This window comes from Prionailurus viverrinus, chromosome F2, assembly GCF_022837055.1.
Source record: "Prionailurus viverrinus isolate Anna chromosome F2, UM_Priviv_1.0, whole genome shotgun sequence".
NCBI lineage: Eukaryota > Metazoa > Chordata > Mammalia > Carnivora > Felidae > Prionailurus > Prionailurus viverrinus.
In genome coordinates this window covers 30,228,087-30,372,265 of record NC_062578.1, presented here as the reverse complement: position 1 = coordinate 30,372,265, position 144,179 = coordinate 30,228,087, and the positions used below count along the sequence as shown (strand labels likewise).

Genomic DNA, 144,179 nt, shown 5'->3' with positions numbered 1-144,179 from the left:
TGGAAGGCGGATATTTGTCATCTTCTTATTTAATTCTTCCTGCTCCAGTTCTTCAAGTTCTGCCATCAACTCATCCTGAACATAGGAGAAAGAAAGAATTATGAAGTTAACGTTTCAAGAAGTGGGTTTCCTCAAACACAATAATAAGAACATCTGCTACCCAATTGATATGTGAGAACCCAGTGAAACGGAATATTTATTTTAAGACTAAGTCTTTTTTTGCAACACTGAGCAATGATTAAAAAATGAATATTTTGGTTTGTGCAAATTTGTTGTAGTTAATCTTATAATACTTCAGTAAACAGTTATTCAAGTAATTTGTGTTAAGTGAATTTATAACTTCCACAGTTTCTAGGAAATTTGCACCTTGCCTGTCATTTTTTCCACTGTATCTTTCCTATTGTAAAAAAGTAAGAATCTGTAAAACTTTAATTGGATCAAATAAGTACTTCCATCTGGGCTAATGCTTTTGAAAACATAACAACAGGTATAGCAGAGCCATGATGTACAGAAAGTAAAAAGAATCAAAGATACTATGGTGTCTTTGTTAAATTACCAAAGCCAATATAAATCATGCTGTGTGTTTGGGTAAAGAAAACTGCACCTCAAGGTAGGTACACTGTACTTCTTTCTTTTAGCTATAGTCTCAGAGAATCTGGCTTAATCCTAAACTATTCTCTGTCCTAAGAACCTTAGAGAGGCAAGACTAGTTTGAGACTTTAACAGCATAAGTCACCTTATAGCAGATATGACTATGGTAGTTCAGATGTAACTGGCTCCATGAATACTCAGGTAGAGTCCAATCCCAACTCAGAGAGCTTGAGAGTCAAAACTAAATTTGTCATCATTTGAATTCTGAGGTTGTCACCATCAGAAATGACCTAAGACACTCTTATGTTTATTTGACCAAAGAGAGTCTTCATTTATTCATTCATTCATCATTGAACAAATTTATTGAGAGCTTACTCATGGTCAGGTATTGAACTCAATGCTGGGGATGCAAAGTTGAATCAACAGTCCCTACATTTAAGAAGTTCATTATTGAATGTGGGAGAAAGATACATAAATAAATCGCCATCTCGTATTAAAATGAGACTAACAATACTACGGGCCAAGACAGGAGGTACTTAAGCCAACCACAACATTTGACCAAGTCAATGTATATCAGATATGCAGCAAGCCTAATGATTAACCACTGGTAAATCTACCTCATGAAAAGGAAATAAATCATGAAAGTGTATGTCCACAGGCCATGTGAAATAGTATGGTCAGTGTACTTGTGAGCTTTCTGGTTTCCCACAAGCTATATAAATAAAGGGCTTACAGAATGAATACTCTGAGGCCTATTTTTGCTCACAAAACAATTAGGAACAAATATAGTAAATATAGTAATGGCAGAACACACTATTCCACATTGAAGGTGTGCCCAGAATTGTCAATAGCGCTTGAGAGCTATCAACAGTACAAAGAAGATATTGATATTTTCTTTAATAAGTATGATGACAGAATAATCATCTCCTCCATCGTTTACAGCCTTTGAATACCAAACACTCATCCACTGATAAAATAATTTTAGAATTAAGAAACTTCAGAGATAATCTAGCAATCCAGTAATTTTCATTTTATAGATGAGAAAACTAAGGGTCAGAAAAGTGAAGGGGCTTACACAAAGTTTAGTAACAAATGGCAGAACCCAAATGTCCTTATGACCCCAGAGTCCTTTCCACCATATCATAATGCACTCAATAAGTGCTTATTGGGCTAACCAGGGGTAGGCAACCTTTCTTTAACGGGCCAGATAGCAGTATTTTAGGTTTGCTGGCCACATACAGTCTCTGTTGCATAGTCTTCTTTGTTTCTATTGTTACTACTGTTATTTTCTGCAGTCCTTCAAACATGTGATAGCCTTAGCTCACGTGCCATACAAAAAGCCTATGGGAAGGATTTGGCCTGAAAGCCGAAGTTTCTAACCACTCATCTACACCATTTTGGTGGGGGGAGGCATATTTTTTATTTTAACTCCAGTATAATTAACCCACAGTATTATATTAATATCAGGTGTACAATATAGTGATTCAACAATTCTATACATTACCCAGTGCTCACCATGATAAGAGTACTCTTCAATCCCCATCACTATTTCACCCATCCTCTCATCTACCTCCCCTATGGCAACCACCAGTTTGTTTTCTATATTTAAGAGCCTGACTTTTTTGGTCTCTTTTTTTATTTTGTTTGTTTTGTTTCGTAAATTCCACATATGGTGGTCTACACTATTTTTAAAAGTTGATAACACTCAGTTCTCATTTCCTAGGCCTCCATGGAACCACATCTTACTTAGTAGAAAGTCAGGAAGTCAGATTCTTTCTCATACTAATCAGACAACTGGAAACATTTCAAAACATATACTAGTCCTACTTACGTGTGCTTTGAGTAGAACAATTGAAATTCACAGTGCAGACACCACCATTATAATTATAGTCTCTATTATTGGACTGATTAATCTAAATGGAATGTGTGTGTTAATAATGCCACTCCACACTTATTTTGTTTCATGGCCTGAGTAATAAACAGAGGCAGACTAACCTCTAATTTAACAACTACAGAGCATGATACGTCTGTTCCTTGCAGAGCGACACAGTCTGCTTTGCTTTGCCCAGATGTGCGAGCACTTGATTCCTTGTAATGGTGCTATTTAGGCTTCAACCATTAAAAGTCACTAACTTTACATAATCACATACTGCCTTTCCTTAATAGCTGAAAACTTAATTAGGGGGTGGTTTGCTAGACTATATTAATCTTTCTTTTAAATCAGAGCTACCAACACTTTCATCCCCACCTTGTGAGAAGCACATCACTAACAAATATCACTTATTCTTTAGTGATGTTTAAGAAAATATTTATGAAAACCCACCTGCTATATATGAGAGGAAGCTATCCTTTTTAGTACCCACAATACTCCATTCTTTACACTGTGTTACCTACCTCATCAAAGTCATCACCAAATCCAGCCCGTTGAGAAAAGGCTTCTGAGATTTCTTGGGCAATATCCTGCTGCTCTGTGATTTCTTGCATCAAATCATCTATTTTGTTCAGATCCCTGGGAAATAATATGTTGTTGAAATATTTTCTTTTCTTTTCTTTTAAATGTTTGTTTATTTATTTTGAGAGAGAGAAGATGCGAGCCAGGGAAGGGCAGAGAGAGAGAGAATCCCAAGCAGGCTCTCTGCTGTCAGGGCAGAGGCCGATGTGGGCCTCAAACTCACGAGCCATAAGATCATGATCTGAGCTGAAATCAAGAGTCAGATGTTTAACCAACTGAGCCACCCAGGCACCTCTAAATATTTTAGAATTTTAGTTTAAAATTATGAATTCGGGGGCACCTGGGTGGCTCAGTCAGTTGAGCATCCGACTCTTGATTTTGGCTCAGGTCGTGATCCCAGGTTTGTGAGATCAAGCCCTGCATTGGGTCCACACTGAGTGTGGAGGCTGCTTAAGATTCTCTCTCTCTCTCTCTCTCTCTCTCTCTCTCTCTCTCTCTGCCCCTCTCCCCCGCTTATACACACACACTCTCTCTCTGTCTCTCTAAAATAAAAATAATAATAAAATGAATTCAGCTATAATCCCATATGAAAAATGAGTCAATTTAATGTGAACTCTTAGTTATTTCAGTAAGATAATAAAAATTTCTGGTGATATCATTTATCAACTTTAAAAACAACTTGCATTTTGTGAAAATTAATAAACCTGCATACACGCATATATTTTAAATATTTGATAAATGGCCATTACATTTGGGACTCACTAGAGACTATAACAACATTTGTTGATGCATTTTGAAATTTTGTCTGGTAGAACATATGTAGAATTTAATATATGCTGCCATGTATCAGTTCAGCAGGAAATGGTGCCATGGACCACCAAGGACCACCATGACCAAGATAAGCTGTGGCAACTCTCACCAGTAACTATCCGACAGCAGCCTTTTAGAGAAGCTAAGCTCTGGAACTAGAGATCTTCTAGAATGCTTAGTGGCTCTGAGATCCTGACTCCCTGAGAGCTTTCCCATGGCTGCTGATGCCCAGGGAGAATACTAATGAGAGCAGGATGAGGCCTCTGAAGCTCTCAGAAGAATCAACCTCAGCACAGGAATCCAGGTAGCCACAGGCCCACAACAGACAGCTGCTTTGAAGACAGCTTTCAGCACCTGAACCCCAACGGCCTCTAACCACCAGCCTAAGCAGGCAGTGTCTGAAGGCCAGGATCTGAACTGCTTCACTACCATTCTGTCTCTGAATCATTCCTCCAACTCTGAAACTAGGGCAAACTGACTGAATACCAGAGAAGTGACAATTTACTTCATTATTAAGCAAACACTGAAATTTTGACTCCCAGTGGAATAAATATTGTGCAAGTTTTCCAGACTCTACATATGGGAAGACAAGTATTTTTACATTAAAAAGTTTTCTTTTAGCATCCTCCTATCACCCCTCATTTCCAATTATTATCATTATAACAAATATACAGTGAGCCTACTTATAAAAAGGAGTATGAGAAAGGCACAACTGAAGTTTGGGCCTGAGGTTGAACTTTACTCCAAAGGAATACAGTGGCATACTGCCGCTCAGCTACCTGGAGAGAGAGGCCGTGATTCTGTACTACAGTTTAGCACCCAGCTTTACAGCAATGATAGATTTTTGACTCTGACAGTGACTCTAGTGATCTTTCTGAAGCTATCAAAATGACAGCTGATTATCAATGAATTATCAAGGCAAGAAAATGTTAGCAAAGATGTCTTCACTGACCCCAGCCTCCCCCTCTCCCATTTTTCCCATCCACAGACACTTCTCTACATCCTTCAGGCATTTTTGCTAATCTCAGGAAAGAATCAGGTCTCAGTCACTGATTTCCCAGCGTGAATGTAAAGCAAATTATCACCAGCCCCCCTACCACTATGAATATTGGTACTAAGTGCTTACTTTGTGCCAGAAACTATGCTAAGTGCATTGTATCTAGTATCTCATTGAATCTCACAATAACTACATGAGGTAAGTACTATTATGATCTCCAATTTACAGCTAAAAAAATTGAATCAGGGAGAAGCAAAGTAATTTACTCAAGGACAGTTGGCAATGAAACTGGGATTAAATATAACTCAGCAAATCTAACCTCAAATTCATGCTCAAAGCTATTATTCTAGGTCAATATTTCTCAAACACTGGTTAGTATCAGAATCACCTGGAGAATGTGGTTAAAAACAAAAGGGCTCAATCCCTACCCTTCTTCAAGGATCCTGGCCATCTGTGTTCTCTTTTGTAGTTTTCTGAGTTTGACAACCACTGTTCAGTAATTCTAACACTCTCACAGGTGTTGACATTTAGGCCTTTTTAAAACAACAGCATGGGGGTGCCTGGGTGGCTCAGTTGGTTAAGCGTCTGACTCTTGGTTTTGGCTCAAGTCATGATCTTAAGGTTTGGTGGGTCCGAGCCCCCCATCGGGCTCTGTGCATGGAGCCTGCTTAGAATTCTGTCTCCCTCTCTTTCTGCCTCTCCCTCCCTCACACACTTTCTGTCTCTTTCAAAGTAAATAAATAAACAACAACAACAAAAAAAACAACTGCTGTGTGAAAGCATTTACATGTGGAGTGTCAGACAATATTGAGGCAACTGGGAAACATTAAGAGCAAAGTGAACGTCTTCATTTTTTCATGGTCTTTTTTTTTTTTTTTTCCCTACTCTAACTTCTAATCTTTCTCCAAGGGGGCGTTCCATTCCAACATGTCAAAAAGCCTGAAATGAGTAACTCCATTCCTGCCAAAATCATCACATAATTCCAAAGGCTCTTCCCAACATTGAGGGAATTTATGACTTGGAGGGAGACCAAATTCACTCACATGTTTTCATGAACTGCTTTCATCGCTTTTGCCGCAAAGCCCATGTTTCTTAACACCTCGGTGTTGGTGTGTGAGTTTTCCAGGGCTTCTCTCTGGAACTCAATGGTGGAAAGTGTGCCATCAATCTGAGTGAGCTGCTTCTCAAACCTCTTCTTTCTCTTTAGTGCCTGTAATGCAGCTAAATAAGGGAGAAGCCACATTTATCAGCAGAAAGCCCAAGCCACAAACTCAAGAGACATCTGCCCAACACCAACCATAGACTCAGCATTGTCAATCCCTGCAGACAATGAGGGTGCCAAATAAAGCTGAGAAACACTAACATCTGCCCTTTCAATCACCTGCAACAACTACTACTCATCAAACATCTTGTTATTCTTTTCTTCCAAAGATCTGGCAAGTGTAAGAGGATGAAAAGTCAGTTTTCATATTTCATAAAATATATCACAGCAGTGTTTCTATCAGTATAGAGTTTTAGGGAAAAGATGGATAAAAATATCTTTTATAGATTTTGAAAGTATGATCCTTTATATGTTTTGGGGAGCTATGATAAGTTTCATGGCAAACAGTTGGAATTGTTAGCTTTTTATTGTCATCAAAGTACATAAAAATCCTATTAATTCCCTTATTCTTCTACTTCCCTTAACTCTGGTATACACCAAAAAGAAATTTTTATTTTCCTTCTTTTATCATTATAAAATAATAAAAGTATTTTGCTAATATGGAAAAAAATGAATAAAAATCATGCAGTAGAAAAACAAAACTTTAGAGGAAGAAAAGAATCTTAATAACTGTCTATTCTAGCCTGATTTCCTTATTTTAAAGACAAACTAATTGAGATCCAGAGAAGTTATGTGACTTTCTTGAAGGTAGATGGTGAGTGGCAGCTGGAACCCAAACCTAGGTTGATGAGCTTCATGTCTTGGTCTAAAATAATTATGAGCTGTCAGCAAGGTTACATCTAACCATGAGCACCCATGAAATCAACACCGCTAGAGTCAAATTCAAGAATTAGTAGCAAGCTGGTGAGAGAAAGAAATGTTGCCTTCAGAAAAATATCCAAACACCCTCCCATCAGCTCTTAAACAAAATACCCACTTCATTTGAAAATCACAAAATCACAAAACTTAACGAAGTTTTGACTATGGCACCCTCCCCAAAAGAAGACCCTAAAATATGAGCTTTGATAAGCCATTTAGGGAATGTGCAGGAAAAGAGAAGCAGAAGGATGTTAATATAAAGATAATTAAATGGAACTGACAAAAGAACTCAAGTAGCTTTATGGTTTCAGAGTGAAGCATGTAAGTTATTGCCACAGAGATTTTTAAGAGAAGGCTCTCTTCTAACTCTGTTTTCGTCAATTCATTCTTGTAATCCCAACAGATTTAGTTTGCTTACTCTATGCTTTTTGTTTGGTACACAAAGACTCATAGTCATTATAGTTTGCTAGGTTATAGTATAGCCATTTTACTGGCTATCAGTGTAAAATATTACTGTCTGTCCCATTTAAACCTCTTTGCTCTAAATTCCATTTTGCTTTATATTAATGTTTCAGCTTTCCTTTTGTTACAATTTGCCTGTAATAATTTTATGGGGACCTATATTTCATAATTGTTTTCTATTTGCTCTTTTTTGGTATACCTATTACAAATAGCATATACTTGGATACGTAGTTTGTGTGACTGTTTTCAACCATTCGTATAGTCTCTTTTATATAAGATTTTAACTCATGTTTATTTATTGTGATAACTGGTATCTAATATGGTCTTTCTATTATCATCTTTTTTGTGTTTTCTGTTTGTGTTCTGTTTTTTGTGTTTTGTGTTTTGCTGTCTTTTCTTTATATTGATCAATTTTTTTTGTTCATTTCCCTCTTTTAATTTGTTAGACCATTATATATACTAAATGTATTCCCCTAAGTATGCTTTTATATTTAAAATATACACATACAGGGCACCTCGGTGGCTCAGTCAATTGAGTGTTTGACTTCAACTCAGGTCATGATCTCGAGGTTCATGGGTTCAAGCCCCACATCTGTCTCTGTGCTGACAGCTTGGAGCCTGCTTCAGATCCTCTGTCTCCCTCTCTCTCTACCCTTCCCCCACTCATATTCTCTCTCTCTCTCTCTCTCTCTCTCTCTCTCTCTCAAAAATAAATAAAATTTTAAAAATTTTAAAAAATTAAACTATACACATACAATTAAGTTTTCTATGTTGAAAATTAATCAAAATTTATAACTTATTGTTCCCAAATAAGATTCATTGCTCACCCCAGACCTTCCAATGTTTGATTGGAATAATCTTCAGTTTTATTAGTTACAGATGATTACTGGTTGTTTTACCATCCTTTCAATTTTGAAGGACACTTAATTCTTAACAATTGCATTAAGTTTGACAGACACAATTTCAACAGTTTACAATAAACTATAGAATTTGCTAGCTTAATTCCTTACTATTGCCTCTTGTATCCTACATCATCCTTTCATGGAGTATTTGTACTTTACTAGAATAAATCTTAAAGGTTTTTTTTTCCAGAAAAGTGCATAGATATGAATTCTCTAAATACCTATAGGCTTGAAAACATCTTCATTTTGTTTCAAACTTGAATAATAGTTTGGATTTTTTATAGAACTCTCAGTTCAAAATATTTCAAAAATTCTGACTATTCCATTGTCATTAGGTAATCAATATTTGAAAAGTTAGATGACAATATTATTTGTATCCCTTTGTAGAAAATTTGTTAGCTTATTTCCTCTTTGGAAATGTTTAAGATTTACTTTCTTACCTTAGAGTTATGAAATTTCACCAGCCTAGGTATAAGCATGTGCCTTTTATTTTTTGCTTCTCCCAACTAAGCGTTCAGTGGGGTTTTTTTTATTCTGAAGAATTAAGTCTTCCTTCAGTTGGGGAAACTATATGCTTTAAATTTTTTTTGTAATACTTCTTTCACCAAACCATTCTCTGTTTTCTCTCTTTTGAAATCTCTATATGATGGATGTGGGATTCCTTGGCTCTAACCTTCAATCTGTTAGTTTATCTCTTTTTGTTCTATGTTCTAGGAGAATTACTTAACTTTATATTCTGGATTACCAATTAGTCTTCAGCTAGATTTATTCTACATTTTACCCTTTTGTTTATTTATTTTTAATTATGCTTTTTAACTTGTAAGAATTTTTTTCTTCTAGCTACTCATTTTTATGGCAGCCCATTCTTGTCTTATAATTCAATAGCCTCTTGAATCTCCCTGAAGATACCAAAACAAGTTTTGTGGTAACATATCTTATCTCCTACATCATCTCTTTTCTCTTGAGTTTGGTTGTTTGCTTATCTTAACCCTTCTCTTTCTTGCAATTATCTTTCACTGAATTTCTTCTGAGTCTGTGTTAAAAGCTCATATTTATAAATGAAAGACTAGAACAGTTAGTATAAATAGCTGGGCCTCTTGTAGTTACATAAGTGTGTTTTCCTGTGAGGCCTCTCTCTTGAAAGGCAAGGCTGCCCAAAGCTCTGCAAAAGAAGTGGGTGTGGTATGCCATCAGGCAGGTTTCCTTCCATGGGAGGGAGCAAGTAGACAGGCTTGACAAAGAAAGGCTTTATTTTAGGTGTGGAACATTGTTCTATATTTCCCTGGTAAGTGGTAATTTTCTTCCACCACGCCTCCCTGCCCACCGTGGAGGTCCAGGGTTATCAGGCTCTGCTCTGCTTCCCTCTCCAGGTGCAACGTCACAATTCAAGTCCCTGCTGAACAGTGCTTACACGTCATTCATGAAAGAGTTTTTATTTGTTTAACCTGTCCTTTAGGAAAGAACTAAAACAATGTTTAAAAAATTACCTGGCATACAGACCTTTCTATGATATTACACAATATCACCCTGTACAGAGGCTCATCACATTAATGACCAGAGCTGTGTGAAAGTTTTCCCCCCAACATGGGGAGAATTACCAGTTGGTGCTCTGTACTAACACTGCGTGTGGATCCATTTCTACTTCTACATTTATCACACTGCATTATAATTATTTGTAAAACCTTTTCTACCCCACTTCCATTACACCAGTCATAAGCCCTTTGAAGAAAGATGTAGCATCCTATTCTCCTGTTTCCCCAGTACCTGGCCCAGTTCCTGGCCCATGGCCAATAAAATACATAACAAAAACTAACTTTGAGTATTTGTTACATGCCAAACTGCTGCTAAGTGCTTTGTGTGAATTATGCCATTAACTCACAAAAACTCCAAGAGTAGGTACTATTATTGACCTACTTTACAGTAGATAAGATGAATGAATATTAAATAAATAAACTTGACAATTTTGTGCACATGGTATAATGACAGCATGGCATAATAGAAAAAGTATGGCCTTCAAGGCCAGAGTGTGACTTTTTCTTCCATAGATACATACGTCTGGGTAACACACTTGCTTTCTTTGAGCTTCAGTTTGCTGTTCTGCAAATGGGGATATAATCCCCATGATGCTAGGTGATTGTCTTAAGAATTAGGGATAATTTATGGAAAACACCTCATATAGTGCCTATGTAAGGTAGACACTTAGAAATTACATATTATCATTACTAATAGCAATATATAACATTCATTAATTTATGCAATTGTGTATCTTATTTCTGAGACCAATGAGCAAGAAGTTCCCTGGCTTTTTTGCCATAACTCACCATAACCAGAACATAATACTAGAATACATTTAAAAATCTTAGAAATATCAGAAAATCTTAGGAAGCTAAACTTCAAATACACATCTCCACCCAACATACCCAGAAATGGAATGTTCCAACTATGTCTCCTCCCTATCTTGTTGGGCTGGTTCAGTGTCTATACTTATTTGGAATATAACTGGTATCCATCGGCCCAAAAGCATTTTCCTTTTTTTTTTTTTTAAGAAAAAATATAAAGTTCTCTATAAAAAATGCACTGTGTTTCCTAGTTAGAATTAATTTTAGAATACTTTCTGAAAATAAAAAAAAATGCAATTTGATATAAAGGATGAGACTTTGGAGTCACTAGTTACATTTTAATACTACTCTACCAATTAATAACTGTGCATAATAACCTTGGTGTGTGACTTAACTCTTAAGTGATGTTCCCTACTTGGGTAATAATAATAATAACAACAATAATATGTAAATGACAATAGAACATTGTGCACTGGAGTCAAGTTGCCTACTTTCAAACCTAGGCTCCATCTATCCATACCTATGTAACCTATGTGCAACATAAGTTGCTTATTGGAAAATGAAGATATAACTCATTCAGTGGTGAAGGATTAAATGAAATAACATATACAGAGTATTTAGTGCAGTGCCTGACACATCATGAGTGACTACTAAATACAAGGGAGCTTCATAATCGTCATCTCCTTCACAGGATTGTCAGAACCATATGGTGGGAGCCACATGGTATAATGCCCAACTTTGCAAATGGTTGTTGTTAATAATAATGAGTTCTGGCTTGGACACAATTTTAAATGCCTATGTTAACATATGGCTTCTGACCTTCAAAATACTGGGGAAAAAATTTGAAAATTCACTAAGAGTTCAGCTCAACCTATACTTTAATTCCCATATCACACACTACAGATTGGCCTACACCAGTGTTCTAATCTCAGACGGACCCAAGCAGGTAATGAAAGTTAAGTGAAGCAGAGAGAGGTTAGGGAGAAAGGCCTTTTTTGTTTTCTCACCTGTGAGAGAGAAAAAGATAGAGGAATATTAGTCTATATGATAAGAAATAGTACAAGAGCGATAATAAATGGCAGTGGACCCTGGCCCCTGCATCAGGGAGTCAACAGCAAGAAGCAGGACTCTGGTGACCAGCAGAGCATAAACCTTACTAGAAGCCACACTGCTGAGCTCCATTCCACCGTGACCATGCCCAGCCTTCCACAAACTCAAAAGAAGCAAGAAATCTGGATTTGCATGCAAAATCCTCCAAATTTAAAAGCTGATTCACATTTTTCCAAACACCTTGTGTGAGCAAACCCAGTGATTTCTGCATGGCTGGATCTGGCCCCAGGACGCCTGACACTTGCTATGACTTCTGCCTGGCACAGTACGCTTCTCCCAAACACTAAGACAAGAGGCTTATGTTCCAAAAGCCAAGAAGTGTATGTGAGGAGTCTCCCCGTGAGCTTGCACAGGAAATGATGATGCCTCAGACCCACCATGAGTTAGACAGGCTTTGATTTTGTTTTCTAACACATGATTTGGGGAAAAAAAACAGCTGCATATTTTTAAAGACATGGAACAAATACTGCAAATTAAACTTTGTTCCTGATTTGGCAAAGAAGGACGTTTTTCGAGCCATGTAATTTAACCGGTATAGAAGGTGCAATTCAATCTTCCAACTCCTGTATGTGCTCTTAAGTAGCTGGTGAAACCTGTATAACATTCTTTCTAAAACAAAGGGATCTACTATATTCCTTTGCAGTGGAGAGACAGCCAGGAGTTTTGTCTCTTCACTTAACAGTGACGTTCCTTCAGCAATGGAGATACAGAACCGTGACCTGTATATTCTGCTGCTGGGAGACACAGCAAGAGTTACCACAGCCCATTCAGGACTGCGGCTGAAATTTAAGAATTACTCACTTGAACCAAAATTCCACTAGCCTTAAGCAACTTTACTCAACTACTACTTTGCCAGAGGAGGAAGGCTTCCAGTCATCTATGAAAAACAACTAAAAACAGAAAAAAGTTACAGTTTCATTGTTCGTATAATGTACAGGGCATCGTGGTTGTAAAGGTCAGTCTGTTCTTCACTCATTCGGAGTGCACAAATGTGTGCATCGCTAATCCACTAGTTTGCAAAAAAGGAAGACCATTATAGAAACAATCATATCCAGTGACTATAGACAAAACTGTTTGTGAAATATGAAGCTGCATTATGACAGCTCTTCTCTCTACCAGGAATGGATGGTCTTTAGAGAAGGCCTAAAAGACGGGGCTTGGAAGAGAAATCCCAGAGAGTGCTGAAGATACACATGTCATATCAGATGAAAGGCTAATATCCAAAATCTATTAAGACCTTATCAAACTCAACACCCAAAAAATAAATAATCCAGTTAAGAAATGGGCAGAAGACATGATCAGACACTTCTCCAAAGAAAACATACAAAATGGCTAACAGACACATGAAAAACTGCTCAGCATCACTCATCATCAGGGAAATACAAATCAAAACCACAAAGAAATACCGCCTCACACCTGTCAGAATGGCTACTTAAAATTAATAACTTAGGAAACAACAGGTGTTGGCGAGGATGTAGAGAAAGGGGAACCTTCTTACACTGCTGGTAGGAACGCAAACTGGTGCGGCCACTCTGGAGAACAGTGTGGAGGTTCCTCCAAAAGTTAAAGATAGAACCAGCAACTGTGCTAATAGTGCGTGTGTCAGAGGGCACACACCCCAATGTTTACCGCAGTGCTATCGACACTAGCCAAACTATGGGAAAAGCCCAAATATCCATCAACTGATGAATGGATAAAGAGGATGCGGAATATATATATACAATGGAATATTGCTCGGCAATCAAAAAGAATGAAATCTTGCCATTTGCAACAATGCGGAGTGTTGCAATGCACTCAGAGAAAGACAAATCAGAGAAAGGCTCCATCATAGAAAGACGAATACCATATGATTTCACTCATATATGGAATTTAAGAAACAAAGTATATGAACAAAGGGGAAGGGAAGGAAAAATAACAGAGATGGAAGCAAACCATAAAAGACTCTTAAATATAGAGAACAAACTGAGGATTGCTGGGGGCTGGGGTGGGTGGGGGAATGGGCTGAATGGGTGATGGGCATTAAGGAGGGCACTTGTTGTGATGAGCACTGGGTGTTGTATGTAAGTGATGAATCACTAAACTCTACTCCTGCAAACAATACCACACTATATGTTAACTAACTTGAATGTAAATAAAATCTTGGAAAGAAAGAGATACATGTCATGTCACACATAATTGGTCATGTATGTCCTCTTTTGCTTTTAACTAGGAAGTATCATAATCATGTTGTTTTATTTGAGAAACTTTCAAGTAAGCCCTGTTCTTACTCACATACAAATCATTTCATTAATTAAATAATACTTTCTATTTATGTCACCTTGTTTTAGTTCTTGAAAAACACAGTCTGAATAAGCATCCTGATAAGTACAAACGGAATAAAAGCAAAATGTTTCTGTTCAAAGTCACAAGTTAGATAGAAAGTAGCTAGGAGAATACTAGAAAATTCTAAGGTTCGTTTGGCCAGGACCGCCCCATTATGAATTTCCTTGGCCTTCTTCAGTTTAAAAAAAATATTCTTTTGTCCACTCATTTCAGCCGCTCCACAAGTATATACTGTAGATCTACCACACTGCAGGGAAAAGAAATGAGGCTATAATCTCAGAGGATGCAGATATGAAGTGGGCATTCAAACATCTATTCATCAGTGAACAAGCATTTATTTTTTTATTTTTTTCAACGTTTATTTTTTTTGGGACAGAGAGAGACAGAGCATGAACGGGGGAGGGGCAGAGAGAGAGGGAGACACAGAATCGAAAACAGGCTCCAGGCTCTGAGCCATCAGCCCAGAGCCTGACGCGGGGCTCGAACTCACGGACCGTGAGATCGTGACCTGGCTGAAGTCGGACGCTTAACCGACTGCGCCACCCAGGCGCCCCAACAAGCATTTATTAAACACCCACTATCTTACAGAAATTGTGACCACAGATACTAACATGTGTAAGTTACATTTCAAGTAGCAGAGGAGACATAGAGGGAGAATGACAAGAGACATGTACAAGGTACAGTGGATGCGCAGAGAAATGTACACACTCTCCCTGGAGGGTGAGGTCAGACATCAGAAAGGAGGCGATGTAGATGAAGCCAGGGTAACAGTCTACACTTAAAATCACCCACACTAGTCAGAAAGGCACATGAATGATAAAGTGTCACACAAAGGATTCCTCCTAGCCCCCAACCTTCTTCCTGATGCAAATCTCCTACTAAACCATGTGAAGTTTCTGGCAGAGATATATTAGAAGCCAGAATCTATAAACCCCAAAATACAGCAAATCACACCGGCTTGCCACATTAGCTGGGTCTTATAAGCAACCTCCATATTTTCAGAGGTCTCACCAATAGTAAATGTCATCAGGACATAAGCTGACGAAAGGACATTTGCAAGTGGGATACTGCTGTAAGCAAGCCAGTAATGTTGGAATGAATTTTATATAAAAAACAAGAGAAATGGTGATTAATATTATAAAGTATAAAAGACTAGAAAGTGGATAATTAGTGCCCTCTTCCATCTCCAGAAAGATAGGAAATGGGCAAAGGATATTAAAGTTATTTTCCAACAGAAATGATGCTACTCTCCTCTTTCTAAAAAGCTCACAGCTTCTTTTGGAGATGAAGCAGTTCTTACCGCCAGGACGTTACACAAGAGATTCTTAAATCTGAGAGTGAAAGGTCATGTCCAAAAAGTGCTATCAGCCTTGAGTTGCCAAAAAAAGGAAGAAATGCTTGCAGAAGACTCACTTTGAATATCCACTGAAATTCTTATTTCTTATAATTAATTGCTTCAGAGGTCAACTGCCAAGCAAGTCGAATTAACCTGCTATTGGAACAACATACCAATGTAGTAATTAAAATGTACTTGATACTCCTTGTAAAAACCCAGTTACTGTTTGACCAGGCAGAATATATAACTAATTGAGTGGATGAGTTTTCTACCTGCCACTAGTATTATTAGTAACCTCACGCACTGGTAACCTCTATGAGCTTGCTATTGCCTAGAATGTAGGGAAAACAGTATGAATATGAAACCAGCAAATATTAAACAGAAAAACTCAGAAATAGCTGATTATGATTAATTCTACAGGATAAGCACATGTACCTATAGATGAAATTCTATACTGCATGTGTATATATGTATACATGTATACAGATGTGCATATATCTGTATATACATGTGTACATGTGTGCACAGGTGTTTATATTTACATGTATGTATTTGTGTATGAATATGTGTATGTATATGTGTAACATAGTTTACTTGTAGCATATTCCTTGCTCACATGATGTGCCAGTATTTCCTACTACTGTGTCCGTGATTTGCAGGTGCTCCTGAGGACCAACAAACTATATCTGTATAGTGCCTTTCAGCTCTCACTGTCTAGGATTCTATGATTATTCCCTTGGGATCCTAAGATCAACACATCTTGAAAAACATATAGCTCCTATCCTTAAGATCACTATTTCTATTTGAAATTCTTTATGAATAGGTTTACCTTGCAATTGGTGATGAGCTGCACTATTCTTTAACTTTTCAAGTGTAAGTGGGAGAACCATGCTCAACAAAGGAAGATAGTTTACATAAATACAATTTTTCAAATTGCTTACAAAAAGATAAACCAAAGGCTCTTACATATGTGATCTTTAATATGTATAAATTGGTTTAACATAATAATAGCATTTTTTCTTGCTGTGGTGAACAAAGTATAAATTTTAATTAGGATAATATCTTTGTTCAAACTCCAAGGCTATATTCACTTTCACTTACATGTACTAAATATATGGCAACAAATGGTCATGGGGGGCACGCCTGGGTGGCTCAGTCAGTTAAGCAGCTGCCTTCGACTCAGGTCACGATCTCGTGGTTTGTTAGTTCAAGCCCCGCGTTGAGCTCTGTGCTGACAGCTCAGAGCCTGGAGCCTGCTTCGGATTCTATGTCTGCCTCTCTCTGCCCCTCCCCTGCTCACACTCTGTCTCTTTCTCTCTCTCAAAAACGAATAAACACTTAAAAAATTTTAAAAACAAAAGACCTTCAAATTAAAAAAAATTGGTCATGGAATTAGCACTGCTCACTGAGAAAGGCCTTTTGAACAATGTAACTGCTAAAGCAAATAAGACACACCTGTAACAGATATGTAGCATATCGCACTGCCTGAAAGAATCAAAGGGATTCAACAGAAATTCATGTTTAAATAGAGAATGAAGTATCAAAAGTGTTCAGTATTTGGTTGCATAATTATATTCCTCTAAATTTATATGAAAGACAAACATAAAAGTATAAACTTTATTTCATTTAAGCCAGATGGCTAACATTCAATTTTATTTTTTTAAGTTTTTATTTATTTTATTATTTTTAATATTATTTATTTAGTTATTTATTTTGAGAGAGAGAGAATGCATACCTGACAGTGGGGGAAGGGCAGAGAGAGAGAGAGAGAGAGAGAGAGAGAGAGAGAATCCAAACAGGCTCTGTGCCTGGAGAATAATAATAAAAATGACTATTCCATAATATATAATGCTGCTCCAAGTTCACAAAGGGGGAAAAAATAGATGTAGTTACATAATACAAGGAATGGTACCAATTACCCTACGAGAAGTAGCTACAAACTGGTGATGTTGACATCACCAAACTGTCAACATCTGTGCCATGGATCCTTGAAAGAATCATTCTAGAAGAGAAACACCCTACACTCCAGTTTCTGAGAGATTAGAAAAGAAGACAATGATAACTAGAAGCCAATATGAGCTCCCAAAGATGAAAAATACCAAAGTAATTTCATTGGCTTGTTTTCTTTGGGTGACTAGATGCTGACTCAAGGAAAAACCATAGACCACCCACTAGCCTTCTAACATTATGCACATCAAAATCAACCAGAAAGCCTTGAATATCACAATCCTAAACTTATCCCAGATTTCTTGAAACAGAATCTCCTGATGCGGCATTTTAAAAAGCTCTCCAGGTAAATCTGATGAAGCTATCAGTTCATAAATGGGCATTTGTGAAGCAGAGTATATGCATATAGTTTGGTTTCAGGAATAGAACCCACAAGGTATACTGAAGCATCCTTAGGGGAAAGAGAAAAAAATGGAGAAAAAAGATGATATGGACTAAAAATGTAGATCAGGTCTATTTATAGCTAGATAAATAACTGAATTCATTGAGCGTTGATCTGTCAAATTGGTAATCATGCCTTAGCCCAATATTAGATGAAACATTGTTACTGTAATCCAGAGGTATCCTGGAATGAAATCTTTAGAGGCATGCCATGAGGCTCTGTCCTTGGGTTCTGTCTTATTCAATATATTTTAACAAAGTCTTTGTCAGGGAGGAAAAAAAAAAAAAAGCCTACTGATCAAATTTGCAACCAGTTCAACTAAAAGAAATAGCTCACATATAAGACAATAAAATTAGAATTTTAAGACTTAATTAAAAATAAGATGACATGTAACAAATAAATGTAAAATACTGAATGCAAGCTTAACACATTGATTTAAATGGGGAGAGGATAAATCTGGCTGGGACTTTTAATTCCGAATCCACTGGGGAGAAGCAACTGATCTACCTGTGAAAAAGCATATGCAAACTGAGGCAGTATTAACAGAACAAAGGAGATAAAAAGCCCAGGGCATTCTGCCACTCGGTACCTAAGTGTGTGAATAAGGGTGTAGGTCCACTAGGATCCCTGCCAGGGCTCAGAGGGGGGAAGGCAGGTAGTACGAAAGTGAGAAGTTTTAATACCACCACTTCAGTGAATAGGCTCCCAGGGCTGGTTCAGATGTTTTAGTTTCCTCCACCATGGAATGAAAGCCCAGGAGAAGCTCCTGAGGTGGGAGAGAAACTGGGGGTGAAAACAGAGGAAGGGTCACATTTCCATTGATCTATGTTTGCCAGAAGAGAGAAGACCAGTTGACTGGAGAAGAAGACCTGACCCCCATGTGGGTGCTGAATGCCCCAGGAATAAAACTCTTTCTTTTCTCTGGTGCCAGAATACACAGGGTATGGTACAAAGTATCAAATAATCGGAGGAATGCAGAACACTTTATGATGGTGCTCGGTTGTAATTTGAATATTAGAGAACTCTGAGACCCTTCAAAAGGATTATGGAGTAGTATGCACTTCCCTAAAGAAAACGAATTCAGATGGCGAGGATCTGTCAAAGCTTTGGAAATGTTTCTTCAGCAATCAACAGGAGGGAGGTGGGGGGAAATTTCTCATCTGGGTCTCAGAGTGAGGGAGGAGGAAGGAAGAAACAGGAGGAATGGTGAGGGAAGAAAACAGAGTAGAGAATAGAGGCTTCCAGCTTAGCAGCTCATCGAACAATAAACACATCCTATGTTCCCAAGCTGTAGTCGGCATCAGAATCATTGAGTTATCTGTTCAAAGTTCAGCTTTCTGGACACTACACTCGACGTACTAAATGTGAATTTTGAGGGGGTCCTTGTGAGTCTACATTTTAACAAACATCCTCAAAGAATTCTCACATAGTTGATCTGAGGGCCACATTTTGAGAAACTCTCTTAAGAAAGGAGGTCACAAGGTAAGTAATATCTCCCAAGGGAGCTCCCATCCATCAGGGCCCTGCATTCTGTATCAGTCTCGTATTACGTGAGCCATGCATGCTCTTGCCCTCACTACTTTGGCAAAAAAAGCTGACACACAGCTGACACAGATGTGATTCTTTTTATACAGAAGTCCTTCTGGTCCCTCGTGTCTGAGATTGCAGAATTCAGCTCCATGACAACTATATAATAAAAAGCAAACTCAAGAGCCCCAGGAGGTTCATACACTGGGCCAAACCAGTGGGATCGTGCATGCACCCCAACTCCAAGGAAGACCAAGTCTCAGTCATGACTCTGGAAGCAAATTCATCCTTGGCAATAAACAGTACAGGCTTCAAAGTGCGCTGGCTCACTCAAATAAATGACTCTCTGCCCTAGGGTCTCATTCACCAAACAGATACCCGATGAAGAGGTAGAATGGCCTCAGAGCCAAGTTTCCCTGGAATCATGTGTAATGATACTGAGGAGGGATTGTGGCCAAATTTGCTCCTTCCTAGTCTCCACCGTTCATCTCTATCTGCCCACTTCCCACAGCCTGAGGCCTGGGGATAATCCCAGACTGGATCCGTATCTCTCCACATAATTATATATTGGAAGTTCCTGCTCAGCTTGGGACAAGGTGAGCAACAGAGCCAGGCGGGGGGGGGGGGGGGGGGGGGGGGGAGGAATGAGAGGCACTTAGGGTACAAATTTAAGGGGGCACTCACTCTCAAGGTCACCCTAGACCCGGCCCTGGTTAGCAAACCTCAGCACAGTAAGGGGTGACTGAGGAAGTGACTGAGGAAGGTGAAGTTGGGGAACAGGAGACACAGAGAAATGGCTAATGTCCTCAAATACATGAAAGGTCTTCACATGGCAGATGGAGTAGATTTATTCGAAGTTATTCCAGAAGACAAAATTTGAGGCAGTAAGTAGAACTTAGCAGGAAGCCAATTTCAGCTTAAAAAAAAAAAAAAATGCTACTGTTATCACAATGACTGATACTTATAGAGCATTGAATTAAGGACTTTACACAATAATGTCACTTATCCTCACAACCGTGAACATCAATCTTATCCCTGCCATCGATAGACAGGCCTCGTAAATGGTGTAAAGTCACACAGTGTCTAAGTGGCAAGGCAGAGCTAGGAATCAAACCCAGGTTTGTCTGCTTTGAAGCCAAACTCCTAACTAAGACACTAAGTTACTCTCTATCAAATGTGTAAAAACTGGATCATGACCTTACATTTAAGCACATTATAACTATGGCCATCTCTTAGTTATATTATTTTCTAAGAGAGCTCATAAGGGAGGTTAGAGTAGTGACCCTGCATGGAATGGAGCCCTGCATCAGGCTCTACGCTGACAGCACAGAGCCTGCTTGGGATTCTCTCTCTCTGTACCCCCCCAAATAAACAAATAAATAAACGTTAAAAAAAAAAAAAGAATATCGACCCCTAAAGTGTTCCACCAGACCAGTGTGGCAGGAAGGCGGTTGCAGTATGCTGAGATACGGATTCCTTCAGCTACAGAGGCCATAGCCTGGGGCGTCAAGAGTCCCCAAGCTGTTAGCCCCTGGTTATCCCAGTGAGGCACACAAATACTATCAGTGTCATAGATGCCCATATAGATGCCATCATGTGAAAACAGGAAGCATTCAGACGAAAGGACCTTGTATTTCTAACTCATTAACATTACTATAGATTTAAGTTACTCATCCTTAAGCCAGGCACTTTTAAAAATATTGATGACTGAGCCCCACTCTATTCAATTATATCAGAATCTATGGGTGTGGGACCTGGGCATCAGGGTGACTTAACATTAAAAACTGCTCCAACTGGAGAGTGTGATGCTAAGTGAAATAAGCCATACAGAGAAAGACAGATACCATATGGTTTCACTCTTATGTGGATCCTGAGAAACTTAACAGGAACCCATGGGGGAGGGGAAGGAAGAAAAAAAAAAATGAGGTTAGAGTGGGAGAGAGCCAAAGCATAAGAGACTCTTAAAAACTGAGAACAAACTGAGGGTTGATGGGGGGTGGGAGGGAGGGGAGGGTGGGTGATGGGTACTGAGGAGGGCACCTTTTGGGATGAGCACTGGGTGTTGTATGGAAACCAATTTGACAATAAATTTCATAAATAAATAAATAAATAAATAAATAAATAAATAAATAAATAAAAAAAAACTGCTCCAGATGATAGGGCTCAAAACAGAAAAATTGAGGCACCTACCCAGGTGGGTGAGCATACAACTCTTGATCTTTTGGTTGGTGGGATCCAGCCCTAAGTGGGGCTCTGTGCTGATAGCATGGAGACTGCTTGGGATGCTCTCTCTCCCTCTCTCTCTGCCCCTCCCCTGCTCAAGCTCTCACACTCTCTCTCTCTCTCTCAAAATACATAAATAAACTTTAAAGAAAGAAAATAAAAAAGAATAAAAGTTAGTGGTATGTAAAAAGTTTGCTTTTCCATAAAGGAGATTACCAGCTATGAAGCAGGGGTAATCTACATAAGCTACATCAAGTAATCTCAGACCTCCTAAAATTTATTTTTATTTTTTTAAGTTTATTTATTTATTTTGAGAGAGGGGTGGGGGGAGAGAGAGAATGAATGGGATAGGGGCAGAGAGAGAGGTAGAAAGGATTCCAAGCAGGCTCTGTACTGACATAGCACAGAGCCCGATGTGGGGCTCAAACTCACAAACTGTGAGAGCATGACCTGAGTCGAAATAAAGGGTTGGATGCTTAACCATCTGAGCCACCCAAGCACCCCTCAGACCTAAAATTTCAACCAAATTATAAATCTTGCTCCAGGCGTTAATCTTAAAGATCAACAGGGCCTTGAATATCAAGGGTGTTGCGAAAACAATTTGGTGGTGCACATTCGGGTTCTTTTTGGTAGATTATGGTAACTACCAAAGAAGTTTGAGGTGAGAAGAATTAGCTATGCCTGCACAACCTTGGCATAAGATACAGTGAGAGCAAGTTTCAGACTAAATGCTGCATAAACAAACATACACCTCAAGCAGGCAAAAACTCAGGATTCCATGAGTTCAATGAAGTCCCAAGTGTATGTCTCTTCAGGGCCTCCAATATACCTTGTACAAAAGGCTCCCTGAAGGCAGTAACATCCCCTAGTAAGGTGCTGTGCCCTGTGGGAGGTGCGCTCAGGCAGAAATACATGTGATCCAAGGACTTTTTTTTTTTTTATGTTATTTATTTATTTATTTATTTATTTATTTGTTTGTTTATTTATTTATTTTTATTTTTGAGACAGAGAGAGGCAGAACATGAGCAGGGGAGGGGCAGAGAGAGAGGGAGGCACAGAATCCGAAGCAGGCTCCAGGCTCCACACTGTCAGCACAGAGCCCGACGCGGGGCTGGAACCCACAGACTGCAAGATCATGACCTGAGCGGAAGCTGGACGCTTAACCGACTGAGCCACCCAGGCGCCCCAACACGTGATCCAAGGACTTGACATGGCACTGATCTGAGATCAAGCCTCAGGTAGCATTCTAAGTTAGTTATACCTCTAGTAGATTCTTATCACCTGTTCTTACAATGGGAAGCAAGGAAGTGTCTCAAACTATTTTATTCAATCCACATATTTAGGATATTTATAATTTCCCCAATGAGATCTCATTTCTAACATTCATTGCGCTAATTTAAAAGTTACTCATTTCACCCATAAAACCCACTTTTGACATTCAGAATGCTGGCAAATCTTCTGTTGTAGAGAAATAGATTACTGAAGAATTTGTAGTCGCTAGGAGTGTGGTTCTTTCTGATACAATGCTAGCTGACCAGCCATGTCTAGAAGTAAAACTTTACTGCACATACATTATATCACTCAGATTATAATGTAAACTACAGCTCTTATACCACAATATACAGCCCTGTATTATATACAGCCTTATATAGCGCAAGGTCCATTTTGTACTAATTATATTGGGCCTGATTACACTATGTGTGTGAAAATATTTCTTGGTAGCTAATGGAAAACAGAAACTATTGTGTATATGAAGCTATCTGGTTTATTTGGAAGATGCTGATATTGACAGGGTTTCTGATACAGAGGCCCGTGAATTCTTTCCATAGTTTAGAGTACAGAAGAACTCATGCTAACTCCCCTGTTTCTACTCTCAGAATCACTGTAAAATCAGGTGTGGGCTAACACCAGTGAAGTTTCCAAGGATAAATGACAAAGAATAAGTGAATTTTCAAACCCCAATTGGTTATTTGCACATGATACTTGCATCTGTAACTTCTCTGATTTAAGAAAGTTAGATTGATGCTCTTAATTAATGTTGTCTTTAATTTTGGGGGTGGGGTCTTTATATAGTCAACCTGTAACACATTTAGTGCATTACCAATTGGAGACCATTTCTGAAAAAAAAAATCAATAAAACCTATATTATCTTACATTTTTTATCTTCTGAAAGCAAAACCTACATTTTCACCACTTCTTAAGAGCAGATGTTCAATTTTTAAGATTTTTTTAAACCAGTATTTACTGAGCAACCACTGTAGATAAAGCGATATACAGACCCAAAAGGATGACAGACAGAAAGACATCCCTTGACAGATGTTATGCAAATTTCAGAGTGCACATCAAACTGAAGAGGAAGAGCAGAGAAACAAAACTACCAATGACTTTTTAGCAAGCCATAATGGCATGGTATTCTCTTTAGAAATTGCCATTTAATAGCTTCCCAAAGTATTTTCAGACATAAAGTAAAAATAGAAACCAGCACTTAACTCTAAAACAGGCTATAATGTAGACGAAAGTTATATGCAGTAGCAGAGAAAAATGAAACTTGGCCGTTTTATCGTTGGTAATAAGTGGACACAAATGTATCAGGCACATTTTTATGGGAAGCAGCAGAGTTTTTCAAGGTCAACTCCAGAAGACATTATTCCTTTCCTGCATTAAACAATGGCAGCATCATTCAGGGCTAAGTAAATCTTCCCAAGGCTTTGTTATGACTAAAGAAGCCTGACTTGCGGATACAAGTTCAGGGTTAGGTGGTGGACACAGTTCTGTATTACCGCTTCTGTTTCTGAGGTGGCCATTACAAGACCACTTCCATTTCTAGTGTTACCACACCAAATCACTTCAGCTTCTCCCTGGGCTTTTATATATGTGCTGTTTAGGTCTATTCTCTATAAAGAGAGCAGTACACTGAAGAAACCAATTAACTCTGGACAATAACAAGGGTTCAAGGTGTGACAGGAGCACCAAGAATCATTACTGGTTCAAAGTCCCTTGTGTGGTAAAAACCAGTAATAAGAAATATAATATTTAATTCCCTGCTTTAAAAAAAAAAAAAAGTAATGTCTCAACTGCACAGCAGCCAACTAAACTTTTCAATGGCTGAGGAGCCAGGTAAACCAGAACATACCAGAAAATACTCCACTAGAGGTTTCCATGCAACTTAAAATGTATGATTTGATATTTATAAACACACAGCAGAAAACCTGATATTTGAAGTCTGCAGGGCTGGACTAGGGTAAGTCAGAACAGGAGTAAAATTTAAAGGGTACCAAAAGTTAGTAATCAAGATAAATAATATTTTAATGCAATGTTTTTAAAAATCAAAATCAATACAAAAAATTAATGATGGACAAAACATTACATTTCTAAAAAAAGAATGTTAAATAAAAAAGTGCTTTATAGGACGACATAAGAGCCAGAGGCAAAAAGAAAAAGAAATCAACAATACCAATTGTCTTTATTTAAAATTTTTGATATTTTGTTCATCATGAGGTTTTTGCATTAATTCTGAACTTTTAAAATATTGCATTAAAATACTGTTCATCTTGATTGGAACTATCTAACATTTTGCTATCTAGGATTATGCCTGGCTCAGCTCACTCCAGTTTTGGCCCTGGGGGGGTCAATACCAGTTCCTAGAAAGGCTGTGGGAGCAAATCTGGCCTCCTGGGATACAGGTGCTGTGGGCAGATTTTCCCCCAAGGAAAGGGCTGGGGACAGAAGGGGGACAGCTCACGTCTGCGGCCAGATCCCAAGCCTACCTCGCTTATTCTGCGTGCCGTGCTTCTTGGCCAGGGCGAGTTCTCTCTGGATTCGATTTTCCAGGTACTCTTGTTTCTTGCTCAGCATCTCCTCTGTCTCCCGAAGTCGGGCCAGGGCCTCCTGGGGGCTGGGAGCAGCTCGGCTCTTAGAAGAGCTTCCCCCTTTAAAGAATTTGCCCAACTTGCTCATGGCTGTGGATCTGAGGGGCGAGGGGTCCCGGGAGAGTCTCAGGAGCGCCCGGGGCCGCGCCCGGGGAACAGGTGAGCGAGATCGTCCTCTGGTTTCGGGGGCCCAGAAACTGAAAGGCAGCGCTCCCAGGGAGTCAACAAGCCGTCGGGGGCAGGTGACACACACTCCTGGGCATTTCCTGGCAGCCGGCTGGGCCCCGCCCCTCCGCGCGGTTAGGGCGGGGAGGCCACTGGAGTAGGACGTGGCTGTCCGGTCCGGCGCCGCCCGGCCGTCTGGGAGTTAAGGAAGAGCACAGCAAAGAGTTGAAAAGATTGCCGAGACTGCAACAAAGTTGCCGTTTGATCCACGCTGAGGACACACCTCGGGGGGAAGGACTGCCCCGTTTATGAATGGCTCCGAGAAAAGCCCTTTTCCAGGGGACTGCCGCGGGGCCTCGAAGTGTGTGATAAGAGCGCTTTACCGACCCAGATTTTTGAAAAGTACTTTATTCCACGCATGTGTTTTTGTTTGTGACTGCTGTGAGCACAGTGTTTCTGTATTCAGATCTCTGACTGTTGAGATGTGTTCGTCTAAGTGTATACCGTGTGGGTGTGAGTGTGCAGAGGCACGGGCTTCCAGGACGTTTTTCTGCCACTCGGAGGCAGGTGTGTGGCCAAGCGGCTTCTTCTAGAAGCCACGAGGCTGACTGGGCTTTCCCCTGCAGATGTAGACTCTGGACAGGTTGATACGTGCCTGGATGCCGGTTGGCATGGGTCGGTTCTGGATCATCCTCACATGGCTTGAAGTGGCTGAAAGGTGGTATTCATCTCTTTTCCTACCTAAGGTCAGGACACAGTGTGTTTGTTTCATTCAATTCTGTAATCAGGCATCTGAAGCTTTCAGTGTGGATGCTGGCATATCAAAACCTTTAATGGAGTGCCATTGTGTTTGGATCTAAGTCAAACATCTTTATGAAGACACCCAAGTAACAAAAAGGAGAGAGGGTCCTAGAGAAAAGAAACGCTCTTCTGTTCATGCTCACCGATCTCAGTCCCATTTATTAGAGCTATAAGCAGAGAGTGGTGAGATGAAAGGACAGCAGTAGGTATTGATTATGGATGATGTCATACAATTGAACACCTGTGCTGAGCATGCTGCAGAGAAGTGGAATATGGAATGGAGTCTCTGATCTAGTTTTTAAGAGCTAGTATATACTCCCACGTAATACACCCCTATTTGAGACACATTACCCAACATTATCAGAACCTATTTGTGATGTTAGCTAACCACTGATTGTTAAAGCAGGGGGAAAAAGCATCCATTACTATAACAAAGACACCTTGATACCCAGGATCAATAACCCAATTTTGCCTGCCATTATAGTAACACAGAAGCGGCAGGTTAATCCATTTTATCCAACATTGGTGTAGCCAGCATCAAATTTTGACAAAGAAATACAACATTTTCACAGGAGGCTCACTCGTATAGATCTCACACACACCAACATGTGAACATATCATTTTCCAATAACTCCAGCCAGCCACCCCTTATCTTTTCCTGCCTGGCCATGCAAACCACTTATGGTTGTAACACATATGTTACTATAATTTCATATGAATTATAAACTATAGGAAGTATTATATTTCATTATTATCTAAATATTTCATGAATCTGTCTTGGAACTTACTTTCTTGCTTAGACTCTAAGCCCGATGAGAGTTGAGAAGGAGCATATATTCTGCCACAGTTCCCATTGTTGGTCAGTTTAACCAATCTTCTTTAAGAGTATTCGGTATGTAAGATACTAGAAATGCAAGTGTAATCTGCCCTCTAGGAGCTTACCTTCTAGTGATAGTAGTAACAACTGCTATCTTTTGAGCACTTACTATGTGACATGCATACTACATGCATCATTAATAACCACTACATAAACCACACAAAATAGGTATTGCTATTTCTGTTTGACAGATAGAGAACCAAAAGCTTAACTGGTAACTTTGCCAAGCTCACACAGGCAGTTAGAGGGTAAGAGAGCTTTATATTTTAAAGCTTATGGTCTTCGCATTATTTACATGACCTTCTTTCCCTCTATATGGCTTGGTCTAGAGGAGAAACACATTAAATATTTATTTAGTTACACAAAGTGGGGGGTGAAGAGGCTGGTATGATGCATTAACTTTAAGGGATCCTACAAGCATTAATTAATTCATTGAGGGGTATATTTAAATAAGATCTGTTCCGGTATAGCAAAACATTCCTTTGTGGTTCACTAACAACTAGTTTTTGTTGGGAGAGCATTGAACAAGTGGAACAGAGGACTGAAAGTTACAATGAGGTATTGCTTAATCATTCTTCCAACCATGTTTCATTTAACAGATATTTATAGAGCATCCCTTTGTCCCAGGCATTATGCTAGATGTTGGAGAGACTATTAAGAACAAGATAGAAGCACACCTGGTGGCTCAGTTGGTTAAGTGTCCAACTTTGGATCAGGTCAACATCTCATGGTTCGTGGGTTCTCCCTATGTCTGGCTCTGTGCCGACAGCTCAGAGCCGGGAGCGTGCTTTGGATTCTGTGTCTCCCTCTCTCTGTGTGCCCCTCACCCATTCACATGCACGTGCTGTCTCTCTCCCTCTCTCTCAAAAATAAATAAACATTTAAAATTTTTTTAAAAACAAGAAAAGGAGATATTTTACAGTTTAGGGGAGAAGACAGGAGTTAAGCAAATTATCTCACAAAAAGTAGAGTTTATAAGCTAAAATCCTAGGAAGTTCTATAGAGAACTTAGAAATATAGAGAATTGTAAGAACAAATAATAGAGAAAGCTGATCTTGTCTTAGGAGGGTCAAAAAAAGTAGCCTGAAAAGGTGATATTTAAGCTGGAATTAGGATGATGAATACAAGTTACCTAGGTTTCGAGAAGGGAACTTGGTATACCAGGATAAGGAATCATTCATTCATTCATCATCTTTTTCTGAGTGCATACTATATACTCAACACAATTCTAGATGCTAGAGATTCAGCAGTGAAGAAGGAAAGATGAAAATCCATGTATTTTTTGCAGCCTACTTTCTAGTTAGGGGAAGATAGGCAATTGAGTAAGTAAGTAATGTACTATTTGTGTTACGCAGGAAAAATAAAGCAGGCAGTGTTAAAGAACTAAAATTTTAGACACTATGTGCAAAAACCTTGAATGTAAAATAGTAGGATTTGAAAGAAGGCCAGGGTAGCTGGGGATTACCTTTAAAGGTAGGCAGAATGCAGATCACTTAAGGGTCCATATGATGTGCTAAGCATCTTGTATTTTATGCAAAGAGCAAACGAAAATCAATCAGAAATTAAAACAAAGGACTTAGTCATTAATTTATCATTCAATTAAAAAAATCAATTTTATGCAATTTAATGTGTAGAAATGTATGTGGTATGCAAAGCAAGATACACTGAAATTAAAAAGCATTCCCTTCCATTAATACAGAACCTCAATGGGGAAAAGATAATTCTTGCAAGCAAGTAAACCGTCTAAATATATATTAGTGTTTAATCCAGCAGTGGGATATAGAGAATAAATTTCTCTGATGTGGGAGCTGAAAATAACCCATTTATCTTCATTCAATCCTCACCCTACAAATGTGGTTTCATAAAGAGTTCTCAGCATCTAGTGTATTTTTCATTTTCTAATCTCAATTGATCTCAGTTAATAAGGAGGCTGTTGTTCAAAAGAATGATCTTGTTCAGGATGATTTACCATGGTTAAGATGGCAAAGGAAATTGGAAATTTATAGATCTGTTAAAAAGACCTACATGTCAGGCTAATTGATACATTTTGGCCACTGCTTGAAATTACATCCATTTTTAGAATGCCAAATGAATTCTCTAAAGCAACAGAAGAAGAATTACCCTTTAAACATACTGCAGAATCATCATCAAATAGTTATTTATTAGGCAGCCCAACAAGCATGTACACATTCTTTTCATCAGCAGTTCTTTTTGTTTCTTAGAACCGAATATTCATTGGACATAATAATCACAATAATGAGTACAAAACTAGCCCTTATGAAAAAATAATAATTTTGCAAAAATAACTTTTATTCCCCTAATTCATAATGAAGATATATGGTGCCTGTGGTTGAGTTTTGCCTGCATAGCTCTTTACCCATGTTTTCCCATATCTCTGTCTATCCCTGATCAGAAAGAAGTTAAAGAATCTAAGGGTTATCAGATTTGGCTATAGAATGTTTTCGATACCAACCACTTAATGAATATAAAATGAGATGTAGCCCTCTGCCTCAAGATCACCCTTATTACATAATCTACCCAAAGGTGATTCTTACACCTCCCTTTATCTCCAGAATTTGGTTATACCTGAGTGCAATCACAAGAGATTTTGTGCTTCGTCGAGGAACACACAAATGGTTTCCTTCTCTTCTTAATTAACAATACCTATAGCCTTCCGTTTGTTCAGATCAAAAACCCTGGTCATCCTTCACACCTCCCTTTCTCTCACCTCCATGCAATCCATCTGCAAGCCCCATGTGCTCTAACTCCTACAAAAACCCGATCACTCGCCACCACCAACACTGCTCCGAGCCACTCTCACTTCTCAGCTATCTATCACAGACTTCTAACTCACCTCCCTGTGATCATCTTGACCTTGCTGCTATTTCCCTACATTGCAGCCAGAGTGAGCCTGGGTCAGACTTCCCCACCCCAAACTGACTTCCCACCTCCCTTCAGTAAAAAGCCAAGCCCTTCGCAAATGTCTTTAAGTCCCTACAGGGAGTGCTACCTACCCCCACCGTCACATCACCAGTACCTCCCTGTCCACATATCCTCCTCCACTGGCCTCCAGCCACACTGGCCTCCTCCCTCTGGCTGGACTTTAACCAGATGCACTCTCCCTTCAGAGCCTGGGCACTGCTCTTCTGCCCAGAAACCTGCCCAGACATTGGTGTTCACTCCTTCACGTTCTGTAGCTCTCCATTTAAGTCTCCCCTACTCAATCCACCGGATTTAAAATTGCAGGCCTCTCCTACTCCTACAGGACTCCTATCCTCACCCTCCTGCTCCTACAGGACTCCTATCCACTTTCCCAGCTTTACTTTTCTCCATAGCACTTACCACTGTCTATCATATGCTGTTTTGATTTTGTTATTCTGTTTATTTTCCATGCCTCTCCCCACTAGAATGCTCATGAGGGCAGGGATCTTTTTTTTTTTTTTTTTAATTTTTTTTTTAACGTTTATTTATTTTTGAGACAGAGAGAGACAGAGCATGAATGGGGGAGGGACAGAGAGAGAGGGAGACACAGAATCGGAAGCAGGCTCCAGGCTCTGAGCCATCAGCCCAGAGCCCGATGCGGGGCTCGAACTCACAGACCGAGAGATCGTGACCTGAGCTGAAGTCAGACGCTCCACCCAGGCGCCCCGAGGGCAGGGATCTTTATTTGTTTTGTTTACCAGTGTATTCCCAGTTCCTAGAACAGATCCTGGCACATCAAAGGCTCTATATCATTATTTGCTGAATAAATGAACGAAGAAATATAAGTGATAAAATATTCAAACAGTGGTATAAAATATGAAACTATTGGGAAGCACATTCTCTACATCCACTAATCTGTGTCATCATCGTTCTGATACAGAAGAGAAAGTATACTTTGAAGCTTCAAATCTCTGAGAACAGTATGCAAAAAAATTTCTGGCCATATTAATTGGGGCAATGGAAACACTTTGGACAGGTGTTGCATCTAGCGTCTGAGAAGGAGGTAACCACTTTATCATATTTTAAAAATATACTCTAGAAACTAATTCATATTTTAAAATATTTGTTTCCTTTTTTGTTGGTGGGAATTTCAAGGAGTAAAGTTAATAGTAGCTGCTATTACACTTAAAAAAAAATCTTATTGTTAGCACCCTGCAAGCCAACATAGAGGGGCCCTTCCCTTCCAGCTCTGCCTGAGAGGTACGGGTGTCTATTAAGAAATGATTCCCAGGGCGCCTGGGTGGCTCAGTCTGTTAAGTGTCCATCTTCAGCTCAGGTCATGATCTCACAGTTCATGAGTTCAAGCCCTGTGTCAGGCTCTGTGCTGACTGCTCAGAGCCTGGAGCCTGCTTCAGAGTCTGTGTCTCCTTCTCTCTCTGCCCCTTGTGCTCTCATGCTCTCCCTCTATCTTTCTCCCTCTGTCTCTATCCATCTCTTTCTCTCTCTTTCAAAAATAAACATTAAAAGAAAGAAAGAAAGAAAGAAAGAAAGAAAGAAAGAAAGAAAGAAAGAAAGAAAGAGAAATGCTTCCCCATCTGGGTCTGAAGGGACCTGAAGGGACCTGCTGGTGGGCCAGGCTTGGAAGTTTGGACTTGTTTTGGAGGAAAATAAAGCTTCATGAATGTACAAACAAACAAACAAACATACACACAGTGAATTAATAACGTGTGAGTATCCAATTTGTGCCAAACAAAATTTAAGTCATTTCAAAATAATTTTATGTATGCTTATGAGGACAGCTAAATTACCTCCTGAAGAGTAGTTATTTATGAAAATGTTACAAAGTCTCCTTCTGGAACAAACTGTTGCTAAAAAGGCTTGCTTTCCAAAATGCACACATGCATTGCACCCACCCACGTGCACACTGGCTGCCATAATAGTGGTGTGATGGTAGGTCTTGAAGGGGGGGGGGGGGGTCTTCACTTCACACCTTTCTTCAATTCTTCTGATTAAGCCCCAAACGTTATAAGTGCTCTTTTACATAATACTGTTTCTCATTCTCCACCATCCTGTTGCCTTCCTTTAAACCTGCCCCAATCTACCTCTTCCACACTTGAAGTATAGAACCGAGCAAAATATTCCAGGTGTTTTTTGACCTGTCAAGCAGAGTGAAACAAGCTATTATGTTGATGTTCCTTGTTGTGAAGATTCCATTTTTATTAATGCTGATTAAGATTAAGAATGCTCTTGGAGGGGCTGTCTGTCAATGTTTATTTGTTCATTCCCTGATTCAGTAGATAGCTATTTTTTGAGGCCTTACCATGTGTCAGTTCTGGGAAGTATGAGAACATATATTGGAGTAGTTAATATAATGATCCCCCAAAGTTGTCCACATTCTAATCCCTGAAACCTGGAAGTGTTTCTTTATATGGCAAAAGGGATTTTACAGGTGTGATTGAGTTAAGGCTCTTGAGATAGGGAGAGTATCCTGAAATATCAGGTGGGCTCAATGTACCCACAAGCCTTCTTAAAAGAGGAAGGCAGATGGGTCAGAGCAAGAGAAGGTGATTGGTGGAAGGACAGGAAAAGAGATATTTGAGGATGCCATTTTGCTGTCCTTGAAGACGGAGGAAGGGGTTGTCATGAGCCAAGGAACACAGGTAGTCTTTAGAAGGTGAAAAACACAAGGAGTTGGATTCTCCCTTTGAACCTTCAGAAGGAACACGGCCATGCCAACACATGGGCTTTATGACTTCTGACCTCCAGTACAGTAAGGTAAAAAATTTTGTGTTGTTTAAAGCTACTAAATGAGTGGTAATTTGTCACAGTAACAATAGGAAACCAGGGAAAATGTCCTAAAAGCCTTTTTTTGAGAGCTGAAAGATGAGGAGGAGATGGCTAGGTAAATTTGGGGAAAGGAGAAGGAATTCCAGATGAAGAGATTACTTCATGAGGTTCACCAGGAAGACAGGTGGTAAGTACAATTAAGTCAGGCGATGAAGAGGGAGAGCAGTTTCTGATACTGGGGACAAGGAGGTAGGAGTTGAATTATTCTTATAGGCCATTCGATGAAAGGAGAACAATGGTATTGATCTTAAAGCGTTTTTTTTAAATGTTTATTTATTTTGAGAGAGAAAGAGTGTGTGTGTGCATGGAAGAAGGGCAGAGAGAGGGAATCCCAAGAAGCTCTGTCCTGTCAGCTGGGAGCTCAACATGGGGCTAAGAATGGTGAGAGATCATGACCTGAGTTGAAATCCAGAGTCAGGCACTTAAGCTTAACTAACTGAGCCACTCAGGCACCCCATCTTAAAAGTGTTTTTGTGAAGATAAAATGATCCATTTAAGTGCCTGGTATGTAATAAAGTAATCAGAGAGTTTAGCTGTTATAACTGTTAATGTTTGAAATTCTAGTGTTCAAAGACTTGATACAGAATATGTAAGATAAATTTCTTTGGAGATATAACAGATCTATAGATGAGTGCATAGACATGAACACAGATTAACCAGAATTCTACAGTGAATGTCTATATAACCACAACATCAGGCCCCTGTCCTCAAGGAGCTTACAGCTTGGAGGGGGAGACCAACATTAATCAAATAATCATACAAATACAAAATCAAGTCTGGGACAAATGCTTTGAAGAAGATACAAAGTGAATGTAATAACAGCAGGACTTGTCCTAGTCGGGAGAACAAAGAAGAGTTTCCTAAGGAAAAGATATTTGAGGTGACTGCTAAAGAAAAAGCAGAAACCAGGTGGAGGGTAAGGAGCATTCCTAGTAAAAGGAACAACACCTGGAAAGGGTCTGAGGCTACAGCAAGCACAGCCTGTAGAAAGGTCTTTGAGCGATAACAAGAAAGGGAGGTTGGGATATTCCTTCCTAGACTTTGTGAGCTCCTTGAGGTCAGAGATTGTGTCGTACTCAATGTTGTATCAAATCTAGAATGGGTTTGTTAAATTGACTTGGGTGCAGATTTTATTTTGTAGCTACTGGAAGCCACTGAAAGTGTTTTTTGGATCAGGTAAATTATAATACTGCCTGGTTAGTGCTAGTAAGGAGAGTATGTAGTGGCTGCTACCACAGCATGTGCCTGATACCCTGGAGGACTGAATTTTGCCTATGTACTCAGCTTTCTCAGTCGAAAGGATAACCGAATAATATTCTGAAGGTGGAGTAAAAGAGAAACCTGTGTTTTAAACTGATCCAACAAGAATGAATGTGAGAGGACTTGTTAAAGATCTAGCTTCCCAGGACCCATTCCAGACCTTCCAAATTAGACCCAGGGAGGGATGTGGACAACGGTGTTTACTAACAAGCACCCCACCTGATTCTTATTTTCAAAGTTTGGAAAACCCTGGCATAGAGAAAATTCAAGGGAAAAGGAAAGGCATGTGTGAAAGTATGAGCCTATGAAAGAGACAGAAGATGTATTTAGGAAATTATTGGAGAGTGGGGTGCTTGAGGGGAAGTAGTTATTGCTGAGGCTGGAGATTCCTCATTAATTTAATAAATCTTGTGAATAATGGAGAATCATTGGAGTATCTTAGGTAAGGAAGGGAGTCATTTGAGAGGAAGCAACCTGAGAAATTGAAGAGTACAGGCTTGCAACACTTCTGAGGCATAATTGATAGAGCTTAATGGCGACTTCCATGAGAGAAATAAGAAAGGAGGGGTAAAGAGCCAACTCAAGGTTTCTAATGTGATAGACTGCCTTTGTTAGAGGGAATGATATGGTAAGAAAGCATCCCATTTTGGCTCAAGTTTTATATGACAGATGACACCAAGTGAATATGCCAACAGATCGAAATAGAGACTTTCAGCTTGGGGAAAAAGTTCTCAGGATAGAGAATATGGTTATGGGAGTCATTTCGAACCAGGAGAATCTCACTTGTATGAGGATGTAAACTGATAAATGGACTACACACAAAATTAAGGGAAACTGACATATTGAAGTAGCACCTAGAGGAGAAATCCACAAAGGAGAACAGAGATGAAAAAGCTAGCAACTGCAATCTTGATTAGTCTAATCATCTAATGCTCCCTACAATTCCAGAGGAAGTGAGCTGAAAAAGTAAGAATATTTTAATTTTTTGGTTGGACTGATAAAATATTTGCCACCTATCTAGAACATTCTAAACAGTAAAATTCTAGAAAACCTGCTATTGATTGACCCAAGCAGCTAAAAGAAACATACAAAATCAAGTTAAGTTGCTGATTCTTAGATTCAAGAATACCAGAAGTCAATGATACTTGAATTTTAGTCCTGGCTTTTCCACTAATTTGGGCAAATCGTTCATTTATTTTTATTTTTATTTTTATTTTTTTTAAATTTTTTTTCCAATCTTTATTTATTTTTGGGACAGAGAGAGACAGAGCATGAACGGGGGAGGGTCAGAGAAAGAGGGAGACACAGAATCAGAAACAGGCTCCAGGCTCTGAGCCATCAGCCCAGAGCCCGACGCGGGGCTCGAACTCACGGACCGCGAGATCGTGACCTGGCTGAAGTCGGACTCTTAACCGACTGCGCCACCCAGGCGCCCCCATTTATTTTTAAATGGCTGTTTATATTGAGAGACAGGCCACATGAGTGGGGGAATGGGGGGAGAGAGAGAGGAAGAGAGGGGGAGCGGTGGAGAAAGAGCATCCCATGCAGATGCCGTGCTGTCAGCCCAGACCCTGACTCGGGCCTCCATCCCACAAACCTTGAGATCATGCCCTGAGCAAAAATCCAGAGTTGGATGCTTAATCAACTGAGCCACCTAGGTGCCCCTGGGCATATCACTTAAATGCTATAAATCCATTTCCCCATCTTAAACAAACAAAGACACTGGGATAACTGATGTCTTAGGTTGCTTCCAGCTGTAAAATCTGAAGTTTTTCCAGAGACACAAGCAAATCTGAGATGGAGATCTTAAACAGATTTATTCAAGAGCAAATCTTGAAGTAATGATAATTGTTTCCCAATCTCACCCTTCCCCCATCCTTAATGAATATTGATTTGGATATACCTAGTTATATACGAAGCATTGAATACTTTTCTAGTTCCTGTCATGAGTACATTTTTGATTGTCACTCATTCTACTCTGAGTCGTGTCTGATGTCACCTCAGTGGAATGGTATCCATTTGTACCCCACCTAGAAGAACCTCTACTTCCTTGGTACCTTTTAAAGTGGCTCATCAAGTCTGAAACTCCCCTTTTCCCCAATGGAATCACAAGCTTACTTCAGGGAGTTGGGAGATGGGACTCTAAACTGAGGGACTCAGTGCAGTTTAGTATACACTTGGGACCTCAAGAGCTACAGACTTAAAAAAAAAAAGATTGGGGGAAAAAAACTTTAAAAAGCCTCATGACTCCCTTGCAAGAGGCATTTACTTTATATCCACTGGTGTAGAACGCATACGGGATTGGATAACCAGTGTCCTCCTTCTCTTGATTACTGCAAATACTTGTGCCTGCCACAGTGCTGGTTTCCAGAGTTACATTAATTTTAAAAAGACAGTCCTTGTGAGGTCGGCCCCGATTTGAGTTGCTGCACAGAGGGAATTTCAGCATGCAATATTTTAGAAAAGCAACTGGGCATATCCATAAGGACTGGGCTCGAAGACGTCTGCCCAGGAAAAAGACAAACAGACCAACTCCTCTTTCTTTGCGCCGCCTCCCTAGGCGCCTGGAGTGCATACACACTGGTCACTCCAGGCGCTCACAACAGGGTGACTGCTTCCGGTGAATGCACCAACCCACCTGCAGGCTCCGCCCCGAGGTCCGCCACCCTCCCAGCAGGCGCAGCGCGTGAGTCGTAGCCCCGCCTCTTGCGGCGCTGTGCTATGGCGGAATTGGACATAGGACAGCACTGCCAGGTGGAGCATTGCCGGCAGCGAGGTGATCTAGCTGTCCTTCACTCTAGGCGTGGTAGATGTGTACCCTGCTGAGCCTCCACGGGCAGTGGCGGCGGGTGAGGGGAGGTCGTGGGGCGGGGTCGAGTCTGAGGAGGCAGGGCGGGTACGTCCCTCCTGGGTCGGCAGTGAGATGTGTTGGTATTTTTGTTGCCCCTGAGCCTTTGGCAGTCTGGCGGTCTCTTTGGAAGGGAACTATGCAATTTCTGGAAACATGGCTTGCAGTGTTCATTTTGGGTTTCGAGTGCGCTTTGCCAAGAAGTTGCGTCGCTCCCAGTCCTTTCTGACACTTAGGTCTGGGAGTGTGGAGACCTGTGTTCCCCTCTGGTCCTGCCACTGCGGCCTTGGGCAAGACACCTCTCTTTCCCAAACTATTTATCTGTTCCTCATCTGTCAGATGAAGGAGTTGAGCGAGATCCGTTTTAAACCCGGTCTTCGCAGCTTCTAGTGAGAACGCCCTTAGCTTTGATCAGACTCTCCTCCTCGGGTTTCTACTAGGATGATCACCATGCTCACTCAGTTATGTCATTCTTTGAATATCACTGACTCAACATTTATTGAGCATCAGTTTTGGTGCTGGAACTGCATAGGAGGGTATAAAACACGATCTTTTCCATAGAAAAGCTTTCAGAATAATCGGCAGTTTGGAGCATTAATAAGGTGATGTTCTCTCTATGCTGAACTGAGAGACGATGTGATATGCACACAGTCCAATGTAATAGTCAGTGGTAGTATGGCACAGGCCTTAGGATGGCCTGCATCTGGAGCAGGCAAGTTCCCAAAGCATTAGAGCCATATAGAATGCTCAGTCTTTGGTACCCAAGTTTCACTCCCAAATGTGTGCTATGACTGTTGGCCACTGTTTGCCTGGGTGGCAAACAGGTTTCATCTCTCATTGCAGCCTCGGTTATTGGTAGTAGGTACCTGGTGAATGGAGTACTCTTGACATTTAGCTCAGATTTCATGGGAATGTTACAACTGATTCGTGATACCTGTTGTGGTCAGTGGGCAAAAGGGCACAATCCCTGGTAGGTTCTTGTTACCTACAGCACTCTATGTGTATCTTTTACCACTAGCTGTCATGGCCAGCCGTTCAGGAAACCTATTTCCTTGCACATCTTTCACAGAGAACCTTAGCCAATTGGGTTTTGACTGTAAGTTATGTTTATGTCTTGTATACCTGATTACCAAATCCATGGTATCTACCAACTTCTGATAGCTCTTAAAGTATAAATATATATGAAATGAGACCAGGGTGTAGCTCTTTTGGACTAGTGGAGAGGGGGTTTTTAGAGGGTATTATGTGAGTATCCTAAATTTCGTTTAGCTTTTGGTTGGATAGAGGGATCGTGTCGGGAAATTACCTTCATCTTAACTCTTCCTTCTGGGTCCTCTTGGTTTGCATTTAATTTTTAGTTCATCACCAAAAGTGCAAGCATGTACAGTTTCTCCAATTTAAAAGAGGCATAAAAGTTGAACAGTATTTTATGGTTCAGTTTCTTGTTGACAAATGAATACGTACTTCCTTGGCCTGAAACATGCTCACAGTGTCGTACTTCAGAACAATGGTGTCAATTCACTTAGGCTACTTCTGAGGTATAAGAAGAAGAGCTTTGCTCAGTCTCTTGTTCCACAAACTGAATTATCCAGGGATCCCTGTGGATTATAATAGGATCTCTTCTTTCTGTTTTGGATAAGGTATCCTGTAGGATGAGATCTTTTGCAGGGCAATTGTAGTCTTTCTGTAAAGTGTGGTGCCTTTTGTCTTCACTTTGTAAAAGTGGTGTGATTGGACATTTGCAGCTTCACTTGGCTGTATACTGTAATACGAGGTCAAAATAGTTTAAACAGTCAATAATTTGGAGAGTGATTGTATCTAGTGAGAGTGGATACTTTTGTGTGCTTTTCAAAAATTCATTTCCTAACTTAGTTGTTCCTCAACAGAAAGGAAAAACAATTCAGGACTAAATATGGCAGTATCAATTTATCTATTGGATTTCTGAAGTATCTTTGAACACATTTCCCCATAGTCACCACAGGATTTTTCTGAGTTCAGTGTATTCAAAACAAGTTAATTGTTGCAGTTATTACTAATTAGTTACTTCCTATTCTTCTACATCTATCTCATTTGGTTTTTGCAATTAACCTGTGAAGTACGTGTGACATACAGTATAGAAATATGTACACACATATAAACATGTACATACAGACATGATATGCCTGTACCTATATCTATTTATGTCTATACTACCTGATAATAGAGCTTTGGTTTTGTGTGCATACACACACACACAGAGTACTATATTCTATATCAAATATATGTCCAAAGCCCTATTTTTTAAAAAATATTTTACTGAGTAATACAGATGGTTCATTTTATTTCCCTATAACTTTTTAATTGGCATAGTTAACATACAATGTTATTAGTTTCAGGTGTGTAATATATAGATTCAGCAATTCCATATGTATTACTCAGTGCTTACCATGATAAATGTAGTCACCATTGTCACCATACAATGTTGTTATAATATTATTGATTATATTCACTATGCTGTACCTTTCATTTCTGTGACTTAATTACTTTATACCTGGAAGTTTGTACCTCTTAATCCCCTTTATCTATTTCACCCATCTCCTCACCCACCTGTCCTCTGGCAACCAGCAGTTTGTTTTATGTAGTTGTCAGGTTTTTGGTTTCTCTGTTTTGTTTTTTAGGTTCCACGTACAAGTGAAATCATATGGTATTTCATTTATGATACTCTTCTGGTTCATTTATGTTGTCACAAATGGCAAGATCTCATTCTTTACGGCTGAGTAATATTCCATAGTATGTATACATACCACTTCTTTATCCATTCCTCTGTTGATGGACACTTGGGCTGCTTCCGTATCTTGGCTATTGTAAATACTGCTGCAGTAAACACAGGGATGCATAGAACTTTTTGAATTACTGTTTTTATTTTCTTTGGGTCAATAGTAAGTAGTGAGATTATTGGATCATATGGTATTTCTATTTTTAACTTTTTCAGGAACCTCCATACTGTTTTTCACAGTGACTGAACCAATTTACATTCTTACCAACAGTGTATGAGGGTCTCTTTTCTCCACATCTTTGCAGACACTTATTTCTTGTGTTTTTGATTCTAGCCGTTCTGAGAGGTGTAAGGTGATATTTCATTGTGGTTTTGATTTGCATTTTCTTGAGGATTAGTGATTTAAACATCTTTTCATAGTTCTATTGGCCATTTCTATATCTTCTTTGGAAAAAGGTATATTCAGGTCCTCTGCTCATTTTTTTTTTAATGGAGTTATTTGTGGGGTTTTTTTTGGTTTTTGAGTTGTATAAGTTATTTATTTATTATTTTTTTATATTTGGGATATTCACCCCTTGTCAGGTCATTTGCAAATATCTTCTCCCATTCAGTAGATTGCCTTTTTGTTAATGTTTTCCTTCAGTGCACAAAAGCTTTTTATTAGCTGTAGTCCCAAGTTTGTTTTTGTTACCCTTACCTAAGTTTTCTAGGAGTTTTATGTTTTCAGGTCTCACATGTAAGTCTTTAATCCATTTTGAGTTTATTTTTGTGTATGGTGTAAGAAATTTGTTCAGTTTCATTCTTTTACATGTTCAGTTTTCCAAACACCATTTATTGAAGAGACTCTTTTTCCATTGCATATTCTTGCCTCCTATTTTGTAGGTTATTTGACCATGTAAGATTTTAGACCATTGTGTTTTCATTTTCATTTATCTTCATGTATTTTTGATTTCCTCTGTTGATTCATTATTTGATAGCATGTTGTTGAGCCTCCAAGTATTTACGGTCTTTCCAGACTTTTTCTTGTAATGGATTTCTCGTTTCATACCATCCTAGTTGGACAGTCTTCCTAAATTTATTGAGACTAGTTTTGTGGCCCAATATGTGATCTGTCTTAGAGAATGTATTCTGTTTTTGGATGGAATGTCCTGTATATGTCTGTTAGGTCCATTTGGTCTAATGTTTCATTCAAAATCACTGTTTCCATATTGATTTTCTGTTTGGATGATTTATCCATTGATGCAAGTGGATTGTTAAAGTGCCCCACTATTTTTATATTGCTGTCAGTTTCTCCCTTTATGTCTGTTAGTAATTGCTTTATGTATTTGAGTTCTTCTATGTTGGGTACATAGATATTTACAATTGTTATATCTTCATGTTGGATTGTTACTTTTTGTCTTCATGTAGTAGGCTTTGTCTCTTGTTACAGTGTTTGTTGCCTTGGCCTTTTTTTGGCTTCCATTTGCATGTTAGGTTTTTTCAGCCCTTTGTTTTCAGTCTGTTTGTGTGTCTTTAGGTCTGAAGTAAGTCCCTTATAGGTAGCATATAGATGGGTCTCGTTTTTTAATCCATTCAGTTGCCCTATGTCTTTTGATTGGAGCATTTAGTCCATTTACATTTAAAGTAATTATTGACAAGTATGTACTTATTGCCATTTTGTTACTTGTTTCATGGTTGTTTTTGTAGTGCTCATGTTCCTTTTTCTCTTCTCTTGTGGTTTGATGGCTTTCTTTAGTGTTATGCTTGGATTTCTTTCTCTTTATTATTTGTGTATGTCTTACAGGTTTTTGATTTATGGTTACTGTGAGGTTCATATATAACATCTTATGCATACAGCAGTTTATATTAATGTGATGGTTACTTAAACTTGAACATTTTAAAAAGCACTAAATTTTTACTCTCCACCTCCCACCCATGTTTTATGTATATTTCATGTTTTACCTAATTTTAGGACTCATTTTTGTAGATATCCTTAATTACTGCCTTTTAATTTCCATGCTGGTTTATAAGTGATTTATCTACTACCTTTATTATATGTTTGCTTTTACCTGCGGAATATTTTCCTTTCGTAAGTTTCTTCTACTTAAGGTGTTTTCTTTCCACTCAGAATTCCCTTCAACGTCTTGTGTAGGGCTGGTTTAGTGGTCATGAACTCCTTTAACTTTCGCTTATCTGGGAAACTTTCTCTCTCCTTCTATACCGAGTAATAACCTTGATGGGTAGAGTATTTTTGTTTGCAGGTTTTTTCCTTTTAGTACTTTGAATATATCATGCCACTACCTTCTGGCCTAAAAAGTTTTTGCTGGTAGCCTTATGGAGTTTTCCTTATATATATGCCTGGGTTTTTTGTTGTTTTTTTTTTTCTTGCTGCTTTTAAAATTGTCTTTTTGCCATGTTAATTATAATTGGTATGAACCTTCTTGAGTACATCTTGTTATAGGTTGTCTTCACTTCTTAGATATGGATGGCTGTTTCCTTCCTCAGATTTGGTATGTTTGTTATTATTCAAGTAATTTTTCTGTCCCCGTCTCTCTCTTCTTCTGGGCTCCCTATCACGTGCTTATTAGTACGCTTGATGATGTTGCTGAGTTCCCTTATCCTATTCTCATTTATTGTTTTTTCTTTTTGTTCTCCAGCTTGGTTGCTTTTCATTATCCTGTCTTGTAGATTGCTGATCTGTTCCTCTGCCTTTCCTAATCTCTTGTTCTCTCTAGTGTGTTTATTTCAGTTACTGAATTCTTCATCTCTGACTGGTTCTGTTTTACATTTTCTGTCTATGTGTTGAAGTTCTCACTGATTTCATCCATTCTTTTCTCAAGTCCATTGAGTATCTTTGTGACTAATACTTGCTTTTTCGGGCATAGTGCTTATCTCAGTTTCTTCTAGCTCTTTTCTGTGACTTTGCCCTGTTCTTTCATTTGGGACCTATTCCTGCCTCTGCATACTGTGTAACTCTCCATGTTTGTATTTGGGAGATCTGCTATGTGTCTTGGTGGTGAAAGTTAGTGTACTTCTGTAGAAGAGGTCCTGTGGTGCCTTGTAGCACAGTACCCTCTGGTTGCTAGAACCATCTGTGTGTGCACAGTACCCTCTGGTTGCTAGAACCATCTGTTCCAGGGATGTCTTCTGGATGGGCTGTGTGCACACTGCTGTGCCTGAGCCTCCTTTGCCTTCATCCCTGTTGGCTGCAAGACCTACTTTGCCTGCTACTGGGCGGAGTTTGGTTCCTATATTGTTGAGAGACCTTGGTGGGCCTGTAGGTGAGTGGGCCAGCAATCAGACTAGGTGTCTGCCGTCAGCCTCTGTGGTCCCACTGAATGGCAGGGCTTTCCCTGCTGTGTGGCCTGCTAAAAGTTGCTGGAACTTTGGGCAGACTGGTGTGTGGGATTATCTCCATCTCTCCCCAGGGCAGGAGTCGCTTTGGAGTGACACTGGTCCCTGCTGGGACTGCTTGTAGTGTGACAGGAGAGGAGCCACTCTGGAGGGAGTCTGCTGAAGTGAGCGGGTTGGATGTGGTGGAAACGCAGGTGAATACATGGGCAGACACAGGGTGCTGGCAAGGTGGTCGGTAGTTAGTGCTCGTTTCTCCAAGCGTACAGCTATCTGGCCTGGGAGAGGAGAAGAGAAATGGTGCCTCCTAGCACTTTTGTTCTTGGAGAGGTCTGCTGGAGATCCCTGTCTCTCTAGTGCACACTCTGAGATTAGTAAATGAATTGCTTTCATGAATACCCCAGGTGTTTTTCAAACTGCTGCTTCTGTGCTAGTCTCTAGCAGTTATTTATCATGTTGGCTCTTTAAGGGTCAGGACTCAATTTACTATTGCCTCCAGCTCTTGGAGATTTTTGAAGTACCTAGAGTTAAGCCCTGCTGATTTTAGAAATTTGCCAAGTTTAGCCTCCCTGGTTTTCAAAGCCAGATGTTCTGGGACTTCCTGTTCCCAGTGACTGGGGTGCACGGTATGGGCTCTGATCCTCTAGCTTTTCTGTGTTTTGTGGTGTCTCTTCCACTGATGGGAAGTCTTACACAGGTTTGGTTCCTAACTGTCTGCACCCCTCCTTCACTTCTAGTGTGGCCTCTCTCGGTAGGATTAAGTGTGGAAAGTCTGTTCTAGCTGTCTTCAGGTGGTTTTCAGATGTAGCTGTTATCTTGGTTTGCTGATGGGAGGAGGTGAGCTCAGAATCCTCCTACTCTGCCTTCTTCTTTCCACCGCCTCCCACAAAGCTCTACTGTTAAACAGTTTGAGGTGTTGCTAGATTAATAAACTGTGGAATCATAATTGAAACCCAGGATTTTCACTTCAAATGCAGGACTTCTGCAGTATAAGGTACTCAGAAATAACACATAGTAAATCTGGTCAACCATAACAACCCAGAACTTTTTTTCTGATTTAGCACACTACAAGTAACATTTATCTTCTGATAATCCAGTTACTCTCTGTGCTTGAGGTTTTGATAGCTTTTGTTTAGCTACTTGTTACACTAGGATATTGGTCAAAAAGGAAAGTTCTCCAATAGATGTAGTTCAGTACTTCTAAAAATCTTTTTAAGGAAACTAAATTGGATACTGACCAGTGCATATAACATTATAACATTTTCCCTCAATTTTAGATTTTCTCCCATTTGTTTGTGATGGTTGTTCAGGAGTATTTTGGTAAGTTAAATCTTTATGCAGCATTTGGGAATAATTTTAGTGTTTGTAATAAGACATTTATTTCTGAAAAGCAGAATGATTTAAAATAGTTCTTACTTCAGCCATTGATATTTTATATTCATAATTAGAAAAAAGATTAGGCATAGGCTCTGATTACTTGTGGATATATGTGGCTAAACTTCAAACTTTCAGAAATGGATTTATGTGTGTGATTTTTTGTGTGTGTGTGTAAAAGTTGTATTTGTGTCTTAATCGTAAGGGGAGAACATATCCACAATTCAAAAAATATGGTAGAAAAAAAAATCCAGGTATTGTTACTACTCTTCATCTTAGTTAATCAAATGAAGAGCCCAACCTATACATCTCTTAAGTTGGCTATCACATGTTCTTCGTACACATATCACATGCAAAGTAAAACCTGGGACCTAACCAAAGATTTTTGGAAAATGTGTTTTCTTTGTAATTAAACTTTCATGTTTTAGGCATTTCACTGATTAAATAGAACACTGAAAGAATTATTTTCAGAAGATCACTCAAAGATTTATTAGGATTAAATAAAAGTAATGCATATTTTTAAGTCCTTTAGAACAAGAGCACTTCTTTGACATTTTATTTCTGATGGTCTTTGAGAAATACAAAGAATCTTTTAACTCCTTTTATTTGCACACACCTTGGAGCACTCAAAGGTATCTTAGAGTGGTGAATCGTATTTGTGTACGTTCAACAATTGGGTTTTGAGACTCTAGATGCTCTACCTTTTACCATTTCAGCTTATTATATGCAGTTTTAATGTAGTGTAACTAATCTTAAGGATACTAACCACTAAAATATCTCCAATTAACTGTAGTTATATTTGATTGTTTGTATTTAAATAAACACTTTTTTTTTAAAATTATTTAAGCCTTGAACACAGAAGCAGGGAGTCACACAGCTGTCGTGAGGTATGTTAATAGTTCTAATAAAACATGTTTCTTTTTATGTCCTTTGATTTTGAATTGGATTCAGTTTAAAACCAGTCAGTGTACCACAGATTAAAATTTGGCATACTAAACTGATGATGTAAAGAGGCTCTTACTTCATTTTGTTATTTTTCATGGTTTGTTTTAAAGAAAAATTGGTCTCCTTAGTAATGACAAATCGTTAGGATTCTTGTATATTTCAGTTATGTTTACTTAGCCCACTTACAGCTTTAGGCTCTATATTTATAAATATACAGTGGAATTAACAGCCTCATCATATACTCCTTCCAGTTCACCTTCACTGTTTTGTTCATTTTCCCTGGATCCTGGTGTTAGGATTGTGTGGTTGCAGATTGTTCTGACTCGATTGGCCTTAGATCACCAAGAACAAACTTGTAGTCCGATAAAAATCCCCACACCAATTCTGACCAAGTTGAGACATTAATAAGGGCTGTTAAATAGAAGCCAAAGTATCCTCTTTATTACTCATAAAGGATAAACTGAATGAAGCTTAGTGTAGAGCCTACTAGGGTGCAAAGGAGATTCAGAATTAGGCAGATTTTCCCACCAATCACACAGTGCTTCACCAGGTTAGGCCTCGAAGAGAAAGCTGAGCCCAGCATGCCACATGTAATTTTCTCCAACTCATAATAAGTGGCTCCACCTCCTGTGGTCCGAGAAAGGCAGAAAGTTAAACTGAGCTCACTCCATTTAGAAAGAAGCATTGACCCACACTTTTCAGTTAGTATTTATTCCTGACCAGCAATTACCAAGCACTTTACTGAGGATTTTTATATCTGTTCTCTCAATTATAGAAAATTCGAGTTAAATGAACTTCAGTTCAAATCTGGTCCTTTGAGGTTGAGGTGATTTATGTGATGAAAATAAAAATTAGCATATTGGTATTATGCAGGATTAGTTGGAGAGAAATAGTCATATAGTAAACATATTAATGTTTCTTATGCAGCTTGTAAATCCTCGTACTTTCCTTTTTCTTACAATATTTGACTTCTATGAACGTCTCTTGTGCAATGTCAGTTAGATCTCATTAATTAAATAATGAATTGAAAATCGTTTTACCAGTGGACCATTAGAACAAATTTGGAAAAGTAGTTAAGAAGTTAACCCCAAGGGGCACCTAGGTGGCTCAGTCAGTTAAGTGTCTGACTGGATTTCAGCTCAGGTCATGATCTCATGATCTCCTCCTAACAGCATGGAGGAGCCTGCTTGGGATTTTCTCTCTTCCTCTCCCTCTGCATGTCCCCTGCTGCTGCTGCTGCTGCTGCTCCTCTCCCCCCTCCCCCTCCCCCCCTCCCCCTCCCTATTCCCTCCCTCTCCCCCCCTTCCCTCCCTCTCCCCTCTTGTGCTTGTGTGCTCTCTCTTCCTCTCAAAATGAATATTAAAATTAATTCCAACAAGGTATAACTACCATTTATATAGAGGAATGCCCTTTGGTTGTAGATTTTAAGAAATTATCTTGGGGCACCCGGTGGCTCAGGTGATTGAGCGTCTGACTCTTGATTTTGGCTCACCTCCTGATCAGAGGGTTGATGAGATCCAGCTCTACATGAGGCTCTGGGTTGACATCACGGAGCCTGCAAAAGTTCATTCAACTCTATAAACATGGTTATTTAAAACTCAAACTATCCTGACCTGGATGTATATATTTTTTAATCTTGTAACATCTCTTCTTCTGATGTAATATTTGCTGGTAATACAATAATACATGCAGAATAGAGAATGTATCATTACAGAAACTGTCTTTAATCTTCTGTATCATAAACATAATTTTAAGTGTTCTTTCATATATATACGTATTAAACTAAAGTCAGCGTAGAAAGTAGTTATGACTTGCTCTTTGAGGGTTGATGAGATGGTCACCTAAGCATATTATTATGGGGGCATCTTTGTTTAGGACTGGTACAGAGTAGAACTCTAAAATTATGAAGAGTAACTGAATAGTCATTTTAACTTGACTTAGAAGATAAATACACCATAGTAAGAAAGTTATGAAAATGTAGAACAGTCAGCACAGTAATCATTTATCACACAAACATTTATTATAATCTGTTAGGTGAGAGAATGTAAGTTGCTCTAACAAGTTTAAGCAAAAATGTTACATATGTTGCTTTCCAAAATAGATGTTGATTTGTGTTATATATGAACTCTATAATGCCATTTCCTCCTTTTTCCATTTTCAGGTGACCATAATCAATGAGAGACTGAAGTCGGATAAGCCCACGTCTTACCCATGCTCATTCAGGGACTGTGCTGAAAGAGAGCTTGTGCCAGTTAAATGTCCTTACTGTGAGAAGAATTTTTGCCTGAGGTGATCATTCAGACCATTCAAATTCTATGTATCTGTTTAAGTCTTGCAAATACGTGAACTAGTGTCACTCTTCTGTTGCTCATAGGCACCGTCATCAGTCAGATCATGAATGTGAAAAACTGGAAATTCCTAAGCCTCGTATGGCTGCCACTCAGAAACTTGTTAAAGACATTATTGGCAAGTATCTAGAAAGTTTGGTTGTTTCCTTACTGCTGTATATCTGTTAGTTATGGAGTCCTGCTTCTTAATTCAGCTTGCCTCTTAAGGAAGGTGGTTTTTTTTTTTTTTTTTTAATGTTAATTTTTGAGAGAAAGAGAGTGAGCAGGGGAGAGGCAGAGAGAGAGAGACAGACAGACAGACAGCCAGCCAGAATCTGAAGCAGGCTCCAGGCTCTGAGCTGTCAGCACAGTCCAACATGGGGCTTGAACTCATGAATTGTGAGATCATGACCTGAGCCAAAGTTGGATGCTTAACCAATGGAGCCACCCAGGCACCCCTGGAGTGTGTTTTTAATGGCCCCAGTGGTTCAACCTGGTATAGATTTTGATGGCATTTATGTGCCCATATTTCTTAGAATGCTGACCAATGAAAGATTGGAAATTCTATGGAAGTACTTACCCGATATTCTTTTTTACTGGGCCACTTAGATCAGCTGGTCAAGTATCATGGCTGGAAATGGTATTCATAAGGCCAGCGCAGTGGTTTGCTTTCTCTAAAGACTAATCATTAAGTCTCATCAGCTGTTCTGTGAATGCTGCTGATAATCTGAGGTGCTGGGAAGAATGTATCTGTTGCTTAAACCAGTCTCTCTGCCAACATGTTCAGAATTTTCATTCTGTATTAAGGATAGTACCTTTATTAAAATCTATGACCAAATCTTAAAAGTTTTCTGCAGGGGTACCTGGGTGGCTCAGTCAGTTAAGTGTCCGACTTCAGCTCAGGTCACGATCTCACAGTTCCTGAGTTCAATCCCCACATCGGGCTCTGTGCGGACAGCTCAGAGCCTGGAGTCTGCTTCAGATTCTGTGTCTCCCTCTCTCTCTGCTCCTCCCCAACTCATGCTCTGTCTCTCTCTCAAAAATAAATAAATATTAAAAAAAAAATTTTCTGTAGGAATGTTAGTGATTTGTTTTGGATTAAATAGGCTTAAATTGGAAAGGAAAGCACATAACAGTGAGTTTTTTCTGTAGAGATTGCTTAGATCAACCTTGATGATATTTTTATAATAGTCATGTATGATACCAACAAAAAAATGTGGTTCTGTATAACTATTATGTGTTATTTGTGTATATTTCAAAACTATAACAAATAATAGAACTCTGGAAATTTTTAATGTAAAAATTCTATGTGCTTATATGCTTATACTTATTTCTTAGATTCTAAGACAGGAGGGACAGCAAGTAAACGAAGGAAAGGTGCAAAAAACAGTGAAACGGCTGCAAAGGTAGCGCTGATGAAATTAAAGATGCATGCTGATGGAGATAAGTCATTACCACAGGTTGGTCTCAGATTTTGAAAAACAAAAATGTTTCAAATATAGCCCCCTTTGGACTCCTCCCACCCATCAAGTAACAACTAATCTGAACTTGAAATGTATTGTTTCTGGTATATGGTATATATCTGCGTAGATAATAATTTTGACTTTTTCACTTTGAGAAGTTACAGTGAACCAGATCAACTCTTTTTTTCACTTGGCATCATATTTTTAACATTTGTCCATGCTGATGCATTTAGTTCATTCATTTTAGTAGGTATACATTATTCCATAGTATGAATATGCCACAAATTATCCATTTTCCTAATGAAGATTCAGATGTTTTTCAGATATTTTGCTATTATAAACTGTTACAACAGTGAACATCCTTGTGTATATGTGGGAATGTTTTTCTAGGGTGGTCCCTTTAAAACTCCATAATATCCATTATATTTTATAGAACATTCCAGTAGGTACTTGTGTACGTACATACTACATACCTATATACATAGCTTAACACGTTATCCGTAATACATAGCCTTATATGTTACATACTAGCCTTATGTGTTATATACTCTGATGTTTTTTATTCTGTTTTATTTTAAAGACTGTTGATTTTATAACCCCTAAAGGATTGAGACCATCAGATTGAAAAATGCTACTTTAGGGAATATACCTAGAAATAGACAAGCTGGGTCATGGAGTTTGCTTATCTTCAGCTTTATTAGACTGTTGTCAGTTGTTGTACTGATTTATCTCATTCCTACAGTGGCTGAGAGTTGGTGTTTCTTGTTTCTAAATTTACTGAAGTTTAAAGTTGAATTTCCTTTGTGACTAATAAGGTTCAGCTACTTTGCATTGACTTATTGGCCATTTTACCTGTGTAAATTATTCATATCCTTTGCACAATTTTTCTGTTGGGTTTTGGTTTTTTTTTTTTTTGGTACTGCTAAAAATTATAGGATTGTTCATATATTCTGAATTCTGATGCTTTCTTGAGTAAATGGATGTCACATATCTTCTCAGTCTATGGCTTGTTTTCACTTTGCTTTTAATCTCTTTAGTAGTTCAGACTTCAGAATGTTAATGTACTCAAATTTATCGTTTTCCTTAATTTGTATGTTTGGAAATGAGATTTTCTTATATTTTCTTTCAGAAGTTAAAAAAAAATTAACTCTGTTCCATTTCGAATTTAGTTGTAAATAGAGATTTTTTTTTCCCCCAGTAGGGATTTCCTGTTGTCATAACATAAGATCATGAGTTCCTCCTTATAATGATACCTTTGTCATACACCATATTGTTCTAGACATGTAAGACTAATTTAGGGATCTCAGTTCAGTTCCTTTGGTCTGTTTGTCTTTGCATTAATATCAAACTGTCTTAATTATCATAGCTTTATAATAAGGACAAGTCTGTCCATGTTATTCTTTCAGTCACATCTGTTCTTGGCAATTTATTCACTTGTAAAAAAACAAACAAACAAACAAACAAAAAAACCAAAAACCTACGACCACTTTGTCCCGTTCTTTGAAATTGCAATTTTGATAGGAATTAATGCTAAATTTTAAACTAGAGACAGTTGACATCTTTAGAATTTTGATTCTTCCCATCTATGTGTATGATTGATCTTTCCAACTTTTCTTTAGGTCTTTTTTTAGATCTTTAACATTTTATAATGCATATACATATTACATATATATTTATATATCTTAGTCTGCTAATTGTTTTTGCTGCCGTTGTAAATAACTTAAAAATTTTTTTTTTCTAAATGTTTATTTTTGAGAGAGACAGCATGTGAGTGCAGGAGGGCCAGAGGGAGAGGGAAACACAGAATCTGAAGCAGGCTCCAGGCTCTGAGCTGTCAGCACAGAGCCGATGCCAGGCTCAAACTCACGAACTTTGAGATCATGACCTGAAGTCAGACGCTTAACTGACTGAGCCACCCATTGTAAATAACTTAAATGGCGCCCCCATTGTAAATAACTTAAAAAAAATTTACTTTCATGACTGATTATTGCTCGTTGTTTGTTGTATGTTGTCCTTCTATCCAGCAAATAATCTTCCTAGGAGTATCCATAGTTAGATTTTCTGGGATGTTTTCTGTGTAGCCTTATCTTCTGCAAATGACAGTTTTGTGGTTTGTGTGTGTGTGTGTGTGTGTGTGTGTGTGTGTGTGTTTGCCAAATTTTCTTTTCTCTTTCTCATTATTATTGTCTTAGTGTATTGGCTGAGATCTCCAGAACATCTTGAATAATGTGGGTGATAGTAGGATTCTTCATCATTTCTCTGACTTTAATGCAAATGATTTTAAAGTTTCATCAGTAAATACTACATTTGCTGTAAATTTTCAGTAGAAGCCTTTATCAGGTGAGCAGTACTTCTTTCTGTTCCTAGTTTGCTAGGACTTTATATCATGAATATGTATAAATTCTTACTGTGTGTGTGTGTGTTTATATTTTAGTTGTAAGAAGCATATCTTGGTTTGATTGACCTACTGGTTTTCTGCTTTCAATGTCACTAAATTCTGATTTTTATATTTCCTTTTATGTTGGATTTTCTGATCTTTTTCCATCTTCTCACCTTGACAGTGAATTTATTTTCAACCTACTTGTTTGAGTGTGGGTTTTTTATTTGGTAACTTGATACAGTTTTAAACACAGAAGTTACAAAAGTAGTACAGTGATTTTTTTTCCACATCCTTTATCCAAATGTACCAGTTACTTACATTTTGCTCATTTTGCTTTGTCATTTGCAGTCTTTCTCCTGCCACCCCTCCCGTTTGTATGTATTGATAAGCATGTCTGTGTGTACGTGTGTGCGTACTAATTTTTGGTCTGCTTGATCTATTGGTTTCTGAGACTGAGGGTGTTAAAATCTCCTGCCACAACTGATTTTGTCAGATTTCTTTCTTGTAATTCTAATGTTTTTTCTAAATAAAATTATCAGGTACATGAAATTTTTTCATCGTTGTATCTTTATGAATTTTACCTTAAATCCTATTGTGAATTATAATACTGTTTCACTAGCTTTCTCTTAGTGAATGCTTAACTGTTACGTCCTTTTAAAATCCCTTTTATATTCAACTTTTCTGTGTTTTGTTTTAGGGTGTCTTTTGTAAGCAGCATATAGCTGGACTTTCTTTTTTTAATCCAGGTTGATAATATCTCTTTATAGGTGAGTTGAATCCATTTGTATTTATTGTGATCACTGATACATTTGAACATACTTCTTCCATCTTACGCTTTCTGCTTATCCTTTTCCTTGATTTATTTCTCTTTCCTCAATCCTTCATGTTGATTGCATTTTCTATATTCCCTTTTATTCTGCTGGTTTAGAAACCATTGATTACAGTCTTCTTTTGTTAGTGATTGTTCTTAATATTTTCCTTTTTTTTTTTTTTTTTAAAAAATTCATTTGTTGGTTTTAAAATTGCAAATGTAGTACATGCCTTTACAAGTGTAACTTTTAACAGATCTGTAAGGAGAAAAACCAAACACACGCTCCTGTGTCCATGTCCCTCCCACTAAAGCAGTTGTTTTCAACTGAAGGTGATTTTGATCACAACTGGGCATGGGGATGCTATGAAATCTAGCGGGCATAGGCCAGAGATTAACTATACATAGGACAGTGCCCACAATAAAAGTTTCCTGACATTCCCAAATGTCAATAGTGACAAGGTTGAGAAGGGCTGCCCTAAAGTATCCAATAATATTGCTCAAATTGTTTTGCAATTATTTTATTCCTTAGGCATAATAGTAAAAACTTGTATAGCACTTACTTTGTTCTAGGCCCTCTTCTAACACATTTAATCCTCACAACATGCTTATGAGATAGGAACTGTTATCTCTGCCTAACAGGTAAGAAAACTCAGGCACAAAATGGTTAAGCATAGCTAGTAAGTGGTGAATTACAAATTGAAACCAAGTAGGCTGGCCTCAGAAAACAGATTCGTGATGCACTTAATAGTTCATCATGGAGCATGACACATGTCTGTAGCTATAACTTTTCCCCTTGCATTAATGTGTGTCTTTATACACATATATATTTATACATATACATGGATGCATACATATATATGTGTGTATACCTGTGTATAATTTACATAAGTGGATGTTTACTTGTATATGTATGCAAGCGCATAAAGAATGTTTTTTGGTCATTATTTTATAAAAATGGCATCATCTCATTTAGTCAATACTTTTTTTTTTGAGCCCCTACTATATATCAGGCCCTGGGTATACAAGAGTAAATAGAAGTCCTTGCCAACATGGAATTTATATTCCAATGCGGTGAGTTAACTGTTAAATACATACTGCCATGTCAAATAGTGATTATAGCTGTAAGTGAAAATAAAGCAGGTTTTAGGTAGATTATTACCTGTATATATCCTTATTAATACCCAGCAGAAATTTTCTCAAGGGAGCTGGTATAGCTCTAACTCATTCTTTAAAAACTAGATAAATATTCCATAGTGTGGATGTACAGGTCTGTAGATTCTTACTTTGCCATTTTCCTATTGATGAACATTCACTTTGTTTCCAGTTTTGTCTACTGTGCTAAGTAGTCTTGGTCTGGTTTCTTCTTTTTGTGAGATAAATTCCCAGGAGTGTGTTTGTTGGGTCAAAGGATACGTGTATTTTAAATCTTCATAGATGTTGCTAAGCTGCTTTATAAAGAAGTTGCAACAATTTACATTTCTACTGGCAATAGTTATAATAGCCTTTATTGACTGATTACACTATGCCAGCCATTGATTTTTGGCTTTAAATTTTTTTTACCTCCCTTAATACAACCTCCTGGTATATTATATATCCTCATTTCACACATGAATGATTTGAAGTTATTTAAGATCACTCGGGTGATAAACCTGCCATCTTACCCAGTTTAATATACTGCCTCTTGTGGCCAGATATGAGGTACGCTTCCCCTCCTACCATGGTTTCTAGTAGCTGTTATATGTTTTAATGTGTTCCAGTCTAATGGCTATAAAAAGATACCTTCTAATTGCTTTAATTCGCATGTTCAGTTTGAGCATCTTTTATTATGTTTGTTAGCCATGTGTAGTTGTTCTTTCAATCACCCTTTGATCATTTTTCTTTTTGGTTGCCTGTTAACCCATACTCCTGTCTTTTTATTTTGTTTGGACAACTTCTTATGGAAACTCTTGGAATATAATAGATATTCTTTTTCCAAATCAGATTGATTATAGATATGTTTTCAAAATATATCAAATATATTGATTTCACTTATGTATCTTGTTGACATGTGTTTTAATTTTTTCTAAGGTGTGCCTTTTTCTGCTTCCCCGCACCCCCCACTTTGGTTTCTTTAGGATTTTTATTTTTTGGCATTTTGCATTTGTCTTTAATCCATCTGGAATTTGTTTGTAGCATGTAATAGGAGCTGAGGACCCAATCTTATTTTCTTCCAGTTTTTTAGCTAGCTTTGCCATCACCAATTATTAAATCATTTTTCCTTTTGAAGATGATAGTTGGTATTCCAATTCATGACAAGTTTAAGATTTATTTTTACTGGATCTATTTTTGGATTTCCTATTCTATTCTACTCATATTTTTTTTTTTACTCCCAGGTCAGTACCAAATTGATTTGATGCAATAACTCTATAGAATGTTCTAATATATGATAATGTAAGTTCACCTATATTTTTTTCTTAGCAGTTTTTTTCTTCATATTTATTCATGCTTATTCTATTTAAACTAAAACTTTCTCTGAGATGGGGGGATGAGCAAATCAGGTGAAGGGGAGTGGGACATACAGGCTTTTAGTTACGGAATGAAGAAGTCATGGGAATAAGAGACATAGCATTAGGAATATAGTCAATGACATTGTAATAGCATTGTATAGGGACAGATGGTAGCTATACTTGTGAGCATAGCATAATTGTATAAACTTGTTAAATGACTGCTTTACACCAAAACTAATATAACCTTGTGTATTAATTATACTTTAAAAAAAAAAAAACCTAGGATTTTTATGGTTATCCTAATGGGACAAGGTTTTAAGTGACAGACTCCAGCAAGTAACGTTAAAGATCATAGGCTCTTTAAAGGAGAAATAGAGAAACTGAGAGAAATCATTATAAATAGCATGAGAACACAGTATGGTCTTTAGAAATGTGGCTTTCCGTGTCCTCCAGTTCCCACAAGGATGTAAGCTGTGAATAATGGTGCCGACAGGAGGTAAAGATTTGGCCATTTATGAGAAGCCCCCTTGGCTATTCTCAAGACGATTTTTACCCTCTTGATACCTTCCTCTTTATCGTGGAGATTCTGGCCTCTCCCTGCTCACTAGGTATAAGTAACTGATGGAAAACCTCAATACATTATGTAGGGATTTCTGTAAAGTTAAAGTAAAATTCAGTCTCCCAACAAGTTCTGACTATTAGCAAGTCCTGACTGAGTATCATTCCTGAAGGATTCACTTTGGGTTTGTGCTATAGAACATTGTCTTCCTGTCTAATAACCTTGTATGCCTTTTCATTTATTTAAATCGTGTTTTAGTGACTTCTGTAACGTTTTATGTTTTTCATTTAAGTCTTATTCCTTTTCATCCCTAATTATCTCCTGGGTTTTGTTTTGTTGTGAACATAATGTTTCCCCCAACCTCTATATCTAGGTACTTTTAATATAGAGAAAAAAGATGTTCAGTCACATTACCAAATGCTTTTCTTTGCCTTCAATTTCCAGGTAAACAATCACACCCCATTAACATAAGGGTAGTTTTAATTTTTTTAATAATTATACTAGCTGGTTCCCTTTTTTGTACTGTATTATCTAGACTCTCCATTGTAATGTTTTATAATGTGATAATAGACATGTGCTAACAATTGTAATTTTTAACATATGTAAGTAAATACCAATTTGTCTCTCAGAATTTAACGTTACTTGGTATTGTATCCTCTTGAATGAGACAGGAGTTTGACATGCTTTCTCAAGTTGAATATGTCCTATCCCATCATCCTTGTTCACACATGATTTTTAAGTCAGCACTATAGCTATTTAAATTTGCCAACATATTTTTTTGAATTTCTCCTTTCCTTAGGACTCACTTTTATTGTGGCTAAACTACTGGTAGTTCTGTCATTAAGAGTCTTCATTGGTGAACTCTTTGAGTCTTTTTTTTGTCTGAAAGTGCCCTTATTTTGCCCTCACTTGAGCTGGATTGTCCATTAGACTCTCTCAACTCTTAATATACTATTCATTGTTCCCTGTTGTCTATTATTGGGGAAACATCTGTCAATCTTATTGCTTTATGAGTAATCAGTCTTTCTCTAGTAGCTTTTAAGAGTTTGGTATTTTCCAATTTCAGTGCAATGTTTCTACATCTGGATTTATTTTAATTACCCAGCTTGGCCTGGAGGTACATCTTTAATTCCACTTATTTCTTCACTTTTGGAAAATTACAGTCATTTCCTCTGAATATTGCTTCCTTCTGAAATCTTGTTAGACCTATTTTTGGGATGTATAATTTCTATCTTTGTATCTATTTGTGCGGCATTCTAGAGGACTTCCTCAAATCCATCTTCAGATCAATTAAGCCTTTTTATTGAAGATTATCAAAATTTCTCCTGTTTGAGTTTATTTCAGAAACTGTACTTAAAAATTTTTATATTTCTCATTGGATCTTCATAGCTTGTCTTATTTCATTTGTTTTTGTTTCACACCTTCTTGTTCCATTTGTATGGATATTTCATAATTTAAAAAACTTTTAGGGGTCCCTGGGTGGCTGTTGGTTAAGCGTCCAACTCTTGATTTTTGGCTCAGGTCCTGATCTCATAGTTGTGAGATCAAGCCCCACTTTGGGCTCTGTGCTGATAGCCTGTTTGGGTTTCTTTCTCTCCCTCTTCCTCTGCCCCTCTCCCCACCAAATAAATAAACTTTTTAAAAATAAAAAAAATAAAAATAACTTTTTATAATGTCTTTTTGAATTCAGTTAGTTCTTCTGCCCATAGTAAGGTTAACTTTTGAATTTCCATTGGTAGATTCTGCATGTTCATCTTGAGTAGGAGGTTCTTAACTGTATCTCACTGTTGTCACTCACCTCTTCCTTTGGAGCAATTTTGCATTTTCTTCCACTAGCCTTACTCAGGACTTCCATTCCAATCCAAGTTTCAGATTGGCAGTTTGGGCTTTTGCCCTCCAGAGATTTTCAGATTATTGTGGATCCATTTACTGACTTGGAAGATGCTGGCTTTGTTTGCTGTCAAGAGGTTTTATCTGTGCTTCTCTGCCTTTCCTAAATATTACTTTCTGTAAGCAGTAGTCAGCATTCAGCAGTACCTTCTTCAACTTTCTTTCCTGGAGCACAAGTCCCACACTAGCCTCTCCTTCCAAGCAGTGAGCCGGAGCCAGGTACTTTACCTCCATGCAGCACTGTGGTTTCCCATTAACCCACAAGCTGAACTCTTGGCTACTATTTTGTCTTCTGGAACCTTGAAAGTCTGTGGCTCAGCCTACCTATCACTTGTTTGCATTTGTTATGTTTTTGATCCTCAAGCATATTTTGCTTGCGCCTTCCTGCCCACCTTCCTTTCAGTGAGGCTGTAACTTTTACATTCTTTCCTTTTGTATTTATGCTCTTGTTACCTTGCTTTGGAGCAGAAACTATTAGGTTATAGAATTGGCCCAAGGCTTGAATTTCTGATAATTTTTTTTCTTTTAATACTTGTTACCTGTTATGACACATTTCACTGGTTTTCAACAAATCTAAATTCCTTTGTGTTTAGATGGAAATCGTGTTGAATCTATTATTTCTTACCATAATTGTGATATTTCCCCTATAATTAAGAGATAATCCAATTATAACAATATTTATTGTAGCAGGAATTGGTCTGTAAAGCCACACTTTGTTAAAGCAATTGTTAGGAATCGGGGAAGATCAGGGGCCAAACACCTTGCTTCTCTTTATTTTTCCTTCTGCATTTGTTAACTTAGCAAGAAAATACAATGTAAGGAAGCATATAGGGCATAAAATACTAGAGGAACTGTCTCCAAATCTCTGAATCGTTCTGTTTTGTTATGGTACTTATTTTATTGATTGTTTGGACCTTTTGTTCTCAAGAGCCCTGCTGCAACTAAATATGTAGTAAGGTCTTTCAGGTGAAATGTTACTATGTATCAGGAAACTTTAAATTGCAAGTGACAGAAATTTGATAACAATAACTTAATGAAAACAATTTTTTTTTTTATCCTATAATGGGGAGTGATGCATTGATCTGATCTCAAGGGGATGACTGGATTCCAGGACTCATCCTCTTGAAAGAGTCCATCTGTTTCCTTGACTCTTCTCTCTGTGTTGGAGTCCTTTCCCATTTGAGGAAACTTTTCCACATTAGTTCAGGAACAGCTAAGAGGGTTTGGGGGGGATAGATAGGTAACTTCAGGTTTAATTCAATAAGACTTAAAAACAAAACAAAACAAAACAACGAACAACCAGATTGCTCTTCCCTCCTTCTAGCTTTTGAACATAAAAAAAATCCCAGGAGGGGTGCCTGGGTGGCTCAGTCGGTTAAGCATCTGACTTCAGCTCAGGTCATGATCTCACGGTTTGTGAGTTTGAGCCCCACATCGGGCCCTATGCTGACAGCTCATAGCCTGGAGCCTGCCCCTTCCCTACTCATGCTCTGTCTCTGTCTCTCAAAAATAAACATTAAAAAATTTTTTAAAAATCTCAGGAAAAGGCTTTGCTTGGCCTGTTTTACATTACATGCTTCTGTTTGCACAGACCACCCTAGCTAGGGTCTTCAGTCCTATGCCCATGCATTTAGGTGGATTCATGGGTACTATGATTGGTATTCCCACTAAAAGTTGTATCATTAGAGGGTAGTCCTCTAACCAGGAGAAGACAGGAAGAGAGGTCATGAGACAAAAAGAGATGCCTGTGTCATATATATAATCTATATTTTAACTTTTTATTTTTACAGAAAGAAAGAGTTTACCTTCAGGTTTTCTTACCTAAGGGGAGCAAAGAGAAGAGCAAACCAATGTTCTTTTGCCACCGATGGAGCATCGGAAAAGCCATAGACTTTGCGGCTTCTTTAACCAGTCTTAAAAATGACAATAATAAATTAACAGCTAAGGTAACAACTGGTCATAATTTTTTTGTAAAAGTTTTGGGATACTCTTTTACCAGCATGTTTGTTTGTTACAGTATGATTTATTTCCCTTAACAGAAATTAAGGTTATGTCACGTTACTTCAGGAGAAGTCTTACCCTTGGATCATACTTTGGAAACCTGGATCGCTAAGGAGGATTGCCCTTTGTATAATGGTGGAAATATTATCTTGGAATATCTTAATGATGAAGAACAGGTTTTGAAAAATGTTGATTCCTATTTGGATTAGTCATGTAAGGATTCCAGCCAGAAATGATGAGGAAAATTCTCTGTTAAGTCCATTTCTTTTACTACACATATCACATATGTTTATTCCTAAAAGTTCCCTTTTAATTTATTTCCATTATGTCATTTCCATTATCAATTTTCAGTTAAATTGAATTTGAGTTTTTGTGTTTTAAGCTATGAACTGACATTCAATTATTAGCAAATTTTTGTATTTAACTAGCTTTTATTAGGTTATGGTTAGTAACAACAAAAAAGGTATATTTCATTTATTTTAATGTCAGCTGTTGATTGGTTGTGACTCTGCTGCATATCACCATTACTCTAGGATCTAAGCTGAAGGAAGGAATGACTGCATTTTGGATATTGCTACTTTTACGACAGAGGAAGAAAGAGCTGACTTTTAGAAGATACACGTAACATGGCTAAGCCTAGCATCATGAGGCCAGGAAGTATAGCCTTAACTGTATGTCAATATGTGTAAATTGATGTGTGTACATGAATCATAGAAACTTACAAGAGTGAATGAGATGGTCTCCAAGTTTTTGGATGAGGAATCTCAGGCTTAGGAAGAGGAAATGGTTTTCTTGGTGTCCCCTAACTGCTTTGGGGCATATCTCTCTGATAAAGATCCTCTTGCAATAGGATTCACCTTTATTTATGTAAATGTATTACAAGTGAGAGGAAAGGTGAGGTAGCACAACTTCATTACAGTGTCTTTATATCAATGCAAAATACATGCCAAAAATAACTTTTTAAAATGATGCGCCTGATTGGGGCACCTACGTGGCTCAGTCAGTTAAGTGTCCGACTTTGGCTCAGGTCACCATCTCACCATTCATGAATTCGAGCCCCACGTTGGGCTCTGTGCTGACAGCCCAGAGCCTGGAGCCTGCTTCAGATTCTGTGTCTCCCTCTCTCTCTGCCCCTCCCCTGCTCGTGCTTGCTCGCGCTCACTCTCTCGCTCTCAAAAATAAACTTAAAAAAATAAAGTGATGTGTCTGACTGATATATTCCATCAGTACTCAACAAAGTACTACCATATGGAAGGAATAGAAATAATTTCTATTTGTTTTTGTCCCTTGTTGGGGAAGGCTTTGTCCCTTTTCTATTTTAATTATCATGGACACATATAGTGGTTTTAGGTATAATTAAATAAAGGAATAAACTCAGAATATTCATTTTCTCTCTTCATCTTTCATGCAAGGAATGGAGATAACTTCTGACTTCTGTCAACTACTGACACATTTGTTTGGTAGGCACTCAAATAACTACTTTAACAAACAAGAATTTGATTATAATTGTGGCGGTGAATATGATGAGATATATACATTCTTATAACTATAATACAAAACTCTGTAGCAGGTGCCAAATGAGTAAGCAGACAGTAAATATAGCTATGTTCCAGTGGCCCTTTTATCAGAAACTACAGGACCAGAAGTAGAAATAATCCTTAAATATATTCCCAAATACCAGAAAGTTTTAACACAGACTAAATACCTTAGCATCTGTTATAATTACTTACACATAGTAGGTGATCAACACATGCCTCATAAATTGAACTAAAGCTAAATATACCAGGAAAAATAGCAATGAGTGCTGAGAAAAGGGGAAGTAAGGCTGGCAGAGACTGAGGGGGAAAATGAGGAAGAGGTCCGATCCTTGATTAGAGAAGAGACAAAGGAGCATGGAGGGACTTGGGTCAATAGTGATACTGGTGGTAAGTTAGGTCAGGTCCCAGATAGTGGAGCAGACCAGTCTGGAAGAGACACAGGTACCAGCATCCTCAGACTCTAGGGACCAGGGGTTCCAGCATGAGTAGTCCCCTAAAGAGAACAAGACTGTGGGGAAGAGAGAAAGTCTCTCTAGCTTCTCATTTCTAAACTACCCTGAAATCAGACAGCCTTCTCAAGCTTTCTTTTTAGGGTTTTTAGTTGAGTAAGCCTGGAGGAAAGAGATTAGATTTCGGCTTGATAAATCCAATCTGTTAAAGCTGTGGCTTTTACATTTTCATAACTACAAGTTCAACAGGTTGTGTTACTCACTAGATACTTTTGGGGTTTTTTTGTTTGTTTGTTTTTACCTTTGTTTAAATTTTTTTTAAATGTTTATTCATTTTTGAGAAACAGCATGAGCAGGGGAGGGGCAGAGAGAGGAAGACAATCTGAAGCAGGCTCCAGGTTCTGAGCTGTCAGCAAGGAGCCCAATGTGGGGCTTAAACCCACAAACCGTGAGATCATGACCTGAGCTGAAGTCATACACTTAACCAACTGAGCCACCCAGGCGCCCCTCACTAGATACCTTTGTATTTTGAAAAGCTTGATAGTCATGCTCCTACTGGACTTTGATCCAGCAAAACAATTGTTACCTAAGTTCTATCACTTGAAAAGAATGTTCTGTAGCTTTTTTTAAAAACGGTTTTGCTGCATATGTGATTTATTTAAACTTTCAGAATGATTAGCAAACTTGTTATTTCCCTGCCTTCGTCCTGCTTTTGTGGTTTATGACTCTGGGAGAGGCAAGGAAGTCATTTCTCAGTGTTCTGAATAGAGCAAAGACTGAAAAACTATTTTTCACAAAGAATGAAGAAATGGTCATCAGAAGATCAAGTTAGGAGCTAAGTGGCCAGACTCCAGCCATCTCTTTTTGCAATTAGATGATCTTAAACTGCTTCAAGTGGTGACTGTGACAAAAACCTTATGACAGGTGAAGATGGAGACACAAAATTTGAACATTCAACTATGGGATTCTGAAGGTAGGCAAGAAAGACTCATTCAAGAGGTAATGTTAAAATCGAAGTGCCTAAACAAAGCAAAGATGGTCCTCAAGGCATTAATGTGTATTGATTGAAATACCCTAGTGCTTATTCTACCAACGTGCTTTTGGTTGCAATATTGAATTGCAGATGTTTCAAAACAGTATGAAAGACTCCTTTGCCAGTAATTCTTGGCAAATTGGGGCAATTACACAATTTTTTTCTTAGGCCATTTTATGGATTTCTTTGGACACAGAATTTGGTGTTATAAGAGGCACAACATGGGCTTTGGATTTGTAATGACCTACACATGCCCAGGAGGAGTGGGGTCTATTTCTTTGTTCTGCTTCTAGATGGAGATCTCATTTTTTGCCATTTTGATAACTTCAACATTATTGGCCCTGATAATGATACTTGCCAATTCTTATATATATAGTAGGCTGTTAGGGTTACATCACGTACATTTTATGTTGCTGTTTCTAAAATTGTATCCATACTCCTTTTCATCATTCCAACATCAGTTGGAATAGTCCTCAAGTGTAGCATACCTGAAAAAGCAAACTTCCTGGAGGGAATAATTAGACCTGAGTTTTAATGTTTGTAGGGATTTATTTGACTTTCAGAATGTTTCTAGAAATAACCTAGAGGAGCTTTCATGGGATGTCTTAGTTCCTGCTTTGGGTTTGTTATTTGGGTACAACTTTGTTAAAATTTTTGTGCTGCCTGTTCTTGTTTGTAAAATTGTTGCTATTGAAAGTGGGATACCAGTTTCTTAGCTCTGCCATTATTCAATTCTTTTTCACAGTCCAAGGCCGACTTAGCTTCTGTGGCTCCTTTTATAGTGGCCATGTATTCTGGATGTGAAATGTTACTGATCTTTCTGCTTTACAAGGCTAAGAAAAGATGTATTCTTATCATAGAAGATAAAAGGAAGAAGAAATCCCCTGGCCAAACTGCATTACTGAATTCCCACTCTGAATGAGGTACTGTGGGAGATTCCAAGAATATCAAAAAATGATGCCTGTTTTCAGTTCACTACAGACCATTAATGTACAGAAATTCAGAGGAAGGTGCCCATTTTTCAAACATGTTGGTTTGGAAATGTTTTAGAGAACTGGATTTGAATAGGACACTTTATTGTCTCTTAAACGGGGACGAGCAATAAGAAAATATTCCTTCTGTAGTGATTGTGATCTATCCCAAGTATTTAGGGAAGGGATCTCCATAGAATAGGCGGACAGTAAATGCTCACACAGTAAATGAATATGTAAATTCCTATCTGGGTCTCTCATTGGCTCATCAGAATCAGTACGTCTTAAATGTAGCACCTCTGCTGTCATAACTGTACTTACCTGGTCTTGCACATCTCCCACTCAAGACATTACCATTTGCCCTGAAACACAGGGTCATCTCTTCCTCTTCTCCTTCCTTCATTCTTTCCTTTTTAGTCAAATTATTTCCTACAAAAAGTTTCCTATAGTATCTTTTCACCAATCTCTTCATTCCCAGTAATATCACTTTTGTTCTGCCCTATGTTGTTGCTTTCCTAAACCTTTAACTCGCTTTTGGTCCTTCTGTCCACTTTCCAATCACTATCAGGTTAATTTTAAAATCTAACTTTGATCATGTATCTTCCCTGCTACAAGCTTCTTTGCCTTTTGAATAAAGTTTGTATTTCTTAGTGAGGTGTTTATTATACTCCCTGACTTCATTCTCTCTTTCCAGTTTTATCTCCACTCCCACTTCTTACACACAACCTTGCTCCATTCAAACTGGATGACTTGGTATCTCATGAATATGCCTGTGTTCATGCTATTCCTACAACCTACAAGGAGGCCTACCTCCTCTTTACCTCGATTTTGACTATTCCTACAGACCCGGCTCCAATGTCACCCTCTCCATGAAGCTTCTGCTAATCCCACTTAGCAACCTGTAGGTGAGATTTTCTCTAAATTTTCCTCACAATTGTTTATATTTCATATTTAGCCAACTTGGCTTGTTTTACAGCTGTTTATATTCCTGTCATATTCTGTTTTGCTATAAATTCTTGAACGTGAGAATTACAAACACAATATATAAACAACATGATAGTGTAAGCAGTATTCATTTTGATACTCCCCATGTCTAGCACATTTCCTGCATGCTTATTCAAATAAAGGGCTGAAGTACAGACTAGGCCCCAAATGAATAGTGTGCTTGTTTTATAACACTTCTCAATTTTCAGTGGCAGTTTTTAGTATCTAGTTCATTTGTACTCCTCTCCAAAGATCATGCAGGCATCATATTGAGAAATATTTCTGTAATCCTGCTCCTCACATTTCCTAGCCCTGGAGTAGGCAAGTTAATCTTTCTATAGTCCAGTATCCTCACCTAAAAAAATGGAGGTGGTAATGTGAACTCTGTCAAATTTTGTGAGAATTGTCAACTAAGAAAAAGAGGCAAAACTAAAGAAAAAATAAAGGTCTTTTCTTTGGAGTGTCGCAGTTGCAATTCAGAGAACACAGATTCTGTTAGCAACCAGAAAAGTGTCCCACTCATGTGGGCAAGGCAAGAGTTTATTCTGAGAAAGAATTGGGTTGCTTATGTGATTTTGATAAAGAGAAAAAAAAAACACAAAACTTAATTGGTCCCCACCAGTTGAGTTGCTTTCGATTATTCTGACTTTTATTGGTGCTATCAAATGCAACTAATCTTACTATCTTTTAGTTAACTATTCTGTCTTCATGAAGTTCAAACCAACAGTTTTATGGCCCTAATGCCAGTTCTTTTTAGCAACTACCTATAAAACAGTTGCCACTTTGGAGCCAGTTCACGAATTCACTAGTTAGAAAGGAAAATGGAGCTTCAAAATGGGATCTCTCATGTTCAGAAATTTTATTTCACAGAATTAAATGAGATCGGATGTACTTAGAGTAGTACCAGCACATGGTACATGTTCAGTGTTAGCTGCTGCTTTTTTATCCTGGTTTAAACTTTGACCCTGAGATAGCTGTTGGTTTGAAATGTTAATCTGGTATCTCTGTATGGAGCCTAAAACTTTGAACATTTTCCTCTGTGATAGTCACTGTCATACCCATAGTATTAGGGAAATTTTATTTAGTTTGGCAGCTAATACGACAACTCAAATTCTTTTTTTCTAATTTCACCAAACCCAGTATATGAATACCAAGATTTATAAAAGACCTGGTGTGGCATAGTGATAGATCGTTATTTATTCACCTTATAAAATGGTAATTGCCTACATGGAATATTTTACTATTGACCCCTTTAAACAGAAATCTCTGCTTAGGAAGTTTATAATTAAGCTTATATAAATTTAACTTACATACATTTTCATGCACACACGTTACTGATTGGGAGACAAGAAATTGCCTTTCTAGTTACAGTTTGTCATTAATCTTTATCATTGCATTGTGACCTCAAATAAGACACTTCTCTGCATTTCATTTTTCAAATCTGTAAAATGAACATATTCAAATGAGGTTTAAGATCTTGCTCAATTCCTTAAGTCTGTGGTTCTGGCCTAAAACTCTAGGACCTAACATCATAGGCAAGGTGATGGGGTGATGTGAAGAAGATTCAGGTTGGTGGGAATTAACCACTCATAGATGCTGTTAAGGCAAAAACAAAAATAAGAGCTTCTTGAGAGCAGGGACAAATGCTATTCTTTGAATTCCCTACCATGTTTACCTCAATGCCTTGAATAGAGATCTCATTAAACATTGAATTAATTAATGAGCAATATCTATAAATGTCAAGATCCTATACTGTGGAACCAGACAATGCCTGGGTCTGCAGTTCCAGTTCTGTCACCAGTTCGGTGACATTGGTCAAGTTACTTAATCTCTCTAGGCCTAAATTCATGTGCAAAGTGGGGATAATGACACTACAATGATATTGTTGTGAAGGTTAAGTGAGTTAATACTAGTCAAAGGTCCTCAGAACAATGCTTAGCCCATAGTAGACTCTATTATTATTACTCTGTACACACTTGAATGATCTTTAACCTTAAAAGCAGCTGACTGTACACGGATGGAATTTGGAATATATTTTCTCTTACAGATGTATCCTGGAAGACAGATTTTTTACATGGTAAAATTTATCTAATATGGATGGGGATGAATTTATTCAAGTTACCTTTTTTTTAAAAAATGAGGGGCATAGAGCATGCTGTCTGATTGCTTGGATTCATACCATTTTATATAGCCTTGATTGGTTAGACAAAAAGATCCAGAGATAGAGGGGTAAGATGCTTTTTTTAATAAAGTTTCTTTCCAACCCTCAGGAGGGGGTGATTCTATGATACATTGTTCCAAGGATAAAAATTCTGTCTGCAGTTCCAACCTGTTATGTCAAAACACAAAAGCTTGTTAGAGATCCTGGAGACTGCATCCCTGAGGACCTGTACACTGTATGTAAATCTTCATCATTTTAAAATCAAAGTCCACTAAATAATTAACTAATAAAGTCTTGGTATGTGGAATCTGATTCCCCCCCCCCCCCCCCCCCCCCCCGTAAAAGGAGTCGCTATTTAAAAGAAGTCAGCTCCAGAGACTTAAGAGTTAACAAGATACCCAAGATTGCTGGGAAAAGAATCACCAAGTTGGTCCCTCTTTTTTTCAAATATAGGGTAATTGGGCACTATTACTCCTGCCCATGGGTGACCTTGGCACCTTGTGGCTGGGCAAAGGCCATTCCCCAAACCCCCTCCTTGTATAGTCAGGTGTCTGGGAAAGTATCAGGGGCATTGAGTCTCACCTCTTTTCCATTTTGAGGTTTAGTAGAATTAGAACTCTCATGGATGGAAGTCAGCTGGTAGGAAAGGATATCAGAGACCCTGAAGAGGGAACTCGCATTTAGGGAAGTCTGGAATGGTGACCTGGCAGGCACATCAGAATCAGATTTTGTCCTGACATATTATGTTGCTGATACTGGAACCTGCCTGACCCCCAACCACCATGGAATAGCCAGATGATTTGGGACTTGGAAAAATGGCTGCAGATAGGGCTGTAGGTTTCAAAACCGTTCCTTTGGGGAAGCCGAGAGCAATGTACCAGGTACTGAGGTCTCTGCAGCCATCTGAACTACTCAGAGCACTGGACAAAAATCTTTTGGATTGTGTGGGGGACCAGTTTCCAGCACTGCCAAAACCAGATATGCGCGCTAAAAGATTATCCAATTTTAGGTGTTTGGAAGACAAACAGTCACTGAAGCAACACTGACTTGAACAATTGTGAAGTAGCATCTGAGGCCCCTAGAAAAAGATTGGACTTCCTGCTCATTTGAGGTAGGTAGCCTGAAGTGTTATTTGAATAAGAAGTAAGATTTGATCTTCTGACTTAACGTTGCTTACACTGACTTTTAGCAGCTTTGCCAAATCAGTGAGACCATGCTCATTTAAAGGAGGTATAAACAGGACTCTGGTGACATTTTCTGCAAATGCCTGGAAAATTTCATTTGGTTACAAATCAACACTAGTTGCTATGTAGTTGGCAAGATTATCATAACTGTCAACGAAGAACCAGAAACCTAATTTCTCAAGTTTTCCTGAATTCCTGAAGACAGCACAGGCTGCAGAAAGGAGGTTAGAACAAAAAATAAAAAGAGGCCAAATCTCCAATGCTTAAGCAGTTCTGGATCCAGCGGTCAGGACAGGGCTAGAGCCTCAAACGTCGCAATCAGGGCGGATCTGTCCCAGACGGAGTCACGCCTATGTGGGCGGGGCCGCAGGGGTGGGACTTCCTGTCCGGAACATTTTTCACTCACAGGAAGAACACAGCCACGGATCCTGCCGGTAGTCTAGTGATAGAGCCTGACCTCTTCCAACTTAAGGTACGTCCTGCGTTCCTTCTACCCCATACCGCCTCTCAGGCGGTCTTGGCCGGAGCTTCGAGCCTGGGTGCTGCGGGGCGGCCCTCCGCGGGCGGGAGTGGGTGGGCGCGGTCAGTCGTGCAGGCGTTGGCGCCCAGGGACAGAGGCCGCAGCTGGGGCCGCTATATCTCTGCAGTGTTGTCCTTAACCCCCGCCGCGGAGTGACCCCACAGCGTGTAGCGATTTCGCTCGCGGGCTCTCTCTGCACCTTTGCGGCGGCTTATGTTGAGTAAGTTCTTTTAAATTTTACTGTTTTCCAAGGCAGCTCAGAGACCTCGCATATTCCAGGGTCATGCAGTCCCAGTGTAACCCCCTGATCCTGTCCTGTGCAGTCGTGCTGCTGGGAACTGGTGACGGGAAGGTGGCTGTGTTCCCACTGTCAGGAAGGCTGCGACCAGCACAGAAACAGTTGAAAATGTTTCAGGTGTTTGTCTTTAGGAAAATGAAAGTGCATAAAATACTTCTCTCTTCGGTCGAGAAGTCTGCTCAAAGTGGTTAGGAATATAAGGCACTTAACACAAATAATCAAAACGTATGGAAGATATTCCTGAGTAACCTAAGTGTGATGCACCAAGTTTTATGGGCTCTTCCAGGCCAAGGCATCTTCCCAGCTTCTCCCTGCATGTTCCTTCCTAAGGAATGTCATTGAGATTTAGGACTCGGTTGTTGCCTACTCAGGTGACTTCTATAGTATTTATGTCTGCAGGCCACACCTCTTCTATGAGTTCAGGATCCATACGTTCAACTGCCTAGTGATGTCTCCTTTTGGTTTCATAAAGTCTCCCCCCCTCTACTAATTAAACTTTTGATCTCCCTACCTCCTACCCAAATTCCCAAATTGACTCTTTTCTGTTATTCTGTTTCAAAAGATGTCGCTATTATCCATTCAGTTGTTAAAGTGGAAAATCTGGGCATCATTGAACTCTTCCTCTTCTTCCTAACCTATATCCAAATTATTGCTAAATGTCCCCAACTTTACCTCTCAAAGCAAATATCTCTTGATTATCTCAACTTCTCTATGTATATCTCTCCCTTCATTCTCCTAAGTTCAAGCCAACCGTCAGGTCTTCTCTGGACTACTGCATTCTAATTCTAAATCTGCAATCCAGTCTGCCTAGCATCCACTCTCCACTCTAACCTCCACCCTCCAATCTGTTATCATCAGTAGCCAAGGTGAAATGATTCTTCAGGGCTCTCAAATCAAATGTTATCTCTAAGGCTCTGATTGGGATGGTCCCTACTATCACCCCAGTCTCATTTCTCCTGCCTTTCTTTGAACTCTGGGCTGTCACATTTAAGCCTTTTAGTTACTTTTCACTTACATCCCATAGTCTAGTCCAGTTAGTTAATACCTGTTCATTTGGCCTTTAGATCTTGGTTTAATCAGTCATCAGGGCAACCTTATCTGATACCGAAAGCCAGGTTAAAGCTTTCCTGTTCCATGCTTCTCGTTGCATTTTTCCCCCTTAGCCCTTTTTTTTTTTTTTTTCTGGTGTTTTGTTTGTTTGTTTGGTTTTGGTTTTAATAACACCTAAGGGCACCTGGGTGGCTCAGGTCATGATCACCTGGTTCATGGGTTTGAGCCTCACATCAGGTTCTGTGCTGACATTGCGGAGCCTGCTTGGGATTCTCTCTCTTTCTTTCTCTCTCTGCCTCTCCCCTGCTCGTGTGCTCTTTCTCTCTCTGTCTCTTTAAATAAATAAATGGACTTAAAAAAATATGTCTACCCGCTAGCGAGTAAGTATGAACTGGGCCTGTTTTTCCTCACCATGACACAGTATATAATAGGTATTCAGCAAGTAGCTATCAAATGATTAAATAATGAATTCTGAATAGAGAATCCGTAGAAGGGTAGCTTTTGAAATGGGCATTAAAGGATTGGTGGGAGTTATAGCCATGCTGTTAGAAGGTAGAGATATGAGTGGCTTGAGCAGTTTCTGACAAGGAAGCAGGTGCATTGTGAGAACATCTAGATCTGTTAAGCCTGGAAGAGCGGAATAGGAGTAAGAATGGGGGGGAAAACGTTTGAAAACAGTTCTTGGGACACTCTAAGCAGTTACTTGTGTAACTCAAAAAGTGGCTTCCCTTTTATATTAAAAAAAGTTCTTAGGAAGAAAAAGCGACTACAAGCAGAAACCGCTCACTGTATATGCCCTTTGCCCTTTCTTCTCTTTCCTACACTGTGAATGCCATGGTAGGGAATTGTGAGTAGTCTTTCAGGTGAAACTCTGTGTCAGTTATTCTCAATTATAAAGGTGATACAATTGGAGTTGCTTTATAAATGATGACACATTTTTCTGAGTCTGACCCCTTGAAAAGCTTCACTGTCCCAGGTACTGATTTTAGAGTGTGGTCAAGCCAGTGGTGAGCTATTTTGGTATTCTTTTCAGAAGTCAGTAGAAAACTAGACAGAAGACAAAAATATGTGGCTTTTTCTGGGAAATAAATTTCTTCATTATTTTTTTAGTCCCAGAATTTTCTGTCCCTCAGATTTTGTAATAGATCAGAGGACTTTAAAATCAGAATTGAGTTCAACTTCTGTGTCGTCTGTCCATATAACCTTGGAAAAATTATCATCTCTGAGCTTAAAGTTCTTCATCTTTACAACCTCATTAAAAAACCTCATTAAAAAACCTCATATGTAAAACCTCAAACTGCCTGACGTTTATTAGTACATGTACCTTCTGTGCCTTCCTTTCAAAGCTTCTCTAATTTCAGTATTCCCAGTGTTCTTTTTTCACTTTATTCTCCATTCAAACATGCACCTATCTTTTGAAATACTTAATGTGCTTCTTTCTCCATCCCCCAAACCAATGTTGTTTTTTAATTTACTTTTTAAGTTTTATTTTTAGAGAGAGCTGGAGCAAGGGAGAGGAGTAAAGGGAAGGAGGAGGGGAGGGAGGGAGGGAGAGAGAGAGAGAGACAGAGAGAGAGAGAGAGGGAGAGACAGAGAGGGAGAGAGAGAATCTTAAGCAGGCTCCACTCTCAGTGCAGAGCCTGACATGGGCCTCAATTGCATGATCTTAGCATCAACACCTGAGCTGAAATCAGGACACTCAACTGACTGAGCCCCCCAACCAGCTGAGCCACCCAGGTGCCCCTGATTGTTTGTTTTTTTAAATTTTTAATGGTTTTTTTTTTTTTTTTTTTTTTTGAGAGAGAGACACAGAGAGTGAGTGGGGAAAGGTCAGAGAGAGGGGGAGACATAGAATCCAAAGCAGGCTCCAGGCTCTGAGCCGTCAGCACAGAGCCCGATGTGGGGCTTGAACTCACAAACCATGAGATCAGACCTGAGCCCAAGTTGGACGCCTAACTGACTGAGCCATCCAGGTGCCCCTGTTTTTTTTTTTTTTTTTAATGTGATGTTGTGGGCACTTTAGGAAACACTTCTATGGAGTATTTTTTTGTCATGTAAATGATTCTACAATGGAAGAGATTGAGGTTAAGAATATTTCTTGATGGACCTTGAGTGAATCTTGAGAAATATTGAACACTAAGATACGGAAGAAGGCAAATCCAAAATGAAAGTATTTTGCTAACTGAGTTGTTTTTGTGAACTAACTATTCTGTAATTAAGACTTAGGGATTTTTAACTGCTTTGTCCTGACTCCTGTTAAATCTGCTCAGAAGATGGCTGATCCTTGGCAGGAATGTATGGACTATGCAGTAACCCTAGCAAGACAGGCTGGAGAGGTATGAACAGAAATCTTGTCAGCCATTGTGTGTCGGATGTGGACAGCATGTGGTTGTTGTGTGAAATAAAACATGTATCTTGATCTGCATTTGTTTTCATTTTACTAAACATTTTAAACGGAGTCAATACTCTGATTTTATGTCACTAAACTTTTTGTGATGACGATTGTGAATCTAAAATAGGATTATGATTTTATAACTTTCTACCTAGGTCCTAACCACTAAAGGTTTATTTTGTGTACATTGTGGTGAGACATGTTTAACACTAGATTGAATGTTTTAAACCATTTCTAGATTTCACCTTTTAGTTTAATTTAAAATGACATGCATTTTCCATTTGCTTATCAAAAAAATCTTTTCAGGTGGTTCGTGAAGCTATAAAAAATGAAATGAATGTCATGGTCAAAAGTTCTCCAGCTGATCTGGTTACAGCTACTGACCAAAAAATTGAAAAAATGCTTCTCTCTTCCATAAAGGAAAAGTATCCATCTCACAGGTATTTTTTATTTTAGTCTCACATGATAAATTAAAATGTAGTTAGAGTCCATGTACTAGACAAAAATTTTGAATCTAGACACAGAAATTGACTTTAGTTGACTTAAGCTGCAAAGCAATTTATTTGGAGGGTGGTGGGTGGCTCAGAAACCCTGAGATCAGGGCTTAGGCAGAAACCAGGAAGGAAGACAGAGCTGAGATGCCACAGGAGCCATTGCTTCACATGCCACCAGTAGCCTCATTGTTGACTCTGCTATAGCTTTGGATGTCTTTGCCTCATTATCTTAAGATTACAAATCCTGGGAAGGAACATCTTGCTGAACTCAGGTTGTTTGCCCAAACTCAAGCTGCCAGGAAGCAGCAAATGGGATATTTGGATTCCTACATAGTAGGAGTAGTGTTTGGATGCTGGGAAGCTAAGGTCACAAATGTCTGCCATAGGCACGATTTAGAAGTTGAGTTTTCTCTATATTGCAAACTTTTTTACATTGTAGAGTGGTGGTAACTCTAACGATTTTGAGAGAAAAATACCAAAATCGGGGCTCTCTTACACACAGACATATTGTAGAAACATCACCATCACTTTAAAATTTTTTATTTTTGAGGAAGAGAGTGCGCGAGTGAGCGTGAGCAGGGCAGGGGCAGAGAGCAAGGGAGACACAGAATCCGAAGCAGGCTCCAGGCTCTGAGCTGTCAGCACAGAGCCCGACACAGGGCTCAAACTCGTGAACTGTGAGATCATGGCCCAAGCCAAAGTTGGACGCTTAACCAAATGAGTCACCCAGACGCCCCACCACTTTAAAGTTTTAACATTGTCATTCTCTCCTTCTTGTTCATGCCATTGACTATTCCTGGTATTTTAGCCATTGAGAAGAAAAAATGTTTTAAGCTGTGGCTAAATATACTTCCTCTCAATAAAAAAGGTTTTACAGCTAAGTGAAAAAGGGATAAAAGAAAACCATAATTATAGGACAGTTCAGTATTGAATAAAGGAAATAAAATAATCAATAAAGGGAAAAAAAAGCCAATGAACTCAGACACCATTTACAAAATTCACCTGGGATTTATTACATAGCATGCTTAAGGAAGGCATGCAGACACAGTAATTTTGGTGGGTAATTTGCTTTCTCATTGACTTATTTAATGATCTCTATGTTACCTATTGCTGCATTAATTACCCTAAAAACTTTGGGGCTCTAGACAAGCATTTATTATCTGAGTTTGCTAGAGTCGGTAATATGGGAGTAGCTTGGCTGCATGCTTCTGGTCAGGGTCTCATAAAGTTAGAGTGAAACTGTCGGTCAGGGCTGCAGGCATTTCAAGACTCGCCTAGGGCCAAAGGATAAGTTCCCTTATGTGATTGTTGGTGACTTCAGTTCCTCATGGATTGTCTACTAGCAGCTTTCCTTAGTTCCTTGCCATGTGGGCCTCTCCATAGCGCACCTTATAACATGGTGGCTGCCTCCCCTGCCCTGGAGCAAGAGAGGGAAGGCGAGAGAGGGAGAAAATAAATAAGATAGAAACCACAGTACCATTTGGTGAATGAGTCTTCAGAGTTGCATATTATAACTGCTGCTTTGTTCTGTTGGTTAGAAGGGAGTCACTCAATTCAAATTCACACTCAGGGCGAGGGGTGGTTAGGTTCTCCTCTTAGAAGAGCGTAAGAGAACTTGTGGATTTATTTTTAAAACCACATTTCCTTAATAAGTCCTCATCTGCGAGAAATGTGTGTGCGTACACATGTGTGTACCTTTGTTTTTCCTGGTATTCCATCTGAGAATTTTGAATTTTATTTTTCACATGACTTTGTTCCAGGAGAAATAAAGTTTTCTCATTTTACCGGTCTGAAGGAAGAAGGAACAACAATAGAAAAGTGGTACATGGACTTTTGTTATGTATTCTAGTCGTCTCTGAATCTAAGGAAATGTAAAAGTTTGAAAATTGTTGAAAGCAGTATAAAGATTTTGAATTTTTCATTCTTGGTTTTAGTTTCATTGGTGAGGAATCTGTGGCAGCTGGGGAAAAAAGTGTCTTAACCGACAGCCCTACATGGATCATTGACCCTATTGATGGAACAACTAATTTTGTCCATAGGTATGTTTTTAAAATGTTAATACTGTAATTACTGTTTGTATACTAACTGAATGGACCTTTAGAATATTCTGTTCACAGACCTCGATGCTTTAGAGAATTGTATAATTTGTAGAGTGAAATGTATTATGCAGAATTTTCATCAGATATGGAAGAGGTGACAAAATATTCATGTCATGGACTTGTGCAGTGAAGTGCCCTGTTCACCATTCTTTTTCTCACTATTGGAGCCATATAAAATGTAAGCAAGTAACATTGCTGCTTTGAGATTAAGGAGCTAGTGGGATCAGTATGGGGGGGTGGGGGTCATATAAAATGTTGTCTATATAGAGTGGGTTCAATCCAGGAGAGAAAACTATTGAGCATGGGTTGCATGATCAACAGCCTTGGGTTTGAGTCCAGATGCCTTTTTTTTAAGTTTATTTATTTTGAGAGAGTGTGTGCATGTATACGCATGAGCAGGGGGAGGGGCAGAGAGAGAGGAAGGAGAGAATCTCAAGCTGACAGCATGGAGCCCAATGCAGAGCTCCATCCCACAAACTGAGATCATGACCTGTGCTGAAATCAAGAGTTGGATGCTTAACTGACTAAGCCACCCAGGTGCCCCCATATGCTCTTTTATAGGCTTTGTGACCTTGGGCAAGCTATTTAATCTTCCTAAGTTTCAGTTGTTGTTGGTGTTGTTTAATGTATAAAATGGGCATATTAATGGTACCTGCCTCAAAGAACTGTTTGTTCTTGAGATTCAGTGAGTAGTACTTTGAACTTAGTATAGTGCCTGGCACAAAGTAAGTCTGCATCTCTGTATATTAGCACTGAAAGAGAGCCCGAGAGTATTGCCAGTGACCGTTAAAATGGGTAGTCTAGTTTGGTGGACTTACATAGATGTTATATTTGGAGTTGCCATGTAGGTATACATATGTTTACTAATTCAGAATTGTTAAAGTCTGTAAAGCTAAGATTTCAAATCTGTATGTGGAGTGTTAACATGGAAAGATGTTGTGATATAACCTATAGAAGACTATAATACAGAGGGTATATGCTACGATCCCATTTTTGTTACAATGAAAACTCAAATATTTCTTAAACTTTTTACTTTCAATAGTTGAACACATTTTTTCATATTTTCTTCATCTTGATTCTGGAGTAGAAATTACAACCTATGTGTTCAAAACCCTCATGCAGCCACAGCAATAACTGTGGTTAACAGTTTACTTTTCAGATGTGAAGCTCCAAATTTGGTGTTAAAGACAAGAAACGGTTTATTCTGTACAATTTAATACCTATGTTTATAGGTCCTCTGTGGGAGAAATGACCAAAAAAGACTTTTTTTTAACCATGGTCAATTAAAATTTTTTTGAATTTGTTTTTATTTTTGGAAAAATTATTTTATATAGTTACTATATTCATGACATATGAGATTCCAGAGATCTAAAATGGCAGGCAGTGCAAGGTGTCCTTCCCACTTCTGACCCCAGTTTCTCAGGACCAGTTTCTGGAGGTGGCCGCTGTTGCCACATTCTTGGGAATTCTTTCAGAGTTGTTTCATGCCTATAGAAGCATCCTGTATGTATGTATATGTATGTATGTATGTATACACCTCTCCCCTCACTATTTACACAAAGATTACATACTACTCACACTGTTCTGGGGGAGGAGGGATGAGACTATATGAAAAAGTATGTAGTCAATTATGTTATGAAAGAACATGTTTATTGAAAGTAATACTTATCTTGATAAATACGTATATGTGTGTGTGTTTTTTTTCAAGGTTTCCTTTTGTAGCTGTTTCAATTGGCTTTACTGTAAATAAAAAGGTATGCTGTTTAAATGTATGATTGGTAAAATGCCTTGCTCTCATTTTCTGAGAAAGAGTAAATGTGTCTTTGTAATAAATTTAGGTTTGTCTCTACATTCAATTTACATAGCTGCACTATTTCAAAATACACTACAGAACTCTTAAAGTTGGCATGATACCTTTTCCAGTAAGAATAAAAATTTAATGTCTTCTGAGAAGCAAGAATTGAAAAAAACCTCGCAAGTAACTGAAATACAATTCAGTGTTTAATCACCATGATCTATTGTGATAGAGTCAGATGTGATGGGTGTTGTGATCTAAATGCTTAACAGAAGTGGTAGGATTGGAGCTAGGAATGCCTTACTAGGCGTCAGTGAAGGGAGACTTGGAAAGACCAGAAAGCGGCAGGGGCCAAAGCATGGTTGGAAAATGCCGAGTGTGTTCAGGAACTCAATTACTTGCTATATCTAAGACGCAGTAGAATATAATCTCTAACTATTATGTTTCCTTGTTTGGCTATTTGATCAAACAGTGATATGTACTAACATCTTCTTCAAGGAGCTTGTGATAAATTTGACCAGCATGTATACAAGAGAGTCAAGAAGTCTGTGAAAATAAAAACGCATCTTAGGCACAAGGTGTGTTAATTCGTGAGAACATCCAAAAGAAGCTAAAGGAGCCTTGAGCATATAATTGGCCCTGGGCTGTGTGCTGTCCCTGCCACTGAACTAGCTCACACTTTGTGCAAAAGTTAGATGTGTAAACAGATAAATATGTGCTGGGACTATGAAAAAAGGCTGTGAGAACATGAAGAGGGTATATCCAATTATGCCTAGAGTGGTTTGGGGACGCCTTCGTAAACAGAAGGGGTCTTAGAAGTCAGTCATGTGAGTTTGGTCTTAGCAACTTAGGAGTTTGCCAGATAAGAAAAGGAGGAAAGCATTTGAGTCGGAACAGCTTGGAGAAGAGCATGATGTGTGTGGGGAACAAGATGCTCATTGTGAATGAAACTCTGAAAGTGGCAGGAGCAGAATCGATGAGGTGAGTTAGTTGTGATTTTGTTGTGAGGCACTGTGGCCTGTCTGTGCCAGAACATTTGGGTTTTGTTTTAAGGCAGTAGGAAACCAATAGAGGTTTTAAAGTACAGAGTGACAGATATTCCAGCAATGTAGAGATCATACCAGAGGGGTGCAAAGGGTGATTCTGAACTAAGATGGGGCAGTGAGGATGGCTGAGGAAATGCCAAAATCAAGAAGTACTTTCAAGATAAAATTTGCAGAGGGAGACACACGGGGAAGGAATGAGGTGTGATCAGGTAATGAGTGATTTTTGACCTCGGGCTGAGGCTGCTGCAAGACTAACTCAAACCTGGCTTCCTACCTCTGATAATGGGGTTATAAGTGGCACAGGCCAAAGTTAAAAGTGGTAGTTGAATTTATAGACTGGAAAGAACGAACTTACAAGAATATAGAGAGCTAAAAGGGAAATGGAAGAAATGGAAGAATGAGCAAATCCTGAGCCACATCACTTTTAAGGGTTGGACACAGAACAACGTCCTTAAAAAACTGACCCCAAGATAGATTAGTGAGTGAAGTAGGACTAAGAGTACTGCCAGAAACCTGGAGGTGCTGGATTAAGTAATGAAGAAGTGTGGATAATTGTCAGCAGGCTGCAGTTCTTCAGGGAAGGCATTTGGTCAATAGGAGCTCATGGGTAATTTCTTTGCAAGAAGTTTGAGGAGAGTGCATGTTTAGGGCAGAAGCCAAATTGTAATTTTTCTTACTAGAAGAACAGGAGAAGCAAAGTATAGACTGCCCTTTAGCGGTGAAGAGAAAAGGAGAAGATAACATTTTGAAAGTTGTGCAAGGGAGGTAGAAATTGAGTGTGAAAGTACACCAGCATGGAAATCTGAGAGAAGAAGAATCAGTTGATGAAAGAGTTTTTCAGAGAAGCTTGAGAGAGGGTAGGAATCATAATACAGAAGAAGTACTCACCTTAGAAAGTAGGAAATAACTTGTCTTTATCTGAGGCAGGAGGGCAGGAGGTCAAGGCGGGTGCTCTTAAATTGAGAAATAGATGGGACAAGAGTCAAGGATTCAAGTCTGATGACCTCTTTCCTCTGTTTAAGCTGGAAATTAGCATTAAGTATCCCACAGTAGTTATTTGAACACATTCTTAGCATACCTGATTTTTTTTTTTTTATTGTCACTGCCTTAGAAAAAGTACTCATTTGATGATGAAAAACACTCAGGTTTGGTAAAGGAAACTTCTTTCCTTCTGCAGATGGAATTTGGAGTTGTATACAGTTGCCTGGAGGATAAGATGTATACCGGCAGGAAAGGAAAGGGAGCCTTTTGTAATGGTCAAAAACTACAGGTTTCACAACAAGAAGGTAGGTTTATCGTCTGATTTTTGATGTGATTGATATTCCATACATGTGTTTTGAATTTTTTGAGTTAACATGTAGAGTTCACTCAGTTGTTAACAGATTCATAAATTGTGTATACTTTCCTATTACTTCTTAATTTCCACTGCAGTTTTGAATGTGGTAGTAGGAGCAAGGATCTCAAGTATAGTCCAGAAACACCCCTTCAGCCCCAGCAGCTTGCTAAGTGCTGGGATAGGAAGATAAATAAGAAGGGCTCCCCGCCGCCATGGAGTTCACGGCTCATTGTTTCAGCCACTGCATCTCAAATTCTTTGTCAAATTCCTCTGATCTGATGCCACTGGGGCCAGTTGTCAGACCATAAATGTGGGAGAATAAGTCTGTTACAGTTGGGAATCATTAAAAATGACATGACCTTGATGATCGGCGTTTTGTCTTTCATGTGACGGCTCATTGAGGCGGGAGTGTCCCCTTTTTTCCATAAACCGTGTCCAGCATTTCCCAGCGTGCACCTGTGGTTCTTTAAGGTGCAGCAAGAACTTAGATGCTTCAGAATCCCCCTCCACCTGTGTAATCTTTCTCCTCAGACACTTAATTTGAGAGCAGATTTTTAGCTCATTTAGTTCACTTTTAGTTCAGTTTAGTTGATTGAACTCGAAGACCCCAAAGATTGGAAGATGCGTCCTGATTTTTCAAGATGTTAACGTGAAAAAAGTGCATCTTAGAATCAAAGTAATATAGTTTTTAATTAGCTTATGTGGTATTAGAGGAAACAACAGTAAACACATTCGGAACAAGCTGGTAAGCGTCCGTCTCCACTGGTGGGAGGAGATGACGCGTAGGGTACACGAGGGAGCCTGTTAGCCAAGAGGGTTGCGTGTGTCATGAGCTTCAGTCATGTTGTTTCAAAGAGGGCACAGAAAACATTGGATAAGCTGTCAAGTTAGTAAATGGAGGTCAGCCACCACTTAACTTTTGTTTTATTTCAAATCTATATTTAAATTTCCCCAAGTTTTACTTTTTAAATATTTAAGGTATTCGCTTGTTTCCCACGAAAGATACCATGCATGCAAGCAAATTGGTTATATTCTACACTTTTGGGGGATGATCTAAGAAGCAGATTCTTTTGATGATTATAAAACAACCACTTTGAGGATAATAAATTTATCAGAATTTTAAATACTTCAAGGCTTAGAAATTTGATACAACCAGGAAGAGGGATAAAAATGTCCTATTTTGTTCTAAATTATAAGTATCACATTTTTTATCAGAATTCTTATTAAACTCTAGGGATTATTTAAAACATTCTCTTTCAGATATTACCAAATCACTCTTGGTGACAGAGTTTGGCTCTTCTAGAACACCAGAGACTGTAAGAATTATTCTTTCTAATCTGGAAAGGCTTTTGTGTGTTCCCATTCATGGGTAAGCTCTTTTCATTTATTCCCTGAAGTTCCAGAGAATTTAACATCTTAAAGAATGAATTTTCCTTAAACTTTTTTTTTTTTTTTTAACATTCATTTTGGGGAGAGAGAGAAAGCATGTGTGCATGCGAGCAAGTGAGGGTGGGGCAGAGAGAGGGATACACAGAATCTGAAGCAGGCTCCAGGTTCTGAGCTGTCAGCACAGAGCCCGACTTGGGGCTCAAACTCATGAACTGTGAGATCATGACCTGAGCCAAAGTCAGGCGCTTAACCTACTGAGCCACCCAGGCACTTCGAATTTTCTTTTAGAAGTTAAATTTTTTTATTAATAGGATTGGGGTCAGTACCGTAATTCTAATTTTGTAATGTAACTAAAAAACCTTTTTATTTGAGAACAATTTCATATGTGACAAAATTTGCTGGAATAATTAAAAAAAAAATCCCTTTACTCAGATTCACCTGTTGTTAACATTTTACCCTATTTGCTTTATTTTTTCATTCCCTCTGTGTGTGTGTGTGTGTGTGTGTGTGTGCGCGCGCGCGCGTGCGCATGCATACATGCAGTTTTTTTCCCCCAAACTAAGTTAGGGTCAATTACTTACATCATGACTCTTTACCCCTAAATACTTCAGTTTATTTCTTGAGATTGATGCGAGATATTTTCTTCTATGATCACAGTACAATTATTGACTTTATAAATTTATTTTTTATCTGATGTACCATCTGTATTTAATTTTGTCACTTGATATAATGTCCTTTGTAGCCTTTTTTTTTTTTTTTTTTTTTTAACAAATATAAGATTCAGTCTGGGGTCAGGCATTACATTTAGTTATTATGTCTGGTTAGCCACCTTTAATCTGGAGTGTTTCCGCAACCTAAGAAATAACCCACTTCCTCTCAGTTTTCAAATTATTTGCATGAATGGATACAAGGTAGACTCTTATAATTTTTTTCTGGTTTCTCTGTATCGATGGTTGTCTTCCCTTGTCACTTCTTATTTTTTATATTTGTGCTTTGTTTTTGTAAATCTTGATTAAAGTACTTACGTGGCTTGTCTTTTTTTTTTTTTTAATGTTTATTTTTGAGAGAGAGAGAGAGAGAGAGAGCAATCGCAAGTGCGTAAGCGAGGGAGGGGCAGAGAGAGAGGGAGACACAGAATCCGAAGTAAGCTCCAGGCTCTGAGCTGTCAGCATACAGCCTGATGCGGGGCTCGAACCCACGAACAGCGAGATCATGACCTGAGCCAAAGTCAGACGCTTAACCGATTGAGCCACCCAGGCGCCCCTCTTTTTGTTTTTGTTTTTGTTTTTGTTTTTGTTTTTGTTTTATCAAAGAACCAGGATTATGATTTATTAATCTGATCTATAGTTTTTCTCCTCTCTGCCTTATTATTTTCATCCTTGTGCCTTTCTTGGTTCCTTTTTAAGTAGAGAGTTTGCTTTTATTCTTTCACTTTTATTAATATAAATATCTAGGCTATGAATTTCTGTCTTACCTCTGTGTTAAATGGTTCTGTAGATTCTGATACGTAGGGTTTCATTCTAATTATTTTCATAAAATCAGTAATTTGTTTGTATTTCCTCTTTCACTTAAGAGTTCTATTCTTAAATTTCTACAAAGAAAGTTTCTTTAAATTTCATTTTTTAACTTTAGTAGTTTTGTTACATTGTAACAAATCTGCTATGGAACTTACTAATGTTTTCTTTGTGCATTCTATAATTAATGTTTGTTACAGTTCCATATGCACTGAGTTAAAGTATATGCTCCATTATCAGGGTATAATGTTTGATATATAGCCTAAGGATTGACCTTATTACGTTTATTTTTCTACTTCACCTGTCTCATACTGAGTGATATGTTAAAGTCTTCTGTTATTAGTGTGTTTCTCAGTATTTCTCCTTGGAAATCATAAAGTTTTTTTTTAATGTTTATTGATTTATTTTGAGAGAACATAAGCAGAGGAGGGTGAGAGAGAGAGGGAGGGAGGGAGGGAGGGAGAGAATAGAGGGAGGGAGAGAAGCAGGCTCCACACTCAGGGGGAGTCCGATGCAGGGCTCTGTCTCACGACCATGAGATGACCTGAGCTGAAATCAGGAGTTGGACATGTAACCCACTGAGCCACCCAGGCACTCCTACAACTCTTAGAGCTTTTATCTTATATAAGGTGGAAGCTGTATTATTTGATGCCTATACATAACTGTTACACCTTCTTGTGTCATTTTAACTTTACTTACAGTATCCTTTGTTTTGTTTCATCCTTTTGGACTTAGTCTACTTTGACATCAAAAATGAAAACTCTGCCTCCTAACTATTATTGCCATTTGCTTGGTACATGTTGGTCCACTTTTATTTGTAGCCCTTTTGAATCATTGTTTCAAGTGTGTCTCTTGAATACAGCCTGGAATGGAGTTTTGTTTTATAATGAATTTAATTTTTTTTCTTTTAACAAAATGGGCCTGTTCAAATGTTAATATGACAGTTTAGTCTCAATTCTACCCTTTAGTCTTTGTTCTTTGTTGGACTTAACAAAAGGACTGCTACAGGCATCTTATAAAGTTTTCCCGGTCACCTTAAGATTGTATGAAGCTCATCCTTTATGGGTTCCTTGGGAAGGGCACATGTGCATAAAGTTCCATGAGTTCTGGCACGTTCCAAACTCTTCTTCTGTGGCTTTGAAACTTGAACAGCTTGGCTGGATGTAATATCCTTAAGAAACAAAGTATGGACTAAATTTCTTGAAAATACTATTTTACTGTTGCCTTGCTTTGTATGTTGCTTTTGAGAAATCTGATGCCATTCTAATTTTTTTGGCTTTTTAATTCATGTTTTACTTGGAGGCTCTTTTTGTTTTGTTTTGCTTTTTTGTTTTTTAATCTTTCTAATTGTACAATGATCTTGGAATTGCTCATTCTGGCAGTTTTCTCCTTTAACATGTACACGCATGTCTTTTTTTTATTCAGGAAAATCTTTGAATTATAGTTTTAAAAATTTTTTATATTTGTTTATTATTGAGAGAAAGAGAGACACAGAGTGTGAGCAGGGGAGGGTTAGAGAGAGGGGGGAGACACAGAATCCGAAGTAGGCCCCAGGCCCTGAGCTGTCAGCACAGAGCTTGTCGCGGGGCTCAAACTCACAAACTGTGAGATCATGCCCTGAGCCGAAGTCGGTCGCCCAACCGACTGAGCCACCCAGGCACCCCTGAATTATAGTTTTAAATACTAATTCAGTTCTCATTTTCATTTTCTGTTCTGTTTTCATTTCTTCAGGACACTAGTAGTAATGTTCAACCTGCTTTGTGTCATTTTTTTCAACCACTTCCTCTCTGACCCTTTTTACTTCTTTCCTTTATTGCTTTTCCTCATTGCCCTTCATTAGGTTTTTATTGGCATCTGTTCTCCTAAGGGTACCTTGTTATCTACTTTTCATTCATGATACAATTTTGTCTCCCCCCTCCCCCATCTTCTTTTCTGAGGTTTATGCATCTTTTATCTCTTCCTTTTCCCACCCCATTTCTACAGCAGTTTTTTTGAATTTCTGATTTAACTCCCTCCCCCACCCCCGTATTTACAAACATTTCTTTGAGGGTATTTAATTCAGGTTGGATTGATTTCATTTTCAGTTTTTTTCAGTCTCATTGTGGACTTTTTGGGGGAGACTTTATCAGGCAAAAAAAAAAAACAAAAACAAAAACCACTTTCTTTTTTTTTTTTTAATTTTTTTTTTTCAACGTTTATTTTATTTTTGGGACAGAGAGAGACAGAGCATGAACGGGGGAGGGGCAGAGAGAGAGGGAGACACAGAATCGGAAACAGGCTCCAGGCTCCGAGCCATCAGCCCAGAGCCCGACGCGGGGCTCAAACCCACGGACCGCAAGATCGTGACCTGGCTGAAGTCGGACACTTAACTGACTGCGCCACCCAGGCGCCCCAAAAACCAAACACTTTCATTAGCAAATGTCTGATATTTTATAGTAGTTCTGTATGGATGTGGTCTCCTTTTTTTCTATTTCTGTTCATTTTGTGATCAGGGTTCCTGATTTCAGAACTTTTTATTCCCAGTTCTGCCCTTCTGTGCAGTTTCTTTTATGATAATCTATTAAGTTGTGGTGGGGGTTGGGGGTTGGCCTATGTTTCACTTTTATTTCTGTAGGATCCTTAATTTTTCACTAATTCTTTTCCTTCACTTCCTAGTCTAAAAGGGGTGGCACTTTTCTTAAAATTTTTCTTGAGCTATAATTGACATATAACATTCCTTTCTTTTCTTTTCTTTTCTTTTTTTTTTTTTTGAGAGAGAGAGAGACAGAGCATGAGTGGGGGAGGGGCGGAGAGAGAGGGAGACACAGAATCAGAAGGAGGCCCCAGGCTCTGAGCTGTCAGCACAGAGCCGGACGGAGGGCTGCAACCCATGAACCAGGACATCATGACCTGAGCCGAGGAAGTCAGATGCTAAACTGACTGAACCACTCAGGCACCCCAGACATATAACATTATTTTAATTTCAGGTATACAGTATAATGATTTCATATTTGGATATATTGTGAAATGATCACCACCACAATAAGTCTAGTGAATATCTATCATCACATAATAGAGTTTTTTTCTTCTTGTAGTGAGAACTTTTAAGATCTACTTTCTTAGCAACTTTGAAATATGGGATACAGAATTATTTTTTTTACATTTAATAACTTATTTTATTATTTTATTTTTTTAAATTTACATCCAAATTAGTTAGCATATAGTGCAACAATGATTTCAGGAGTAGATTCCTTAATGCACCTTACCCAGTTAGCGCATCCCCCCTCCCACAACCCCTCCAGCAGCCCTCAGTTTGTTCTCTGCATTTAAGAGTCTCTCATGTTTTGTTCCCCTCCCTGTTTTTTTATTATTTTTGTTTCCCTTCCCTTAGGTTCATCTGTTTTGTCTCTTAAAGTCCTCATACGAGTGAAGTCATATGATTTTTGTCTTTCTCTGACTAATTTTGCTTATTATGATACCCTCCAGCTCCATCCATGTAGTTGCAAATGGCAAGATTTCATTCTTTTTGATTGCCGAGTGATATTCCATTGTATATATATATACACCACTTCTTTATCCATACATCCATCGATGGACATTTGGGCTCTTTCCATACTTTGGCTATTGTTGATAGTGCTGCTATAAACATGGGGGTGCATGTGTCTCTTCAAAACAGCACACCTGTATCCCTTGGATAAATGCCTAGTAGTGAAATTAATTGCTGGGTCATAGGGTAGTTCTACTTCTAATTTTTTAAGGAACCTCCATACTGTTTTCCAGAGTGGCTGCACCAGCTTGCATTCCCACCAGCAATGCAAAAGAGATCCTCTTTCTCTGCATCCTCACCAACATCTGTTGTTGCCTGAGTTGTTAATGTGAGCCATTCTGACAGGTGTGAGGTGGTATCTCATTGTGGTTTTGATTTGTATTTCCTTGTTGATGAGTGATGTTGAGCATTTTTTCATGCGTCGGTTGGCCATCTGGATTTCTTCTTTGGAGAAGTGTCTATTCATGTCCCCTGAACATTTCTTCACTGGATTATTTGTTTTTTGGGTGTTGAGTTTGATAAGTTCTTTATAGATTTTAGATACTAACCCTTTATCTGATATGTCATTTGCAAATATCTTCTCCCATTCTGTTGGTTGCCCTTTAGTTTTGCTGTTTGTTTCCTTCGCTGTGCAGAAGCTTTTTATCTTGATGAGGTCCCAGTACTTCATTTTTGCTTTTGTTTCCCTTGCCTCCGGAGATGTGTTAAGTAAGAAGTTGCTGTAGCCAAGATCAAAGAAGTTTTTGCCTGCTTTCCTTGAGGATTTTGATGGCTTCCTGTCTTACATTGAGGTCTTTCATCCATTTTGAGTTTATTTTTGTGTATGGTGGAAGAAAGTGGTCCAGGTTTAGTCTTCTGCACGTCGCTGTCCAGTTTCCCAGCACCACTTGCTGAAGAGACTGTCTTTATTCCATTGGATATTTTTTCCTGCTTTGTCAAAGATTAGTTGGCCACATGTTTGTGGGTCCATTTCTGGGTTCTCTATTCTGTTCTATTGATCTGAGTGTCTGTTCTTGTGCCAGTACCATACTGTCTTGATGATTACAGCTGTGTAGTATAGCTTGAAGTCTGGGATTGTGATGCCTCCTGCTTTGGTTTTCTTTTTCAAGATTGCTTTGGCTATTCGGGGTCCTTTCTGGTTCCATACAAATTTTAGGATTATTTGTTCTAGTTCTGTGAAGAATGCTGGTGTTATTTTGATAGGGATTGCTTTGAATATGTAGATTGTTTTGGGTAGTGTTGACATGTTAACAATATTTGTTCTTCCTATCCAGAAGCATGGGATCTTTTTCTATTTTTTGTGTCTTCTTCAATTTCTTTCATAAGCTTTCTATAGTTTTCAGTGTATAGATTTTTCACCTCTTTGGTTAGATTTATTCCTAGGTATTTTATGGTTTTTGGTGCAACAGTAAATGGGATCAATTCCTTGATTTCTCTGTCGCTTCATTGTTGGTGTATAGGATTGCAACCATTTTCTGTGCGTTGATTTTATATCCTGCAAATTTGCTGAATTCATGAATCAGTTCTAGCAGTTTTTTGTGTGGAATCTTTTGGGTTTTCCATATAGAGTATCATGTTGTCTGTGAAGAGTGAAAATTTGACCTCCTCCTGGCTGATTTGGATGCTTTTTATTTCTTTGTGTTGTCTGATTGTAGAGGCTAAGACTTGTAATACTATGTTGAATAACAGTGGAGAGAGTGGACATCTCTGTCTTGTTCCTGACCTTAAGGGGAAAGCTCTCAGTTTTTCCCCATTGAGGATGATATTAGCATTGGGTCGTTCATATATGGCTTTTATGATCTTGAGGTATGCTCCTTCTATCCCTACCTTCTTGAGGGTTTTTATCAAGAAAGGATGCTGTATTTTGTCAAATGCTTTCTCTGCATCTATTGAGAGGATCATATGGTTCTTGTCCTTTCTTTTATTGATGTGATGGATCACATTGATTGTTTTGCGGATATTGAACCAGCCCTACATCCTAGGTATAAATCCCGCTGGGTCGTGGTGAATAATGTTTTTAATGTATTGTTGGATCCAGTTGGCTAATAATATCTTGTTGAGGGTTTTTGCATCCATTTCGTCAGGGAAATTGGTCTATAGTTCTCCTTTTTAGTGGGGTTTCTGGTTTTGGAATCAAGGTAATGCTGGCTTCATAGAAAGAGTTTGGAAGTTTTCCTTCCATTTCTATTTTTTTGGAACACCTTCAAGAGAATAGGTGTTAACTCTTCCTTAAATGTTTGGTAGAATTTCCCTGAAAGCTATCTGGCCCTGGACTCTTGTTTTTTGGCAGATTTTTGATTGCTAATTTGATTTCCTTACTGGTTATGGGTCTGTTCAAATTTTCTATTTCTTCCTGTTTCAGTTTTGGTAGTGTATTTGTTTCTAGGAATTTCTCCATTTCTTCCAGATTGCCCATTTTATTGGCATATAATTGCTCATAATATTCTCTTATTATTTTTATTTCTGCTGTGTTGGCTGTGCTCTCTCCTCTTTCATTCTTGATTTTATTTATTTGGGTCCTTTCCTTTTTCTTCTTGATCAAACTGGCTAGTGGCTTATCAATTTTGTTAATTCTTTCAGAGAACCAGCTTTTGGTTTCATTGATCTGGTTTTTGGTGGTTTTTTTTTTTTGGTTTTGATAGCATTAATTTCTGCTCTAATCTTTATTATTTCTTGTCTTCTGCTGTTTTGGGGTTTTATTTGCTGTTCTTTTTCCAGCTCCTTAAGGCATAAGGTTACGTTGTATATCTGTGATCTTTCTTCCTTCTTTAGGGAGGCCTAGATTGCTATATACTTTCCTCTTATGATCCCCTTTGCTGCGTCCCAGAGGTTTTGGGTTGTGGTGTTATCATTTTCATTGGCTTCCATATACTTTTTATTATCCTCTTTAACTTCTTGGTTGGCCCATTCATTCTTTAGTAGGATGTTCTTGAGTCTCCAAGTATTTGTTATCTTTCCAAATTTTTTCTTGTGGTTGATTTTGAGTTTCATAGCATTGTGGTCCGAAAATATGCACGGTATGATCTCAATCTTTTTGTACTTACTTAGGGCTGATTTGTGTCCCTATATGTGGTCTATTTTGGAGAACGTTCCATGTGCACTGGAGAAGACTGTATATTCTGCTGCTTTATGATGAACTGTTCTGAATATATCTGTTAAGTCCATCTGGTCCAGTGTGTCATTCAAAGCCATTGTTTCCTTGTTGATTTTTTGATTAGATGATCTGTCCATTGTTGTGAGTGGGGTGTTGAAGTCTCCTACTATTATGGTATTACTATCGATGAGTCTTTTTATGTTTGTGATTGATTTATATATTTGGGTGCTCCCACATTTGGCACATAAATGTTTACAATTGTTAGGTCTTCTTGGTGGATAGACCCCTTGATTATGATATAATGCCCTTCTGCATCTCTTGATACAGTCTTTAAAGTCTAGATTGTCTAATATAGGTATGGCTACTCTGACTTTCTTGTGTTGAGAATTAGCATGATAGCTGGTTCTCCATCCCCTTATTTTCAATCTGAAGGTGTCTTTAGGTCTAAAGTGAGTCTCTTATAAACAGCATATAGATGGATCTTGTTTTCTTATCCATTCTGTTACCCTATGTCTTTTGATTGGAGCATTGAGTCCATTGACGTTTAGAGTGAGTACTGAAAGATATGAATTTATTGCCATTATGATGCTTGTAGAGTTGGAGTTTCTGGTGGTGGTCTCTGGTCCTTTATAATCTTTGTTGCTTTTGGTATTTATTTATATATATATATTTTTTCATCTTTTCTCCCTTCAGAGAGTCCCCCTTAAAATTTCTTGCAGGGCTAGTTTAGTGGTCACAAACTCCTTTAATTTTTGTTTGGGAAACTTTTTATCTCTCCTTCTATTTTGAATAACAGTCTTGCTGGATAAAGAATTCTTGGCTGCATATTTTTCTGTTTAAGCACATTGAATATGGGATACAGAATTATTAACTATAGTTACCATGTAATATATCCCCATGAATTATTTTATAACTGGAAATTTATACCTTTGGACCCCCTTTATCCATCTTGTTCACTCTCAACCCCTGGCACCCACCAATCTGTTTTCTGTATCTAAGCTTGGTTGTTGTTTTGTTTTGTTTTAATGTTTATTTTAGAAGGAGAGAGAGCACGCGCACGCAAGCACAGGGGAGGGGCAGAGAGAGGGAGACACAGAATCTGAAGCTGGTTCTAGGCTCTGAGCTTTCAGCACAGAGCCTGATGCCGGGTTTGAACTCAAGAACTGCAGGATCATGCCCTGAGCCGAAGCCAGATGCTTAACCAACTGAGCTACCCAAATGCTCCATATTTTGTTTTGTATTGCACATATACATGGAATAACCAGTCTTATTGGACTCTCCCCAAGAAGTACAGCTTCCTTGAAGCTGTGCGGTTAGGTTCTACTTTTTTTCTAGTGCCTTCTCTGTAAAGAGAAGTCTTTACATACATAATCTTGCAGGACTATGAATTACCAAATTCTTACCTGTTTTCAGAATTTTTGTTATGTGTTGTCTCACTTTTTCTTTCTTAGGGTAGTTAGCTTCCCTGGGGCTGCCACGTTAGGGTCTGCATATTTTCCAGCTCCTTCCATAGTAGGGCTATGAATTACCAAATCCTTATATGTGTTCAACATATTTGTATTTGTTGTCTCACTTCCTGTTTAAGGGAGTTTTGTCTGTGTTCCTTCTGGGTCCTCTGTTCCCTTCTTGCGACAGTCTTTTCTGCCTCCTCTCCCCAACTTAGCATCTACAAGCTTTCGATGCTCTGTTAGGATTTTTTTGTCTGTTTGTTTGTTTGTTTTTCCCTTTACTTACAGGTAGTTTGAAAATTTGTATTTTCTGGATCCTAGAACTGCTGAAGGAATTGATCCTGTGGGTTTTATTTGTCCTTGTTGATTTTTATTTTGCTTTTTGTGGAAAGATAATATGGTTTTAAAATCAGAATGCCAGGAGCACCTGAGTGGCTCAGTTGGTTTAGTGTCTGACTTCAGCTCGGGTCATGATCCCACAGTTTGTGGGTTTGAACCTCGCAGCAGGCTTGTTGCTGTCAGTGCGGAGTCCATTTTGGATCCTCTGTTCCCTGCCCCCCCCCCCCCCCCCGTCTCTGCCCCTCCCCTGTTCATGCTCTCTCTGTCAAAAATAAATAATAAACATTAAGAAACAGAAATCAGAATGCCACTATTATTCCCCAAACCGTAGTACTTCTTTAATGGAAGTTTTGTAAATGAAGAAATTCAAAGCAAATATTACAGTTATATACATTTGTCCTTAAAAGAGAAGCTAGAGTTTTGAGATTCCCAAATTTAATGTAGTTAATGTCTATGTTAAGTACCATTTATCTGACCTTTATTGTAGTTGTTATCATGGAAAAAAAGACTTAATAATAACCACAGATTTTTGTATTTTATTTCACTATCAATTGTTTGTACCTTTTTCCTTCTGAAAATATCATTCTGAGAACTGACCAAAGAACATCTGAAAATGCAGACTTACTTGTAGGTGAGTTGACTAAGGTTCAGAGAGATGTGAGATAAGGTAGATGTGGTATAAGGTAGATGGAGATGTGACTAGAACCCTGACTTCCAGACCATTTCTCTTTCTTCAACATTAGACTTTTCTTTTTAGGAGTCAAGACATTCCCTGTATAGCTTGGCCATTGTACAAAGTATAATTCTAGGCTGTAAATCTGTGATCTATATAGTAATACAATAGAAGAGAGGAGTTTGTCAAGGAGGTATAGGACCAGGGCGCCTGGGTGGCTCAGTCGGTTAAGCGTCCAACTTCGGCTCAGGTCATGATCTCACAGTCCATGAGTTCGAGCCCCACGTCGGGCTCTGTGCTGATAGCTCAGAGCCTGGAGCCTGTTTCAGATTCTGTGTCTCCCTTGCTCTCTGACCCTTCCCCATTCATGCTCTGTCTCTTTCTGTCTCAAAAATAAATGTTAAAAAATAAAAAGAAAAAAGAAGGTATAGGACCTAGGGGTGCCTGGCTGGCTCAGTCTGTAGAGCATGTGATTCTTGATCTTGGGGTTGCGAGTTCAAGCCCCATGTTGGGCATGGAGCCTACTTAGAAAAAAAAGCTATAAAACCTCCCAGAATGATGTCCTTGAGGGAAGAGCAGTAGGATTTTAAAACTTGCAGCTACGATGTGCTGTTTTAAAGCAAGGACTTTAACTGTGGGAAAATAAAATGGTTATGTTATTCATAAAGGAGCTGCAAGCACTCTACAACTTTAACCTTTTATGTTTCCATTGAAGTCAAAAGTAAACAGTGTGACCTTTTAGTTTTGGATTTTCTTAAAATTATAAAGAAATATGCCAGGAAAATATTACCAAGGAGAAATGCTAATTTATTGATTTTTTTTTCCTGTGATCTTTTGTATTTTGCTGATTCTTGAGTTTTTCAATGTGAATTCAAAAGGGTTACACACACACACACACACACACACACACACACACACACGAAACTAAAGGGAGTCATAATTTGAATGCATGCCTTAAACAAGTAGGAACAGTCTAATAGGTTCCTAATTAGGAAATGACATTTATGAGGCAAAGTTAAATCATTATGGGTCTGTTTCCTTTAATTTTGGGAGACTTACTTAGGTGAAATGCACTGTTTGTTTACTGCTGTGTTTTCTGGCATCATGGTTTAGGGAATAATTTCATCTTAAATATAGTCTATGAGGTCCTTTTATATGCTCGGCACTCTCCCAGGTGCTTTACATCAGTTTATTATGACTATTAAAACAGTGGTTCAAAATAAGTTGGTATCCCCATTTTGATGACAAGAAGAGTAAAACATGAAAAGGAAACTTTTTCAAGATTATAGTTTTAAGCAGTGGCACAAACTCAAATCTCTAAGAAGAACTATCTTCAGTATCACAATTCTATAGAAGCATCAGACTAAGATAGGATTCAGAACACATTTGTACAATGTAGACCATAGCCTTAATTGTTTGGTAATTGAGTACTCTCTGGTAATATTTGTCTGGCAAAGAATGTTCTTTCTGACTATAAGACTCCTTGCCTGAGAGCCCATTATATTTATTAGAAATGGACAAAAGCATTACCAGTATGTATCGCTATTGTTCCTCCAGCCTACAATTCTATCTGAATAGAATACCAAGGGGTTATTCATGAAGGATCTTGATATTTGCTTTCTAGGACATGAGCTATGGACCATCACATGTACCATGGGACAAGGGAGAAAATATGCCATTCTTCATATAAACTAACAAAAGCCACTAAAGTTAATTTGGTTTTATGTATTTGGAAAGCAAACATCCGTTTAACATTTGTTACTAGTTCTTTCTTAAATTTGATATACAGTAAGACAAAGGCAGTAAAACCTTTGACATCAAATTTTAATCATTTTTAAATTGCTTTGGTACAAAGGATGTACTGAGGTACAATGTTATTTTTTTCATATTTTAGATACAAAATAGTCATAAATTCCTGTTTTTTAAATTTTTGTGTTTTTTTAATTGAAGTATAAATGTATGGTAATAGATTAGCTTCAGGTGTACAACATAATGATTCATCAATTCTGTATCTTAGTGCTCACCATGGTAAGTGTAGTCACCATTTGTCACCAAACAATATACAAAATTATTGATTTTGTTCCCTATGCTGTACTTTTCATTTCCGTGAGTTATTTCATAACTGTAAACCTGTTTTCTTAATCCCTTTTATCTATTTCAGCCATCCCTCCACCCACCTCCCCTCTGGCAACCATTATTTTATTCTCTATATCTAAGAATCTATTTTTGTTCATTTGTTTTGTTTTTTAGATTCCACATATATTGAAATCATATGGTATTTGTCTTTCTCTAGCTTATTTTGCTTTGTGTAATACCTTCTAGGTCCATGCATATTATCACAAATGTCAAGTCTCATTCTTTTTGATGGCTGAATAATATTCCATTATGTCTGTCTATTCTATTTCCCATCTTCTTTATCCATTCATCTGTTGAAAGACCCTTGGGTTGCATCTGTATCTTGGCTATTGTAAATAATGCTGCAGTAAACATAAGGGTACATACATCTTTTTGAATTAGCGTTTTCATTTTCTTTAGGTAGTACATCCAGTAGTGCAATTGCTGGGTTGTATGCTATTTCTATTTTAATTTTTTTGAGGACCTCCCATACTGTTTTCCACAGTAGCTGTGCCAATTTAAATGCACGAGAGTTCCTTTTATGTGAATGCTGCAGCTAGGACTCCTAGTAGCATGTTCAAGAAAAGTGGTCTTGTTCCTGTGCTCAGAAGAAAAGCTTTCTCAGTGGTGCCTGGATGGCTTAGTCAGTTAAGCATCCAAATTTGGCTCAGGTTAGGATCTCACGGCTTGTGGATTCAAGCCCTGTGTCGGGCTCTGTGCTGACAGCTCGGATCCTGGAGCCTGCTTTAGATTCTATGTCTCCCTCTCTCTCTCTGCCCCTCCTCTGCTCATGCTCTGTCTTCCTCTCTCTCTCAAAAATAAACATTAAATTTTTTAAGAAGAAAAGCAGGGCATCAGTATTTCACCACAGTATGATGTTATCTGTGGGCTTTTCATATATGGCCTTTATTATGTTGAGGTATGTTCCCTGTAAACCGATTTCGCTGAAGATTTTTAACATGAACAGATGTTGAAAATTGTCACATGCTTTTTCTGCATCTGTTGGGATGATCATGTGATTTTTATCTTTCATTTTGTGGATGTGCTGTATCACATTGATTGATTTGCAAATATTAAACCATCTTTGCATCCTTGGAATGAATCCCACTTGGTCATGGTGAATGATCATTTTAATGTATTGTTGAATGTGGTTTGCTAATATATTGAGGATTTTTGCATGTTCATCAGCGATAATCGCCTATAGTGTTCTTCTTTTATAATGTCTTTGTCTAGTTTTGGTATCAGAGTAATGCTGGCCTCACAGAATGAATTTGGGAGCTTTCCTCCTTCTGTTCTTTAGAATACTTTGAGAAGAATATGTATTGTGTGTGTGTGTGTGTGTGTGTGTGTGTGTGTGTATTTTCTTTTAGTATTGACTCTTCTTTAAATATTTGGTACAAGTCACCTGTGACTGCATCTGGTTCTAGACTTTTGTTTGTTGGGAGTTTGATTACTGATTCAATTTCGTTGCTAGTTACTGGTGTGTTCAAATTTTCTATTTCTTCCTCATTTAGGTATGGAAGTTTATAGGTTTCTAAGAATTTATTCATCTAGGTTGCCCAGTTTGTTGGCATATGGTTTTTCATAATATTCTTATAATCCGTTGTATTTCTGTGCTATAAGTTGTTTATCCACCTTCATTTCTGATTGAGTCCTTTGTTTTTGTTGATGAATCTGGCTAAAGGTTTATCGGTTTTGCCTTTGTGGAGAACCAGTTTGGTGTCATTGAACTTTTCCATGGTTATTTTTAGTCTCTGTTTTATTTCTGCTCTAGTCTTAATATTTCCTTCTATTAGCTTTGGGCCATATTCTTTGTCTAGATTTCTTAATTTAAGGGTTTGTAAGGTGTTTGAATTTTTGTTTCTTGAGTTAGACCTGTATTGCTATAAATTTCCCTCTTAAAATTCATTTTTGCTGCATCCCAAAGATTTTGTACAGTTGTATTTCTCATTTATCTCCATGTATTTTTACTTCCTCTTTGATTTCTTGGTTGACCATTGATTGTTTAGTAGCATATTGTTTAGTCTCTGTGTATTTGTATTCTTTGCAGGTTTTTTCTTGTAATTGATTTCTAGTTTCATACTGTTGTAGCCAGAAAAGATGCTTGATAGTATTTCAATCTTGAATTTATAGACATTTGTTTTATGGTCTAACATGTCCTGGAGAATGTTCTATGTGCACTTGAAAACAACGTGTATTCTGTTTTCAGATGAAATGTTTCGTATATATGTTAGGTCCACTGGTCCAATGTGCCATTCAGGGTACTATTTCCCGTTAACTTTCTGTCTGGATGGCATATACATTGATGTAAGTGTTGTGTTAAAGGCCCCTACCATTATTGTATTACTGTCAATTTCTCCGTTTAGGTCTGTTAGTAATTGCTTTATATATTTGGATGTTCCAATGATGGGTGCATAGATATTTACAATTATTAACCCTGTTTTTAAATTTTTCCCTTTATCATTATATGATGCCCTTCTTTGTCTTTTGTTACAGTCTTTGTTTTAAAGTCTGTTTTGTGGGATATAAATATTGTTGCTCAGGCTTTTTTTCCACTTCTGTTTGCATGGAACCTTTTTCCATTCTTTAAGTGGTCTAAAGTGAGCCTCTTACAGGCGGCAAATGGATAGGTCTTTTTTTTTTTTTTTTAATCTGTTCATTTACCCTCTATCTTTTGATTGTAACATTTAGTCCTTTTATATTAAAAGTAACTATCCATAGGTATGTAATTATTGCCATTTTTTTGTGCCTTATTTTCTGGTTCTTCTCTATTCCTTTCTTCTCTTGCTCTCTCTTGTGGTTTGATGGCCTTTAGTATTATGCTTGGATTCCTTCCTCTTTTTTTGTGTTTTCTTATTTATTATAGGTTTTTGATTTGTGGTTGCCATTAGGTTCCTATATAAAATCTTACGGGTGTAGCAGTTTATATAAAGTTGATGATTGCTTAAGTTTAAACATATTCTAAAAGCACTAAATATTTACTTCCCCACCCTTGTTTTATGAATGTCATATATATATATGTCATATATATATATGTCATATATATATGAATATTTTTTTTAAAGTTTATTCATTCATTTTGAGAGAGAGAGAGAGAGAGAGAGAGCAAGAGCATGAGCAGGGGAGGGGCAGAGAGAGAGAGAGAATCTTAAGCAGGCCCTACACTCTCAGTGTAGAGCCCAGTGTGGGGCTCGAACTCCCGAACCGTGAGGTCATGGCCTGAGCTGAAATCAAGTCAGACACTTAACTGACTGAGCCACCCATGCACCCCACGAATGTCATATTTTATGTCATTTTATTTATGTGTATCCCTTGACTCATTTTGTATATTTTACTACTTTCATGTTTGTTTTTTTTTTTTACCTCCATACTGGTTTTATAAGTGATTTACCTGCCTTTATTATATGTTTGCATTTATCTGTGAAATTTTTTCTTTCATTTTCTTATTATTATGGCCTTTTCTTTCCAGTCAGGATTCCCTTCAACGTTTTGTGTAAGTCAAGTTTGGTGGTGATAAACTCCTTTAACTTCTGTTTGTCTAGGAAACTCTTTATCTCTCCTGTTCCAAGTTCTGTTGCTGGGTAGAATATTCTGGATACTTTCCTGTAAGCACTTTGACTGTATCATGACACTACCTTCTGGCCTGCAAGTTTCTGCCAAAAAGTCAGCCAGTAGCCTTATGGAGTTCCCCTTGTATGCAACTGTTTTTTGCTCTTGCTTTTAAAATTCTTTTAATAATTAACATGGCAAGGGGCACCTCGTTGACTCAGTTGGTTGAATGTCCAACTTTGGCTCAGGTCATGATCTCCCAGCTTGTGAGTTCGAGCCCCGCATCAGCCTCTGTGCTGACAGCTCAGAGCCTAGAGCCTGTTTCAGATTCTGAGTCTCCCTCTCTGCCCCTCCCTCACTCATTCTCCCTCTCTCCCTCTCTCAAAAATAAATAAACTTTAAAAAAAATTTTTAAAAATAACATGGCAAAAATGATGTAGGGAGGTGTGGACTTCCTTGGGTTCATCTTGTTGGAGGGTCTCTGCCTCCTGTATATGGATGTCTGTTTCTTTCAGGTTATGGAAGTTTTCAGCTGTAATTTATTCAAATAAGTTTTCTGCCCCTTCTTGCTTCTCCTTCAGAGAACTGTTATTATGCCTGATGAAATCGTTGAGGGAAATGAAATGCTTTCCATTTCCCTGTCTTCCATATCACCAGTCTGTTCTTGTGCATCCTCCATTCTGTCATTGATTCCCTCTAGCATGGATTGAGTTCTTCATCTCTGATTGGTCGTTTTTATATTTTTTCTCTGTCAAAGATCTCAGGGATCTTCTACTTTTTTTTTTCTCCCAAGTCCAGTATCTTTATGGCCATTACTTTGTATTCTTTATCAGGCATATTGTTTATCTCCATTTCATTTAGCCTTTTTGCTGTGATTTTTTTTTCCTTGTCCTTTCATTTGGAACATAGATAAAATGAGGAGACAGGACTCTCTGTGTTTATTTCTGTGTATGAGGAAGGTCTGTTTCCTGCTCTTGAGAGAAGTGGCCTTGCGAAGGGAAGTTTGTGGTGCCATGTAGCACAATGCCCCTTGGTCACCAGAACCAGGCACTCCTGGGATATCTTCTGTGGGGGCTGTGCACACCCTACTGTTGTGGCTGAGTCACGTTTGCCTTTAGTCCAGTTGGCTACAATAACCTATTGTGTGTGCTGTGGGCACACCGTGCTGGGTTTGGTCACTGCATGCTTGTATGTGGGAGGTGTCTGCACCTACTCTGCCCTAGCTGTGGGCCCACCAGAGGGCAGAACACTCTCCCTATGGGGCTCCCTGAGAGGCTTTCTTCGGAAGGGGTGAGCAGCCATACCTGATGTCTATACCCAGTCTTGTCTGCTGTAGCTGTAGGCTCACCAGGTGCAGGGCACCCTTCCTGGGTGGTCAGCTAAAAGGTTTGGCTGCTGGAACTGTGGGTGTGCTGGTGTGTGGGGTTATCTACCCCTCTATCCAAGGGAGAGTCACTTGGTCCCTGCCCAGGCTGCTTGCAGGATGTGGTGGGGCAGGAGCTGCATTTGGGGAATGCCTGTCGAGTTGTGGGAGTTGTATGGGGTGGGTCTGCAGGTGAATGTGGGGGTGGGGCAGGTGGTTCTAGCAAAATAGAAGGAGAATGCACAAGTTCCCACATGTATCTGGCTATTTAAGCTGGGGGAGATGAAGGGAAGTGGTGCCTGCCTTCACTTTTGTTCTTGGAGAAGTTTCCTGAAGATGTGTCATTGCACCACATGTTTTGTGATAGTAAATAAATCTATCTTTCCACATATACCACAGGCACTTTTCAAGCTACTGCTTCTATGCTGTGTCTAGGCTGCGATATTTATTATGGGTTACTTATTTTGGGTTGTTGTAGGGTAGAGACTGTTTCCTATTGTCCTCCAGCTCTTCCAGAACTAAGCCTGCTCATTTTAAAAGTACCTGGGGTTAAACCCCACTGATTTTAAAAGCTTGTGAAGTTAAGCCCCACTCATCTTCAGGGCCAAATGTTACAGGGACTTGTCTTCCCGGTGTGTTTCCACAATGCCTAGGGTACATGGCACGGAGCCTGATCATCTCACTTCTCCATGCTTGTGGTGACCTTCCTGTTTGTGGTTAGTCTCACCAGAGGGCTTTGGTTCCCAACTGCATGTCTGCCCCTTTTACCCTTTTGGTCTGGTCTCTCTATGATTAAGCTCTGTTCTGCCAGACTCTGGGTCCTTGTTCAGTTCGTTGCACAAATGTAGCTGTTGGCTTGGTGTGTCTGTAGGGAAGGTTGAGCTCAGGATCCTCCTAGTGTGCCATCTTCCAGCTCTCCCCCAACTTCTGTTATTTCCTTTTCTGTGAACAGATAGCATTGCCTTATATTCAGAAATTTAAACAATTACAAAGGAATTTGAGGAAAAACCATTTGAAAATTACTTGCAGACATGATGAACCCTTTTTCTTAAACATTTCAGTGTGTGTTCCTTTAATAAGGGGGATACTCCCTAACATAACTGCAGTTATAAAAATCAGGAAATTAATGGCGATATATTACCTAATATAGTGGCCTTACCCAAATTTTGAAAAATAGATCCAAGATTCAATCTAGGATCAAACATTGCACTTAATTGTCATTTCTCATCAATTGTCTTTAATCTGGAACTATTGCTTAGTCTTTGTCTTTTATGATCTTGCTATTTTTGAAAAATGTAGGCCAGTTATTTTGTAGTATGTCCCTTGATTTGGGTTTGTCTGGCTTTCTCAAGATGAAAGTTACATAGGGACATCTGGGTGGCTCAGTTGGTCGTCTGACTTTGGCTCAGGTCATGATCTCATAGTTTGTGGGTTCAGGCCCTGCATTGGGCTTTGTGCTGACACACTCTGCTCCTTCCCCACTTGTGCTCGCTCTCTCTCTCTCTCTCTCTCTCCCTCTCTCTCTCTCAAGAATAAACATTAAAAAAAATTTTTTTTTTTGAGAAAAAAGAAGATTAGAGTTACATTTTTGTCAGGAATGCCAGACAAGCAATGTTGTCTCTCAGTTCATCATAGGAAGAGGTACTTGATACCTTTTTGTCCCATTGGTGATAATAAATTATATCACTTGATAGTGGTAGACCATTATAAAGAAGGTTTCCCATTATAAATGCAGGCCTATCTCAGAGATATTGCAGGTTTGGTCCTAGACGACAGCAAAAAGGCCAGTCAGATGAATTTCTTGTTTTTTTCTGGTGCATATAAATTATGTGTTTATTTTACCATGGTATATTAAGTGTACAACAGCATTATGTCTAAAAAGGCAGTGTGCATACCTTAATACTTTATTGCTAAAAAATGCTAATCATCTGAGCTCATCATAATCACTGATCACCGTAACAAATGATGAAACAAATCATGAAATAATTTTTTTTAACGTTTTCCATATTCACTCAAATCCTCTCAATCAACCCTTAAACTAAAGGAGGAACCTGTTTGAAAGTTTTTTTTTCAATCTTATTTTTAAATGTTATTTGGTAGGATCCGAGGTGTTGGAACAGCAGCTATTAATATGTGCCTTGTGGCAACTGGCGTTGCAGATGCATATTATGAAATGGGAATTCACTGCTGGGATATGGCAGGAGCTGGCATCATTGTTACCGAAGCTGGTGGAGTGCTAATGGACGTGACAGGTAAAGTGATGGGACACTGAAGCATTTTTCTCCCTGTTGGACTTTCCTTTAGTTACAGCTTTTTTCTTTTTTTTAAAAAAAATTTTTTTTTTCAACGTTTATTTATTTCTGGGACAGAGAGAGACAGAGCATGAATGGGGGAGGCGCAGAGAGAGAGGGAGACACAGAATCGGAAACAGGCTCCAGGCTCTGAGCCATCAGCCCAGAGCCCGACGCGGGGCTCGAACTCACGGACCGCGAGATCGTGACCTGGCTGAAGTCGGACGCTTAACCGACTGCGCCACCCAGGGGCCCCACAGCTTTTTTCTTTTAATGTTTAACATATACTACACTTCACCTGTTGAAGGCAAAACAAAAACAAGCCATGTGATTTTCTGCAAAATCAGGATATCAAATTTTGACAGGCAAGGAGGATAAAAAGCTAATTGTAATGTGGGACTAATAATGATAGATGGCTAAGCCTTTTTAAAGGTACCAGGAACTCTTGAGAAGCTATTAGAAAAGTAGAGAAGGTCACTGAATCTGAGGATTGTACCAAGAGCTCTTTGAATGGTGATCATGGTGGTAGTTGACAGTGAACTGTCTCCACCATCACTTTGTGCCTTGGGCCTAGAGAGGCTGTTACAGTGAACAGTGAACCAGGCCCAGAAGTATTCACCAGTGATCTGGGAGAAAGGCAACGAAGAAGGGAATGGAAGAAGAGTGGTATGAAATGCTTTGGAGGCAAATTTCATGAACATAGGTTCCCAAACATTAAAGAGGTAGTAAGAGTAATAAAAAGAATTGAAAAAGAACACACAAAAGAAGGAATAGATGAAACTAATATTGCACTGATGTTAACTGGAATTTAAATAAAGACTAAAAACTATAAAGATAACATTTTTCAAACTGGTATGACAGACACCACAACCCCCTCAAAAAAAACCTGGTACTTATTAAAATACTCTTAAAACTCATTTATGCATCGCCAGAGCTTAAACATTATGGTTCTGTGACAGAGTAAAGGAAACTGAAAGTATTAAAATATTATGATTGACCATAGTGCATATTGCTGTACTAGTTTTACAGGAATTCTTGTAGGAGATATAACCATTTTCCATATTTGGTTTGATTTTAGGTGAGCCATTTGACTTGATGTCACGAAGAATAATTGCTGCAAATAGTAAAACATTAGCAGAAAGGATAGCCAAAGAAATTCAAGTAGTACCGTTTCAAAGAGATGATGAAGATTAACTGCAACAGCCTCGCGTATTCAGTCACGGTTCCATCGCCCCTGTATTTGCTGACACACTGATGATGTTATAAAATTTAGGACGTTTATTTCAGATGTATAATATGATTGGCTTAAGTTGTCTTTGATATCCAGATTAAAAAATTGCAGTTTGTTGTATATTTTACTAAGACTAGGTATGCAAGAATACATGAAATGTTGCATTGTTTTAACAAACTTTGCTTGTGAGAGTGCACTTTGGGAAAGATATACAGGTAATTGATAAGACAAAGTATTATCGACTGAAATAGCAGTTTAGAGTTTCTAAGTATATATGAGCCTCTGAAATTCTGACTGTGTACATAAGCATTCTTAACTACAAAGTTAACTTTTTGGAAAAAATTTTCTTTAGTTCCTAAAGCCATATTTAATTAAATTTGTAAGAATTAATGGGTCCTTCCTAGACCAAGGTTTTTTTTCTTTGCAGAGAACCTTGTTTTATTCATCAGTGTACGCGTAGCACCTAGCAGAGTATTTGTTAAACATGGGCAGTCTAAAAATAAGCATTCAAAAGATACTTTGAAGGTAGCAATTCCTAGTTATACATAAAGCAATGAGCTCACCCTTTATTTTTACTTCAGGTGTTAAAGATGATCTCATCCTTTTCATATTTTACGGTATCATTCCTTTTAACTCTTCACATTGCCATATCATTTCAATTCCTGTACCATCAGGTATCCTTTCTACTTGTGGGCATTTCTGCAGTTAATGTTTTCCAAGACACTACAGTATTTGTTTGGAATCTTTTAAAGTCCCAATGTTTAAAAAAAAAAAAAGTTTCAAAACATTATCAGGCATCTAATTTAAATTCTATAATTAGAGTATAAAATTGTACTAAATTCAGGGGCTCCTGGGTGACTCAGTTGGTTGAGTGTCCGACCTCGGCTCAGGTCATGATCTCACGGTTCGTGGGTTCGAGCCCCGCAGCGGGCTCTGTGCTGACAGCTCAGAGCCTAGAGCCTGCTACAGATTCTGTGTCTCCCTCATGCACTCTCTCAAAAACAACCAAACATTTAAAAAAAACTGTACTAAATTCAATATTAATGTTTGAAAGTTGTTCCTACTGATCTTGTTGCGCACAGGAGACCTACAATCAGGCAGGTAAACTGTATTATTAATTGGTGTTTTTTTCCCCAAACTCCTTAATTTTGTTGCCACTGGATTCTATTCAGTCTTTAAATATTCCTTACTAGTCTTTGTCTTAGGAAACTCAAAGAAAATTGTTCTGGTTCATAAACATTTTAAATAAGGTCAATTGACTACTTAGCCTTGTCCTTTGACACTTGAATGGACTATTAATTTTTGTTAGTCTCATGTGAACCTTGTATTTGATAAAAGGAAAAGTACATTTATAAAGTTTAAGGTAGGGGATTGTTGTGCACTTCATTATACTAAGATTTGAGTATTGTAATTATTTACTGTTGGTCATGTGCACTAAAAATATACTGTATTCTGTGGTTAATTTTGCAATTAAATTTATTTAAGATTCATAAAATTTTAAGTATAACTGAACATTGTTAAAGTTTATAGTTTATGTTTGAGATTTGTGTTAAGTTGTAAATGTTGACACTTGCAGTTGTGGCTGAATATATGTTCTTGGTTTTTTTTGTCTACAGTTTTCTCAACTTTTCTAAAAGTCTTTTAGAATAATTTTCCAAAAAGTAGTTTTTCCCCTAAATGCAATTAATTAATTTGTGGCTGAAATTTCTTTAGACATTGAAAAAAAGAGGTTTGACGAGTTATCTGCCAATAGTTTGTAAACCTTCCAGCAGTTTCTTCTAGTATTTACCTTCATCATTTTAAAGGTATATTAAAGGATATTTAAAGGATATATTTAAAGGCTATATTCTGCTATATATTTGACTTTATTCATTATTTAAACTTGCTGTTATGGAAGATGGGGATTTTGTACTTCTAACTCCCCCTTGAGCTACCTTTACATCCTCCTTTCATCCTCTTATAGTAATTACTAATTTACTTAATATAATCTTTGTTATTAAGTTTATATTCAGTGTTCAAGGACTTTCATTCACTGATTAACCAACTAGTATGTTATAATTATATCTTCTTACCTGTGTAATTTTTGTTCTTCCTGAGATTAACACATCGTCCCCAAGATTATAAAACCTCTTTATTAACTGCTTTCTTTTCCTCCTATAGATACATCTTTTGGGGCCCTTTTCCATCTCTTCCAGTCTGAATTGGTTACTAAGTGTGTTCATAGTAGTCCTCCTGGGGCTTCTCTTTGCTTCTCTTATGTTCAGTCATCTGTGTCCTTGATTTTTTTTGTGGCAGTCCCTTATTTTGCTGAGCCCATCTTCCAGGGGTTTTCTCTGAAAATGCACTTGAGAGGGAAAGTTTTGAAATCTCACAAGAAAATGTCTATTCCTTCACTGATAGTTTGTCTAGGTCTAGAATGCTAGGTTGAAAAGTTTTCCCTCAGAATTTGCCTCACTCTCTTTTGTTCAAAATTATTGATGAACAGTCTTTGAATTTGCAATCCATTAACAAGTAGTCCTTTTCTTTTTTTTAAGTATATTTATTTTGAGAGTGTATGAGCAGGGGAGGGGCGGAGAGAGAGAATCCCAATGAGGGGCTCCATCTCACTAATTGTGAGATCATGACCTGATCTGAAACCAAGAAGCAGGTGCTTAACTGAGCCAACCAGGTGCCCCACAAGTCTTTTTTATTGAAGATCTTAGAAAACTCCAGAAATCAAAAGAAAATCCTGAATTTCCTGCTGATAAGATTTGTCTTTTTTTTTTTTTTTTTTTTTCCCCATCCATTGTGCTAATTATTCACATCCTTTCATTCTGGAAAGTTTAAGTCCTTTACTGTTTGGCTGCTTTAATACTTTCCTCTCTTCCTCATTCTCTGTCCTCTTTTTCTGGAATTTCTCATACTTAGGTATTGGACCTCCTATGTTCATCGTCTTGTTTTCTCTAACTTCTTTGCTTTTGTTTCCAAAGGATTTCCTTATCTTCCAGTCCATTAGCTTTTTTTTTTTTTTTTTTAATGTTGCTCTATCCCTTTATTCCCTACATTGTCCCTTTCAAGTTCCTCTGTTTTCAGGGTTTTTTTTTAATGAAAATATTAAAATTTGTGGGTTGCATGTCAAGCCCTGCTGATAGGGAAATCTATAGTCAAATACAAGAAAACAGTATAAGGATTGAGTGGAGAAATAAAATTAATTCACAATGGGATGGAAGATCCTTTTGGATTTTCTAAGTAGACAAAACTTTCTACTTAGTGTTTTTGGTGGTGTTACTAGAGGTAAGGTCAATGTAAAATGTAAGGTAATCCTATGTATAAGCCACACCTAAGGTAGTTTTTAAAATATTATGTATTTCATTAAATATTATCAGCTACCTAGGAATTAGTCTCAGACTAATGAAAGATGTGCAAGAGCTCTACACAGAAAAACAAAATTACTGAGAAATTTCTGAACTCTGAATAGAGTAATAATACATGTTGGTTTGAACACTAGTTTTTAGATATTCTTGTTAAATTGATGTAGATTCAGTGCAATCGTCCAAAATCCTAATATTTTGGTGAGGACATAAGGTGGGAGGGTTAACAACTTACATGGAAATATAGAGAGCCAAAAATAGCAAAGACCATCTTAAAGCACAATAGTGAAGTTAGAAGACTACACCACTAGGTATCAAAACTTGTTACAGAGCTACTGTAATTAGTGATAGTAGCACAAGGATAGACAAATAGAAAATGGAATAGTGTTCAGAAGTAGACTCAAACACAAACTAGATAGCTCTATGATAATTGTCAATGTAGTACAGGAAGGAAAAGACGATCTTTTCGGTAAGTGTATGGAATCAATATGAGCATCCCAAGGGGGAAAAAGCTTGATCACATCATGCACAAAAATCATAAATATGAAAAATAAAGCTTCTTAGAAGATGGAATATTTTCCTATCCTTGGTAAGTAATGATTTGGTAAACAGGACACACACCATTAGCCATACAGGAAGATTGGGCGACATTAGGAACTTTTATCATCTAAACATACTAGTAGGAGATTCAGAGGGCAACCTCCAAAGTTTTCAATAATATGTCTGACAGATTCTTTCCAGATTATATAAATAACTCCTACTTATCAATGAAAAAGTGTAATTGGGACTCTGGTACAAGATAGCTATATAGGAAGACCCTGAACTCCCCTCTTCCACATACCATATCTATACCTATATGTAAACCAATTCCTCCTGAAGAACTGAGGGCTGACTAAACAGCTTCTGCACAACAAAAGATAGACCACCTAGAGAATGGCAAGAGAGAGACACGGTAATGAAGGGAACCTAACTCCCCCCCCCCCCCCCCCGCCTCCACCCCCAGGTACACACTGCGGTGGGGAGGGACAGTACTGAGGGACTATGAGCAGGTTTTCTGCCGGGGTGGGGGGGGGGGGCAGAAAAAAAAAAACCCAATGGTTTAAAAGAGCAACTAGAGTAGAACTAGCCCTAGAATCCTGCCAGATACCAGGGTTGCTACTGGAACTCTCCAGGTCAAAGGGGCTGGTGAGCACCATGATTCATCTCCTTTCACCTTGATAGGATGGAGGAGAAGCAATATCTAGGTGCCAGAGCTGGCCTACTCCCTCATGTGCTCCTAGTCCCTAGCCTGTACCAGCCCCAGGTGTCCCACCAATGTGTGTACCAGCAGGATACACACTGGGACACCCCTAGTAAGTGCTCACTATGGCTCTGGCTGCTAGACCAAGGTGCAACAGGCACAAGCTACCCCAGAACTCTCTAGAGACTTACCACTTTGACTCCAAGTGGCCTCCTAGGGCATCTCTGGCACAGTACTTTGGGACTTCCTTGCTCACCTCTGCTTCAGCCACCCCACCAAGTAGTCCCTTACACACCTGATTGGCACTGGCCTTGGCTCCAGTCACTCTGCCTGGGCATCCTCTTGTGCTGAGCGCACTCTGGCTGGCACCCACTTCAGCTTCAGCTGTATTCCCAGGGTCCCCCCCCCCAGTATGGAGTGCCCCAGGACCCTCCATTCTATGCCCCCCTCAGTTTCAGCTAACCCACTAGGGTACCCCTGTGGTACGTGCCAAGAACTTCCTGTCCTGGGCCTCACCTTGGCTCCAACTGACCTGCCAGGGTGCCCTGTGTGTGGAGAACCCTGGGAAAACCTGGGCTGCACCCACTTCAGCTATCCTGCCAGACTGTCTTCTACACAGAGAACCCAGAGAGTGCCCCATCCCATGCCCACCTTAGCTTTAGCTGTCCTACAAGAGCACTCCCTATGCAGAGAGCCCCAGGATCACCCCAGTCCATGCCCACTTAAGCTCTGGCCATCCCACCAGGGCAGTGCCAGCAGAGTATGCAGGGACCCCTATGCCAGTCACAGCTCTAGCCAGCCAGCCAAAGTTACCAGGCATACAATATTCACAGGGGATGACCATACACAAGACCATTCCTTCAAGTTTAGGAGAAATAGCTATGTTTCATAGAAACAAACACAGTCAAGCAATATGGGGAGACAGGAGAATATGCTCCAAATGAAAGAACAAGATAACCTCCCGCAGAAAATTTAAAAAAAATTAATGTTTTATTCTTGAGAGAGAGAGAGAGAGAGCATGAGCAGGGGAGGAGCAGAGCGAGAGGGGACACAGAATCTGAAGCAGGCTCCAGGCTCTGAGCTGTCAGCACAAGCACAGAGCCTGACACAGGGCTTGAACTCACAAGCCGTGACATCATGACCTGAGCCCAAGTCGAAAGCTTTACTGACTGAGCCATCCAGGCACCCCAAACCCCCCTCCCCCAGAAAACTAAATGAAACAAGGATAAACAATATGCCTGCTCAGAGTTTAAAATAATGATTTTAAAGATACTCACAAGATTGGAAAAGAATGTAAGAACAACGTGAGAACTTCAACAAAGAGATAAAAAGAATATAAGAACCAGGGTTGAAGAATACAATAATTGAAAAATACACTAAAGGGAATCAACAGATTAGTGGATGCAGAAGAGTGGAACATCAATTTGGAAGACAGGGTAATGGAAAGCACCAAAGCTGAACAGCAAAAAGAAAAAAGTCTAAAAACTGAGATTAGGTTAAGGGAGCTTTTGGACAACACCAACTGAACATTTACATTTTGGGGTCCCAGAAGGAAAAGAGAGAGAGAGAAAGGGGGCAGAAAACTTATTTGAAAGAAATAATGGCTGAAAACTTCCCTAACCTAGGGAAGGAAATATATATCCAGTTCAGGAAGCACAAAGAGTTCCAAACAAGATGAGCCCTAGGAGGTCCACACCACAAAACATAATAGTTAAAATAGCAAAGGTTAAAGGTAAAGCAAGAATTTTTAGAGCATCAAGAGAGAGGCAAAAATGTAGAGACAGGGAAATTCCATAAGGCTATCAGCTTATTTTTCAGCAGAAATTTTACAGACCAGAAGGCAGTGGCATGATATATTCAAATTGCTGAAAGGAAAAAAACCTACAACCTTCTACCTGGAAGCTTATTCAGAATTGAAAGAAAGGTAAGTTTCACAAACAAAGGTTAAAGGAATTCATCACCACTGAATAAGTCTTATAAGATGTTAGAGGGAATTGTTCAAGTGGAAAAGAAAAGGCCATAATTAAAAGAAAATTATGAACAAAAAGATACAAAATATGAAAACATATATACATAAAATGTGGAGGAGGGAGGAAAAAGTTCTTTTAGAATAAGTTCAAACTTAAATGACCATCAACTTAATATAGACTGCTGTATACTTAGGATCCCATATATGAACCTCATTGTAACCACAAACCCAAAACCTATAGTAGGTACACAAAAGGTAAAGTGAAAGAAAGCCAAACAAAACACTATAGAAAGTTATCAATTACAAGGGAGGAAAGCAAAGAAGAAAGGAAAAGACTATAGAAAAGAAAGAAAAAACAGAAAATAACAACATGTCAATAAATACATACCTATGAATAATTATTTTAAATGTAAGTGGTCTAAATGCTTCAGTCAAAAGATATAAGTGGCAGAATACATTAAAATACAAGACCCATTTATGCCTACAAGAGACTTACTTCAGACCTAAAGACACATACAAACTGAAAGTAAAAGGATGGAAAAAGATATACCAAGTAAATAGAAGCAGAAATAGGAAAAAAAACAAAACAAACAATAACAAAACCACACCAGGGTAGCTCTACTTACATCACACAAAGTAGACTTCAAAAAAAAGACTGTAGCAAGAGACAAAGGAAGGGCATTACATAATGATAAAGGAATTAATCCAACAATGGAATATAATAGGTGTAAATATGCACCCAATATTGGAGCATAAAGCAATTATTAACAGACCTATAAAGGAAGAAATTGACATTAATATAATAATAGTAGGGGACTTTAACACCCTACTTACATCAATGAATAGATGATACAGGCAGAAAATCAATAAGGAAACAGTGTCTTTGAATGACACATTAGAACTGATGGAATTAACAGATATAAACAGAACACTCCATCAAAAACAACAGAATACACATTCTTCTGAAGTGCACATAGAACATTCCCCATCATAGATCACACATTAGGCCACAAAAAAATATCAATAAATTGAAGAATATTGAAATCATATTTTGAAATCATATTATGAAATCATATTATGCAACTTTTCTGCCCACAGTGGTATGAAAAAATCTAGGGGAAAAAAAAAACACACATGGAGGCTAAACAACATGCTATTAAACAGGAGATGGGTCAAAGAAATCTAAGAGGAAATCAAAAGATACATGGAGACAAATAAAAATAAAAACAGTCCAGGGGTGCCTGGGTGGGTCAGTAGGTTAAGCGTCCAACTTCGGCTCAGGTCATGATCTGTGCATAGTTCATGAGTTCAAACTCCACCTCAGAGCCTGGAGCCTGCTTCCGATTCTGTGTCTCCCTCTCTCTCTGCCCCTCCCTTGTTTGTGCATTCTCTCTCTCAAAGAAATAAATAAATAAGCATTTTAAAAAAGTAATTAATTAATTTAAAAACTTACAAAAAGTCCAAAGTATTTGGGATACAGAGAAACAGTTGTAAAAGGGAAACTTATAGTGATACAGGCCTACCTCATGAAACAAGAAAAATCTCAAATAAACAAACCAAGGAGGGAAATAATAAGGATCAGAGCAGAAATAAATGAAATAAAGAATAAAAAACTAGGTCAATGAAACCAAGAGTTGGTTCTTTGGAAAGACAAACAAAATTGATAAATCTTTAGCCAGACCAAGAAAAAAAGGGATAGGACACAAATAAGTAAAATCAGAAATGAGAGGAGAAGTAACAACCAACACAACAAAATACAAAGGATTATGAGACTGATGTATAATTTTATGTTAACAAGTTGGGCAACCTAGAAAATAGAAACATGCAATCTTCCAAAACTGGGAAAAAACAGAAAATCTGAACAAGCCAATTACTAGTAATGAAATCAAATCAGTAATCAAAAAACTGCAAACAAACAAAAGTCCAAGACCAAATGGGAGGGAAGAGTGGAGTAGGAGGACCCTAAGCTCACCCTGTTCCAGAGAGCAATCCAAAGACTGGAAGAACAAACTTCACAAATAAATGTAGAGAAGAAACCACATTGGAGAGGTGGTGACTGGGAGCTGCCTGCAGGAGGGAGGGAGCTGTGGGCATGGAGAGGGGAAAGCACCAGGGAGCCCATACAGGGAAAACAAATCTCCAAGATGTCTGGCCTTGAAACCAGAGGGGCTGAATTCTGGGAGTTTGTGTAATCAGCAGGACTTAGAGCCTGGAGCTTTAAAAGTCTGCTGACTTGATAGTGGGAGAGCCAAGAGGGCAAGTGATAACTGGGTCACCACTCTTAAAGAGACAATAGCCCACAGAGAGGCAACATAGAATCAACAGTTTGCACAACGCCTGGGACAAATGGGAGGGATATCTGTTTATAAGGATTTTGGAGCATGTTGAGGGACTTCTTCAGGAACAAAGAAGCTGGTAAGTGCCATTTTATTCCCCCACGCCCCCAGCATAAACACAGAACCACCTGCAGGAGGCAACCCTCTGCAGACACTTGCTACTTAATCTGCTAGCAGTGTACCCCACCCATGAGTTCTCCCGAGGACTTGCCCACTCTAAACTGGCTGGCCTTGACCCTAGGCTCAGTGCAAAAAAAATTTTTTTAACACCAAGCACATCTCACATAGCCACTCCCTCCATGCTCCATGCTCCTGGTGGCCATTGCAATCTGGGGCATCTGGCCTAGGACTAGCAGCTCAGCACAAATTTTGCTAACATGGCCAGCCCACCCCTGAGCCCTTCTGCAGTCTCCTGCCTCAGAACCAGCCTGCTTGGGTCTTACTAACATCAGAAAGAGCAAGCATGGCCCACAACAGGCAGAGAGTCAGTGCAGAAGTCTACACTGAATAGAAAAGAGACTCCTACACCAAGATGCAGGCAACACACATAGGAGATTCCCCTGAAATGTCAGATTCTGGTGAACAGAGGACCCTGCATTGTAGGACTCTACAGAACCTCTTCTCCATAAAGCCACTACTCTCAAGAGCAGAAGATATAGCCTGACTTTCCTAACACAAAGAAACAGATACAAAAAGGAATACAAAATGAGAGAGAGAAATATATCCTAAATGAAAGAACATGACAAAAATCAGAGTAGGAGATCTAAGCAAAACAGAAATAAGTAGAATGCTTAATAGAGAATTTAAAGTTATGATCATAAAGATTCTCACTGGACATCAGAGGAGAGTGGACATCAGTGAGGCCCTTGACAAAGAGATAAAAAAAAAGAGAGATAGAGATGAAGAACTCAATAATTGAAACTAAAAATACAATAGATGAAATAAACAGTAGGCTACAGAAAGCAAAGGAACATTATCAGTGACCTGACCTGGAGGATAGAGTAATGGAGAACACTCAAGCTGAACAGATGAGAGACAAATACTGAATAATGAGAAAAGACTTAGAGAACTCAGTGACTCCATCAGGCATAACATTCACGTTATAGGGATCCCAGAAGAAGAGAGAGAGAAAGAGGGGCAGAAAATATATTTGAAGAAATAATAGCTGAAAATGTCCTGAATCTGGGGAGGGAAACAGAGATCAAGATTCAGATGGCACAGAGATCGCTAAACAAATTCAACTAACAGAAGTCCACACCAAGATACATGGTAATTAAAATGGCAATAATAATAATAATGATGATGATGATGTTGATGATGATAAGGAAGAATTTTAAAGGTTGCCAGAGAAAAAAAGACAGTTACATACTAAGGAAATCCCAAAGGCTATCAGCTGATTTTTTCAGCAGAAACTTTGCAGGTCAGAAGGGAATGACAATATATTCATAGTGCTAAAAAGGTAAAATCTGCAGCCAAGAATACTCTATTCAACTACAGCTATCATTCAGAATAGAAGGAGAGATAGAGTTTCTCAGACAAACAAAAACTAAAGGAATTCATGACCACTAAACCAGCCCTACAAGAATTAGAGGAGTCTTTGTGTGGAAAGACCATAGGTGAGATTATAAAAAGTAAAAGACACAAAAGCATATAAAAACATTTCTGTAAAGATCAGTCAAGGGATTCATAAAATAAAAGGATATAAAACAGGATACCAAATATCTGAAACATTGAGGGGAGAGGAGTAAAGAAGAAGTTCAAAAGTAAACAACCATGAGCTTAATATAGACTGCTATTCACAGAAGATGTTAATAAGCCCAATGGTAACCACGAGTCCAGAAACTGTAATAATATAAAAAATAAACAAATAAATAAAAAGAGTAAGGAATCCAAGTGTATGACTAAAGAAAACCAACAAACTATGAAGGAGAAAGAGAGGAAAGGATCAGAAAGAAACTACAAAAGCAACCACAAAAGGGGTTAAACTGGGTAGCTCAGTCAGTTAAGCATCCAATTTTGGCTCAGGTCATGAACTCACCACTAGTGGGTTCAAGCCCTGTGTTGGGTTCTGTGCTGACAGCTCAGAAACTGAGCCTGCTTCAGATTCTGTGTCTCCCTCTCCCTCTGTCTCTCCCCTGCTCACTTACTCTCTCTCAAAAATAAATAAAAATATTTTAAAAAACCCACAAAAGAAGTAAAAAAAAAAAAGGCAAATGCCTATCTATCAATAATTACTTTGAATGTAAATGGACTAAATTCTCCAATCAAAAGACATAGCATGACAGAATTGATAAAAAAAAAAAAAGAGCCATCTATATGCTGCCTTCAAGAGACTCATTTCAGATCTAAAGATAACTTGCAGATTGTAAGTGAGGGAATGAGAAGTATTTATCATGCAAATGGATGTGAAAAGAAAGCAGGAGTAGCAATACTTACACTGGACAAAATAGACTTTAAAACAAAGTCTGTAAAAAAAGACAAAGACACTATATAATAATAGAGGGAACAGACTGACAAGAATATAAAACAATTGTAAATATTTATGCATCCAACATGGAAGCACCCAAACACATAAAACAGTTAATAACAAACATAAAGAAACTAATCACTAGTAATACAATAATAGTAGGGAAATTTAACCGCTTCCCCTCCCTCCCAATTACATCAATGGACAGATCATCCAAACAAAATCAGCAGTAAGGAAAGAGTGGCTTTGAATGGCACACTGGACCAGATAGAGTTAACAGATAAATTCAGAACATTCGATCCTAAAACAGCAGAATACACATTCTTTTCAAGTGTACATAAAACATTCTCCAGAATAAATCACTTATTAGGCCACATAACAAGCCTCAATAAATTAAAAAAGATAGAAGCCATACCATGCATCTTTTCTGGCCACAATGCTATGAAACTACAAATCAACCACAAAAAACAAAAACAAAGACAAAAAAACAAAAACAAATCTGGAAGAAGCACAAATCTATGGAGATTAAGTAATATGCTACTAAACACTAAATGGGTCAACCAAGAAATCAAAGAAGAAATTAAAAGTACATGGGAACAAACAAAAATGAAAACACAATAGTCCAAAACCTTTGGCATGTAGCAAAAGCTATTCTATGAGGGAAGTTTATAGCAATAGAGTCCTACATCAAGAAGCAAGAAAAATCTCAAATAAACAACCTAAGCTTACACCTAAAGGAGCTAGAAAAACAACAAACAAAACCCCAAACAAGCAGAAGGAAAGAAATAATAAATATTAGAACAGAAATAAATGATATAGAAACAAAGAAACAAACAAAAACCCAACCCAATAGATCAATGAAACCAAGAAATGGTTCTTTGAAAGGTCACAAAATTGATGCACGTTTAGCCAGACTCATCAGAGAGAGAGAGAGAGAGAGAGAGAGAAAGGACTCTTTCAAGATCAAATCAAATCACAAATCACAAATGAAAAGGGATAAATAACAACCCACACCACAGAAATACAAGTAATTGTAAAAGAATATTATGAAAAACTATATGCCAAAAAATTGGGCAATATAGAAGAAATGGATAAATTCCTAGAAACATATAACCTACCAAAACTGATGCAGGAAGAAATAGGAAATATGAGCAAACTGATTACCAGCAAGGAGACTGAATCAGTAATCAACAGACTCCCAACAAACAAAAGTCCAGGACCAGACAACTTCATAGGCAGAAGCTACCAAACATTTAAAAAAGAGTTAATACCTATTCTTCTCAAAATATTCCAAAAAACAGAAGAGGAACAAAGACTTCTGAATTCATTCTGTGAGGCCGGTATCACCCTGATACCAAAACCAGATAAAGACACTACAAAAAAAAGATCTACAGGCAAATATTTCTGATAATCATAGATGCAAAAATCCTCAACAAACTACTAAGAAATTGAATTCAGCTATACATTAAAATAAATTATTCTCCATGATCAAGTGGGATTTATTTCCAGGATGCAAGTGTGGTCAATATTCACAAATCAATCAATGTGATACATAACATCAATAAGAGAAAGAATAAAAACCATATCACCACTTTAGTAGACGCAGAATATGCATTTGTCAAAGTATAGCATCAAAATAAAAGCCCTCAACAAAGTAGGTGTAGGGGGAACATACCTCAACACGATAAAAGTCATATTATGTAAAATTCACAGTTCATACTCCATTAAAAAAACAGATCTTTCCCCCTAAGGTCAGGAACAAGACCAAGATGTTCACTCTCGCCACTTTTAACCAACATAGTACTAGAAATCCTAGCCACAGCAATCAGACCACAACAACAACAACAGATCCAAATTGCTAAGAAAGAAGACTTACACTATTTGCAGATAACATGATACCATATATAGAAAGCCCTAATTACTCCACCAAAAAAAAAAATACTATAACTGATAAATGAACTCAGTAAAGTCACAGGATACAAAATCAATATGCAGAAATCTGTTGTATTTCTATACACCAATAATGAAGCAGCAGAAAGAGAAATTGAGAAAACAATCCCATTTACAACTACACCAAAAATACTAAGATACCTAGGAATAAACTTAACCCAAGAGGTGAAAGACCTGTACTCTGAAAACTATAAAATATTGATAAAAGAAATTGAAGCTGACACACACAAATGGAAAGACTTTCCATTCTGATGGATTGGAAGCATATTGTTAAAATGTTTATGCTATGCAAAGCAATCTACACATTTAACACAATTTATAAAAATATCAATAGCTTTTTTTTTTGCAGAACTAGAACAATCCTGAAATTTATATGTAACCACAAAAGACCCCAATAAGCCAAAAACAATTTTTAAAAGGAAGAGCAAAGCTGGAAGTATCACAATTCCAGACTTCAAGTTATATTACAAAGCTGTAGTAATCAAAACAGTATGGTACTAGCATAAAGAAGACCTATAAATCAGTGGAACAGAACAAAAACTCAGAAATAAACCCACAATTATATGGTCAATTAAACTCTGACAAAGCAAGAAAGAATATTCAATGGGAAAAAGACAAAATGGTGCTGGGAAAACTGGTCAGCTACATGCAAAAGAATGAATCTGGACCACTTTCTTACACCATACACAAAAATAAATGCAAAATGGATTAAAGACCTAAATGTGAGACCTGAACCATAAAAATCCTAGAAATGAGCATGGGCAACAATATCTCTGATATTGACAGTAGCGACATTTTTCTAGATACATCTCCTGAGGCAAGGGGTATAAAAGTAAAAATTAACCACTGGGACTACACCAAAATAAAAAGCTTCTGCTCAGCAAAGGAAACAAATCAACAAAAATAAAACACAACTACAATTGGAAGAAGATATTTGTAAATGACATATGCAATAAAGGATTAGTATCCAAAATATATAAAGAACTGATACAACTCCACACTCCAAAACCAGTTAAGAAATGGGCAGAAGACACAAAGAGACATTTCTCCAAAGACAACATACAGATGGCCAGCAGAAACATGAAAAGATACTCAATATCATTAGAGAACTGCAAATAAAAACTAAAATGAAGTATCACCTCACACCTGTCAGAAAGATTAAAGTAAAAAACACAAGAAACAACAAGTATTGGTGAGGATTTGGAGAAAAAAGAACCCTTAACACTGTAGGTGGGAATGCAAACCAATGTAGCCACTGTGGAAAACAGTATGGAAGTTCTTCAAAACGTTAAAAATAGAACTACCCTGTGATCCAGTAATCACACTACTGGGTATCTAATCAAAATATACAAAAACAATAATTCAAAGTGATATATGTACTCCTATGTTTATAGAAGCATTATTACAATAGCCAAATTATGGCAACAGCCCACAGGTCCATCGATAGACAAAAGGATAAAGAAGATTTGGGGTGTGTGTGTGTGTACAGACACATACACACACGAGAATATTATTCAGTCATAAAAAATAAAATCTTACCAATTGCAACAACATGGATGAAGCTAGAGAGTATGATGCTAAGTGAAATAAATCAGAGAGACAAGTACCATATGATTTCACTCATATGTGGAATTTAAGAAAAAAACAAAACAAATGAGCAAAGGAAAAAAGAAAGGAGGGGAGATAGAAATGAAGAAACAGACTCTTAACTATAGAGAACATATTGATGGTTAACAGAGGGGAGGTTGGTGGGAAGACTGGTACAGTAGGTGATGGGAATTAAGGAGGCCACTTGCTTGTGATGAGCACTGAGTGATGTATGGAATTGTTGAATTTCTATATTGTACACTTGAAACTAATATAACACTGTATGTTAACTATACAGGAATTTAAAACAACAATAACAAAATTACAACAAAAAGAGTGTAGGACCAGATGGAGTCATAGGTGAATTGTACCAAACATTTAAAGAAGAGTTAATACCAGTTACCTATTATTCTCAATCTAGTCCAAAAAAATTGAAGGAAAGCTGCCAGATTCATTTTATGAAGCTAGCATTATCCTGATACCAAAATCAGACAAAGATTAGAAAAAAAGAAAACTACAGGTCAGTATCTCTGATGAACATAGATGTAAAAATCCTCAACAAAATATTAGCAAGCTGCATTCAACAGCACATTAAAAGGATCATTCACCATGATCAGTTGGGATTTATTCCAAGGATGCAAGGATGGTGTAATATTTGCAAATCAATCAACATGACATACCACATCAACAAAATGAAGAATAAAAATTAAATGATCATTCCAAGAGACGCAGAAAAAGCATGTGACAAATTTCAACTCAGTGAACCCACTCAGTGAAGTGGGTTTACAGGGAATATACCTCAACATAATAAAGGCCATATATGGAAAACCCACAGCTAACATCATACTCAATGGTAAAATACTAGAGATTTTCCTCTAAGAGCAGGAACAAGACAAGAATGCCCATTCTCACCACTTTGCTTCAACATACTACTAAGAATCCTAGCTGCAGCAATCATACAAGATAAAGGAATAAAAGGCAACAAAATTGGTAAAGAGGAAGTAAAACTGCCACTGCTTTCAGATGCCATGATACTATACATAGAACACTGGAAAGACGCACCAAAAATACTATTAGAATGGGCAAATGAATTCAGTAAACTCACAGGATACAAAATTAATACACAGAAATCTGTTTCATTTTTTTTTATAAGTTTATGTATTTATTTTGAGAGAGAAAGCATGCAAGTAGAGGAGGGGCAGAGAGAGAGAGGGAGAGAAAGAATCCTAAGCAGGCTCAGTGATTTCAGTGCAGAGCCCAACCCAGGACTCAATCCCACAAATTGTGAGATCATGATCTGAGCTGAAATCAGGAGTCAGATGCTTAAACAACTGAGCTACCCAGGTGCCCCAGAAGTCTATTTCATGTTGGTACACTAATAATTAGCCGAAAGAGAAATTAAGAAAAGAATTCCACTTACAGTTGTGCCAAAAAGAATGCAATACCTAGGAATAAACTTAATCAAAGAGGTGAAAAAAGATCTCGGAAAACTATAAAACACTGATGAAAGAGATTCAAGACAACAAAAACAAAATGGGAAGATATTCCATGCTCATGGATTGGAATAATTAATATTATTCAAATGTCCGTACTACCCAAGACAATCTACAGACTCAATCCAATCCCTATCAAAACACCAATAGCCTTTTCCATGGAACTAGAACAAATAATTGTAAAATTTGTATGGAACCACAAAAGAGCCTACATAACCCAAGTATTCTTGAGAAAGAAGAACAAAGCTGGAGATATCACAATCCCAGATTTCAACATATATCACAAAGTTGTAATCAAAACAGTATGGCACTGACACAAAAATAAACACATAGATCAATGGAAAAGAACAGAGAACACATAAAGAAACCCACACTTATATGGGCAATTAATCTACAACAACTCAGGCAAGAATATACAATAGGGAAAAAGACAGTATCTTCAATAAATGGTGTTGGGAAAATTGGATAGCTACATTAAAAACAATGAAACTGGACCACTTTCTTATACCATATGCAAGAAAAAACTCAAAATAGATTAAAGATCTAAATGTGACACATGAAGCCATAAAATTCCTAGAGGAAAACATAGGCGGTAATTTCTTAAACATTGTCCCTAGCAACATTTTTCTAGATATGTATCGTAAGGCAAGGCAAACAAAAGCAAAAATAAACTACTGGCACTATATCAAAATAAAAGTTTTTGTACATCAAAGGAAACCATCAATGAAGTGAAAAGGCAACCTATTGAATGGGAGAAGATATTCACAAATGATATCGCTGATAAGGGGTTAATACCTAAAATATGTAAAGAATATATAAAACTCCACACCAAAAAAAAAAAAAAAAAACCAACAACAAATAATCTGATTAAATATGGACAGAGGACCTGAATAGACATTTTTCCCAAGAAGACATATAGATGTTCAAGCAACACATGAAAAGATACTCGACATCACTAATAATCAGGAAAATACAAATCAAAACCACAATGAGATATCAGCTTATAGAATCAAAAAGACAAGAAATAACAAGTGTTGGTGAGGATGTGAAGAAAAAGGAACCCTCATGCACTGTTGATGGGAATGTAAATTAATGCAACCACCGAGGAAAACAGTATGAAGTTTCCTCAAAAAATTAAAAATAGAATTACCATGTGATCCAGTAATTCCACTACTGGGTAATTACCTAAAGAAAACAAAAACACAAATTTGAAATGATATATACACCCCCATGTTTATTGTGACATTACTTACAATAGCCAAGATATGAAAGCAACCTAAGTATCTATTGATAGATGAATGGATAAAGAAGATATGGTACATATATAAATGGAATATTACACAGACATAAAAAGGATGAGATCCTGCCATTTGTAACAACATGGATGGACCTAGTTGGTATTATGCCAAGTGAAATAAGTCAGACAGAGAAAGACAAATTCTATATGATTTCACTTGTACGTGGAATGTAAAAAACAAAATGAATGAATGAATAAAAGGTTGAAACATACTCATAAATATGGCGAACTGATTGTTGCAGGGGTGAGGAGTGGGGGAATGGGTAAAATAGGCAGACAGAGGTGGGAAATACAGGTTTGCAGTTACAAATGAATAAGTCATGGGAATAAAATGTACAGCATAGGGAATATAGTAAATGGTATTTTAACAGTGTTACATGGTGACATATGGTGGCTACTTTTGTGGTGAGCATAGCAGAACAAAACAAAACCCAGCGACATCCAAAAGAAACCAAATAAACCCTCAGTGATACCGAGAGTTGATAAGGATGTGAAGCAATTGGCCGCCAATATCATTCCAATAGTTTTGCCCTTAAAATTTTTTTTTAATGTTTATTCATTTTTTTGAGAGACATAGAGCACAAACAGGGGAGGGGCAGAAAGAGAGGGAGACACAGAATCCGAAGCAGACTCCAGGATCTGAGTTTTCAGCACGAAGCCCAATGCAGGGCTCGAATTCACGATCCGCGAGATCATGACCTGAGCCGAAGTTGGACGCCCAACCCACTGAGCCTTCCAGGCGCCCCTTTGCCTTTTTTGCAGTTGGCAGTGATGTCCTAATTTACAGAAGCTGAATCTTTCCTGCCTCTAACTTGACTTCCCTGCACTTCTTTCCCCTTGCTTGTTGCGTGTTTTTAAAATCACACTTAAAATTCTCTCCACTGTGCACTTCTCGGCACTTTGCTGACTTCTCTGCCTGTGGCAGTGATGCTGCTCTATAGCATGTCATCCGTGATCCGCTCTCCTGTCAAGTCACTGAGGAAACACATGCATGCTCAGGACTTCAACTCTCACACCTATTCTACTGGTACCCCGATCTTGATCCAAGGCCCACATTTCCCTTCTGAGTACTCACCCTGATTCTCTGGTTCCTTACTGGACATTTCCTTCTGAATGTCTTCTCCTTTTATCAGCTCAACATGCGTCTAACCAAACGAATTAATTTCTGCTCAGAATTTTCTCCTACTCTCCTGTAATGTATGCATTTCCTCCCCACTCCCACCTCCTTTCACTTTCAAGTTAGAACCTGCTACATTTGATGTTTCCTTTACCCTAGCCCCTAATACCCAATTTATCCTAGCCAAAGTTTTTCATAACATGGTCCCACCTAATATTCCCATCCAATACTGAGCCAAATAAACTATTGCTCTTTACTGGAATCCTCTGAGTCTTTTCAGATATTTCTTCTTCCCCAAGTCATCTATAGTAATAATAGATCTTTTTTTTTTCTGATTGTAAAGATAACTCTAAGTCACAGTGATTTCCTATTCTTTACAAACTACTGCCAGTGCCTAGCACTTCACTACTGTCACAACATCTGTAGAGATGTGGTTCTGCTCCTGATTAATTTAGGAAATGATATCTGACCCAAGCAAGACAGATGAAACGTGTTAGGGAAGTGACCATTTTGAACCCAATGACAGAGACTGGGAATGACTGAGAATAATTTACTATGCTATAAAGCACTTTACATTTTCTTTTTGAGAGAGAGAGAACACAGAGTGTGAGCAGGGGAGGGGCAGAGAGAGAGGGAGACAGAGTATCCGAAGCAGGCTCCAGGCTCTGAGCTGTCAGCACAGAGCCCGATGGGGCTCGAACTCATGAACCGCGAGATCATGACCTGAGCTGAAGTTGGACGCTGGACTGACTGAGCCGCCCAGGTGCCCCATATGCCCTACAGCACTTTAGATCAGCACCAAAGAAGTCATGTGCTCCTCGGGGGATGGCTGAGCTGGGCATCAGCATTCAATCCCACAAGTCTTCCAGTTTAAGAGGAATAGAAATGTGCCGTATATAATATGTTCTAATTTCTAATATGCCATATGTTATATGTTCATATCCCTTAAGGTTGTTTATTCCCTTAAATAACTCAAACTATTTTCCTTTATAGTAATACATAATAATAAAATTACTATTAATATTTAACATTTGTTTTGAATACTCTGTACTAGGCAGTGTGCTAAACACTTGACATTTATGATATTTAATCCTCGCAATAACCCAAGGAGGGTTGTTACCCTCATTTTACTGAGGCACATAGATGTTACTTCATTAGCCTAATTTCCCTGCTCAAGTTTACATAATAACTAAGCACTGACACTCATGTAGTGATGGAGCTGGAATCACAGTCTTTTTTTTTTTGAGAGAGAGGGCACAAGTGAGTGAGAGCAGACTGAGAGAGAAGAGAGAGAGAATCCCATGAGGGGCTCAGAGAGAGAGAAGGAAGGAGAGGGGGAGAGAGAGAGAGGGAGAGAGAGAGAGAGAAGTGGGGCTCACCTGTATTCAATCAAAGCAGGGTTCTAGCTCACGGATCATGAGATCATGACCTGAGCCGAAGTCAGATGCTCCAGGTGTCCTGGAGCCCATAGTTTTAACCCATTATCTGGTCGTCCTTACCCTGGCTGCATAATAGAATAATGTGGGAGTTTTTAAATATGCCATTGCTGGGTCCCACTTGAGTGAATCTGATTTTCTAGGTCTGCAGTGTGGCTTACCCACCTGTACTTTTTAAAAGTTTCCCAGGTGATGACATTGGCTAGACAGAATTGAGAACCGTTAGTTACACACTACTGTTTCCCACAAGTAACTGCTATCTTACCAGTTGCCTATTCTTGCATTCACCCAGCCACTCCCTCACCTCCATAAACCTCAGAGGGTCTCATGGTATAATTTGATGTCTTAACATGGTGAGTCTGACTTGAAAATTACTGTACCAGCCTTTTTTATTTCCACAAATCAACACTAGATGGCAGACTATACATAGGGAATCATGTTAAGCATTGTCATTTCAGAAACATTTTATTTTTCCTTTGAATAACCTCATTAGCCAATATTCCAGTTTAACAATATAGTATTAAAGCCACGGTAATTTTTCCATAAATTGACTTACTCTATATTATGGGTCAACTCGTATTACTTTTTTTTTTAAATGTTTATTTCTGAGAGAAATAAACAGGGGAGGGGCAGAGAGAATGGAGGAACAGAGGATCTGAAGCAGGCTCCATGCTGACAGAGGAGAGCCCGATGTGGGCTTGAACCCACGAATCGTGAGATCATGACCTGAGCTGAAGTCAGATGCTCAACCCACTGAGCCACCCAGTTGCCCCTCAACTCATATTACTTTAAGCAGAGCCATGAATACCCTGTATATACTATGGCCTGGACTTGGTCCTCTTCCAGCTCTAGCTGTAAAAGGGGTTTATTAATCATAAACATATAGAAAGTGATATATTTTTCTTTTGTTGTTTTACTTGAGAACACTTTTCCACTAATAGATTTCAATGTCCCTGTCAAATAATTGTTCCATTAATAGAAACATTTACAAATATCCTGCTTACCTTTCTTAGGGATCTTGTTACATCTCCAACCTGCAAGGCAGGGGGCACTTAGTTCTATATGCCCATTTTCCCTTCTCCTTAGAGACTCTGTTTGCTTGGATATTGGAACTACAGATGTGGGGTATGTGAGGCACAATATAAGAGGAGCATATTAACATGATCATTTATTTAGGATCTCACAACCAGCAAAGTATCTTCACCTTCCTGACCTCAAAGGGGTCCAGCCACCTTCAAGTTAGCATACCTGGGGCAGCCAAGATAGGGCACACCTGTGTTGGACTCTTTCAAGGTGCAATGGGATTCTTCATTCTAAAATTTTTTCACTACCTTAGATTTCAAGTGTGAAACAATTAATATCCTTCCTCTGACCCTATGCATGATGAAAGATAGGACTGGAGAGATTTAGTTTAAGCAATCTTTCTAAATGCAAACAAATGATCACCAGCTCAATGGCTCTCCAATTCTCCTGGGATACAGTCTAGATTCCTTAATATGGATTATAAGGTTATTTAAGATCTGCACCTCCCCCCTCCTTATCTCCCAGGTTTTTTACTCCCAATCGTACATACACTATGTGCAGCTTCAGCAACATACTTTCTTCTGTTTCATGAATGTTCACAATGAGCTGGGAGGTTTTTTGATGAACATCCTCTCCCATCTTCCATTTTGAACTCCATCCCAACCCGTGCTTAACCTACCTTTACATGTTTAATTTCTACCTACACATTAGGTCTCAGCTTACATGTAATTTCCTCCACCAAGCCTTCCCTGACCACCGAGGTATAGTTTTGTTTCCTCTCTTGAGTATTCTGCATTTCTTCCTTCAGACTATTTGCCACACTATGTTATAATCACCTCTTTCCACTTCTGCAAAGATAAGACTGCAAACATCATGGAGGCAGTCTTGGCTACTCTTGTATTCTTATCATCTAGCTCAGTGCTTGGCAAGTACCAAGCTCTCTATAGATATTTAATGAACAAATGAGTGAGGTCTCAATATCTAATAGCAGCCTTCTTAAGTCATTTTGTACCCAACGCATGACAGCAGTAATTTTATGCACACCTGCAAGTAATAAATTGCCTAAAACCAGCCCAAACTGTCCCTTTCCTAGAAAACCAAAAGAGCATCTCAACCAATTCTTGATTTGTTTAAAAAAAGAGAACGTCTATGAAATGCCACAAGGTCTTGCAGATTCACTTCAGATTCAAGGCGGCAAGATGGGAGACAGGAAAAACAATACAATTTAAGTCTCTTTTGCTACACAATTGAAATGAAGGAACCTTTACAAGATCATGAAAAGTTCATGTGTATCAAGAACGTCACCACCATGAGAACCTTCAGTGATTTCGGGTCACTAAAAACAAACTTCGGTCTTCCCATAATAAGGATGAGCTCACTTTTTTCCATCCCCACCCCCTCCCTACCCCTGCCTTTTGCCTCCCCCCTCTACTACAATTTAAGCTGAGAACAATACAATTCCCCAAGAATAAATTTAAGAGAAGAGTAGCTAGACTACATCTCTTCAAACTCATATTCTAGGTTGTAGATAAATCTCCGTGTTTGTTTGCATACTTCGCTTGCATACTTTGCTGACAGATTTCCTAAGAACTTGTTCACTTTTAGCTCCGTGTAAAGATAATGGGATTGAGTAGATTTAAAATCCTTTTAGTTCCTATCATGGGTCAAGCCAAACTAACAAAAATCAAGTTCCTGGAGAACATCATTATGCTTCTTGTTCCCTCTTTATCAACTCTCAACATAATTACTTTCACATAACTGTGGATGACAAAACCTATTTTGAAGGTTATTATAAGCATCAACCTGAGGGCCTCTGAAACTCATCTTGACTCTCTGTAAGAATGTTCCTTGGATTTCACAAGGTCTCCTTTGTCACTCCCTAGAAGAAAGTCCTGGAGATCTTAATATCAAGAATAATTGTTCTTGTCCTGAGAAGTTGGTTTCCTTTTATCCGAGAGAGCAAAAGAACACATTAAAATTATAACTCTCAGGATCTCACCCCAGATCTACAGAATTTGAAATTCTATTGGTGGGGCCCAGGTGATTATAGTTTTATAAGCTCATTAGGTGATTCAGATGCACATACACGTTTGGGAATCTCTCTTAGAGATGAGAATTATGTAATTGACTAGGTTTCTCCTCAAATTAGGCCACTGGAATGCTTAGAATGCAAATTTATGGCTGACGGGTAGCAGGTATATATCATTTTTTTATACTTTTTAATTATTTTCCTGTCTCCCTATGCTTGCATCTTTGGTTTAATTTCTTCTTTCACCTCACTTCCAATTTAAATTCTTGTTATAGTACATAACCACATAAGCCATCTTAAATTCCTTTTGGAACATGTCAAGAAATAGGCAGAGAGCCAGACAAATATGTAAATAATTATGACACTCAGCTTCTGTAGAGAAAAAAATATTCTTGGCAATTGGTACAGAATAAGCACCCTTGGCTGACCTGAAGAAAGCCTCGTGTGTGTGTGTGTGTGTGTGTGTGTGTGTGAGCACACACACATGCTCACTCATGTTCCAGGAAAGGGGAGAGGCGGCCATACATGTGAATTAGAGAACCATTGTCTTTCTGCTTATCAGTGAATGACTTTTACATTCCTCTATCAAAAAGCATTTGTACTTCTTTGATGCTCTTCATTAAACTTGTGGTACATGTACCAGCTAGAGAATTCATGTCTGAAACAGTACTGTGGATGGATGTTAAATGAGACTACCCTTCTGTCTGTTGTGCCCTTTTTTTTTTGCTTAGCCCCCAATTTTTTCCATCTTAATCCCTGTCTTATCTTCCTTTACTTCTAACTAATCCCCAACAAAGGCATAAATTTATAGGAGCTTTAGAGAGCGATTCCCAGAATTACTGGAAGGGAAAGGGACCCATAGGTCGTTTTGATGTTTCAGTGAGGGGAAATCACTCTCTGCCCTTCTTTCTAAAACCACCAGCCTTTGAGAATCACTGCATGTGGGGCTAAGCCTGGGAATTCTATCACATGGCTAACAGTCTGCTTTATTTATCTCAATGACTGATCATGTGTCTGTGGCTGGGAGAACCAGATATTCATCTCCTGTTTTAGTCTCCTCAGTCATTCCCAGGAGGAAGCTCTGGGACAACCAGCTAAATGACCTCGGGGAGCCTTTGGGTTAATGTAGACTGACACCAGTTCTCTGGCTTGAGGCTGTTAGACTTCAATGCATTTGCTGGTTTTTTACTTTTTGGATACCTACTTATCATACAGCTCCAACTGGTCTGAAACATTAAGTGATGGTTAGGCTTCACCATACCAAGATGAGCTTTATAATAATTGGGTAAGAATTGGGTCACTTTGGTCCTGCCAAAAACCCCAGAATCTGGTAAATCTGATTGGGAGTTGTTCATCGGTGCTCTGTAAGTCAACACAATGCTTGTCAAACTGCTACTAAATTTTGAGATAAGTATTAAACAAAAGGATCCACCTAAAGGCAAGATCCTTCAATACAACCAGCATTCTGAGAACCTATTTTGTATAATGTATGGGCTAGACATTGCAGGGATCTGCAGACAAGAAGGCTGATAGAATTAATAACAAGAACCAGCATTTAGTGAGCATCTGGCAGTTAATACACTCACGTTAATTTAATTTGAAAAGTTGACCATTACTCACTTATTACCACAAGAGAACTAAGTCCAGAATGGATAAGAAACTTGCCCAAAGCCACTTATATAGGGTGTTAGAGTTAGGATCCAAAGCTGCTGCTTTTCCCTAACTAGGGCACCACCTGCAGCATGGAAGTGTGTGTGTGGGTGTGTGGATGTGGGGTGTTGGTGTGGTGGGGGTGTTGATGTGGTGGGGGTGTGTACGGGTGTGTGGATGTATGGGGTGTGTGGGTTGTGGAGGTGGGCATAGGAATGAGGGTGGGTGTGGGGTGGGTATAGGTGTGAGGGTGGGAGTGTGTGTTGGGGTGTGTGTGGGTGTGGAGGTGGGTGTGGGGGTGTGTAATAAGATATGTAAATCAGTAACCACAATACCAGGAAGAAGAAAATAAGGGAAGTATGATGGGAGAAACACCAACAATGTGCTAAAAAGAGATGGACGGAAAGATCTTCAGGAGGAATTGGAAACTGGCTTTGGAATTGAGTTGAAGGCCTTAAGAAATGGATGGAGTTGGGGAAGAAGGAACTGAGACTGGCATACCATGAGGAAGAAACAGTGTAAGGAAACTCCCGGAGATGAGAGGACCAGTCGCTTTAGGAGAGGGGGAGATCCCCAGTTTAGTGGGCATTCAGGGTAGGTCCAAGGGCCCATGGTGGAGAGCTCTGGTGGTGCAGCTGGGCCGGGGAGTGTCTCTCTAATTCGTTAATGGGCTACTCATGGTTGTTTGGCCGCAGATTGACCGCAGTTGTGCCTAAAATGAATGGGCAGGTTGCCTACAGGAATGGTATTTGAAAAGCATGGAGGCCAACTAAAAGAACGTCAAAGAAGTCCTAGAAAGAGTGAGAGCAACTTGACTGTAGGCAGCAGGAATTCATGGAGGGGGGCAGATCCAAAACCCATACTCAGGGCTTCAGCAATGATTAGAAAGAGCAGGAGCAGATCTGGGATAAGTTCAGTTTGGGATACGTTGAGCTTCAAGCAAGAGCAGGAAATTCAGGTAGAGATGCCCAGAGGGCAGCTGGAATCACCACCTACAGTTAGGAAAGGGAGGTTTAGTAAAATGTGAGAGAATTTTGCATAGAGGTTTATAGGAGGAGTTTTGTACTAAAGGAGAAGACAGGACCGCAGAAAGGCAGAAGGAAGAGATTGGAGATAATAGGTGGTGGTTATTAACTGTAAACACAATGTGACTGGGGAGAAAAAAATATGGGTGCAACAAAGGAAGACCTGTGATGAATTAACTGGCAAACTTGCCTTTACAGAACTAACTCCCCATACACAAAAGACTTAAGGAGGGAAGAACCATCCCTAGGATCTTAATAAAATTTGGATGACAGGCTAGGCCTCCTGGTTTGTGATATTCAGGATTCCCTTGGGTTGTTTTTTGTTGTTTAAGATCGGCCAGCCTGAAATAACTTTTCAGTTTTCTCCTTTTGGTTTGTTTCATTTCCTACGTCTTGGGTAATAGGAACAGACACCAGCAATTCCTCTTTAAAATAGAAACCTAAAAGGTAGGCTGAGAGAGATCTACCCCACAAGCTATTCCCGCATCTACTAATTTTTCCTGCCCGCCCTAGCGCTGGAAGGTGATCCCTGCTTCATTACCAAGGAATTACCTGGGCATTGCTGCAACTGAGCAAACATTTATTCAAGCCAGAAGCACTTCAAATGGCAAGATTACTCTTTCAATATTCACCATCCTGCCCTAGGCAACGCAGGCCAGAAGGCTGCTAATTACTTTCCAACTCAGAAAGAAAGGTTAATAGATTTGAATGATCACTATGGTGCTCTTAAGTCACTTGGCAAGTGGCGAATAATGGTGTAGGGCATACCACGACTGAGGGAATAACTACTATAAAATAAATAACTAATACCATGCAAATTGATCTGTTCATACACGCATTGGTTGTACTCACCGCAGGAGGGGTAGCTCCTGAAAGGGCGGCACCAGCACCTCTCTCCACGCTCTGGTCTTTACCGCAAAGCATCAATGGCTCTTAAATGGGGAATCCACCTGGCCCAGAGTTGATTTGGCTTCTTGCTGTCTCCTCTGGCTGTAAAATTTAGGAGAAGAGGCAAATGAAGATCTGTTTGAAGATTTTAAATCTTCTAAAGAATCAGATCCAGTTCATTTTAGACTCCGTTATCTTCACCTCCTCTTTAAAAAACCTGGCGGTGACATCTAACTCCAAAATAATTCACAAATGAGCCAACCAGTAAGGGGTTGCTGTCTGCATTTTGGATACGCATGGAAGTTAGAGTTTCTCGGTTAGAGAAAGGGCTTTGGAGTCAATTAGTCCTGAGTTCAGTTTTCAACTCATTGATTACCATTAAGCCACTTAACCAAATTACTCTGGAAAAGAGCTGTGGCAGGCTTTAGGCTCTGGGTTACGGTGATGAACAAGCAGAGAGAGACCCTGCTCTTATGGAGCATACCTGTTAGTTGGAGGAGATAGGCAATTAAAAAAAAAATGCTGTAATGAACATCAAAACAGGGCCACGAGGTTCAGAGTTCCTGTGGGGTCTTGTCGGGGAAGGTGTTGGAAGTGTTGCTTACTTCTCCCTCTCTATGTGTGATCTTGGGCAAATTTCTTTGCCTCTCAGCTTCCTCGTAGGGCTGTTGGGATGATTCGGTTAAATAATAATTACAAATCCCTAAGTACTAATCTGGCATGTGGGAAACACACAATGAACACTATCTGATACTATTTTAAGCTCCCAGTGCCAATATTTTGAATCATTTTCTTCACTCACTGCTGCATCCCCAGTGCCTAGAGTTGTGCCTGACACATGGCAGACATTTAATAAATGTCTGTTGGCTGAATAACTTTAATGAGGAAGATAATCATGATGGGGGGAAAAAAAAGACAACAGTGGAGATAAGAGTAAACAACAAAAAGTTTCTTAGACTACTTGATGGAGCCCTGGTAACTTGGGTGCAACAAAGTAGAGCTTTTAAGGGAGAAACAGCCCCAAAACAGAGTGCTCAAAAATTGAAACGGTCATTAACCCTCAAATGAAGGAATCAAATACTGTCTTCTCTCCCTTTATCCACTAGGGGGAGTATACTCCTTACCGCAAGTCAGCCTTTCCCAAGCTTTGTAAAATAAGGAGTTAATGGGACAACAACTAGAACCTGAGGCTGCAGCCTGTAGGTTTAAATTTAAGCAGATAGTTAAAAAGAAAAGAAAAAGAAAGAGAAAAAAAGAAAGAAGAAAGAAAGAAAGAAAAGAAAGAAAAGAAAGAAAAGAAAAGAAAAGAAAAGAAAAAAGAAATAAGGGTCTCAGATAAAATCAAGTGGTAGGCAAAACAATTGATCAACATGTGATTCGGCTACTCTTTCAATCTTTGTAAGAGAAGAATAAAAATTAAAGAAAACCATTATTTCATTAACTGTAAAAAGAACAAGCCCTATTATGAAGGGTGCATATCTGCTCATTTCTTAATCTTTGGGTACTCAAAGTAAGATGTTCTAAAAATTACGGAAATATCATTACTTGATTATTTTAGAAATCTAAGTTTGCCAATATTGATTTTTTGAACATTTCTAAAATATTTTATTTTTGAGTGATCCCTATATCCAAAACGCACAACCCCAAGATCAAGAGTTGCACGTGTTACCGAATGAGCCAGTCAGGCAAGCCTTCACATATTTTCTTGCATGCTTGATCCAGATCATTTGTGAATTACGATATTTTGCTTTTCATTAAAGCTGCTATCTCATATTCATGGATGGAGCTTATAAACCACTATAAAACCTGTGTTGAACATATGTTGAAATGATGAGGCAAGAAGCATAAATAGAGCGGTAATCTCTAACAGAGCCTGGTAATCCTCTAAGCTCGAGCGGCTGTTGGCAAATGTGGCCTCTGCACGCCGCACAGGTAAATCCCAGGTTCCTTCCACGATGACAATGATGTGACTTCCTGGAACTCTCAGGTATGACACACTACTACTTAAATGAAAATCATTTTTATCATAATAAGAACAATTTTAGAAATGCCTTTATTTTATTATGTATGTATAAATAACAATGTTGCGTGTTTTTCATGTCGGTTACAATTTCAGTGACTTAAAGCTATGAACAAAAGTCATTCTATGCTTCAAATTCCAAACTCAAGGAGGCACCTGTGTTAGAGCCAGCTCCCTCCCCAAAGGTTAACTAAAGAGACACCTGTCAGGACTGACTCTCTCACCAAGGCGTACGATGCTCCTGAGAGGGGAGAAGGCAGCCTGTCTTAGGAAGTGCAGTTTGCAGAGAGTCAGATGCTTTGCTCCCCAAAACCCAGAGAAGCACAGATGCCAAGAGCATCCTCATAAGGCTTGGCCTCGCCTGAAAGAAAATGGACACTTTTCTCCTTAATTAGATGTCTGCTTTGTCAGGGACTTGTCGATCTGTCTCATTCTCTTGAAGCAGTGGGAAAGTTAACTGGAGTGAACCTGGCGTCACAGGGATTGCCAGGTAAGGAGGGGAGTCAGGGCTATTTGGGGTTTCTGGGAGGTAAGGACGATGGATCCCACCGGTCCTGCCTGGAGATGGCTGCAGAGGGAAGATGAGATTCAGACCTATAGAGTTGCCTGAAAACAAAGCAAGAGTAGCTAAGAGGTGTAGGCAAAGGAAAGTCACATGAATGTGCCAGCAAGGGGTCAGCAGTGGAGGTGGCCAAACTTAAGGAGCAATGCCCAGGAAAGCTTCAAAGGCTTGAGCCTGGCTGGGCAGGTTGGAACTATCGTCCACCCTTGATGGCAATAATCCTGGTGAGCAACTATGGTCAACCAGGGAGACACCTGTAACCTCACCCAGTTAAGTAAGATGTTTATTCTTGTCACAACACTGAGGAGCTAGCAGCTAGAAGAGAGAAAAGGGAAAGTTTTGTAGAGAGCAAACCATGCTCCCTCCCCCAAAGGAAACCATAGGAACCATATAGTTGGATCTAGTCAAGTCTGGGGCCATCGGAGAAAGCTTTGAACTAAATATGCAGTTTAATTTTTAAAAATGAACAGAAAAGAGTCTTTAAAAGATGAAACAAGACTTCTGTGATAACCAAAATTTATTGGAAGTTATCAACTGTGGTCACTAATCATGAAGGGACTCAATATCCATTAAGAAAGGGAAGTTCCAACCCCGTACTCATGGAGACAGCTACTAGAAGAAATTAAAACCACTTATGTTCAAACCCTCAAATTTTTTTCTTAAAACTATCTACTTTAAACAAATTTTAGGGGAAAAAAAGGGAAGATGGTATTCACTCCAGTTCAGTCAGGAATCGAGTATTGGCGTTCTAAAGGAAAAAACCTGGTTTCTTGTGTACCCGACCTTAGTGCCTCCCATTATTACTCTGTCAATTGCACTTTGTTGGGTTCCTGTGAGTCATGGTGGCTTAGAGGTCTGAGTGAATCTCCCTTCACATTCTAGTCCATCCACTGATAAGATAAATGTGCTCTTCTCAAATCCTTCTTTTCCAATCTAAGTCAGCTGACCTATCTAAAATCCAGATCTTAGCCACTTGCTGTAACACCTGGGTGAATGATGTAACCTCGGTTTTCTCATTGACAAAATCCAGGGGTGACTCTACGAGCCTTCTGACCCTTCTCCTTAGTAAGGAAGAGACTTCTAGGATGCATTATCCCAAGATATAGAGCAAGGTGGAATTGAAAAAAAAGTTTAAAAGGTGTTTAAGTGGACTCATGGCTAACAGATGAGACTACAAAGAGTAATGTAGACAGAAAGAGATGAGAAGCGTAGGCGAGAATCTGGTTTTGGGAGTGAGCATGTTTCAGGACACTTTGAGGAGAGACCGATTGTAATTAAGTTAAAGGGAGGAAGGCAATTAGGTAATGAGGGCTAAGGGCTTTACAGTGTGAGATTTTATAACCATATTTGAAAAAAATTCCCCTGGGCTCTGAGAAAAGAAAGCATATAGGGAGGCTCAGGAGAGAGAGAAATAGTTTATGAGCTTGGGAACTAAGGAACAAAATGAGGATGATAGTTTAGGAGTGACACAGGAAGAGCATTCGCATAGTTTGATAAAATTAGCATCCAAACTGGCGGGTGAAGAGAGGATCTCCCGAAAACAGCCGGAAACACAATAACATCAACAACTGCTATAGCAATTTAAGGGTTACAAACCATTCTAATATGGTCCTCAAACTGACCTCAACAGGGCAACCACAGAGGGAGTCAGAGGCCAGGGTTAGGGGCAGGTCTCTGAAACTTGGTTCACATGTCCAATGAAGAGGATGTTAAAACTGATAGGCTGAGCTTGCAAAAGTCAATTTTCCTTCCGTCTCCTAAAACCCTTCGTAATCTTAACTACAATACATATAGGATAAGGAAAAAGAATTAAAAACATAAAACTCACCCCCAAACTCAAGTGCTGTGTTAGGGCTAAGCACTAAGTGTTTCGAGGTTATTAATAGGAAACAACCAACAGAGATTTCCGGGTGGTGCGGATAATAAGCTAAAAGCAAACACAAATGTCTTTATACATATTGAGAAGGCTATATTGGTAGAATATACATGACACAACTCACTGCCATTCTTTTGCAACATTCATCTTTACATCAAACCATGAGGAGCATGTTTTTTGGGTGCTCTTAGGGAACGTACTCAGTCATCTTTGTCAGTGTTATTCTAGTCCCAGCTGTGATTCACTGGTTTGTTTATATCTGAATCCTGACTATGTGTGTGGGGCTTTGTAGGTGTAGACAGATTTGTATTAGATAATAATATGTATCCCTTTCCTGTGGCTGCTATAGCAAATTCCCACAAACTGGGTGATTTAGAGCAATAGGAATTTGTTTTCTCAGTTCTGGAAGCCAGAGTCTGAAATCAATGTCACTGGACAAACATTACAATGTCAGCACCGTATGTTCCTTCTGACAGGTCTGGGGGAGAACCCCTTCCTTGCCCCTTCCAGCTTCTGCTGGAATTCTGGTGGCTTCTGCTGTGCTCAGCCACTTGTGGCCCCGTGACTCTAATTTTTAGTTTCACAGCACCTTCCTCTGTATGTGTATGTGAACATCTCCTGTTTCCTCTCTCTTACAAGGACCCTTGTGACAGCATGTAGCACTCCCTCTGTTAATCCAGGGTATTCTCCTGTCTCAAGATCCTGAATCACATCTACAAAGTGTGTGTGTGTGCGTGTGTGCATGTGTGTGTGTGCATGTATGTGCATGTGTGTGCACGTGTGTGCACATGTGGGTGGAGATAAATATCTTTTGCTATTCAGTTAGTGTTCAGCTGAGTCTCCTTAATGGTCTAGATGTCCTTCTCAGAAGTGGAGAAGTATGGCCATCAGGTGTTATACTATTATTTGATGACCACTGTCCATCCATGTGCCTTAGTCCAGCACCTCAGGCATGTTTCTCTTGTCTAGGTGCCGTTACCTATGTGGTGACTGTGAAGTCACAGCTCACTACCTACTCTCAAATCAGGAAACTTCTCTAATTTGTAGTTGCTTGAACCCCAAAGTACACAGCAACACAGAGCCCAGACCCAAGGGTCCTTTAATGTTGTGAGTGGCTTTCTCTGAGCGCTGGACCCTTGACTTCTGAAGTTCTCTGGTGCCAGAAAGTCTGTAGTGACAGGATTTCAGGGGCCTCCGCCCTAGGAGTTGATCATGTGCCTCTGGTAAACAAGCATTCTTATCTTAGACACTGGGAATGGCTGCTTATCAGGCAAGACTTTCACTGACCCGATCAGAGGCACAGCTGCTCATCTGCCAGGCCCTAGGAAAATTACTGAACTGTATGAAGACTGCAAAATCAGTGGCCAAGGGCTCTGCAGCTTGTCTTTGGAACTGTTATTGTGACTCCAGACTTAGCCTCCATTGAAGACAATTGTGGACCGAGTTCAGTCATAAACATTCTGGGATTGCCATCAGAAAAGGCAAGCTCACACTAACAGGTTTCTCTTTGGTGAGCTGGGACACGCCCCAAATGAGAGTTGATCCGACTGAAACATACACTTGGAGATTGACTTCCATGGGCTTCCGGATGGAAGGTCTTCATTTTTTTCATTACCTTTCTTGCTTGCTCACATTCTAGGAATGTACCTCTATCATTGTACAGATGATGAAACATAATGGCATAACACACTGTTGTGACAAAGATGAAGAAATGTACATTTTAGAACGAGAAAGCCTACAAAGTGGCTACTGTGGGTGTGAATCATCTTCACATGACACATTTCTTAGGGAGGATTTCTGAGACAGTATGCTGATTTTCTGTGTTGACCTGTTTGCATAGTTCCTAGTTTATTCCATTAGCTCTGCCAAACCTCATTTACTTTGCCACTTGGTGTGGTAGGTCGCTTGAGCCCTAGACTGGGAGTGAGGTCGTATTTTTTTTTTAAGTTTCTTTATTTATTTTGAGAGGGGAGGGGAGGGGCAGAAAGAGGAAGAGAAAATCCCAAGCAGGCTTCTCACTGCTAGCATGGGGCCTGGCACCGGACTCGAATCCACAAACCGTGAGATCATGACCTGAGCCGAAATCAAGAGTCAGGTGCTTAACCCAGTGAGCTACCTGGGAGTTCCAAGGTCATGTGCTCTATTCCAATCTCCTTTAGAGAGTAATCTATGCCTCTAGAAAAGTCACAGGCTCTTTTTTTGTTTACTCCTTCTCTCCATTAAATACACGTTATAGCACATTATTGATAAGGGTCTCCTCAAAATGGAAAAGATCAGGGCATCATGTAGGTCTTAGATTTTTTGAGAGAAAAGAGCAATATAAACGCAAGAAATGACTGCTATTCTACATACACGTTATATTAGTTGTAGACATAAAGGTTGACTACTGAGATTGTGTTATTCTAAATAAAACATAGGAAAGGGGATGGGTGAAATAGGTGATGGGGATTAAGGGCACTGCGTGTTGTATGGAAGGGTTGAATCACTAAATTGGACACCTAAAACTCATATCACCTGTTAACTAACTGGAATCTAAATAAAAACTAAAAAAAAGAAGCATATTGGAAAAAAAATAAAACATGGTAAAAAGAACATTATACTTTCAATGTAGGGATAAGGAAAATGTGTATCTATGGGGGAAAATGTGTGAAAAATACTATGATTTCCAAAGCAATTAAATGACAAATTTCTTTTCTTCAATGGACTCTTAAATATAATAACCTTTTGGCTTATAGAGACAGTATAAATAAGCAAAAAGAATGTATTTGCTTTTGAAAATGAAATTAATACAGAGCTTGCCCATTTTGCCTCTTCTCCTAAGTGCAAGGATCAAGAAGTCTTTATTGGTTCCTCATTTCTCCCCTACAAACAACTTAACATTTTTCTACCCCATTCTACTATCACACATTACTTGCATTTCACAGCTGGCGTTAAACAGCTTGAGCTGTGGGGTCAATATCTCTGGGTTCAAATTCCAGATCTACTCTTAGTTATATGACCTTGGGCAAGTTTCTTAATCTTTTTGGACTTCAGTTCTGTCATCTGTACAGTGGGGATAATAATAGTACATCCCTTAGAATGTTGTAATGCATATTAGTGCTTGGTTCCTAGAAAGCTCTCAATAAATCTTAGTTACTAATATTACTTTCTTTTAATAGATGACCTATTTATTCTTTCTTGTATGAGACTGATTTATGTTTGTTTCCATCTCTCCCACTAAGTGATTGCAAAGAGAGAGATGGGACTGTGTCTTCTTCACCTTGTATCTCTCCCATGTGTTTAGTATAATGCATTGCACATGGCAGATACCTAGTAAAGATTTGTAGAACTGAATTATCTCAAGCATTTGGAAAATGTATGCACATGTAGTCGCACGAAGTTTCAAATTAAGGATCAGAAATCCAGTATATTGCAAAAGCCTATTTTAACGGGAACAATATCACCTTAAAGCCTGCAGTTGAATCCTTCCTCCCTCTTGCTGCCCTCAGACTCAAACTGAAACCAGGTGTCACTCATCTGCCATTTGCACTTTGGTCTCTAGACATTGTCTGTTAGCCCATCCAGTACCACAGATAGCTCCGCAGCTCATTCTCCCCGGGGGGCTCTCACCAAATCATGTCTTCCTCCAGAATGTGTGCTGTTCCACAGCGGTCCTCCACTTTGGTTCTTAGATCCTAACAAGTAGGGCCTCCCAACTCTCTTAGGACCCAGTTTCTATCTAATGTGGCCTGGGATTTGCAAGGTTTAACACTCATGAGTCCCATTCTACATGATCACAGAAATACATATTAAATTGTATGATTCTGTTAAACAAGTTTGAAAGCTCTTCCAGCTACACATTTGAAGCTGTAGTCTTTGCTAAGAGATGTTTTTTTTTTTTTTTTCTTTTAATGTTCTCTGGAGGCATCTGGTTGAAACCCCTAAGCAACTGGAGCGGGTGAGGCACTGCCGTGACAAGGGATTTGCTGCATAATGCTTGGGTCTAAGAAATGTCACATTCCCTTGTTTGTTCAAAATCAAATTAAATCTGGTTGTGAGCTTGATTTCTCCAATCCCAGTCAGGTTTGGAATTCCTTCCCCTTCCTCAGGGTTAAGCAGGAGGATATTTTCACAGTTAAGGACGTTTGGGAATAGGTATTTTTAAAAATTAATTTATTTATGTTGAGAGAAAGAGAGAAAGAAAGACAGTGTGCACGCGTGTGGAGGAGGGGCAGAGAGAGTGGGAGAGAAAATCCCCAGCAGGCTCCTCACTGCCCCCGTGGAGCCTGATGCGGGACTCGAACCCACGAACCCGTGAGATCATGACCTGAGGTGAAACGAAAGGTCGGATGCTTAACCGACTGAGCTACTCAGGCGCCCCAGGGAGTAGGTATTTTTGATCACAGTTAATGCTCTCCCCTTCATTCAGATTCTGCAGGTGGGCAGCTCCAGCCCCCCTAGGCTGAGTAGTGGCATCGGAGCCCTTCTGAGCTGCCTCCTCCCTCATTCCCGGTATCCAACTCAGACTTTATCTGTTCTTGTTGGCTCCCCCATTAGAGTTCAGCATTTCTATTCAGCAAGAGAATCTGGGCCTCTACCACTCTTGAAACCAACCCCTTTTCAAATCTGTCCCCCTCCCATCAATCTTCTCTTGCCCTGGTCCTAGAGGTTTGCTGTAGGGTATCTCCCAGGCCAAGCTGTCAAAAAAAAAAAAAAAAAGTCCTACTATTTCTCCCTTGTGAACAACAGAAGCCTTCAGGATGAAAGCTTGGATAAAAAGCATAAGGAAGAGAGAGAAAAAAAATTGCGCTCTGTCCTGAGTCTTACACAACAGGAAAAATAAGAATATAGTATCTCCATAAATTATTCTGCTGTGTATTTTATTAAAGTCTCTTGCCTTACTACATATTCTCTTTCAAGCCAAAATCAGAAATATGGACACAAAAGCCCATTGCAAGGAGACAATGGGGCAGGGTGAGCATAGGCAGGACTTGTATCCAGCATGCATCTGGGAGCTGTTGACAAAACCTTGTTTTTCTTGGACAATAGAAACCTCCAAAGGACTAGATTGTGAACAGTATCTGGATTCTCAATGGGGAAGTATGAACTTCTTCATTGGGGTGAGTCAAAACAACCAAAGGAGACTAAATTCTGGTCTTTCTTATCTTTCTTGTGATGTCTATATTTTAGCCAACATTAAATGTCTTCTCATATAGGGCACAACAAAGCAGTTCTGAATAGACCACTGCCTTTGGAATCAAAGAAATAGTTTTATTTAATGGGCTCATTTTGCTGATAATATATTCAGAGCAAAGATTTTAAGTTGTATTTTTAATTTATTTTTTAAAATGTTTATGTATTTTGAGAGAGAGAGAGAGAGAGAGAGACAGAGCGCAAGCAGGGGAGGGGCAGAGAGAGAGGGAGACAGAGAATCCCAAGCAGGCTCCAGGCTCTGAGCTGTCAGCACAGAGCCTGATGCGGGACTCAAACTAACAAACCGTGAGATCATGACCTGAGCCGAAGTTGGACACTCAACTGACTGAGCCACCCAGGTGCCCATATTTTATTTTTTAAACCTTACTTATTTTCAGAGGGAGGGAGAGGGACAGAGAGAACGCATGCTAGTGGGAAGGTGGGGGGCAGAGAGAGGGGGAGACAGAGAATCCCAAGCAGGCTGTGCACTGTCAGTTCTCAGCCCAATGCGGGGCTCGATCTTGCAAACCGTGAGATAATGATCTGACCTGGAATCAAGAGTCAGACGCTTAACTGACTGAGCCCCCCAGGCCCCAAAGATTGTAAGTTTATTTTTTATTTTTTTTTAACATTTTATTTATTTTTGAGAGAGACAGAGACAGAGTGTGCGCGGGGGAGGGGCAGAGAGAGAGGGAGTCACAGAATTGGAAGCAGGTTCCAGGCTCCAGACTCTAAGCTGTCAGCACAGAGCCCGATGTGGGGCTTAAACTCACGAACCATGAGATCATGACCTGAGCCAAAGTCGGTCGCTTAACCGACGGAGCCACCCAGGCGCCCCCAAAGATTGTAAGTTTTAAAGTCAATTTTCACTATTTTGGCTAATCCTTAGGAATCGCTATGAATTAAAAAAAGTAAACTGGAAATTACCTAAAAATACATAATTGTGTTAGTTTCAATTGAAGCATTAATATATTGAACTAATAAAGCAGCACCAAATTAAAAAATTAAAATTTTTCTTTTAAAAATTAAACATACTTGTAATCAGATCCTGAGAATTTGCAAATAGATTAATTCTAAGATTTAGGACCTAACTTGAGTATAACTTGGGAATTTAGGTCAATCAAGCTATCCTATGCTTATTCTTTACTTTTTCAGGGTATGGAAAATGTTTTTTATGTTTTTTTTTTTTTTAAATTGAGGTATAATTAACATATAATACTTTGTAAGTTTATTTATTTATTTTTTATTTTTAAAATTTTTTTTTCAACGTTTATTTATTTTTGGGACAGAGAGAGACAGAGCATGAATGGGGGAGGGGGCAGAGAGAGAGGGAGACAATACTTTGTAAGTTTAAGATGTACAATGTGTTGATTTGATACATTTATATATTGCAGTATGCTTACCACCATAGCATTATCCAACACCTCCGTCACATCACATAATTAGCGTTTCTTTTTTGTGGTGAGAAAGTTTAACATCTAGTCTCTTAGCAAATTTGAAGTATATCGTACAGCATTGCTGGCTATTATCACATGCTGTGTGTTAGATCTTCAGAACTTATTTATCTCCCAACTGTAAGTTTGTACCCTGTGACCAACATCTCCTTAATTCCTCTACCCCCTAACCTCTGGCAACCACCATTTTACTGTTTCTGAAAGTTTGTCTTTCTTAGGCTCCACATATAAGTGATAGCATGTGATATTTGTGTGTCTCAGTCTGACTTATTTCACATAGCAAAATGCCCTCAAAGTCCATCCATGTTGTCCCAAATGGCAGGATTTTCTTCTTTCCCCAGACTATACAAGACAACCTCCAAAACAGAGAATTATCCTGTCAATAGCTCCGCTGCTGAGAACCGCTGGTGTTTACCAATACCAGGGGTTGACCCAGACCAGACAAAGTTGTCTCCTTGACTTTAAGACAGCAGTTGCCACAACGGAGCAGTTGTGTGGCTACAGCAAATCCAGCGAGAGTGATGTCAGCACATTCCAGGAGAAGCCCCTCTATGGCCAGAACACTGACTTCAGTGCCATGATTTGAGGACAGGGGGAGGGACTGAGGGTAGAGCAATGGAAATGTAAGATGGTCGTAGCCTTTTTTTTTTTTTTTTTCAACGTTTTTTATTTATTTTTGGGACAGAGAGAGACAGAGCATGAATGGGGGAGGGGCAGAGAGAGAGGGAGACACAGAATCGGAAACAGGCTCCAGGCTCCGAGCCATCAGCCCAGAGCCCGTCGCGGGGCTCGAACTCACGGACCGCGAGATCGTGACCTGGCTGAAGTTGGACGCTTAACCGACTGCGCCACCCAGGCGCCCCAAGGTCGTAGCCTTTTGAGAACACCTGTGGAGAAGGCAGGCGGTGTTGGGGGGAGAGATTTCCGAATGAAATGATAGTCTGGGGCCTGCACTCTTTCTTAAAATAAACTTTTGGGGCGCTTGGGTGGCTCAGTCGGTTGGGCGTCTGACTTCGGCTCAGGTCATGATCTCGCAGTTGAGGAATTTGAGCCCCGCGGGGGACTCTGTGCTGACAGCTCAGAGCCTGAAGCCTGCTTCGGATTCTGTGTCTCCCTCTCTCTCTGAACCTCCCCTGTTCATGCTCTCTCTCTCTGTCTCAAAAATCAATAAAGGTTAAAAAAATTAAAAAAAAATAAACTTTAGCTTTAGTTTCCCTTTTGTTTTTTATTTCTTCTGTCAGAGAGAGAGAGAGAGAGAGAGAGTGCGCGCACAAGTGGGAGAGAAACACAGAAGGACTGAGAAAGAGAGGATCCCAAGCAGGCTCTGTACTGTCAGCATGCAGCCCGACATGGCGCTCAATCTCAAGAACCATGAGATCATTACCTGAGCTGAAATCAAGAGTCAGAGGCTTAACCAACCAACTGAGCCACCCAGGTGCCCCTTAATACATTTTAAATCAGTATGTTTCTATCTCAGCCTTATCTCAGAAGAGCACTCAACTTCTTTTTGTGAAATAGCTTCTAGGAAACAACTGTTACTCCAGGTTTTTTCAGCATATTAAACAAAAAAATAAAAATAAAATAGGCATTTCTTTAAGGATAGAAGCCCAGCTTCAGATTATTGTTGAAGAACATATATTCAAAGCTTTGACTTCATATTATCAAAGAAATTTCTCAAGAAATTCCACTTCCAAGCATTCATTTGTCACAGTCATCTTGTTTTTATCCTAATTCAAGATAATTCAATCAAAATGTATTTACAACATGGTCATTAATAATACTAAAGTGTTTAAAGATGAGTGGTAACATTCCAGTAAGAATATAATATTTCATCTGAAAAATGCTTAACAGGTGCCAGACAAATGATAATCAAGAATTAATTGCATAAAAAAATGACATTTGCTTTCAAGGAGATTTTTTATTTGATGATTTTCTCAGGGAATGTCAATCTAAATATTTTGTGTCTTGGCTGAGAAAATTAGAAAACAAATTAAAAACATGTTTTTAATTTGAAAAATTTTCTTAGAGATTGTTTCTTTTTCCCCATTTTAGAAATAAGTCTTCAGTTAGGGGTGCCAGAGTGGCTCATTCAGTTCAACATCCAACTCTTGATTTTGGCCCAGGTCATGATCCCAGGCTCATGGGACTGAGTCCTGTGTTGAGCCCTGTGCTGAGCACGGAGCCTGCTAAAATTCTCTCCCTTTCTCCCTCTGCCACTTCCCCCACTCGTGCACGTGCTCTCTATCTAAAAAAAGAGAGAGAGAGAGAAAAAGAAAGAAGTCTTCAGTTACTTAAACTCTAGCATATATATCCACAATATATAGAGAACTCTTTAAACAACAGAAAGAAGGCAATCAGTCCAAGCACAGATTAGACCAAAGACATTGCCAAAGAGGATATATGTATGGCAAATATGAAAAGATGCTCTAGATCATTAGGCAGCAGGGAAATGCAAATTAAAGTACTAACTACCTATTGGAATGATTAAAATAAAAAATGCTGATAATACTAAGTGCTGACAGGGATGCAGAGCAAGTGAGTCTCTCACATACCGCTTGTGAGAATATAAAAGGGTACAGCCACTCTGAAAAAGTTTGGCAGTTTCTTAAAAATTTAAACACGGAGTTACCATCTGACTATACAGTCACATCCCTGGGTATTTATCCTACAGGAATGAAAATTTATGTTCACAGAAAACCTGTAGATAAATGTTCATAGCATCTTTATTTGCAATAGCCTGAAACTGGAAACCACCTAAGTGTACTTCAATGGGTGGCTAGAGAAGCAAACTCTGGTAATCCATACAATAGAACACTATTTAGCAATAAAAAAGAACAAAGTATTAATAAACAAATAACTAGATGAGTCTCAGGCATTGTAATGGGTTAAAAAAGCCAATCTTAGAAAGTTACATTCTCTATGATTCCATTTATATAACATCCTGGAAGTGACAAAGTTATAGTGGTAAAGAAGAAAGCAGTGGTTGCTAAGGATTAGGGCTGGAGGTGGGACGGGAAGGTGAGTATAAACGGGTAGCATGAAGGAGTTTCTTAGTGGTGATGGAACAGTTCTGTATCCTGTTTGTTTTGATGGGTACACTAATCTATACATATCATAAAATTTCATGGAACAATGAAGCCTAAAAAAGAATGAAATATTGTTAAAATCTGACTAAATCTGTGTTATCAATAGTATTGTACCAATATCAGTTTCTTGGCATTTATTTATTTATTTATTTATTTAAATGTTTATTTTTATTTATTTTTTTTTTTAATTTTTTTTTTCAACGTTTTATTTATTTTTGGGACAGAGAGAGACAGAGCATGAACGGGGGAGGGGGAGAGAGAGAGGGAGACACAGAATCGGAAACAGGCTCCAGGCTCTGAGCCATCAGCCCAGAGCCCGACGCGGGGCTCGAACTCCCGGACCGCGAGATCGTGACCTGGCTGAAGTCGGACGCCTAACCGACTGCGCCACCCAGGCGCCCCTAAATGTTTATTTTTGAGAGAGAGAGAGAGAGAGAGAGAGAAAATGAGAGTGGGGGAGGGGCAGAGAGAGAGGAGGACAGAGGATCCAAAGTGGGCTCTGTGCTGACAGCAGAGAGCCCAATGTGGGGCTCAAACTCATGAACCATGAGATAATGACCTGAGCTGAAGTCGGACTTAATGCCCAGGCACCTCAGTTTCTTTGCATTTATGATGTGATGTAAGATGTTATCACTGGGGGGATCTGGATGGAGTGTACATGGGAATTACCTGCATTATTTTTGAAATTTCTTATAAATCTAAAAGTGTTTCAAAATGAAATGTTAATTAAACAGGGGTTAATTAAAAATCTGGTTACAAAATGACATTGTCACTTGGCTTCCATACTCTTTCTTTTTTTAAGTTTATTTATTTATTTTGAGTGTGTGTGTGCACATGTGCATGAGTGGGGGAGGGGGAGAGAGAGAGACAGAGAGAGAGAGAGTCCCAAGCAGTCTCCACACCATCTGTGCAGAGCCCGATTCTCTCACAACCGTTAGATCATGACCTGAGCTGAAACCAAGAATTGGACACTTAACTAACTGAGCCACCCAGGCCCCCCGGCTCCCACACTCTTCTTCTATATACCTTTTTCTGACCTTAGAATTCTTCTCTAGGAAAGAATTAAAGAACTGTCTGGGGTGAATCAAGGCTCCTACAGTAAATATTACCAAGCTCTCTCCAATTTGGGAGTGTTCTGCCGATTCAGTCTAACATGGAGCCTTCCCTAGTGGGAAAGCGAAATATATACACAGCAGAGAAGAAAACCTACACCAGTTACCTTGAAAGAGTAAACATAAAATATAAATACGAAAGAAGAACCAAACATCACTATATATATGAAGAAAATCCACAGTTTTAAAGACCAAGAAAAAGAAATGGAAACTAACTGGTAATTTAGAGAACAAAAGAAAATTTAAACTCCATGAACTCTACTCTTGTCCTTAAAGAGAACTGTGAAGATGTGGTGTTCACAAAATAAGAATTGGGCAATCAGAAAACAAAAAAAGAGCTCTTAGAAATAGCTCTATGATTGTTCCCTTCCCCTACATTTTTAGAAGGGCTTGAATTATGGTTACAAAATGTTTTCAAGCAGAGTAAAATGGGGGGAAAAAGGAGGAAAATCTAGAAAGGAAAATTAAAACAGAAGATCAAGTCAAAATATCAACAAGTTAAATAGTAAGAATTCCAGAAAGAGAACAATTGAAACAAAATTAAAAGGGTGTGGAGGGGGAGAAAATCAAGGGAAAAGAAATAATAAAAGAACTGAGATAGTCTCCCAGAGCTAAAGAACCTTCCTTTAGAAGCAATCCACCAAATGAGGAACAGATTGAATAAAAATGACCTCCATCAAGTTATAACTCCATGAGAATTCAGTATCTTTTTCTTTTTAAAGTTTATTTATTTTGAGAGAGAGAAAGAGAGAGTGCACTTGTGTTCAC

The 144,179-nt window shown here is 38.7% G+C and overlaps 4 protein-coding genes across 12 annotated transcripts in view; 3 read left to right on the top strand and 1 right to left on the bottom strand.

Moving 5' to 3' along the window:
* The window catches only part of CHMP4C (charged multivesicular body protein 4C), a 27,058-nt gene extending 1,458 nt beyond the window's left edge, over positions 1-25,600 (bottom strand). The window contains exons 1-4 of the mRNA XM_047842841.1: positions 25,248-25,600; positions 5,894-6,071; positions 2,986-3,100; positions 1-75 (exon numbers count right to left, since the gene is read on the bottom strand). The exon at positions 1-75 is cut by the window's left edge and continues 91 nt beyond it. Coding sequence (XP_047698797.1) covers positions 1-75; positions 2,986-3,100; positions 5,894-6,071; positions 25,248-25,437 — 558 coding nt within the window. The 5' untranslated portion in view covers positions 25,438-25,600. The remainder of the gene's footprint in view (positions 76-2,985; positions 3,101-5,893; positions 6,072-25,247) is intronic.
* An 11,297-nt stretch (positions 25,601-36,897) lies between these two features.
* ZFAND1 (zinc finger AN1-type containing 1) lies at positions 36,898-60,465 on the top strand. Of its 3 annotated transcripts, none has more exons than XM_047842735.1 (9): positions 36,898-36,997; positions 44,432-44,474; positions 45,376-45,415; positions 47,635-47,762; positions 47,848-47,939; positions 49,139-49,260; positions 59,180-59,335; positions 59,429-59,603; positions 59,924-60,465. In XM_047842735.1, the coding sequence occupies exons 1-8, from the start codon at positions 36,943-36,945 to the stop codon at positions 59,597-59,599; spliced, it is 807 nt and encodes a 268-aa protein (XP_047698691.1). In that variant the 5' UTR covers positions 36,898-36,942; the 3' UTR covers positions 59,600-59,603; positions 59,924-60,465. The 3 variants fall into 3 exon arrangements, with proteins under 3 accessions (XP_047698691.1, XP_047698690.1, XP_047698689.1); XM_047842734.1 differs by having other exon boundaries at positions 59,429-59,641; XM_047842733.1 differs by having other exon boundaries at positions 59,429-60,465.
* An 817-nt stretch (positions 60,466-61,282) lies between these two features.
* On the top strand, positions 61,283-66,324 carry SLC10A5 (solute carrier family 10 member 5). The gene is given in 10 exon segments (XM_053447910.1): positions 61,283-61,315; positions 62,057-62,210; positions 62,213-62,471; positions 62,473-62,509; positions 62,511-62,633; positions 62,635-62,802; positions 62,805-62,934; positions 62,937-62,984; positions 62,987-63,112; positions 63,115-66,324. Coding segments are annotated over 10 exon segments (1,296 nt in total). The 3' UTR covers positions 63,333-66,324.
* Positions 66,325-66,462: 138 nt separating this feature from the next.
* Positions 66,463-103,103, top strand: IMPA1 (inositol monophosphatase 1). Of its 7 annotated transcripts, XM_047842239.1 has the most exons (12): positions 66,463-66,761; positions 67,536-67,637; positions 68,119-68,182; positions 68,358-68,450; positions 71,799-71,914; positions 72,277-72,410; positions 74,399-74,503; positions 76,272-76,317; positions 78,582-78,690; positions 80,001-80,109; positions 99,851-100,002; positions 101,120-103,103. In XM_047842239.1, the coding sequence occupies exons 4-12, from the start codon at positions 68,444-68,446 to the stop codon at positions 101,233-101,235; spliced, it is 894 nt and encodes a 297-aa protein (XP_047698195.1). In that variant the 5' UTR covers positions 66,463-66,761; positions 67,536-67,637; positions 68,119-68,182; positions 68,358-68,443; the 3' UTR covers positions 101,236-103,103. The 7 variants fall into 7 exon arrangements, with proteins under 7 accessions (XP_047698195.1, XP_047698194.1, XP_047698198.1 ...); XM_047842238.1 differs by having other exon boundaries at positions 66,463-67,637; XM_047842242.1 differs by lacking the exon at positions 68,358-68,450 and having other exon boundaries at positions 66,463-67,637; positions 71,852-71,914.
* Positions 103,104-144,179: the final 41,076 nt, after the last annotated feature.

What these genes read in the sequence shown, in the direction of transcription:
- IMPA1 (XM_047842239.1), top strand. An exon ending in ACAACTAATTTTGTCCATAG is followed by an intron (nt 74,504 to 76,271) that starts GTATGTTTTTAA and finishes TTTTTTTTCAAG; the next exon opens with GTTTCCTTTTGTAGCTGTTT. An exon ending in ACAGGTTTCACAACAAGAAG is followed by an intron (nt 78,691 to 80,000) that starts GTAGGTTTATCG and finishes ATTCTCTTTCAG; the next exon opens with ATATTACCAAATCACTCTTG.
- ZFAND1 (XM_047842735.1), top strand. Translation starts at nt 36,943, where the DNA reads ATGGCGGAATTGGACATAGGACAGCACTGCCAGGTGGAGCATTGCCGG. An exon ending in GAGATAAGTCATTACCACAG is followed by an intron (nt 49,261 to 59,179) that starts GTTGGTCTCAGA and finishes TTATTTTTACAG; the next exon opens with AAAGAAAGAGTTTACCTTCA. An exon ending in ATAATAAATTAACAGCTAAG is followed by an intron (nt 59,336 to 59,428) that starts GTAACAACTGGT and finishes TTCCCTTAACAG; the next exon opens with AAATTAAGGTTATGTCACGT.